The sequence below is a fragment of the Colius striatus genome, chromosome 3 (genome assembly GCF_028858725.1).
Source record: "Colius striatus isolate bColStr4 chromosome 3, bColStr4.1.hap1, whole genome shotgun sequence".
NCBI lineage: Eukaryota > Metazoa > Chordata > Aves > Coliiformes > Coliidae > Colius > Colius striatus.
Genome location: NC_084761.1, coordinates 98,473,468 through 98,614,873, shown reverse-complemented (window position 1 = coordinate 98,614,873; position 141,406 = coordinate 98,473,468). Strand labels below are relative to the sequence as shown.

Below are 141,406 nucleotides of genomic sequence, written 5' to 3'. Positions count from 1 at the left end.
CTGAGCCACCTCGGGACAAGGGTAAAGAGCGTCCAGGTGCCTTTGGTGGCCCTCGGAGGAGGCGAAGGGGGAGATGCCCAGGATGCCCGACATCAGGTTGAAGAGAGATTCCTGGTCCTGGGGATGCTCCGGGACCGCCTTGATGAAGAAGCTGCCGGTGTAGCTGAGAGAAGGGGAAGGCTGGCTGCCCAGGGCGGGGTAATCCACCGCCCCCCCGCTCATCGAGGCCTCCAGCAGCTCACCTGGGGACACAGAGGGGACGGCGGTTAGAGGGACGGAGCGCTGCGGGGATGGAGCGGGGGAGGAGACCGGGAACGGCGGGAGGCTGATGTTGCGTCACCCGGGGTCCCCATCCGAGCCGGGGGAGCCCTGGGCTTCACCCCCCTGCCCCGGCAGGACCCCCAAGACCCCCCCAGGCTAGCGGAGGGGGCTGTTGGACCCACGGCCGGGGGCTGGGGGCAGAGCGGAGGGAAGATGCTGGATCACTCCCGGCGGGGTCCCGCATCCCTCCCCGGCTCCCCCCTGCCCTTACCTCCGAGGAAATCGGCTTCTGCCAGAAGTTGCTGCTCAGGCTGCCCCAGGCCCTGCAGCTCCCCGCTTTTCATCTCGCAGCTCTCCTCGTACTTGGAATAAAGCGGGTCCGGGCAGGAGAAATCCATAACGTTGAGCATCTCCCCGGGATGCACGGCCGGAGCTGGGGGGGCGGGGATCGGGCTGGGGCGAGCCGGGGGATGCTCAGCGAGAGCCGGGGGATGCTCAGGGCGAGCTGGGGGAACGCTCGGGGCTATCAGGGGGATGCTCGGGGCTATCCAGGGGATGCTCGGGGCGAGCCGGAGGATGCTCGGGGATGCTTGGGGCAATCCGGGGGATGCTCGGGCTGGGCGGCGGGAGCGATCCGGGGGGTGCTTCGCCCCGGGGGGGTGGTAAGGGTGTGTGTGCGGGTCCCGGGGGGTTCAGGGGGATGCGGGGGGATGCAGGCAGCAGCGGCAGCCCGTGCGGACGCCCGGCTCTCCCTCCCCGCCGCCCCCTTTATAGCTGCAGCGGGGCTGCTCCGACCTTCCGCCGCAGCCATTTCTGGAGTCCCCAGTGAGGCTGCCGTGACGTAAATGCCCAAACATGGACTCAGGATGTGGGCAAGGGAGTCCCAATAAGGAAATCTCTCCCGTGACGCGCTGCCCCCTCCCTCCCCCTCCCCCTCCTTCCCCTCCCCCTTTTTCTCTCCCTGTTGCTTCCCCCCTCCCTTCTCTCCCTCCCTCCCCCCTCTTCCATCTCTCTCATTTTGTAGCTAATAATCGCGATATGTTTAAGGAATCGCCGCAGGCCCCGCGCGTGCCGCTGCTGTGTGTGCGCGCAGCATCCCCCCAAAAGCTGCGCATCCCCCCGCGGTCCTGCCCGCATCCCCCCGTCTGCACCCCCAGCCCCGGCCGTGCACACGCACGGCCCTGCAAAAGCCGCTCCTGAGGACGGGACCTTCGCTCTCCTCCAGCTTCAGCTTTCCCCTGCAGTTGCCAGGGCTGGGAAAGGCTGGGGAAAGGTGTGTGGGGGGTGCTGGGCACCCGTCCGGATCCGGCCCTTGCGCCGCAGCGCTGTGCTGGGGCTTTGGCTCCCTCCCACCGTGGGCTGCTGTTCTTCCAGATTTACATCTCCCCAGGCTCTTATTTGCCTTATGCTATTTTTTCCCCGTGAATGCCTTTTGTTGCTCTTGTTCCTTCTAGAAGCATGAAAGGTGCTGGGTTTGCTATTCCCCCCTCCCCTTCCCAGCCTCCCCAACCCCCCCCCCAAACCCCCTTTTCTGTGCCTGATTTTTGCAACCCTTTCTGCTGGCATTTCGTATCTGCTTTCATTTGGAGCCCTGAAGTAGCTGATGGCTCCTCCTGAGATGGAGCAAGCAGCCAAAAATGAGAAGGCAAAGGCTGTGGCCAGCTCCCTCGCTGTGTTTCAGTCATGTGAGCTCATGGCTCCTACCCAGGCCTTTTGGCCTGCCTTTGGGCTGGGAGAGGGCAGAGTCCTGCTGCAAATCCCCCTCCTAACCTCATCCAAAGGAGCATGTTTGAAGAGAGGACTCAACACAAGCAAAGGTTCAGAAGGATCCTGATGCTCCCAGCCCTTGAGCATCCTCCCAACCCCTTCATCCCCCTGGGCTGAAGCCTCCAGTGAAGCAAGGCTGGAGGCTGTTGCTTTCCCTGCTTGGTTGGTTGGAGATTTCCAGGTTTCTGCTGTTGCTTTGGAGCAGATCCTGCATGAGCAGGGATACTCTGGGGAGCTGACAGCCACTTCAGCAGTTTGGCTGTGTGGAGTTGTGTTCATAACCCACCATAAAACACATCTATGAAACTCTTCACAGGCACAAAGCTGCTGCTTCCCAGACCCAGAGGCTTCCTCTGCAACGGGGTCTGCAGGGGAGAGCTGGACATCATGGGGACTAAGATGATAAAAAGGAGCAAAAGAGTCCATCTGGAGCTACCAAACACAACCCCAGCCTGCTGCTTAGGGGATCTGTTGGATAGTGGTGGGATACAACCAAGGGATGGACTGAGTGGTCCTCACTCTTCACCTCTCCTGTGTTAGATGGACACCCCAGATCTTGGCTGCCCAGGCTGTGCCATGTTTTAACTGGGCTACAAGGCTTTGGCATGTGCAGGGCCTCCAGTCTCTGAGCTGGAGCCCAGGTCCTTGCTCTTACCTGCTGTTAAGGCCATCCCTGAGACCTGGGACAGGATCATAGAATGGTAGGGGTTGGAAGGGAGCTTTAGAGATCATCCAGTCCAACCTCCAACTGCTGGCAGGAGCATCCCTGAGACCTGGGACAGGATCACTGCTGCCAGGAGCATCCCTGAGACCTGTGACAGGATCACTGCTGGCAGGACCATCCCTGAGACCTGGGACAGGATCACTGCTGCCAGGAGCATCCCTGAACCCTGTGACAGGTTCACTGCTGGCAGGACCATCCCTGAGACCTGTGACAGGATCACTGCTGCCAGGAGCATCCCTGAGACCTGGGACAGGATCACTGCTGCCAGGAGCATCCCTGAGACCTGGGACAGGATCACTGCTGTCAGGATCATCCCTGAGACCTGTGACAGGATCACTGCTGGCAGGAGCATCCCTGAGACCTGTGATGGGATCACTGCTGGCAGGAGCATCCCTGAGACCTGTGACAGGTTCACTGCTGGCAGGAGCATCCCTGAGACCTGGGACAGGTTCACTGCTGGCAGGAGCATCCCTGAGAGCAGAGACCAGGATCAGCAGCTCTCCTTTTCTCCTGGAGATGGAAAGACGCGCCCCACCTTTTATACACCACCAGCCTAACGTGCCATGGGGAGGTCCCCTGCTCCTGACAGGTGGCAGAGGCAGCTCTTGTAAAGCTCTCTTCATCCCCAGAGGTGATCCTGAAGTAGTGCTGGTGTTTCAGATCCCCAGAGAAGAAGACAAACCGTGATGGTGTGGTTTATATCCACCCATCTGCCCGGGAGAGCACTGCTGGCGCTGCAGGGCTGGCTCTACAGGTGCTGTCTAATGTGCCCTCTTCTTCTTGATGAAGGCAGTGTCCCTCAGGGGTGGCAGTGTCCCTCAGGGGTGGCAGTGTCTGTCAGGGGTGGCAGTGTCCCTCAGGGGTGGCAGTGTCCCTCAGGGATGGCAGTTTCTGTCAGGGATGGCAGTGTCCCTCAGGGATGGCAGTGTCTGTCAGGGATGGCAGTGTCCCTCAGGGGTGGCAGTGTCCCTCTGGGGTGGCAGTGTCCCTCAGGGATGGCAGTGTCCCTCAGGGGTGGCAGTGTCTGTCAGGGATGGCAGTGTCTGTCAGGGGTGGCAGTGTCCCTCAGGGGTGGCAGTGTCTGTCAGGGATGGCAGTGTCCCTCTGGGGTGGCAGTGTCCCTCAGGGGTGGCAGTGTCCCTCAGGGGTGGCAGTGTCTGTCAGGGATGGCAGTGTCCCTCTGGGGTGGCAGTGTCCCTCAGGGGTGGCAGTGTCTGTCAGGGATGGCAGTGTCCCTCTGGGGTGGCAGTGTCCCTCAGGGGTGGCAGTGTCTGTCAGGGGTGGCAGTGTCCCTCAGGGGTGGCAGTGTCCCTCTGGGGTGGCAGTGTCCCTCAGGGCTGGCAGTGTCTGTCAGGGGTGGCAGTGTCCCTCAGGGATGGCAGTGTCTGTCAGGGATGGCAATGTCTGTCAGGGATGGCAGTGTCTCTCAGGGATGGCAGTGTCCCTCAGTGGTGGCAGTGTCCCTCAGGGCTGGCAGTGTCTGTCAGGGGTGGCAGTGTCCCTCAGGGGTGGCAGTGTCCCTCTGGGGTGGCAGTGTCCCTCAGGGCTGGCAATGTCTGTCAGGGATGTCAGTGTCTGTCAGGGATGGCAATGTCCCTCAGTGGTGGCAGTGTCCCTCAGGGCTGGCAGTGTCTGTCAGGGGTGGCAGTGTCCCTCAGGGGTGGCAGTGTCTGTCAGGGGTGGCAGTGTCCCTCAGGGCTGGCAGTGTCTGTCAGGGGTGGCAGTGTCCCTCAGGGCTGGCAGTGTCTGTCAGGGGTGGCAGTGTCCCTCAGGGGTGGCAGTGTCTGTCAGGGATGGCAATGTCTGTCAGGGGTGGCAGTGTCCCCCTGGGATGGCAGTGTCCCCCTGGGATGGCAGTGTCCCTCAGGGATGTCAGTGTCTGTCAGGGATGGCAATGTCCCTCAGTGGTGGCAGTGTCCCTGGGAGGAGCATGGCTGCATTAGCTCTGGCCGTGGGGGTGACACCACTCATGAGGTAATGGGACAATGTGACCATGACAAAAGCCAAGCTGCAGGTGCTGGCACAGCCTTTCCCTTCCCAGCAGGGGCACTTGGCTGGTGAGGAGGAGGGAAAACCTTCCCAGGGTGAAATGTGGTGGCACGAAAGCAGAGAGAGGAAATCCGTGCGGTGGCCAGGTGCACACAGGCACCCTGGGGAGGGACCAGAGCTCAGGCTCAGCTTTTAGGTCCTCTCTCTCTTTCTCTGGTCCCTGAGATGTTTCAGAGCTGCAGGGGTTTGGAAAGCTGCTCTGACAGACCTGAGTGTGCCCACGGAGCAAAGCTTCACCCAAGCAGAAGGGCTTTGTGCTCCCGCTCCATGTGGTGAGAGCATCTTTGGGGCAGCAAATGGCAATCCCAAAGGAAGGAGAGGTTTTGCTCTGATGATGCTGAGAGCCAGAAAGTCTCCTCTGAGCTTTCAGCGAGAGCACAGGCTGCTCAGCCCCAAGCTCACCCCTAAGCTCTCCCAGCCCTATGGCCCTCCCAGCGTGCTGCAGCGCCGGCTGCCAGCCCGGGACTCCCCCACTCACCTGCCATCTGGAACAAGCTGGCACCAGCCACCATCCCTGGGTACCTGGCATCCTTCACCAGCCAGGGCGAGCATTTCCATGCCCAGCTCCTTGCTGGCTCCTGCTGATCCCCATAGATGTTTTCCCCAAAGAGCCAGGACCCAGCATGGTCCTGGGGGTCCCTTTCCTGCTGCCCCGCTGCCTGCAATGCCACATCAGCCTCCCTTCCAGCTGCCCAGTCTCTGGGGTTAGAGCATGGAAATCAAGTCTGGGCTTTGTCCACCAGTTTTCATCTCTGGGAGTTTAGTTTGGGGTTTTCCCTATAGTCTGGGGAGATTAGGTGGAGGGTTATTAAGCATTGAAGAGAGTTATCAAGCATTGGAACAGGCTGCTCAGGGAGCTGGGGGAGTGCCCAGCCCTGGAGGGATCCCAAAGCCCTGGAGCTGAGGTGCTGAGGGCCAGGGGGTAGTGCTGGGCTTGGCAGGGTGAGGGAAGGGCTTGCACTGGATGATCCTAAAGGTCTTTTCCCACCAAAGGGTTCTATGATTGTGGCAAGGGGTTGCATAATTCCGACACTCCCTGTTTAAAGGAGAAGCTGCAGCTGGGTGACAGGAGGCAGCCCCAGAGCTGCTGGTGATGGGCAGCACTGAGCTGAGGCTGGAATTCCTTCTCCCAAAGGGGTGGGCTGAAGGTTGGTTTATGGCAACACTCCCTTTGGCAGCCAAGCTTGGGCTTATGTGCCCAGAGCCAACAGATATCTAGGGTAAAGCATCATTTCCACATGTCTTCTCTAAGCTCCAAGCATTCCCAGCTCATGCACCTTCTGATTTCAACCCACTGCCCTATATTTATTAGTCCTCAGTGCATTTTGCCACTGTTGGATTCCTTTATGAACCCTTTGCATCTCCTGGGCTGGGAGATGATCTGATTTAGGTGAAGAAATCTTTCTACTTGTTTGGACTGTGCCCACTGCCTCCACCTTTCCAGCTTCAGAGGAACCTCTGTGCCAATGGGTGTGAGAGTCATAAATCTGCTGGCTGCTCACTCAGGGCAACCAGCTCCCTCCTCCTGGTGATCAAAACCTCCCTGTGGTGATGGGTATGGCTGGGAAATTCCCTGCTGCTAATGTTAATCTCTTCCAAGGGCTTCTCTCATGGATGAGAAAGGGGCTTTGTTGACTCTGAGACAGATGTCCTCTATACTTGAGTTGTTTCTGTGAGGGGTGGAGCGTGGTCAGAGCCAAGTAGCAGAGCTGGGGAAGGGTCTGGAGCACAAGGGTGCTGGGGAGGGGCTGAGGGAATGGGGGTGTTGAGCCTGGAGAAGAGGAGGCTGAGGGCAGCCAGCAGCACTCTCTGACACTCCCTGACAGGAGGCTGCAGGGAGCTGGGGGTTGGTCTTTGCTCCCGAGCTACGAGTGTCAGGACAAGAAGCTTCAAGTTGTACCAGTGGAGGTTTAGACTGGAGATTTGGAACAATTTGTTCACCAAAGAGCTGTCCATCCCTGTGCCAGGCTGCCCAGGGAGCTGGGGGAGTCCCCATCCCTGGAGGGATCCCAAAGCCGTGGAGCTGTGCCTGAGGACCATGGCTCAGTGGTGGCTGTGGCAGTGCTGGGGAATGGTCGGACTTGATGAGCTCAAAGGGCTTTTCCAATCAAAACCATTCCTTGATTTTGTGATTCAGAAGTGGCTTTTTTTTCACCCTGGAAGCTGGATAAAAGACACCAGCCCTGCAGCACTGTCCCTGTCCCTCTGCTCCTCAGCATTTCCATCGCTTGTGGCCAAGAGTCCCCTGGATTTTCTGCTTGAGCTTCAGGTTTCTTCTGTAGATGGGGCTGAGCACCAGAAGGAACTGGGATATATGAAAGAAATCCCTCAGAGGAGTGCTACTGCTTCCCCTTATGGTTTTAGGGGCAGGGGCAGAGGTGGTGCAGCTCACATGGTGTGGGAGCTGCCAGTACCTTGCAACCCCCTGCGTTACCTTTCACAACCCATCTTTTGCATGTGAAGCACCTCCTTTGAACCACCCCCACCAAAACTCACACCAGAAGCCAACTACCAAACCCAGAGTCTTTTATAAACCACCCCAAACCTCCCTCCACCAGGCCTCAGAGACAGAGCAGGGAGCAGCATCCCAAAAGCTCGAAGCAGGCAGTGGGCTTTGTGGCGGGGTGCGACTGGGCAGTGACTCCTCTCAGGCTGGCCACTGGAGATGGCACATTGCTGGGTCACCAGTTAATCCCTGGATATCATCTCCCTGCTCTCCATCTCCCCCTCTGACAGCTCCAACCATCTCCCCTTCCAGGAAAACTTCTAGAATCCATCTCTGTGCATTTCCATGGCAACTGGCACGCGCCCAGCGGGGCCGTGTCCCTGCATCCCTGCTCCTGGCAGAGGATGCTCCTGTGACAGAGGACACAACCCAGTGAGGCCGAGGAGGAGACCACCATCACCTCCCTCCCTGTGCCCACCAGCCCCATGGGCAGCAGCCAAAGGATGCTCTGTGGATCTTTTAACAAAGAGCATCATTCCTCAGGCATGCCCGGGTGGCCTCAGCAGATTTAAGCAGGGAGTGAGGCTCTGTGAGATGCCTGCCAAAGAGGTTTGGTTTGGTTTTGCTTTTCAATTACTGGGCATGAGAGGGAGGAACTGCTGGCTGGAATTTCAGAGCCTGGGCACAGCAGGTCAGGGTGGATGGCTATCTCACTCTGGGTTTTATGTTGCTGCACATCACCATATCCTCCGGGTGCTCAGCCAGCAATAACAGCTCTTCCCGCCCTTAAAATGCTTCTCCTGCATCCTTGGGGTGTCTTTAGCAGAAGCTGATGAGCTTTGGGGTAAAACCCCTCAAATTTGGCCTCTAGCTGCAGTTTAGCTGAGGGGAATTAGAGGCAGGGAGAGGGCAGAGCAGGTTGCCAAAGCGGAGAGGTCGCTGCAGCTCCTGCCACCGCCTCGCCTCCTAAAAATAGGCTACAGTCAGGAATCATCTCATCTCCTGCTCCCCCCTGCCCCCCAAACAACAAAGGCCCAAGGCAGTGCCAAGGCACTGAAGCTGGGGGCTGGTGGAGCAGCCAGCCAGGAGCAGGAGCTGTATTTCTCTTCTCTCCTTCATCACGTGTCCTAATCACAATATTTTTAGCCTGTGTTTGTGCAAGTGTTTGTCAAGGGGCAGGAGCATCCAACGGGCTCAGCACCAGCCCAGGGCTGAGGCCTGGGCTCTCAGGAACACCATCCTTTGGTTGCAATCAGTTAATAAAGCAGGAGAGGCCAATTTTCTCAACTCCTTCCCAAACCCAGGTTGTTTTCTCCTGGGTCTGTCTGCCTTGCTGTATTGTCTGGGAAGCTGCAAACACTTCCAAGTAAGCCTGCCTTCCAGTTTGAATGAAATGATTCACTGAGCCCCAAATAAGCCTCTCTCCACTCATTCTCACACTGGTTTTAATCACCTCTAGAAAAAAATGATGTGTGTTCTTAAATAAAGCATCCTCTAAACCCAATTATTGGGCTGTTTTGCTTAGGAAAAGCCTGCAGCCAGACGTTGGGACTTTTGGGTTGGTTTGTTTCTGGGGGTTTCAGCAAGAGCTCAAGCCCTGAGTATCATTAGCTATGTGCTCAGTAGGATAGAGCAGCGTGCCCAGGGGGGTGAGAAGGCCAAGGGCAGCCTGGCTGGGATCAGCAGTGGGGTGGCAGCAGGAGCAGGGCAGGGATTGTCCCCTGTGCTGGGCCCTGGGGAGGCTGCAGCTCAAATGCTGTGTTCAGTTTGGGGCCACTCACTATAAGACATTAGAGGTGCTGGAGGATGGTCAGAGGTGGAAAATGGAGCTGGGGAAGGGGCTGGAGCACAAGGGTGCTGAGGAGGGGCTGAGGGAATGGGGGTGTTGAGCCTGGAGAAGAGGAGGCTGAGGGGACACAGCAGCACTCTGCAACTCCCTCACAGGAGGCTGCAGGGAGCTGGGGGTCGATCTCTGCTCCCCAGTCATGAATGACAAGAGGAAACAGCCTCAAGTTGCCCCAGGAGAGGTTGAGGCTGGAGCTGAGGCAGAACTGTTTCCCCGAGAGGGGTGTCAGCCCTGTGCCAGGCTGCCCAGGGAGCTGGGGGAGTGCCCAGCCCTGGAGGGACCCCAAAGCCGTGGGGCTGAGGTGCTGAGGGGTCAGTGCTGGGCTGGGCTGGGCTGGGACTGCAGCAGCTTCAAGGTCTTTTCCAACTGAAGCGATTCTGTGGCATCTCAGATGAAAACCCAGAGGGTTGTTGCCTTCTCCAGGCTCCTCCTGCCCAGCTGCCTGCAGTCTCCCAGCCCAGGCAGGTTTCATCAGGGCAAGCAGAGGCTGGCAGCAGCAGCCCCGGGGCTGCAGCTCTGTCAGTGATGCAGGAGGTGTGCTGGGCACACATGCCCTGACTGAGGCACCAACAAACATTGGCCCCGAAAGAGAGCTGCCTTGCAATCAGATAAAGGAGCTCATTAACAAAGCATTAGAATAAAACCCCTGTAGAGGAGGACAGGTGAGGAAAGCTAAGCTGGCTGGAGAGGGAGGAGGGTGTTTCCTTGCCCAGGGAAAGGAAGAAAGCCTCGAGGTTGCTTTGCTTCCACCCACCCCTCCTTCCCCAGGCACTTGGATGGCTTCGAGACCCAGTTTCCCAACACCTACAGGGATTACTGGGAACTGAGGCTGACCCTGGGAACGAGCAGGGGGCTTCCCTGAGACCCTCAGAGTTTGTACCCACTGGGGCACATGAGTGAATTGACCAAGGATGTTGCAGAGACCTTGTTACAGAGACATTGCAGCTCAATCCCCACTCCAATTCCACGTCCCTCTTCTATGATTCTGTGACTCCCTGCAGTGCTGATTTCTAACCCCACACTGCAAACCATGCCCATGAACCCTGCTCAGCTACTTTGACTGCAAAGAATGGAGAGGGGACAACACAGCCCTGGCCTGGTGCCTGCTCAGAGATGAATTTATCCAGCAGCTTTTCATTTGTGAGTGTTATTTGCTTCCTTGACCAGCTCATTGCTCCTTCTCAGGAATGATTCCAAGAACCCAGAGAAACGCTCTCAGAGTCATTAATCAGAGCAGCACGAGGATTTATTAACTCTCCTCTCCAAGAAATAAACCCATCAGCCTCAGAAGTCAGCTTTCTCCACCATCAATTCTCCCTTCCAAGGAAATGTAAAGGCTGTCAGCATCAGCTGCTAACAGAGGCAAATCCAGCTGTCAGGTTCCAATTGTGGTTACAAGCCCTGTGATGCTGATTCACATCCAAAATGTGAGGGGGGAATGATAGCAGTCCTTTTACCTCTAAGTTTTGGCCATTGGTATCAGTGATGTTAATAACACTTGATGATAAACACGTGTGGAAGTTCATGGAGCTCTTCAGATGAACTGCTCTGATGTCTTGGCATGCAATTAGGAAAACTATTCAGTAGAGCATGGGGAAGTAAATGAATACAAGTTCTGTCTGTGACATTGCTCAGCTATGAGAGGAGGAGAATTTTCTCACCTCACCTGCAGGAACTGGGCTGCCCAACCCAGACCATAGAATCACAGAATGGTGGGGTTGGAAGGGACCTTTAGAGCTCATCCAGTCCAACCCCCTCCAGAAGCAGCTCCCACCTAGATCAGGTCACACAGGAACGTGTCCAGGTGGGTCTCGAAGAGCTCCAAGGAAGGAGCCTCCACACACTCCCTGGGCAGCCTGTGCCAGGGCTCCCTCACTCAAACACTGACACAGTTTGTTCTTATGTTTAAGTGGAGCTTTTTGTGTTCCAGCTTCATCCCATCACCCCTTGTCCTGTTGCTGGCTACTATAGAAAAGAGGGATGTCCCAACCTCCTGACACCCACCCTTTAGATATTTATAAATGTTAATAAGATCCCCCCTCAGTCTCCTCTTCTCCAGACTGAACAGCCCCAGGTCCCACAGCCTTTCCTCAGCAGGAAGATGTTCCAGTCCCCTCAGCATCTTGGTGTCCCTGCACTGGCCTCTCTCCAGCACTTCCCTGTCCCTCTGGAGCTGGGGAGCCCAGAACTGGACACAGGACTCCAGCTGAGGCCTCAGCAGCTCTGGCAGAGCAGAGGGGCAGCACAACCTCCCTGGCCCTGCTGCCCACACTCTCCTCAATGCCCCCAGGCTGCCATTGGCTTCTTGCCCACGAGCCCACGTTGCTGGCTCATATTTAGCTTATTATCAATCAGGACTCCCAGGTCTCTCTCCTGGAGCTGCTCTCCAGCAGGTCACCCCCAGCCTGTGCTGCTGCAGGGGGTTGTTCCTCCCCAGCTGCAGGACTCTGCCCTTGTCCTTGTTGAACCTCAGCAGGTTCCTCTGTGCCCAACTCTGCAGCCGGTCGAGATCCCGCTGAATGGCAGCTCAGCCTCTGGGGAATCAGCCAGTGCTCCCAGTTTGGTGCCAGCAGGGAACTTGCTGAGGGTCCCTCTGTGCCCTCACCCAGGTGGTTGATGGAGATGTTGAACCAGACTGGCCCCAGAACCCATCCCTGTGGAACTCCACTGGCCACAGGCCTCCAGCTCGACTCTGTGCCATTGCTCAGCACCCTCTGGGCTCTGTCATTCAGCAGCTCTCCATCCACCTCACTGCCCACTCATCCCAGCCACACTGCCTCAGCTTTCTGATGAGGATGTTGTGGGAGACAGTGTCCAAAGCCTTATATATAAAAGATATGAAAGGTAAATTGTCTGTCTATAAATAGACATGTGCTGGGGTTCATCTTTTCCCCCCAGGTGCCATGAGAGGTTCTGATTTCACTCTTATAAATGGCTTAAGCTGCATTTTGCAGCCAATTGCTACAGATTGCCAGAACCTAGGACACTCTACAGGGATACAAGTGCAGATGATGCTCCCTTGTACCTTCCTCTGGGCATCCATCAGTGGCCACTGTCAAGGCATGAAGTACCTGGCTAGATTGGTCTTCAGCTTGACTCAGAGTGACTGACCCTGTGCTCCTGCTCCTCACCATCCCATTGCACGGTGCAGGGGGAAGGACACTCCCCTGGGTTGTTTTGTGCCAGTCCAGCAGCTCCTGCTGAGGTCACACCTTTGGCAGCGTCTGGGCTTTGGTGCATCATCCACTTGGGCAGTGTGTTTGAGTCCAGTTTGTTCCTGTGAAGAGGATAATTCTCCAGGCCAAGGTCTGTCCTTCAGGGGATGAGGTGGACTGCTGTGGCTAAGGTGTAGCAGGTTGTGAGGAGGGGAATACAGTTGGTGTGTGGTGTCTGCCTATACTTGCTCTCAAACACACAGCTGGGTCAACACTCTCTGCATGACCCCAGGATGAGAAAGAGCCAAGGCATCCCCTCTCCATCAGGCTCAGAGCAGAGCCTCAGGCACAGGTACAAACCAGAGCAGCTGCTTCTAGAGGAATTTGGGAATTATAGGTGCAGAGCACAGGTGGGAACACATTGCCAGGGGCTGCTTCTTGCTTTCTGGGCCATATATCACCTTTTTACTACAATCAGTTGGAGCTGGGAACAGATCATTGGACAACATGGTGAGGAAGCCACGTATGAGCATTGGTCTTATCTGAAAAATGAGGGACAGGGGTTGAAACTTTCCTCTGAACATGAATCACCACGATGCCACACATCAGCAAGAGTAGCCTGAGGGGCAGAAATAGGAAGTGTCTTGAGGTGGTTTCACAGGGGTCCTCTGAGGGTGCTCATGCCTTTGATTTCAGCTCCTCTCTGAAGTTAACAGAAAGGTCTTTGCGGTCCCCTGGATCTGGTGGAAGGGGATTTGAGCAATGCTGAACATCCCAACTCAATGCAGGAGCCTGTGGGATAAAGGTATCATGGAGACCTCCTTGCAAGTTGACTCACATCCTGGACTATAGTGGTTCCCCACTGGCTGGACTCCTGATGGATGTTCCATGACCTCTGACTCCATCCCTGCTCATTCCCCTCACTCAGAAGAAGGGTTTTGCTGTCAGTTCTGTGCAATGATAAATGTACATCATTAAGCACTCTTGTGGTGTCTGACAAGAAGCTGCAGGGAACAGAATTGTCCATGTAACAGCAGCCTCAGGACTTTTCTTGCTCTGCAGGCTCAGATGATGAACCCATCTCCTCTCTGTGTTAGCCTTCCACTCTCTCCTGGCCCCTCCAAGCCTTCCCCAATGCTTGCCCTGTTCCAATCATCCCCTGAAGCTGGTGATGCCAGTTGGGGCTAGTTGCTGGCAGCTCATTTGTGTGGCATCCACCTCAGTTAATGATTACAGTTACAGTCCACCTCAGTTAATGACTACAGAGATGTAGTTTATATCCAGCTATAAATAAGCACAGGAGCTGAGAAACTGCCAGTGATCTGCAACTAGGATGTAACACAGTCACTAACAGAGTGTGCCATCCACAAAGCACACAGGTGATTGTGTGACATCCCCCTTGCAGTCTCTGGGGTGTGTCCAACCTTCCCAAATGAATCATCTGATGCTGTGGGCTTTGTGGCACCCCCTTATTCCTGCAGCCCCCCTCATCCAGCATGGATTCAAATGTAACTCTGCTATGGGGCAGTTTTGCTGCCAGTTGCTCTTCCAAGACTCTCCTGTCTTTGCAGAAGACTTGGTCAAGAACTGCAAAGAGTGAAATGAACCCTACCTGGGGACTAAAAGGACTAAGGGTGTTGGTGAAACTGAACACAACCCAGCACTGTGTGCTTTCAGCTCTGACGGGCCAACATGGGCTGCATCACCAGCAGCCTGGGCAGTGGGGCAAGAGAAGGGATTCTGTCCCTCTGGTGAGACCCCCCTGCAGTGCTGCCTCCAGCTCTGGGCACCGACATCAGAAGGACATGGAGCTGCTGGAGTGAGTCCAGAGGAGGTAACAGAGATGATCAGAGGGCTGGAGCCCCTCTGCTGTGGAGACAGGCTGAGAGAGCTGGGGGTGTTCAGCTGGAGAAGAGAAGGCTCTGGGGAGACCTTGGAGCAGCCTCCAGGCCCTAAACGGGTCAAGAAAGCTGGAGAGGGACTTTGTACAAGGAGTGACAGGACAAGGGGTGATGGCTCCAGACTGACAGAGGGGAGATTGAGATGTCAGGCAGGAGTTGTTCCCTGTGAGGGTGCTGAGGCCCTGGCACAGGCTGCCAGAGAGGCTGTGGCTGCCCCATCCCTGGCAGTGCCCAAGGGCAGGTTGGATGGGGCTGGGAGCAGCCTGGGCTGGTGGAAGGTGTCCCTGCCCATGGCAGGGGGTTGGAATCAGATGAGCTTTGAAGTCCCTTCCAACCCAAACCAGGGTGGGATTCTATGGTTCTACATGAAAGTAGGAAACAACGTCGTCCCTCCTCACTCAGCTCCCAGAGTCCTGCTGGCCAGTGCCAGAGGAACCCCACACGGCTCCCAACAGATAGGGCAGGGCTTGGCTCACTCTGGCTCATCCACAAACACATAAATATAACAGGCATGAAGCATAAACTGCCTGCCAGGACAGTGCAATGTCTCCATAGAAACCCCTGACAAGAGAACCTGATTTATCGACAGCAGGAATAGTGCTGTCGCCTGTTGATGGTGTAAACTTCCTCCTCTGAGCTCTCTCTTTTGTGTTTTTAAAGGGAAGTGGGGTGTAATCACTGGAGCCAACACTGGGTGCAAGGCAAGGGACAGACACGGTGTGCCTGGTGTTGTGACAGCTGGTGATGACAGATCCATGCTCAGCTCGCGCCCGTTCCTCCTTCACTGCTCCAGTTCACGACTAAAAATAAGCAGAAGGAGCTGAGTCTGCTTCAAGGGATTGTGGGGCAAGAGAGAAGTGAAAACAAGAGATGCTCTTGAGAGGAGGCATTTCCAAAGCTGAACCTCTGCTCAGGAAATGTCATCAAAGCAAGGTGTGCTGGTGGAAAAGAAACATCCCCTTGCCATGCAGCCAGGGGAAACAGGCAGAGGGGAGGGTGCAGTCAGAGGGGAGATTTTGACTGGGAAATCCTCTGGAAGTCTCAAGTCTGGTCTCTCCCCCTCTCTGGGTCCATCCCAGCCCCATGTCACAGCCAACCCTGGGCATGCACTGACCTACCCCACTCCTCTCTTTCATCCCCTCAAGCCTGGACACACCAAAAAGGACATTGAGCTGCAGCGAGCTCTGGCTGCTCCATTTAGGTGTTGGGGAGGATCCCATGATAAAAATCCCCCAAATCCAGTTCAGTTGCATATTCAGGCACTTTGAATTGCCACCTGGAATTAGTGGCTTTTCCTAACAGCTGAATAGTGAGATTTGAGCTCCTAATCACAGCCTTAATTGCCCACAGTCAGCTGGAGGGCATTCCTTCCCAGCAGGGCAGGAGCCCTCTCCTTCTGCAACCTTTCAGCCTCTGCTAATTAGGCTAGGTTTATTTTGTGCCTTGATCATGCCTCATCTCCCTGATGGGAAAAGACCTGGTTATCCAGCATCCCTCCCCTTGAAGCTCTGGTCACCCAGAGAGAGGAGATGCACAGAGGTGCTCAATAGCCATGAGGTTACCAAGTCTGACTGACTGAGGCTCAGAGACTCCACAGATGACTCATGTGACACACATGAGTGAATTAAACATGAAGAGAACTTGGGCACCAAGGCCAGCTGGTCAATAAACTCCTTACCCTTCAAAACAGTGAGCTTCCTACAAGCTGCCTCGTGGGAACAGTCCCTGGTCCAGCTCACAACCTGTGCTCACTCACAGAGGAGCCAAAGCCAGGGAGATTCATTTGATGGTTGTTTCCTGTGACAAGAAGCCAAACAGGAGGAAAGAGCAGAGCTACTTTGAGACAAGGCTGGGAAATGTCACTGCTCACTGCATATAGAGGATGAAGCAATTTAGGGTAGACTCAGGTGAGATGTCAGGAAGAAGCTCTTCCCTGTGAGGATCATGAGGCCCTGGCACAGGCTGCCCAGAGAGGCTGTGGATGCCCCATCCCTGGCAGTGCCCAAGGGCAGGTTGGATGGGGCTGGGAGCAGCCTGGGCTGGTGGAAGGTGTCCCTGCCCATGGGGGCTTGGAATGAGATGAGCTTTAAGGTCCTTTCCAACACAAACCTCTCTGGGACTCTGTGATTGGCAGGTGGCCCTGGAGGCAGCTTTGCCATCATAACATTGAACACCTGATGCAGAAGAACTTGCAGGATTTAATTCTTTAGCGTTTGAGAAGCATTTTAGAAGGGGTTATGAGGTGGGAATCCTCTGCCCAAGACCATGTACGCTGCCAGTCACCTGCAGAGCTGCAACTAAAAGGGCTTGAGGAGTGAGATATGACTTCCCTGCCAGTGGGAATTTTGCTGTTGACTCCAAGGACACCAACATTTCTGGTAAGTCTCTGCCCTACTTTGGACTTTATGCATGCAGAGAGACTCGATGTTATGGACAGTTTTGCTTCAGAATGGTTCAGGTTCTCCTTTCCTTCTCTCCTGATGAAGGCAAGCAAGCTGATTTCTCAAGAAATACCCATCTTCTGGTTTGTTCTAAGCATAATCCAGCTGATCTCAGTGTCTGAGTTCACTCTTAGCTCAGAGATACAACACATTTTGGTATATAATGTGCTTATCTTTTCCATCGTAACTTCCACGTGGTGTTTTCTTCTTCCTTCCCTCCCTCCATCACTTTTAGGATTTCAGAATCAAATAGTGATAGTAAAAGGTCTAAAAACCAGAAACCACTGGAAGCTCCAACGTTTCAGAGGAAGAAACTTGTCTGTTGTCTCCAGCAGATGAAATGAGGCCACGTTTCGTTGGCACTGCTGTGACTTCCCAGCAGTGAAAGGCTTTGAAGATGTATTGCATCAGAGTGGTTTGGCACTTTGTCCTTGTTCTCTTGGGTGATTATAGCCTCTCATTGCTCCATCTTCCTCTGCAGTCATGGAATAAGGTGATCCATGATAGCTGATGCTTCTCTGATGTGTTAAATGAAACACTGTGCTGGTTTGCAAATGTCAGGCTCTTGCCTGAACTGAGCCTGGAACGTTTCTTTCTGACTGTCAGGGTTTCACTTCCCCTTTGTCATGTTTAAGTTCATGAAAAACAGGCATTACTTATCAATTTCCACTGAATCACGGGGCCAAGCCTGTCACTGGAGCCAACCAATTGACACTAACCAAGGAGCTGACTCATGGAATTGGCTGCTGTTGAACTCCTCTTCCAAAGAAGACTGAAAGCTGAGGCTTTAACTCCCCAGCAATGTTCAGAGTCTTTGCCAGAATGTCTGTGTTTGCTTTTCATTCTTACCCCCAGCACTCCTTACGTCAGGAGAGTGTGGAACCTTCACGTGCTTCCAATCCTGCAGTTCCACCATCCACAGAGGTATTTCTTCCATCACCACTTGCCTGTAGCATGCACAGCAAGTGGCCTTGGAAAAGAGATTTGTCTCAAATTCAGAAGCCCCTCCAATGAAGACAGGCTGGGAGAGCTGGGATTCTTCAGCCTGGAGAGGAGAAGGCTCTGGGGAGACCTTAGAGAAGCCTCCAGTCCCTAAAGGGGAGAGGGACTTTGTACAAGGACCTGGAGTGACAGGACAAGGGGTGATGGCTGCAAACCATCAGAGGACAGATGGAGATGAGGTATTAGGAAGCTGTTCCCTGTGAGGGTGCTGAGGCCCTGGCACAGGCTGCCCAGAGAGGCTGTGGCTGCCCCAGCCCTGGAAGTGCCCAAAGGGCAGGTTGGATGGGGCTGGGAGCAGCCTGGGCTGGTGGAAGGTGTCTCTGCCCATGGCAGGGGGTTGAAACCAGATGATCTTGAAGGTTCCTTCCAACCCAAACCATTCTATGATAAGTAAGGTTGCCTGTGTGGTCATTTGAAGGACAACACCAGGCTATGTCAAAACTGGTACAGCATGCCTGGAAGTCCCAGTCTCAAGAGTCTACATCACAGGGGAGGCTACAGTGAGGTGTATCTCCTTTCTCCCTCATCCCCCTAACCTGATTGCTCCTAGAGAGGAATTTAGCTGCCCAAGTGTCAGCATCTGGAATCATTTGAGGTGTGCTTTGCCACCTCCAGAAACAAGTCAGTTTGCAGACCTGGCAGCATGCCCTCCTGGAGTGGAAGGTGGAGCTTGAGCAGCTTGAGCAGAGCACCCTGACATCACACCAGATTCCCCTCAATCCAGCCCCAGTCTCTTCTATAGAAGAGACTCCACTCCTGCCCAGCTCATCTTCTTTCTCTCCTTCCCTTTCTCCCAATCTCCCTACCCCTTTGGTCCTCCTGTATGACAGACATGTGCCTCATCCCTCCATGGTGCCTTGGGAAAAGGCAGACAGACTCTTGCTATTCATGTCAGCTCTTGCCCCTATCATACTTGGCACTGGCTAGGAAAGTTGTCCTGAGCTCCTGTATTCCTCACATACATCCCATGTGCTGTAGGAGCAGACAGCAGAGCACATATGGTTCATGTTTAGGAGCTGTGGAGGGCTGAGAGACTCATCTGTATTTACAGAACATGCTTGCAAATGTGCCACCAATCTCATTGAACACCAGGAAAAGAGGCAGCTTTTTTTCCAGGGGTGTTTACCTCAGCATGTTGAGGTGGATTTTCCTGGGAGAGGCATCTCCTGGATCATTCCACAACCCATTTTCTAAGCTGGCAAAGCAACATCTTTTTATCTTCCTCTCATTCCTGAAAACCACAGGAGTGTTTGAGCTGAAACTTCACACAAAATCTCAGCTGGAGAGAGACGTTTGTCCCAGAAAAATCCTTGTCCAAACAATTACAGCTTGGCAAAAGTTCTGAGCAACTGAAAGCAGGTGTTGGAAATGGGGAAAAAAACCCAGGCTGCCTTAAGGAACAGAGCAGCTGGAGCAGGAGCAACCAGCAATGGACTACACTTGCTATCTACAGCAAGAGCCTCTCTAGCTTTGCATCCATGGGATAAACTCCATTTTAAACATTGAGTGTCCTTGGCCAAATGTTCTAACACAAGGGGCAATGGGTATAAACTGGGACACAAGAGGTTCCAAAGAGATACAAGGAAGAATTTCTTCAGTGTGAGGGTGAGGGAGCACTGGCAGGGGCTGCCCAGATGGGCTGTGGAGGCTCCTTCTCTGGAGACATTCCAACCCAGCTGGATGAGTCCCTGTGTGCCCTGCTCTAGGTGCTGCTGCTCTGGCAGGGGGGTTGCACTGGATGAGCTTTCCAGGTCCCTTCCAACCCTTGTGATTCTGTGCTCTCACTACTTGTCTGTGCTGTGTGGAACGTTGCCTCCTACATCCTGATGATTGCCCAAGGTCAAAACTATGGATATTGTGGCTTTTATGACTGAACTCTCTTCCAGCAGGGAATGAAGCCAAAAAGCAGGTGCCTTCTCCTTCTGAGGAGGTGAGAGTCCAGAGCCTTCCTTGGTTAGCCAGGGCAGGCTTTGGTTTGCAACAGGAAAACTTCAACTTGGGTTGCACAGATTTTCAAAGGAGCCTCTAAAACCTTCAGTAGAGTGGATAATAAATCCATAAGCCAAGGGCATCTTGCTTCACAGATGGGAAGATACAGAAACCATGCTGATCAAACAACTGAAAACTTGTAACACACCCACAACACGTTGGCTGCCATCTTTCCTTTCATGCAGATTCTGGGTGATCCTGGAGCCAAAAATGGCAACTGGAAGAGCAACCTGAGGGGATGCAGTTCCTTCACACAACTCTGAGTCCAAGAAGAATGGTGTTTGTCAGTTGTGTGGATATCTGCTGAGCCAGCCAGAATGATTCAGAGATGCTGGCAAAATGGAAGGGTTAGGCACTGTGAAAGATGGAGAAGTTAGTGTGGGCTTGGCAAAGAGAAAGGGAAACCAAAGAGGGAAAAGAGGAATGAAATGGAAGAGAAGCTGAGGAAGAGATGGAAGTGGAAAGGGTAGCTTCTCAAATAAAGAATCCTGGAAGATGAGAGTGGTGCCAGTACAGGTAGACCATGGATGGGATGTGGTTGAGCTCAGGGGAAGAGTATCTCTAACATGGAAAGCTGGTAAAGAGGAATGAGCCTCTCAAATGGGTCACATTGCATTCTCAGCCCAGCACTTCTGACTCCAAACCCATGAGCAGGCACTGCCCTCTTAAATCTGACAGGCAACTGGAGGTCACCAAACACTCATTGCATGCCAAGATCTTCCACCTCTTCTTTCCTTCTGTGCTGAATGCCTGTTGCAGCTTGGGATGAGCCCTGTTTGGGGTATCTGCTGAGGAGGGAGATGGCTATTTGGCTTCATACTCTGCTTGGAGACCATGAATGAGAGCATGGTCCTTCCCAAAGGTGCAGAGAGTCCCTTTCTGGAGAAGGGTTTGGCCAATGCCTAACATGTGCTGACTGCAGATGGGAGAGAAAGAGCTACAGTGGGGCACAGAATACTGCTTGACTTCTTTGCTTGACAGATGACTTCAGTTTCCTCAGGTTTAACTTCAGTATAACACTGGGAAAGTGAGATCTCCACACACGATGAGCTTTGCCCACAAAGCTTGATGAACCATAGCAGAGAACAAGGTGGGCAGAGGTAAGTAGAAGCAGTAAAGCCTGATGTCCTAGAGTTGTAGCTCTTAATTGGGTCCCCTGGTGTCTCATAAGGCTCTAAGTAACAGTCTGTAGAAGCTTCTTTCCATGTTTGGGCCATTCCATTCACATCTGGTTGAAGCTGCCCAACGGCTATCAGCCAGTTATCACTTTATTCCTTTAAAACCAGGAAGATGAACAGGGAGAGAGACGTATGCAGAGCCACCTAAGCCTTGTTTCCAAGGAAGCAGGGCTCATAGATGTCTGAGATAGCTCCAGCAATTAGGATGGACACCTTACACCTCTTGAGTGTTGATTCATAAACCCCCACACTAGGAGTGACCTGCCAGACGAAAGTCAACATCATGCTTTGTGGGTAACAGGCTGACAATGAGTGTGTGTGTGAAGAATCAGCCTGGCAACATCCAAGCAGGCAGCAAAGGGAATCAAAGGCACTTCTACAGATCAGTCACCATTTAAGACTTGTTTCTATATTGAAAGGAGCAGGGTAGAACATGAAAAGGTTGAGGTAGCATAACTGAAGTGATTCAGCAGGAAGGTGAGGGTCAGTAGATGGGGATAGGTTGTGCATTTGATTCCTGTTGCTGGGCTTTTGGGGATATAGAGGAGAAGCTGATGATGCTCTGCAGGAGGAGTGGATGTGTGACCACCTCCTGAAGCTGCATTGTGGCTTTGCATCTTGTCTCTGCAACTGAAAACGACGGTTTGAGACCCGAGGGAGGACACGCTGTAGGGATTTGGTTCAGCAAACAGAATCTGCAGAGGGTAATTACAAATGTGTTGGTGTTTTAAACAACAGGTAGATGAAGTTGTATGCTGGTGTAAACAGGCTCTCTGTCTGTGGTCCCACACACACCTCATCTTCTCAGACAGTATAAAGAAGAGCACAGAAAATACAAGCACCCATTCAGGACAATGTGTAAGGTTTTCAAACTGACAGAGGGGAGATTGAGATGAGATGGGAGGAAGAAGTTGTTCCCTGTGGGGGTGCTGAGGCCCTGGCACAGGCTGCCCACAGAGGCTGTGGCTGCCCCATCCCTGGAAGTGTCCAAGGGCAGGTTGGATGGGGCTTGTGGCAACCTGGTCTAGTGGAAGTCCCTGCTAACACTGGGGATGGAGTGAGATGAACTTTAAGGTCTCTTCCAACCCAAAACATTCTTTGATTCTATTATTTTAGGGCATGTGAGTCCCTCCCTAGGCTCCATTGCCTCACCTCCATTGACTACACAGGAGCTTGGATGCATGTCATACAAATGGGCACTGATAAACAAGTAAAACAGGGTCATCTTGTGTGCCTCCTTCAGCTTTGATCAAACGGCTTGGAGTTGTGTAGCTTGAAGCCAAAGGGGAACCATTTCTTTGTTGGACTACAGCCAGGAGCCAAATAGCAAAATCAAAGGTAATAAGTAAATAAAACACTGACCAATCCAGTTAACACCACACGTTCCTGTGTGACCTGATCTAGGTGACCCTGCTTCTGCAGGGGGGTTGCACTGGATGATCTCTAAAGCTCCCTTCCAACCCTCCCGTTCTATGACTCTATGATTCTATGACTGAAAGTGAGAGCTTACAGGACTGGGCTTCAAGCACATGGCAGTTATAGAGAACTGATTGTCTAAGCACCCACCTCAGGGCCAGTTACATCTTTCTTGTCCACTCCAGGGGACAACAGTGGGGAGGAAAGTTATCTATATAACTCAGGGATGTGTACGAAGAGATTCCACTCTTCTCTCTGGGTTGCTTATAGATTTGTTACCCAGCACTTGTTCTTGTTTGCCAGCAGTGTGTTTAGACACAGACAAGGCAGGTGGCTACCTGGAGCAGCAGAAGTTGAACTTTGAGCAAAACAGAGACGATTCTGAATGCCACAGCAACAACCACAGCCCTGGCCCAAGACAGCAGAGATTCTCCCCAGGGATTGCTGGCTTTGAAGACTGTATGAAGCACTACTGGCGAGAGGTGACCCATAGAGGTGGCAAGAAGTGACTCAAAGAGGTGGCACAAAGAGCTGGCCCTCCTGCCTGCTCATCTGACCCTGCTCCATGCCTGCATCTCTTCCCCTGGACTTGGCTTGGATGAGGCTGCACCTTGAACACTGTCCAGTCTGGGGCCTCTCTCTACAAGAAGGACATTGAGGTGCTGGAGAGGATCCAGAGGCAGATACCAAGATAGGAAAGGATTTGGAGCATGTCTCAGAAGAGGGATCTGGGGCTGTTTAACCTGGGGAAAAGAAGGCTCAGGGGAGAGCTTCTCACTCTGCAACTACCTGAAAGGAAGCTGTAGTGAGGTGGGGGCTGATCAGTTCTCTCCAGTAAAAAGCAATAGAACAAGAAGAAACAGCTTCAAATTGCACCAGGGGAGGTTGAGGCTGGATGTGAGGAGGAATTTCTTTGCTGCCAGGGCTGTCAGGCATTGGAAGGGGCTGCCCAGGGAGCTGCTGGAGTCACCATCCCTGGAGGGGTTTCAGAGCTGGGTGAGTGTTGCAGTGAGGGCAATGGGCTGGTGGGTGACAGGGCTGAGACAGAGGCTGCACTCCATGGACTTAAAGGTCTCTTCCAGCTGAAATGATTCTGTGATTCTGTGTACTGAGGGGAACTGGTTCACTCAGAACAGGCTGGATGCTGCCTGATGTGCTGTGAAGCCCATGTCCAGCTCTGTCCACTTCTCTGCCCATGGAATGAGGGAGTGATGATAGCAATATTCAATATGAAATCCCACCTCTCTAGTTTGGGCTTTAAATAAGAGTCACAAACTGCTTAAGAAGCCCCATATTGGAACTGCTATGCAAGTACAAGGTATTACTATTAAAACCCCATTAGACTGGCAGATGGAATTATCAGTAGAACTGTATTTTTTATCAGTCATCCTTCATGCCATCTCATCTTTCTTTTATCAGCCCTGAGCTCCAGACTGGCAGTCCTAACACCATCAAAATGGCCAACATCCCCAACACTGCATCACTGTGTGGCTCCCAGTGCCACAGATGAGTAAGAGAGCTCTCCCCAGCCAAGGGGCCGTGTTGGGGAAGCAACCAGAATCCATCTGTGGTTTGAAAAGGGCAGAAATGATTTAGAACTGATGATGGTTGAGACCTGAATATCATTTCTCTGACCAAAGCTGGCTCATAGCTTAGGCAAAGCAAGTGGATGCCACCCTCACAGGGAGCTGAGGGCTGTGAGAAGGAAACCTGCCAATGGGAAACATTTACTACTCCCCAGCAGTAATTCCTCTTCAGCAGAAATGGCAAACTGCTATGATGGCAAAGGCTAATTTTCTCTCTTCTCAACATGTTGGGAAGCTAATGGTACCATCACATAAACTCTCCTTCCAGAGAGCTACCGATGGTGCCTTCAAGGCAGGGTTATGTACAATGGGAAGCAGCACAGGTGAGACCTTGCACCCTGCTCTGTCCTCCACGAGAACCTGTGGAACCTGAGGAGATGACTCCTCCTTGCAAAGAGAAGCTGCAGGTAGAATTTGTGAGGAGGATCAAGAAGAGCTCACAACTGCTCTCATGATGGAAATTGCAGAGGAAGCTACTTCATAGGATCCCAGAGTTGTTGAGGTTGGAAAAGAGCCTCAAGAACATTACGTTGACCCTTGAGTTCAACGGTTCCCCCAGCACTGCCAAGCCCAGCACAACCCCATACCTCAGCCACAGCTCCATGGCTTTGGGATCCCTCCAGGGATGGGGAATCAACCACGGCCCTGGGCAGCCTGGGAAGAAATTTTCCTCATCTCAAATCTCAACCTCCCCTGGGGCAACTTGAGCCCATTTCCTTTGGTCTTGTAGCTTGGGAGCAGAGATCGATTCCCCCCTCACTGCAGCCTCCTGTCTCCCCTCAGGCTCCTCTTCTCCAGGCTGAACATCCCCATTCCCTCAGCCCCTCCCCAGCACCCTTGTGCTCCAGCCCCTTCCCCAGCTCTGTGCTGGCTCTGGCCACGCTGCAGCCCCTCAGTGTCCCTGTGGCAGTGAGTGAGGGGCCCAGCACTGACACAGCCCTGGAGCTGCAGCCTCCCCAGGGCCCAGCACAGGGGACAATCCCTGCCCTGCTCCTGCTGCCACCCCAGTGCTGATCCCAGCCAGGCTGCCCTTGGCCTTCTTGCCCCCCTGGGCACGCTTCTGGCTCCTGTTCAACCACTGGCACCAACCCCCCCAGGTCCTTTCCCTGCATCAGCTTTCCAGCCCCTCTGCCCCAGCCTGTAGCATTGCATAACTCTTCCCAGCATAGCTCAGTTTTGGTAATACATTCTTGTCTCAGATTGATTTGGGTAAATCTGTGTAGTAAAGATCTTCCTTCACTTGGACAGTGCCTAGCATTGCTTTCCTGGCTGAAGCTTCTACAATCACAAGACAGAAATACTCCTTTTTTATTATTAGATTTCCCTCCAGTGAATCTGTGCCCAGAACCTGAAAAGTTTCCAGGGTAAGTATGAAGTTAGAATGAAAAAAGGAGGCCCACACAGCCAACCACAACTGATAACAGAATCCTAACTTCTGCTGAAGGAAATCCTGGTTCCTTTTTGACTGTACTGTGAACGATCATCTGGGACAACTGGATCCTATCAACCACAAACCTGGGACTCTGGGGATTGTTTCAGCCAATTCTCCTCCCTGCCCAACCACCCCAGCTGTGAAAGCTTTCACACATCTGTTATTTGCTGCACGTTTTCTCCTGATTGCCACGTTTAATTCATGATGCTGTTCCATTCTAAAATAGATAACCTGCTTGGCAGCGTGTGCTCCTAAAATAAGCAAGTTCATTAAGATGATTAAGAGCAAAACCTTTTACTGCTTCTGGTACTCAATATTAAACCAGAGAAGGAGCATTGAAACAGACAGTTTCTCATGGCAGGTCTCTTTATTTTAACAAAGCATAAAAACTTGAGTAATTTGAAAGGTTTCTATCCAAAAATAGTCCTGTACTGCACTTTAATAGTAAAGTCACACAAAAACCCCCACCTGAAGGAGGGAAGAAAGCAAATGTGAAGCATTGTAAGTTCCCAGCCATTGGGTTGCATGACTAATACTGTAACAATGGCTTTCAACTGGTCAGAACCCAAGAAATAAAGATGCTCTGTCACACTCAGCTCTGAGAAGAAGATGATTGTGCAGTTAACACGGGGCCATGGTTTATGATCCGTAGGCTTTCTGTTCCCATGCTTGATTTAAATCCTTAGTTTACTTAAAATTGAAAATGCTCAGCCTGGTTACAGCCCTTTCTTAGCCAAGCCTGAAAATGAACTACAGTTATGAGTCTTCCTTTGGATGTTTCTTGTTGTAACAAGTAATTTAAGGATGATGAGATGGTTAAAACCGATGTGGTCTCCTTGTAGCCCTGAAGAAGATTTGAGGAGCTCGAGTCTTGTGCAAATTCAAAGCCCCTATTGTTTCTTGTGAGACTCAAAGGCTAGGCACCCATTGCTATAAGTTTGATAAACTATTCTTTTATTGAACATTTATCATTAAAGTGCCTTTTAACCCTAGTCACAGGCAAAGGCCACGCTGTAGCACAGGCTGCACACACAGAGGAATCAGAAAGGACAGTCTCTATCTCACAAAGGCTACGCTCTGAGGATAAGGTAAGACAGAACAGATGGAAACAGACAGATGGAGGAAAGCAGGAAAATAATGATCCAATGCCAGCCAGCATGACGGGAAGTCAGCTCAGCACCCCGGTAGGCTGTCAGGCAGCTTTCGGTAGGAACTGCAGCAAAATGCAGGGAGCGGCCTGGGAAAGGGCTTGTCTGAACACTGGCACAGGGGAAAGGAAGGCTGGCACCGCTGGCAGAGAGGGCTGGCTTCCTAATGCTCATGAAAGGTGAGGCATGTGCCAAGAGCAAGTGAAAAATGGACTTGAAAATGCAGAGCAAGCCTTTGAGTTGGAGTCAACGGAGAGGAGGGAGCCGGAGGATGCAGGGCAGGAGAAGCAGAACGTCAGGTTTGGCAGCTGCCCCTTGGGTAAGTACAGGTGGGGTTGGGCTGAGAAGTCCAGAGAAGGGGATACCACAGCATTAGGGGTGGGAGGTGGCTGGTGTGAGTGACTGCATCTCAGAGCCTTTAGGTGGAGAGAGTCGAGACATGTAGCCAGCTTGAGTGAAGGGAACAAAGGGAAGACCCAAGTCACAGGTGAGGCCCAAATGAGAGGTTGGAGTGATAGTCTCCTAAGAAAAGTTAAGGAGGGCTGTCAGAAGCGATTCAGAGACATTAGTAATGTGAGGATACCAAACACAGACTGGGCTTCTGCTCCAGGATGAGGAGAACAGCTGGAGTAATGACTTTCCCGTTGCTATCACTGAGGCAGCATCAGGGTTTGTGTCTGTGAGATTCTCCCAGTGGAGATGTAACAAGGAGACCCTGCACATAGAGCCCCATGAGACCTACACAGAGTTTAGGGGTGAGAAATGTTCTCCAAAGTCCATCCTGAAGGATCCACTGGAGAAATAGGAAGATACCAGCGAAGGACAAGATCAGTGTAACCTCCAGGACTGATTGACAGGGCAGAGAAAGTGAGGATAAGTATTGGTTTTGAGATTTAAAGAAGTTATGAGGGACTCTAGAATGAGAATTTCTTAGTTATTGAAAGGGATGGACACTGGAAACATCCAAGACAGAGAGATTCAGAACTTCACTGGACAAAGTCCTGAGCAACTCGATCTAGTCAGATCTGATAAATGGCTTCCAGCCCTGAACTAATCAATGGATCCATGGCAGCAATTGTTCAGTGTGCTCAGTCAGCTTAGGGAGGTGGTGAGAGAAGGTGAGGTGGGGCAGGAATGGAGGTGGCAAAGTGGAAGTTTTTGGAGATGACAGAACCTAAAGCATGACTGTACTGCAAGGAGAAGTTACCAGGCAAGGCTGATGGTGTAAGGACAGAGCAGTGGGTGGGGTAAAAGTGAGTGCAAAGGAGATAGCATGAGATGTTTGAGGCAAATGTGGAGATGACCATGGAACTCCTCTATCTGTGACCATAGAGGAGAGGAATGAAGGGCAGATGGAAAACAGGGCAGTGCAGAGGCAGGGAAGGGTCGGAACGTCTGTTGTCCATAAACTCTTGGGAGTATTAGGCAAGATCCTGTCCTAGAAAGACACAGAGCAAAGAAGAAAGAGAACCTCAAGGAGTGAAGATTGCAAGAGTTTAAGTGTCTTAGCCAGATGGCAGAACTCGAGATTGAGTGACTCCACTCAAAAGAACAAACATACAATGGGTGAAGCCACAGGATTCATCAGACCAAAGGCAGACCTCCATGGCACACACAGCTCCATTGGAGCGACTCATCCTGGCTTCCCTTTCAAGCCAACACGGAGGAGCAGAAACTTCATCCATCCTAAAATAGAGATCTAAAACTGATCAGCTGACTCATGCCTTGAAAGAGCATTTCCCCCCAGATTACAAAGGCAGCTTACATACCCGAGTTCAGATTAGAAGTCTGCACTGTAGGAATGTAACTCTCCAGAGCTGCCATGGTGCCTATCCCCCCCAAACACTCTGCACTCTGCAGGGGAGAGGAGAGCTGGCATCAGGGATGAGCTAAGACTGGGCAACTTTGCAGCTGTGAAGAAGGGCAGAAGAGTCAAAGGCAGAAGAGACCCGAAAGTGGAGACCATATAGAGGTGAGATGGCTGTGCACAGAAGACAATTCACTGGTCATCTGGGTATCATGGAAAAACTGATGGTGGGTTTGTGCTCAGTGCTGAAAGAGAGCAAGTTCCTTCAGAAATTGCCATCAGAGAAAACATGTAGTGAGAACACTGTGTGTGGCTCCTCTTGAGAGTGTGAACTTGGAAGAGTCACTTGCAAATACAAGCCCAAGGCTGCTGAAACAGCACCATGTGAACACGTGAACAACTGCATCTGAATGAGGTGTCTCAGCTCCCTTTATGGTCAGTTAAAATCTGAGGATCGATTCTGTTGCCCAAACACAGGCATCAAGTGCTACCTGAGGTGCCCAGGGGTATCATATCTCCCTCTCTGTAAGGACACAGAACCTGTTGGATTTCCCAGCTCTGCACAGATGTCTTGGGCACTCTGCTACATCTCAGGTGGCACTAAATGTCTGTGGATGGGTAACAAGAGTTGAGCCTGCTGAAGTGTAGGTGTGATCTGACTGACCCTCAAGTAAATACCCACATTTAGGCAGTTGAATGCTTCAGGAAGCACTGAAAGGGTGAAGAACATCCCTCCACCAGCTCCAGGCACATGTGGAAGTACCTTGGACTGAATCAGGTGTTTTTAGGCAACTGAATCTCCTCTGGCATGGTCATAAACTGTGGAAAGGTTTCAACACGAGCCACATGTAGAAACCTCTGCGTAGAGACTTAAACTCAGGTGTAAGTCATCTGTCAGCAAAACTTCACCCTTGGTATGTCATTCAGACAGGCAGCATGCATGCCAAGGCCTGAGGGCACTGGTGAGGTGAAGGACTTGGGAGATTGCTACTGAAGAAGACAGACTGAAAATCAAAATAAACTCCTCAACAATCCAAGCATAAACCAGATGTCTTGGCTTCCACAGGCACAGCCTCAGAGCTCTGCTGCTACTGCAGAGTTAACCAGGAGGATGGGTCTGAAGAACTAGGTAGCCCTGGCACAACCAGGTTTCAAGTAGCCAAAAGCCACCAGTGCAATCAGCAGAGATGAATGTATTTCTGGTAGCCCCATGCAGCACAGAAAGTAAAGTCTGGTGGGTGGCAGGAGGTTGGGGCATCCCTTTTTTTCTATTGTAGCTAGCAACAGGACAAGGGGTGATGGGATGAAGCTGGAACACAAAAAGTTCCACTTAAACATAAGGAAAAATTGTTTGAGTGAGGGAGCCCTGGCCCAGGCTGCCCAGGGAGGGTGTGGAGGCTCCTTCCTTGGAGCTCTTCAAGACCCTCCTGGACACGTTCCTGTGTGACCTGATCTAGGTGAACCTGCTTCTGCAGGGGGGTTGGACTGGATGAGCTCTAAAGGTCCCTTCCAACCCCACCATTCTGTGATCCCATGATTCTGAGTGGGTGAAGGTGCACAAGCAAGTGCACTGTCAGAGCAGAAGCACGTTGACGGATGGCCCAGACAGAACATGTACCACAGGAGCTCCTCAGACAGGCTCCAGTTTCCAGCACTATCAGTTTGTCACTTTTCATCCCCACTAAAGTCACTTAGTTATTTCCCTGTTTAAACTCAGCCCCTAACCCAACGTTTTAGCTTGACAAGCGCTTTATTCCGGCGGCTGATTTACCAATTCAAAGGCTTCTCCCTACAGACTCCTACCAGCAATGGAAGCGTTCAGTCCTAAACCTTTGATTTAATTAAAGAAAGACTTAGGCCTCTAAACATTATCACAGCTGGAAAATCCATTAGTTGCACCTTTTCTTTTTTTCCAAAGGAACTTTCCCTGATTTGCCTGAAACCTGGGGAAGGGCTCCATCCATCTCTCATCATTTCCCACCACTTCCAGCTCAGGCATTAGAGACGCTGTGTGGGCAGATTTAATAGGTTCTTTCTCGTTTCCTGGTGAGGAGAAGGATTGCATAAGATGTGAGTCAAGACACCAGTCCTGAATCTGCGACTGTGATCCTTGCAGGAGCTGCACTGGCTGCTGGTTGGTTGGGATGGCAATGAACAGCACACTTTGCAGTACTGAAATCAGCCTGCTCTGGGTCATAGAATCATAAAATGGTGGGGGTTGAAATGGACCTTTAGAGATCATCCAGTCCAACTCCCCTGCAGAAGCAGGTTCACCTAGATCAGGTTGCATAGGAACAGTCCAAGTGGGTCTTGAAGACCTCCAAGGAAGGAGCCTCCATAACCCCAAGGAGACTCCACAACCCTACGGGTCACGGGAGGAAGGTTGAGTAAAACATTCTCCTTTTGCTTGACATCAGGGACCCAGCATTAGCTGAGCCCACTCTTTGGGAGGAAGGCATTGAGGTTCCTTTTCTCATCCCAGTTTACCCTGTCACACTCCTAACTGCATCCTAAGCCTTCTGACCCCCATGATACAGTTTTCTTTGGTGATGAGTTCTCCTGATCACTCTCTTTGGATGCCTGTTTACTCCCAGAACTCTCTTGGAGGTTGTTCTTCAGCCAGGTCCAGAGGTGCAGCCTTTCTCCCCTGTGTAGGGAATCAAGTTTTAAACAGTTCACACACCACTGACAGGAAGAAATGTCAAGCTTTTTCCATGTTCACATCCCTAAAACTCGTGTCTACTTAATGTAATTTTGGACATCACTCCAGATTATCTAACTTAGATCTTTAGCTACCCCAGGCACTTTCTGGGGTCACTGGAAGGAATCACATACCCTCAGAGAGTGGATACACTTTTTTATCATGAGGGTGATGGCACACTAGAGCAGGTTGCCCAAAGAGATTGTGGCTGCCCCATCCCTGGAAGTGCTCAAGGGCAGGTTGGATGTGTCTTGAAGCAACCTGGGCTCGTGGAAGGTGTCCATGGCAGGGAGTTTGAATGAGATGAGCTTTAAGGTCTCTTCCAACCCAAACCAATCTGTGATCCCATACCTCGTTAGGGACTGCCAGGCAGCCATCATTCCAATTTAATTACCCCAGTTAGGTGCCTGAGGTTTGGTGGAGTGATGATGGGCCCAACTTCCTTGGATCATTTTCTCCCATTGAACAGTTTTCTCAGTTTAATCCTACTTTGCTCTCTTGAGATTTGAAACGACAGTTAAGCCCAGCTTCTGTTTATCCCTCAATCTGATTTAGACAGAATCAGCTAATAAATCCTCCTACTTTTTCTGACAGTATTTCAGTAATTACAAGCAGATCAGGCAGCAGACAGCAAGGAGAAACATCTTCTTCCAGCTTTTCCCAAAGCCCAACACTGGACCTCCAGACCTGCACTGGTTCTGTTCTCTGGCACACAGCTCAACCTCCCCATTCATACATTTATTTCCATCTTCACCAAGCAGCCCTGACTCCTCAGTGCCTGTGCTCTAGTTGTGAGTTCTAGCTCATTATTATCATCGTTACCCTAATACCTGGTTTCAAGTCCTGCATCCACAGTCTGAACTCCTTCACTTGCAATAATATGTACACACTTCAGCTCTTCTTTTAATGGAGCACTCCCACTGTCCTTTCATTAATTGAATCACCTACCTAACCAGTCTTCTCATGTATGAGCACTTTCTTTCTCCTTGCTGCCCACCTTTCTGCCCACTGACACAATTGCCTTCGCTTGTTATTTTAACCAAGACTAGATGTAGAGATCACCTGGGTCTCTCCAACTGAACCACATCATATTTTTCAATCACAAAACAGGAGAAGACAGAGTGGAGCCAGCTCCATCAGGCCTAAAGTGTTCTTGAGATACCTGATACTGAAATAAGCAAACACTAAAATAGCTGAGATTTCCCAGAGTAGCTGAAGAATCCTTGTTGACAAGCTCTCAGTCATGATGAGGTTTCAGCTACCTCAGTGCATCCAAATGTGAGCCCCTGAAAACTCAATCTCCAGCAAAATACTTGACAAACTGTTTAGTGTTTCCCTGGTGTGCCAAGAGCTCAGTTAAAAGCACAGTAGCTGAGGATATCACAACCGTTTGTACATCACCTTTTATCCTCTCAGGCTGCCTGGTATCATCAGTTTTGATAAGGGACAGGACACTCCTAAGTAATAATCACAGAATGGTTGAGGTTGGAAAAGTCCTTAAAGCTCATCAAGTCCAGCCATTCCCCAGCACTGCCACGGCCACCACTGACCCATGGCCCTCAGCCACAGCTCCATGGCTTTGGGATCCCTCCAGGGATGTGGACTCCCCCTTTTCCTTGGGCAGCCTGGGACAGGGCTGGACAGCCCCTGGGGGAAGAAATTGTTCTCAATCTCCAATCTAAACCTCCCTTGGTGCAACTTGAGGCCATTTCCTTTTGTCCTGTTGCTCGTAGCTTGGGAGCTGTGACCAACCCAGTGCCTCACCAGTGCCCAGCACAGGGGACAATCCCTGCCCTGGGCCTGCTGCCACCCCAGTGCTGATCCCAGCCAGGCTGCCCTTGGCCTTCTTGCCCCCCTGGGCACGCTGTTGGCTCCTGTTCAGTTGCTGGCACCAACCCCCCCAGGCCCTTTTCCTCCAGCAGTTTCCAGCCCCTCTGCCCCAGCCTGGAGCGGGGCTTGGGCTGGCACAAGGGCAATGAGCCTCAGATAACCACCCTTCGCCCATGGCTCCAGCCTGGCCAGAGCCTTTCCTCCAGGTTATAATAATCACAATATCATCTATCTGCTTTTATTAAACACTGAGGTGACATCTGGGATCCTGTGCTGCCTGGATGCTTTTGTGCTGGATAGAAAGAATCTCCATGTCAAACACTCTGCAATCAACGTATCATTGGCACAAGCCAGCACTTGATTTTTATACATTCCTGTTTCCAAGACATTTGAAGTCATGAGGGACACCTGTACTTTATATTCTCCCCTGGAGTTAGCACATTATTCAGCTGCTCTATTTGAATACATGATATTTCCCCTTTAAAAGCCCTTGGGCTTTGCAGAGTTTGGGGGAAAGCCGAACCGAGCAGGGCTGGTCAGGCCCAGCTCTCTCTGAAAACCTTCCACAGAGATGGCCTTTATAAAAAAAAATCCTCTCTGATTTTAATTTCAAGTGACATTTTCTTGGAAAGGATATTAGCATATGACATGTCAGACTGAGTAAGTCTCTGGGTATCGTTAGAAAATTAATAAAGAACGTGCACAGCTTCCTGCGTGATGTGTAAGCCATAAACATCCAGAAAACCCTTCCTCCTCCCCTCTCTGCCTGTGAGTTGCTCGTCTAAAAATAAAGGGAATGACAGAATTTCTGTATTGTATGACAAGAGGAGCCCTTCAGTCACTTGCAGCAGGGAAAAGCAAATGGCAAGCTTTCTCACCGATGACATTTGGAGCTGTTATTAGCGCTACAACGTAGGGGCTAAATCCTGCTCTCCCTGGCACCACTGTGATTAGGGGAAAATGGCACTGAAATCAAGCAGGCTGTTCCTTGTACTTCCCAAGGAAAGCAAGTGTGGAATCTATGCTTCTTGCAGTGGTATTTACTTTCTTCTTGCTGCTCTTCCTCCTCTAGTCACCCCTGGCACACACCCCGAGACGAGCTATTTTCTTAAGCCTCGCTCGTAAATTCTCAGGTGATGATTTTCTGAGGATGTGCATCAACAAGGACTAGAATAGGCAAATTGAATTGCATTTGTAATAGGAGATGGGCTCAGATATAAAGCTGCATTTCCTTGTCAGCACCTTAATTCTTTCCAGGAATGTTTGCCTTGACGTCCTTTATCCAGTGCTGAAAAATAACTAACACTCAATTCACTGCCGAGCCAACGCAGAGGAAAAAGAACACACACTGCCTTTTGGGAGATGGGAACGTTGGATATGTGGCAGATAACTGCTATGAGGAGAATAAATAACTCAGGAGACAGCAAATGTTATGGAGATGCCTTGATTTGTCAGTTTATTTCAGCTTCCCTCCTCTTAGTAGAGAATGAAAACTGGTGCAGTTATTTATCGTACTGTAGGCAGGGAGGTGGACAGTCTGGAGCTACATTCATATGGACAGCTGGATGTATTGCTTATACCAACACCACAAAAGCTTAATTGCTTTTGAGAAGGAGCTCAATAACTTTATGGAAGATTAAATGATGTTTTGTCTGTGAGACATAGATTGTGAAGCTGCAGTCGATGGCCCTGGAGACTCCTCTCGCTCGTCCGTACCTCTTGAGCCGTGGGGAAGGACTGTCAGTACCACGACAGATCAATGATCTGCATCTTCTGCTGCTCCAGCTGCAACTGTCACCTGTTCTTGGTGATTTAGAGGAAGGGTAAGTAAAGAAAATGCAGCTGGATGATTGTCATTTTAGATGGGAATTCCTTACTTGGCCTTGCTGACAACTGGTTGAAACATAAAATGGATTGAATGCCTCAGGGAGAGCATCACACAGAACTACAGAATCACAGACTCTCAAGGGCTGGAAGGGACCTGGAAGGCTCATCCAAGTGCAACCCCCCTGCCAGAGCAGCACCACCTAGAGCAGGGCACACAGGGACTCATCCAACTGGGTTGGGATGTCTCCAGAGAAGGAGCCTCCACAGCCCATCTGGGCAGCCCCTGCCAGGGCTCCCTCACCTCAACAGGGAACAACTTTGTCCTTGTGTTGCTTTGGAACCTCTTCTGTTGCAGCTTGTCCTCATTGCCTGTTATCCTATCATTGGCCATCACTCAGAACAGCCTGGCTCCAGCCTCCTCACACCCATCCTTGATGGATTTGTGCATATGCATGAGGTCACCCCTCAGTCTCCTCTTCTCCAAGCTGCAGAGCCCCAGCTCCCTCAGCCTTTCATCACAAGGGAGATGCTCCACTCCAGCATCTCTGTGCCCTGCACTGAACTCTCTCCAGCAGCTCCCTGTCCTTCTGGAGCTGAGGAGCCCAGAACTGGACACACTATTCCAGATATGGTCATGTCATGGGAAAAGTGGAGCTCATCCTTGACTGCAGGGAGCCCACTGACACCTAAGCCTAAAGAGGGCCTTGCAGAAGTTCATTTTGACTTTTCTATCCTCTCCCAAACTCAAGGCCTCTCCTTTTGCCAGCTCAACTGGGAAAAGGGTCCCTGACAGACCATCACAGACAACTTCTCCTGCTGCAGAGTTTTGAACAAGCTCATTGGACTTCTCACTTAGGAAAAATCACACCTCACTCCCTAATAACATCAACATGATCTCAAAATGTCTGGTGCCAGATTTGCCTGTATGCTCACCACCAAGTCCCAGAGCTCACTACGATCAGGTATTGCCTCTCTACAAGTGGACCACCTGGAGAACAGGAGAATGCATGTGCTCATGGGAAATGTCAACATAAAAGTTAACTTCTAAAGCCATGAAATGTTCCAGCAATGCAGCACTCTGGACTGGGCTGCAGAAACCTCATGAGCTGTGTCAGTCTGAGGCTGGCACAGGAGAGCAGATGGGATGGTTCTTTGCCACAAGAAACCCACACAGCTGCTGTGGCCATTTGAAAATCCTCTCATTTACAGAAATACACAGGAAACACAGAAATTTACATGAGTGCAGGAATGGCTGCAGGACCTGGGGCTGTTCAGCCTACAGGAGACTAAGGGGGTAATATGCCAAGGCCTGGGAAACAGGCCTCAGATAATAGTTGGTCTCCAGCTGACCCCTGCATAATTGCACTTGCTGCATCTTTACAGGCAACAGTTCCTTTACTGACAATAGCTGCATTAATGAAATATGTGTGAGTATTAGCAAAAGAGGTAGCTTAGCTTAAAATACAACACCCTAAGTATCAGTGAATGATACAGCTAAAATGTCTATGAGGATGTATCAATGCTTTTTAATGTATCCGTTCCTGTGTGTGCAGGGGGCTGGTGTTCAAGGCTGGGAAAGCAGATGGTGAGCCTCGACTGAAAGTCACACTGAGTGAAAAACCCAGAAGATAAGGAAACTCCTTTGGTTCCTCCTGAAGCCTTGGCCAAGTTTCAGGTGATGTCTCAACAGAGGATAAGGACAGATTTTCCACCGATGAGGTTATGTGTTGTTTATTCTCTAACATGAAAAGCTGGACTCTCTTGCAGAGACTCTGGAGACCTCATCTATGAGTGGATGCACTGTGTAGGAGTGTAGGAGTTGTCAGGACAGGCTCTCCAAATCCTCACTGCAACCAGTGACTGCCAGTCTGGATGACGCTAACGTATCAATAGGGCAATTGGTGATGCATCTTAATCACTATCTCTGTTCTCTTGTAATAATGATTAGGTGCATTACCTTGCTTACGCTTTTTGCCACTTAGAAATAAGAAGGCCATAGGTATATTGTTGTAACTGAATGTTTCATCTTATTTTTTTCCCTTATCTTCTTTTTTATTGCAACATTTAGAAGTAGACAGTGGGCAAGAAGCCAATGGCAGCCTGGGGGCATTGAGGAGAGTGTGGGCAGCAGGGCCAGGGAGGTTGTGCTGCCCCTCTGCTCTGCCAGAGCTGCTGAGGCCTCATCTGGAGTCCTGTGTCCAGTGCTGGGCTCCCCAGCTCCAGAGGGACAGGGAAGTGCTGGAGAGAGGCCAGTGCAGGGACACCAAGATGCTGAGGGGACTGGAGCATCTTCCTGATGAGGAAAGGCTGTGGGACCTGGGGCTGCTTAGTTTGGAGGAGATCGAGGGGGAATCTCATAAATACTTCCAAGTATTTGAAAGGTGTATGTCAAGAGGGTAGGACAACACTTTTTTCTGTAGTGTCCAGTGCCAGGACAAGGGGTGATGGAAAGAAGCTGGAACACAAAAAGTTCCACTTAAGAAGAAACTCTTTCAGTGTTTCAGTGAGGGAGCCCTGGCCCAGGCTGCCCAGGGAGGGTGTGGAGGCTCCTTCAGGAGGTTTTTCAACCTGCCTGGACACGTTCCTGTGCCCCCTGATCTAGGTGGGACCTGCTTTGGCAGGGGGGTTGGACTGGATCTCCTAAAGTCCCTTCCAACCCCACCACTCTGTGATTCCATGATTCAGTGGAATTGTTTCAGTGGTGTCTGTGTTCTTTCCACTGTCTCCCATCATTAGGCAAAAGATTGGGCAACACATGGAGTAATCTCATTAACTACCTCATTAGTACTGTTTGAAAGGTGTCTGTCCAGAGGGTGGGGCAGCACTCTCTCTGCAATGCCAGAGAAAGGTAACAGCCACAAGCTGGTCACGGAAAGTTTCACTAGATACAAGATGAAACTTCTTTACTGTGTAGGGTGAGGGAGCCCTGGCCCAGGCTGCCCAGGGAGGGTGTGGAGGCTCCTTCTTGGGAGGTTTCCAACCCCAGCTGGACACGTTCCTGTGCCCCCTGAGCCAGGGGAAGCTGCGAGGGGCTGGGGCAGCTCTGCAAGGCCCTTCCAGCCCCCGCCACTCCGTGATTCCACGAAACGTCCCCTCACTGCGCAGCTACTTCCAGCTCCCTCTGACCGAGCGGGCTGCTCTGAGGGGCCGCCGGGTAACGGCCGAGGGCTGGGAGGGGTTGGTGTGCGGAGCCCCGACCCGTCCGCGGCCGCGCTGACATCCGGGCACCCGCCGCCTCTGCGCGCGCCCCCTCAGCGCCGCCCGCCCGGCCCCGCCCCTTCCAACGGCCACCGCGCACGCGCCGGCCGGCCGCGAGTCCTTAACAACGGGGCGGGCTGGCGGCGGCCCGCGACCCTCGGCACCGCGGCTGCTCCCCCGCCGGCATGGAGCCGAGGCAGCAACAGCAGGAGGAAGAAGAAGAGGAGGAGGAGGAGGAAGAGGAAGAGCAAGGGGAGGAGAAGCAGGTTCCTGTGAGTACACGGTCTGCGGGAGGCCTTGGGGAGCAGCGTGGCGGGGAGGCGGCAGCAGCTCGGAGCAGCCTCTCCCCGGCCTCGGGAAGGGGGATGTCACAGGCTGGTTCGCTCGAGTTTCTCCTTCCAAACTGCCTGTCCCGGGGGAAAAGGGAGAGCTGGGCTGATCTCGTCTTCAGTGCCGGGAAGGGACGGTCGCTGACCGATCCGTCTGCCCCAGGAAAAGGCGGGGATGCAACTGACGAGCTCTCCGCCCTTCTTCCCTTAGAGCATCAGGGCGCTGTGGCCGGCCGGCTCCCGTCGCCGGGCAGAGGGAGTGGTGTGATTGTCCTTTTGTTTTAGGCCGTTACTTTGCCCTGGAGAGGAGTGGGTGCTGTTGACTTGCTTGTAAACCCTCCTAGGGCATCAGAGCCAGTGGGGCTGGGGTGGCCCCATTGAGCTGTTCGTGCCTTAGAATGGCTTATGGAAAGGTTTGGGTTGGAAAGAACCTTAAAGTTCATCTTGTTCCAATCGCCCAGCCATGGGCAGGGACACCTTCCAGTAGGCCAGGTTGTTTAAAGCCCCCTCCAATGCAGCCTGAACACTTCTAGGGAGGGAGCACCACAACCTCCCTGGGCAACTTGTCCCAGGGCTTCACCACCCTCAGAAGAACTGCATGCCCTTATAAAAAGTCCCTCTTTGGCTTTATTGTTGTCTCCTTCAGGCACTGGAAGGCCTATTCTTCTCCAGGCTGAACAACCCCAACTCTGTCAGCCTGTCCTCATAGGAGTGGTGCTTCAGCCTTCTGATCATCTTTGTGGCCTCCTCTTGACTCCTTCCAAAAGGTCCTTATGTTCATATATGGCTCTGTGTACTTTATTCATATGAATGCTGAAGAGGACATCTCTGTACATCATGTTGTCCCATCACATCCTGCCATTTCCATGTGCTGAAATCAGTGTCTTCCCAAACTTACCCTTTGTGAGATCATTGGGAAGTTTCCTTTCTGTGGTGTTGCACTGTTTTGGCAGCTGGTCTTAACTGCCCTGCTGTTCTTGTGGTGATTTCCAGGTGTGCAAAGGGCTTGTGGCATCCACACAAACTTCTGACTTTGCAAACTGTTGGGAGGCATCTTTTTGCAGGGTGCTGGAACAGCTGATGTCAGATACTGGGGTCTAGAGATGTTTATGAATGTCTTGTTCCCAGTTCTGTATTAGATTAGAAAAATAGCCAAACTAAACCAAAGAATGGAAATGGCCATGTGATGAATAAATGTGATGTGTTAAAGGCAAGTCTGGCCTTACTGAATATAGGAACATAGGAACTCAGATTCAGTCTCCAAAAGCCTTCTGCTGAAGGATCTTCACCACATGTTTTCAGGAAGGGTAACTTGCCACAGAACAGAAGGGATGGTTCTTGCACTACTCTCTTGTCTATATTGAAGTGTAAATGAATTTCATTTGAGACAGATTTTGCCAAATAACTGTATGATGCCAAGTTGTACGTGATGTTACAGACCAGTGAACTTGCCTCCTGCTTCTTGTTCTACCTTCATGCTGTTCGTTGCAGGTCAGTTTGTTTTGCTTCTCTTTAGGTGTCAATTTCTGTTTGTTTCTTTACAGTGGGCTTTACTTCCTTCTCTGTGTTTGTTTAGTGCTGTCGTTTAATTGCTGCTCTGACAACCAAAGCTCAGCTCAGGGAATACCAGATGGAGCTGAGCCAAGCTTGTTGCTAGTGTACTGCTGCTCCTCTGGGTCAAGGGAATGCAGGTGCAGACAGATAAGAGGCCAGGCAAGTCTTCTGTCTGTTGTAGCATAGCTGCTCTTACACCTTTATTGTATATTTCAGTTGTAAGAGAGTAATCTAGCTATAATGTCCATTGACAAAGACACAAGAACACTGAAAACCTATGGTTGGAATGTGTAACATACCAGGCTGTAGTTTCATGGGTGCTGTATAAATCAGCAGCCCCAGCTCACCTATCCAAAGAAGTGACCTATGCTGCTGTGCCCTGCTTACTACTTGTTTCCTCTGTGTTGTTTTGTCACTGGTTCCAACAGACAGCAAACCAGCACAGCTAGGCAGTGGATTGTTAACTCTGGTTAAAATTGGCTTAAGAATTATCTGCTCAACTCTTGACCACATGTTTTTGCTTACTGAAGAGAGACCGGGACTGTATCTTCCATCTGCAGTGGCAGTTTAGGAGGATTTAAAGGCATTATGGAATTCTTGGCATCAAACTGTTATGAGTGAGAGAAATCCTGTGACTGGCATAGTGATACTTATTAGTGTTTGTGCTATTTCTTGTCTTACTGGTGAAAAATACTTGTCCATTTCCTCTTTTGGTTTATTTTTGGTTATAGGGATGATTTAAGCCTCGTCCTTGGAGGTTTTTGATTAGACATTTAGCTAAGTATTACAAGTAAGATCCAGGAGGAGTGACTTTTTGGTTGTCAGCCTTTAATTCTGCAAATTTATGGCAACCTTCCAGAAAGCCCAGAAGTTTTGCTTTTTCCTTTTTAAAGCTGAGTAGAAACATCAAACTAAGGTACCTACTGCCAAAGGTATCTTTTATTTCAGTGGTAATTTAGTGTGGGAGAGATAAAGGAATGAGCACTTGCTTAAAACACAAAGGGGATGGTACAATACAAGTTACACCTCGTGTAGGTGTGATTGAAACAGACCAAAATCAGAGGACAGTCAGTGCTTTTTTCAGTGGTCCACAGCTGAGTATGTAAAGAAGTATTTGACCTTTTCACCACATAAAACAGTTCAGGAATGCTTAACAAGTGTTCAGATTGGAGTTAGGGTTACACAGGGGACTTTTTGTGTAGGGAGGAAAATAAGGTGTGTGAAAGCACAGCCACCCTGTGTGAAACTCAATTTTGTCTTGATTTGCAGGAAGCAGAGAAGATGTTGATGCTTGGAGGAAAGGGAATGGTTTTATTAGCTGTTAGATTGCTGTAGCAGTGTTAAGATGTTGGGAATTTAGGATGTTCTTGGAAAGAAGGCTGAAAATAGGGTTGGAAATAGTGAGGGAGCACTGGAACAGTGCCCAGGGAGGGTGTGGAGGCTCCTTCTTGGGATGTCTTCAAAACTCACCTGAACACATTGCTGTGTGATCTGATCTAGGGGGACCTGCTTTAGCAAGGGAGTTGGACTGGATGATCTCTAAAAGGTCTCTTCCAACCCCACCAATCTGTGATTCTATGACTAGGCTTCCTTTCCCATAAGAGGTTGAACCAGATGATTGTTTTTTTGAGGTCTCTTCCAACTGGGGAAACTCAAAATGCTTATTTCTGAGTTATTAGAAAGAGGAATCCATCCTAAGTGGCAACAAAATGGGATAAAGTCATAGTTTCATTTAGGACATCCTCCTTACTCTGTGTGCTGAGTAGAAGAGCTTGTGGGTGATAGGTAGTGCCTGGGGTGGTGGAGGCCTAAGAAAGGCGGTGCTTGGGTAGGCTGGACATACACTGTGCCCAGCCTCTGGACTTGTGTATCTGAGGAGGGGGCTGGAGTTGGCTGGTGTCTTGCAAAAACCCCTCTGATCAATGACAGGTTGTGATGACTGTGATATTTATAATTGCAAAAAGTATTGATGTTATTTATGTTCTTTTTCAAGAAGGACAGGGAAGAGGACTTGGAGAGCTACCACTCAGTTAGCCTAGTCTGCTGTTCAAAATCTACCTGGTGGTGTTCCTCCAGGGTCAGTTCCTTCAGCTAATGCTGTGTAATGTCATGGCTGGTGACTCAGCTGGATGAGGGAATGGGGTCACATTGAGTTTGTGGATGACAGCAAGTTGGAAGGAGTGCATATATGCTGTAGGACAGGGCTGCCATTCAGAAGGACCTTTGCAAGCTGCTTTAGTGGCCCAAGAGGAACCCTGTGAGCTTTAGCTATGAAAAATGCAAAGTCTTTGTCACTGGAAAAGAAAATCCCTGTACATCAGCCCCACTGGTAGCCCTTCAGAGAAGAGCCCGAGGAGCTGGTGGACACCAAGTTGAATGTGAGCTGACAGTGTACTCTTTGCAGCAATAAAAGCTAGCTATACTTTGGACTGCATTAGTAAAAGCACAGCTGGCAGCTGGAGGGAGATGAATATTACCTGCTCTTGGCTACAGCTGCATCCTCTCTCCTGTTCTGGCCTGAGTCTGGTGGAGACCACCAAGACAGTCATGGGACTGGAGCACATGGTGCCTGAGCAGGAGCTGTGGCAGCTGGGTATGTCTGGCCTGGGGAGGAAGAGGAGGCTGAATGTGAGGATCTGGCAGTGGGGCTTCCCTGCCAGAAGGAGGTTTAGAATCATAGAATGGTAGGGGTTGGAAGGGACCTTTAGAGATCATCCAGTCCACCTCCCTGCAGAAGCAGGGTCACCTAGATCAGGTCACACAGGAACATGTCCAGGTGGGTCTTGAAGACCTCCAAGGAAGGAGATGCCACAAGCCCTCTGGGCAGCCTGTACCACTGCTCCCTCACCCTCTCAGTGAAATAGTTGTGGACAGAAGTGGAAATTCCTTCTGCTAAGCACTTGTGAGCCCACAACTGGGTCCTCTGTCCTGTTTTGGGCTACCAGGGCAAGAGAGAGGTCAACAAAATCACCTAGCTGGAGCACATGGTGCCTGAGGAGGAGCTGTGGCAGCTGGGTATGTCTGCCCTGGGGAGGAAGAGGAGGCTGAACATGAGGATCTGGCAGGGGGTCTTCCCTGCCAGAAGGAGGTTTAGAGAAGGCAGAAGAAGTCTCTTCTTGGAGGTGTGACCAGAGAAGCAGCAGTGATGATGTGTTACAGTAAGGAGAAAATCTACCTGGAGACAAGGAAATCAGTTCTTCAGGAGGGTGGGGAAGTGATGAACCAGGGCCCTGAGAGGTAGCAGATGGACATAGTCACAAGTTGAGAGGCCTGAGCAACCTGATCTAGCCTTGATGTTAGCCCTGCTTTGAGGAGGGGGTTGGACTGGGTGACCTTCAGAGTTCCCACCTGAATTACACTGTGATTACACAAATAAAACTCCTGTTTCAGGCATTAAGGTGTATTACAGTAATCGGATTTCAGGATGCTGCACAATACCCACAGCTGAGAGATGACTATAGGCAGAGTGCTGGCAGCCTTGAAAGCTTTATTTCCTGGGAAACCGAGGCAAAAAGTCATCAGACTTGTTGCAGATCAACAGTGATTAATTATCCACTTGTTTTAGTACACCTCATAAAGCTATGGATGTTATAAACTTGACAATGGAAACTACTGCTTGTAAGAGATTCAAAATGATGGAGCATCTTCCTGATGAGGAAAGGCTGAGCCACCTGGGGCTGTTTAGTCAGATCTAACTGGTGGGTGTCAGGAGATTGGGGCAGCACTTTTTTTCTATTGTATCCAGTGCCAGGACAAGGGGTGATGGAGAGAAGCTGGAACACAAGACATTCCATTCAAACACAAGGAAAAACTCTTTCAGTGCTGAGGTGAAGGAGCCTTGGCCCAGGCTGCCCAGGGAGGGTGTGGAGGCTCCTTCTCAGGAGGTTTTTAAACCCACCTGCACACATTCCTGTGTGACCTGATCTAGGTGGAGCTGCTTTGGCTGGGGGTTGGACTGGATGAGCTCTAAAAGTCCCTTCCAACTCCACCATTCTGTGATTCTATGATGTGCTGTGTTGGTGTACAGATCAGCAGTGGGGTGGCAGCAGGAGCAGGGCAGGGATTGTCCCCTGTGCTGGGCCCTGGGGAGGCTGCAGCTCCAGGGCTGTGTCAGTGCTGGGCCCCTCACTCACTGCCACAGGGACACTGAGGGGCTGCAGCATGGCCAGAGCCGGGCACAGAGCTGGGGAAGGGGCTGGAGCACAAGGGGCTGGGGAGGGGCTGAGGGAATGTTCAGTCTGGAGAAGAGGAGGCTGAGAGAGGAGACCTTGCTCTTGGCAGCTCCCTGTCAGAAGGTTGTAGTGAGGAGAGGGATAAGTCTCTGCTCCCAAGCTATGAGTGACAGGATGAGAGCAAATGACATCAAATTGCACCAGGGAAGGTTTCAATTGGAGCTGCCCAGGGCTGTGGTGGGGTCCCATCCCTGGAGGGATTCCAAAGCTGTGGCTGAGGGCCATGGGGTAGTGGTGGCTGTTGGTAGTGCTGAGGGAACAGATCAAGTTCAATAACTGTGTGATTCTGTTAATTAGGAGTCTCTATCCCTTACCAAAACTGATGGTACCAGGCAGCCTGAGAAGGTAAAAAGTTAATGGTTGTGATATCCTCAGCTACTGTGCTTTTAACTGAGCTCTTGGCACACCAGGGAAACACTAAACAGTTTGTCAAGTATTTTGCTGGAGATTGAGGTTTTCAGGGGCTCACATTTGGATGCACTGAGGTAGCTGAAACCTCATCATGACTGAGAGCTTGTCAACAAGGATTCTTCAGCTACTCTGGGAAATCTCAGCTATTTTAGTGTTTGCTTATTTCAGTATCAGGTATCTCAAGAACACTTATGGTGTAAATATCCAGGTTACCTTGCTGGAAGACTTTCAGCTCATCCCTGACTATTTATTGTGTCATGAATCTTCCTTTGTTGTGTTTGAGACTTCCTTTTGATCTCATTTAAAAGCCCACCATTCACTGCATGAAAGTAATGACCCAGTTCAGAGTTTCCACAGTGCCTGAGGTACAGATTGGTGATGCCTTCGTGCCAGGAGGGAATCAAGTGAGTCTGACAAGTGCTGCTAGCACACCAGTCCTTAGTGAAGAAGCTTCACTAGGTTGTGTTTCTCATACCTGACAGCACCACATCATTGTGACATGTTTCTGAATAAGGTGTTTGAAATGTGTATTATTTACTGGTGTGTTCATAGGTGAACTTCTAGTGCTGAACTGTTTGCAGACAATGTGAATTGTTATTCATCTCAGTAGCTCAACTTCAATGGTAACAGTTTTCATACAAGTGTTGCTCCTGGACTTATGTTCCTGTGTGACCTGATCTAGGTGGCACCTGCTTCTGCAGGGAGGTTGGACTGGATGAGCTCTAAAGGTCCCTTCCAACCCCTCCCAGTCTGGGATTCTATAACTGACATTCAAAGTAGGGTTGTTAGGCACTATAAAGCCACTGTAAATTATACTGTTGGGTTGCTGGGAAAGGCAGTTGCATTGCTGTAGCACTAAGGGATCTCTGCATTCACACTCAAAGTAGGGTTGTTAGGCACTATAAAGCCACTGTAAATTATACTGTTGGCTTGCTGGGAAAGGCAGTTGCATTGCTGTAGCACTAAGGGATCTCTGCATTCACACATTGCCTCTGAAGTGCTTTGATACGATGGTTGCTTCGCTTTCCTTCACTGTTCACTACAAGGCAATAATTGTTCCCTGAAGTGAGCAAGTAGCTAGAAGACAGCGTGACCCACGTTTTTTCCTGTTCTGCATAAAACGTTTCTTTAATTTCCAGGGGCACAGTGGTAGATTCCGCGTTTTAAGAGGTAAGTTTGCGCCTGCTCCTTCCCCAGAGCCGGGGCAGAGCCGTCCCTGCAGCAGTGGGTTGCTGACTCCAAGTGGCATGAGGCTCACACTGCACTGTCGCTACAGGTGATGGGACAGAGCTCGCACCTTTGCTTCCTTCTGCTTCCTCAGCCCCTCCCAAAACTGTACTACAGGCTGGAAAGCTTGATTTCGGTACTATTTGTGCCAATTAAGCTGCACAACTTGTGCATAAGTACAAGAAACCTCTAGTGAAAGGATTAAAGTCATAGATCTTTGAGTCAAGATGTTCAGGAAATGCACCTGGGGTTTGTGAGATGGGGACTCTTGTGTATCTGTATTCAAAGCTAATTGTGTATCCAGGCAATTATTCGTTAGTTATGGGGGTTATAAGGTATGTTTGTTTATCCCCTAGGAGTGAGCAATAGAAGCACAGAAATGCAAACATTTAGAACCAACCATCTGCAACCACTTGAAAGAAACTGATAAGAAAATAGCCAATGTTACTGTTAAGGACAATTGATTGTAAACACATGTAATCATCATCTTTGGGAGAGTAAGTGAGCTAGCAGCTAAAGGAGTGCTGGAGTTTGATGTATTGTGACCTCAAAAAGAGTTTTGGATTTTGGGGTGAACTAAAATATGCAACAGGTTTGGGAAGTATTTCAGGTACAGTTATGAGTGTGTGTTCCTGGCTCATTACTGTTCTGCAATTCATAACAAAGGGACCTCAGTATTAGATGGTGAAACACAGAAAATAGGTAGATAGGGCTGTACTGGGGAACGTGATGAATGCTTTGAAATATGATATGAGACTATGGAATGTTCTGGGCAAAATGGGGAAGAATAAGTCCTGAAGTTGGCAAGATGAGATCCTGGAAAGGCAAGTCCTGAGGGGAATCCACCTCTAGCACTGATATGGGATCACCTTAATTTGGTGTAATCAAAAAAGTGACTGATGTTGGAAGGATTGGACCTGAACTCCACTGCCTGTTCTTTCAGAGCTTGTGATTTTTGCAGCTACATATTCAGATGAATAAAGAAGCTGAAACTCTACACTGAATTATCCTGGCTGGGTGCCTCTGATTTTTAGGAGGGAGAAGTAAGATGAAGTGATGGAAGAAATGTCAGTGTGTTTGTCATGTTTTGGGAAGCTCAGGTTGTTAGAATCCATCATCTAGGGAGTTCTCTTTCCCAATGTCTCTCTAGATCTTTTCTTTCTGTTGTGCTGTGTTCTACTGTATGATGTTTTTACTGGGATATTTCCAGTGGTCTGTGGGTCAGAATAAAGGAGAGCTAAGCCTTGGATATTCAAGCTTCTAGCTGTTCAAAACTGGGAAGTGTTAATGTTTCTTGCTAGGAGATGTAACATCCTTTCAGAATGCCAAACAGGAGCTGCTGTTCCTACCATTTAAGTTGCTGGCACTGTGTTGTGTGGGAGTGCTTGTAGTTGTTCCACTTTATTTTTGTCTTTTCCTCTCATGATGGATTTAGAGCACAAGCTAACTTTTGATGTTCTGGATTTCAGGAAGGAAAAAAAACCTTGTTAAATTTTCTTCATTTGAACTGAATTCTATGGAAGCCCTCAGAGATGATTATACTCATTTGCTAAATCCCAACTCATTTCTTGCTTGCAACTGCTTTCTGTACCCTGTGCTGTGGTACACACAGTGCTAATATGTGGTAGATTTCTTCCCTTTTACTGTTTCTTTAATATTCCTCTTTGGTATGAGGATTAAAAATGAAATACTGAAACACAATGTGCTGTTGCCTCTTTGCTTCCTTCCAGCTGCTAAGCCCTGAGGTCCTGGTGACTTGGCTGGCTTTGAAAGGGGGAGATTATTTCCTTGATGCTGTTTTGGTAATGCCATGTCAAGTTCCTTTAAAGAACAAGGCTAAATGTGGGGCATAGCCCCATGTATGCAAGCATGAGAAACTACAGCTGGTGAGTGTGTGGGCCCAAAGCCCTGCTGCTTCCAGCTGGGGCATTTGTTAGGTGGAAACACAAATGTGGCCAGTGGAGTTGCACGGGGATGGGTTCCGGGGCCAGTCTTGGTCAACATCTTCATCAACCACCTGGGTGAGGGCACAGAGGGACCCTCAGCAAGTTCCCTGCTGGCACCAAACTGGGAGCACTGGCTGATTCCCCAGAGGCTGAGCTGCCATTCAGCGGGATCTCGAGCGGCTGCAGAGTTGGGCACAGAGGAACCTGCTGAGGTTCAACAAGGACAAGGGCAGAGTCCTGCAGCTGGGGAGGAACAACCCCCTGCAGCAGCACAGGCTGGGGGTGACCTGCTGGAGAGCAGCTCCAGGAGAGAGACCTGGGAGTCCTGATTGATAATAAGCTAAATATGAGCCAGCAATCTGGCCTCGTGGGCAAGAAGCCAATGGCAGCCTGGGGGCATCAAGAAGAGTGTGGGCAGCAGGGCCAGGGAGGTGATTCTCTAAAGGGTGGGTGTCAGGAGGTTGGGACATCCCTTTTTTCTATAGTATCCAGTAACAGGACAATGGGTGATGGGATGAAGCTGGAACACAAAAAGTTCCACTTAAACATAAGAGAAAGCTGGGTCAGTGTTTCAGTGAAGATGCCCTGGCACAGGCTGCCCAGGGAGGGTGTGGAGGCTCCTTCCTTGGAGGTCTTCAAGACCCAACTGGACACATTCCTGTGTGACCTGATCTAGGTGACCCTGCTTCTGCAGGGGGGTTGCACTGGATGATCTCTAAAGGTCCCTTCCAACCCTACTATTCCATGATTCGATGAAATCACTCTCAGGTGCTAGCAGGAGATTCCTACTTGTGTGGGAGGTATTTGACTTCAGGAAGTGATCATCTTTTCTTAAGGTCCTCCTGTTGCTTCAGTATCTGAAGGACTATTGGCTTTGGATTCTCTCTGATTTCAGAGCATAACATTTGGGTATGTGCAGTTGTGAATACGTGCAGCTGTGTAAAGGGAAGGGAGTTTTGAAAGAGGAAACTCCAAAGAAGCCTTCGGTTCCTGTGGAAGATGTTATGGAATGTATTGGTATAACTAAGACACTTAGAGAGAACCATGGACGTGGTTCTTGTGATGATGTACAAGAGCTGAGTGATTTAAATAGCTGTATTGGCATGGGTTAATGTGTTGGTTTGAGTATTTGCTAGGTGGGCTGTGCTGAGCTGGGGTGGCAGGATTGCTCCTGGATTTGTAGAGCTGTTGGTTTGTTGGGTGCTGGTTGGTCAGGGTGATTGCCTTCCTGGGACAATCAGTCATTGATGGGAACCTTTTCTTTCACATGAGATTTCTTGGGTTGAATGCTACTGATGTTTTTAGAAGAATTCTTGACTAATGATAAGTATCCTCCTTTCCTAGGGGTTCTGCTTTGTCTCCCTTGTACCCAATTCCAAACCTCTTCTCCTCTCACTCTCCTGATAGCATTGCAGACACATTGGTAGTTTATGGGCATTTTGATAAACATTAACAGCGAGCTGGAAATCAGAACTGCTAAAAGAGATTCCAAAGCAACACAAGGCAAAACTTGTTCCCTGTTGAGGTGAGGGAGCACTGGCAGGGGCTGCCCAGATGGGCTGTGGAGGCTCCTTCTCTGCAGACATTCCAACCCAGCTGGATGAGTCCCTGTGTGCCCTGCTCTAGGTGGTGCTGCTGTGGTAGGGGGGTTGCACTGGGTGAGCTTTGCAGCTCCCTTCCAACCCTTGAGACTCTGTGAATGTTTCTTGCTTTTCTGTCCTTTTTTTTTTTCCTGCTTGCTTAACAAACAAGTATGTTTCTTGTTTACATTAGAGAAGTGCATGCTGCAGTTATGTTTTAATAGGAATTGACTCTGTAAATATTTTTCTATTGCTCTGTCACTTTCTTCTACAGTCTCTGTGCAGACTTTTCATGTTCATGGTGCTGTAACATCACTGTGACAATGGCAGCAGCTACTTACATGAAATATTCAAATGGGCAAAGGGTATCATATTAATTGCTATCCAAACATTTATTTCTTGTTCTCAGTCATGCTTTAATCTCCTTGGCTGATAATGTTGTAGGTGCTCTTCTTTGACTCTCTCTCATAACCTCCAGGCAAAGACAGATGAAACATTTGAGCATCAAACAAGAGCTGTATGTTCAGGTCAGACTACTCAGAGTCAGCTCTGCTGGTGGTTCTCTGTTGTTGTACACCAAGTTCTCTGTGCCTAGTAAAAGGAGGATAAATATTTATCATGCACATTCTAAAGCAGTGCTGTGAATCAATGTTTATGAAACATTTTTGGGCCTCTGCATGGAAGGTGCTGTGTAAGTACTCTTGGCAATAGTAATACTACTTTGATTCCTTCCTGCTCTTCTGACTATTTGAGCTTTTCGGTAGCTCTGATTGTAATTGTACTCTGAAGCTTCTAGAATATTGCTATTTGGAGTAATTGCATCATAACTCATTAGCATTTCCACACCAATTTCTTCGGGAGAAATCTGCATGTGATACATCTTTGGCTCTGTTTTCCCAAAATAAGACTGATCAAACCTATTCCAAATTCTAATGTGAAATGAATGGGTTTTGAAAACTGAGAGTGCTAAGGGAGCATTTGGGAGGAGGAAATGCTGTGGGGAAAGAAGTTGCCTCAATGTGGAAACTCAGCTGTTCTTCATCTTTCCATACTCTCATTTTATCCCAAGGCTTGTTGGAGTTAAATTCTCTCTCCAAGGAAGCTTTGTGCTGACTTTAGTTGATATTGTGGGGGTGTTTATTTCATTCATGATAAAATATTTCAGTAAAAGATGAAGATATGAAGCTACAGGCAGAAGAAACACGTTCACATGGTGCTTTTTTCGTGTTATTGTTCTTGGAGTGTTGTGACACAGAATATGTCACTGCAGGTGCATTGAAACTCTATGGGAAAGTGCTCAAATTCAGGGTTTGGCTATAAGGTTTAATGAGATTATCTTGGTCACACTTTCTTTAGATTGCCAGTCTTTTTTTTTTTCCCTGAAAGCAAGTTAATCAGTAGGCTGAATTATCTTCATGTGACATGTCCCTCTGGCATGCTGGTGGGTAGAGTGAAGGAAGTCTGGGATGCATCTGCTGCAGCATCAGAAAAGGACTTTAGTTTGGGTGGCTGACAGGTATATGAGTAATTAAATGATTTTTGAGGGGTTGCACACCATAGGCCAAAAAAGGTTGCTTTAAAGGGGAGAACAAAGAGTAACCTGTGCAGTTTGATTGTTTAGTCTTTTATTTGTTGTGTGCATCTTGGATGCTGTCATTACTCATCCATTCAAATGGCCTTTAGAACACTCACTAAATTAGCTATGCTCATTAAAACCAGCACCCTTTTTTGGCATTAGTTTTCTGATCACACTTTCCCTTACCTATCAATTTCCAGTTAGGTGAATAAAATTGGCCTTTTCTAAAAATGCATATTGTAAACCCAATAATAAGCCTTAATTAAATTACCAAGGAGCTCCTGGAATGCTTTGCCTTCAGAGCTGCCACACAGTGCTGTTGTCACAAACACTCTAGTGCTGCTTCTACTAATGACTTGATTAGTCTGAACAATAGGAGCTCAGGGAATGCAATAGCAGATATATGCATACAGGCTCCAGTTATTACCTTTAGTCCTCATACAAAGCCCAAACTCATTATGTGAAGGGAATTAATTTGGAAGAGTAGTTTCTGCCTGGTTGAGTCTTAGTTTCATAAGCATGATGTGCAGATGAATAAACATCCTTCTATAGCTCATTTGAGCTTGGACAAACATTTTCTTGCCATTCCAGGTAATGTACTTGACAGTGCTGACCTGCATAGAGAGCTATGGCATGTTCTTATTTCAGTGATGTTGTTTTGTGGAGGGATTAATCTGGCATTTGGTACCACTTCTGGGAATTGTTGTCCTTCCAAAAGCTAAGATTTGTCAGACCTCAATGGTGCAGAGCAATCCTTGTAACCATGCTTAAAATAATTCAGAGCTGCTGCCCCGGTGATGTTCTTCAGTTTGCAGTCAGATGGTTGAGCAAGTGGCTTACTTGAAACTGGGCATTTAAGGGGTAAAAGGGAAAGTCCTGTATCAGAACTTTTAAGTTAAAGTGAAATGGGCACCAGTTTCCATGGAGGAAGAGTTTAAGGGATGTCTGTTGTTGATGGCCAGAATTGGGGCTAAAGCTAATGAGAGTCCTTGTGGTGCTTTGCCAGTGGGTCATGGCAGCCCCCACACCCCTTTAAAGGCAAGAAAATCAATGAATCAGAGTGACACAATTGTATAAGTTAGAAAAGACCTTTAAGCTCCTGAAGTCCATCCATTAACCCAGCACAGCCACCACTGAACACATAGATGAGGTGCTGAGGGATATGGTTTAGTCGAGTGCTGGGCCTGGCAGTGTGAGGTGAGTGGTTGGACTCAGTCTTAAAGGTCTCTTCCAACTGTAATTATTCTATGATAAATCATGTCTCTCAGCCCCACAGATAAATGGCTTTGGAATCCTTCCAGGGATGGGAACTCCTCAATGGCAAGGCTAGACAATCATTTGGGGGAAGAAATTGTTCCTAATCTCCAGTCTAAACCTCCCCTGGGGCAACTTGAGACTGTTTCTTCTTGTCCTGTTGCTTGTTACTAGGGAGAAGAGACCAGCCCCTACCTCACTGCAGCCTCCTGTGAGGGAGTGTCAGAGAGTGCTGCTGTGTCCCCTCAGGCTCCTCTTCTCCAGGCTCAACACCCCCATTCCCTCAGCCCCTCCCCAGCCCCTTGTGCTCCAGCCCCTTCCCCAGCTCCTCTCTGATCCAAGGCTGAATTTCATGTGTTTCTTTTACATTGTAACAGACTCATGTTCTGGACTTTCCTCTTAAGATTGTCTGATCTCTTCTCTTTGAATGTAATTAATATCTTCATGCAAACCCTCAGGGCTTGCATTTTTGGTAGTAAAGGTTGCGAATAGTATGCTCATCACTTCAAAGTAGATCTGTGCCAAGACACTTTCCAAGTGAATATGAGACTAAAGACAGTTGTCACTGGAGGACTTCACACCTCAAGGCACATATGCAGCAGTATTGTCATTACTCAGAATCCTGCAAAATCATTTGCTTGTTTCTCCCTGACCATCTCCTTTCCTCAGTCTCTGACCTTTTCCTTCTGCACTTTGCATGTTATTTGCCACATTATGAGTTGTTGTACTTCTCCCTCCAGGAGTTGGTGGCAGGGAGCTCCCTCCTGCTCCTGCTTTTCCTCCCTGCAGTGTTCTTCATGCCATTGCTGATTTACTCACAAAATAAATACCCCCAAGGCTAGCTGGGTTTAAAAAAGCCTATTAATAATGAGTTAAATTGAAACTAGAATTGCCATGAGGAAGAGGATGAGGGCAAGGAGGAGCAGAGGAGCTAAAGGTCCTTTTAGTCGAGGCTTCATGTCAAGGTTTGGCATTAATGATATTACCTGATATTCTCCAGTGCTCCTCTCCAGATGTGTATGGGGGGGGGGGGGTTAACTACTTTCCTGGAACATATTTGTTTGGGCTGAGCCTTGATGTTCCAGAAGTGTCTCTTTTCACAATTGTATACCATTGTGTTTGAGCCTGGCTATTCTTGTCTGGGGAAAACTGTTACAGTCACTGTGACCTCAAGCATGGCATACTGTAGAACTACCAGTCTGACTCCAGATCAGCTTCCTCTGTTACCTTGTAGGGGGAAAAAAGTTACAGCCTCTTTTCTAGGCAAAAGTCCAATTTAATGTCAATTCATGCCCTCAAAGTATGTCAGGTGTTGCTAAGCTGTACTGCAGAAACCAACCTCAACTTGCTTTAATATAGTTACATAAGATGCATTAAAAACAATTAGTTTACCACACTGATATAAGTAAAGACCTTTTTTATTTTATTAAAAACAGAATAAATATGAAAAATTACTGTTAAGAAGTCCCAGAGCCACTGTTAATAAACCAGCCAGGAGAAATGCCAGAATCTGGCTTTGACTGATGAGACTTTTTGGTGTTTTGTGATTTACTCAGACCTGCAGGTGCTTGGGTTGGAAAGGAGAAATAAATTTCTGGGCCTCAAAGGATTTGCTAACGTGCAGAGAAACATATTGACAGGTAGTGAGAGGAAAGGCTGAGGGAGCTGGGGCTCTGGAGCTTGGAGGAGACTGAGGGGTAACCTCATTCATGCACAAATCCATCAAGGGTGGGTGTGAGGAGGCTGGAGCCAGGCTGTGCTCAGTGATGGACAATGATAGGACAAGGGGCAATGGGCACAAGCTGGAACACAAGAGGTTCCAAAGAAACACAAGGACAAACTTGTTCCCTGTTGAGCTGAGGGAGCACTGGCAGGGACTGCCCAGATGGGCTGTGGAGTCTCCTTCTCTGGAAACATTCCAACCCAGCTGGATGAGTCCCTGTGTGCCCTGCTCTAGGTGGTGCTGCTCTGGCAGGGGGGTTGCACTGGATGAGCTTTCCAGGTCCCTTCCAAACCTTGAGATGCTGTGATTCTTTGAGCCAGCAGTATGCTCAGGTGGGCAAGAAGTCCAAGGGCATCCTGGCCTGGATCAGGAACAGTGTTGTCAGCAGGAGCAGGGAACTGATCCATTCCCCTGTACTCAGCTTTGCTGAGGCTGCACCTCCAATACTGTGTCCAGTTTTGCGTCCCTCTCTACAAGAAGAACGTTGAGGTGCTGGAGAGGATCCAGAGGTGGGTACCAAGCTAGGAAAGGATTTGGAGCAGGTCTCAGGAACAGCTGAGAGGTCTGAGGCTATGTAAGCTGGGGAAAAGAAGACTCAGGGGAGACCTTCTCACTCTCTGCAACTACCTGAAAGGAAGCTGCAGCCAGGTGAGGGTTGGTCTGTTCTCCCCAGTGACAAGCAATAGAACAAGAGGAAACAGCCTCAGGTTGCACCAGGGGAGGTTCAGGCTGGATGTGAGGAGGAATTTCTTTGGTGCCAGGGCTGTCAGGCATTGGAAGGGGCTGCCCAGGGAGCTGCTGGAGTCACCATCCCTGGAGGGGTTTCAGAGCTGGGTGGGTGTTGCACTGAGGGCAATGGGCTGGTGGGTGATAGGGCTGGGACAGAGGCTGCACTCCATGAGTTTAAAGGTCTCTTCCAGCTGAAATGACTCTGATTCTGTGATTTTGGCATCTAAACTAACAAATAAACCCACCCTTTTTATATTGTTCCTTTTAGCCCATTGCAACAACTCCACCACGTGCCTGGCAGGAGGAATCCTTGAGCCGCAGCAGCAGCGAAACCCAGGCGTCAGTTACCAGTGGGATGTCCCTTGGAGAAATGATACGTCAGAAAAGTGCCATTAATCAGGTACTTGTACTGTGCTTTGGTTTTGCTTGTGGTTGAAAGTTAATTATGTGATTGAAAACAATAGGAAATGCTGTATCTGTACAATTTAGGCCTCCAGCATCCTCACCCTGTCAAGGGTTGCATCAGGTGTTTTGAAACGATTGAGTTGGTAAAAAGCTTTATGATGATGATTAAAATCATAAGAATCTTGTCCACAAATTGTAGTTTCTATAGCAAAATTCTGATATGAAAAGGTAGAAGAGAGCTTGCAGCTATTAAGTAGGGATAGTACTGCTACCAATTCACTGGGACACTTTCTTATAGTAACATGTATGCAATTGTAAGTTATACATGCTGCTGATAATGGTTTGCCTTCTAAATGATTGATCTTCTTAATTCTCTGTGCTGAGGACCAGTCTATCCCTTTGCTGTAATTAAAATTTATCTGTTTAATTACATCCCCAGTAATTCCAATGCAAATTCTTTAATGAATTACTAGAACTAAAGATGCTCCTTTCCATTTGAACATGAACTGAAAGGCTTTTGCTGAAAGCACTCCAAAGAGTTGGCTAGGATTCTTGGGCATTATCTGTATGAACTTTGTATTTCTCTAACCAGAACTTAAGGTAAAGACAAATCAGAAACTGTTCTGCTTCTCACTTCGCAGCTACACAAAGCAAACCACCTTTTCTGTGCAGTGCCAGGAACTCTATTGCCCAGCATCTAATGAAGCATTTGTCCTTATCCAGATTTTTAAGTGAGAGATTTAGTTCTGGTTTGGCATTAGTGTGAACTGACTGTGGTCTTCAGTGCTTCCCAGGTCTTTTACTTTAAAGACAACTTGTACAGGAAATACAATTTAAAAGCAAAAATCCCATTGTTTCACAACTTAATCTTCATTTCTTCTGGAAGTGTCTTACAGAACTTAACTGCTGCTTGAGGACTTCTGTTTTTCTTCCTATTTTTCTTAGGGAATCGAGTCATGGTATCAACTTCCAGCAGAAATTGATGCCAGCCATTTGACTGCTACCTTGGAGACAAAGCTTGGCCTGACTCCTGTTAGAAATGACTTGTCAGAGTTCCCTACACTGGAGGAAGGAGTGTTACCTTCAGCAGAAGCATCTAGAAGATGGTCTCCTGGAGATGCAGCATATGGCTTACAGCTGGGTATGTTCCAAGATGCCTTTTGTACAACTGCTCAACAATTAAGGTTTTCCTTTTAAATCAATCCCTAAGCTGGATTTGGCTTCTTTTAAATGAGAACTGATGTTTACAAAACACATCCTGTGTAATTTTATTGTGAAAGCCCATCTTTAAAATGTGCACCTTTCCTGGATCCTGTTAACAGGTGAACAGATGATCTTTGATCTCAGGTGGAGCTACAGTGTTGTTTTCTCATAGGATTAACTGTAAACCTGAGTAAAGTTAGAGAATTTGGAGCTTCTGTCTAGGTGAGGTGGTAGTTCTCTGTGTCCTTAACATCTCTATTAATTTGTTAGTCAAAAGGCTTTGACATTTCAGAATGGTAAAGTAGATGTAATTTTACTAATAGCATGAAAAACCTGTTTGGTAAGAGTAAGTGCACATTGTACCCATTGCTTATATATTCAGACTGTACTGCTTCTTATAGGGTTTGTTTATAAACAAAATACTCTCCAAATAAAGTTGTAAAAGGTTTTCAGTTGCCCTTTACAAAGGTATGTAACAAGTGTTACTGCTGTTTGTTTAATCAGTGTCTGTATTCCTTTCCACATGAGGCAAAACTAACACATTTTAGCCAGAAGAGCTGTATTGCTCCAAGATTTAACCCAAACAGATGAAGGTGTTTGCTTATGTAGGAAGTTAGAATAACAAACAAAGGGAAAGGTGATAATTATTTACAAAACATCTAAGCTGTTATTGATCCCTTTTCACTGTTGCACTCACAAGCACCAACTCTGTTTGTTTGTTTTTCCCTAAATGGTCTAGCTTGCCTGTAACACAGTAGCTTGTGTATACTTGCTGTCCAGTCCTGGAGTGCTGCTTTGCAGTAGTCTGATGTCTTGTTGGGTTAATAAGAAAGGGTGCTGCATATATCTGTGGTGGTTTAGCCCTGGCTGGGTGCCAGGTGCCCACCAAGTCATTCTGTCACTCCCCCTCCTAAACTGGACAGGGGAGAGAGAAATATATATATGTATACACCAAGAGGTTTGTGAGTGATCAGAACAGGGAGATCACTCAGCTATTAGTGTCACAGGCAAAACAGACTCAACCTGGGGAGAAAAGGGTTTGATTTATTAATGAACCATCAGAACAGGGAGATAAAAATAAAACTGAATCTTAAACCACCTCCCCCACCCCTCCCTGTGCCCAGGACTCTCCTTCATCCCCCCCAGCAACACAGGGGACAGGGGTTGCCACGGAGGAAGCTCCTCACACCCTGCCCCAACGTGGCTCATCTGTGGGGAGAACAGTCCTTCGTGGACAGACTGCTCCAGCCTGGGGCCCTCACAGGGTCACAAGCCCTGACAGCAAAAATGCTCTGGCCTGGGTTACTCTCTCCCCATGGGCTCCCAGGTCCTGCCAGGAACTTGCTCCAGGCTGAGCTTCCCACAGAGTCACAGCCTCCTTCAGGCATCACCCGCTCCAGCGTGGGCTCCTGCATGGGCTGTGAGTGGGTCTCTGCTCCCTGGGGCCTCCCTGGGCTGCAGGGGCACAGCTGCCTCACCATGGGCTGCACCACAGGGCACAGGGGACTCTTTCTTTCAGGGCTTAAGCAGCCTCCTCCCTCTCCTTCTTCACTGACCTTGGTGTCTGCAGAGGTGTTTTCACATTCTTCTCACTCCCTGTCACTGCTGCAGTTCAGCAACTGCCCAGTCATTCCTTCCCCTTCTCCAATTTGTTAATCAGAGGTGTTCCCTCAGTCACTAATTGGCCAGGCCTTGGTCAGCTGTGGGTCCATCTTAGAACTGACTGCCATTAGCTACAGGGGAAGCTTCTGGCAGATCTTTAAGGAAGCCACTTCTGTATCCCCCCACTATGAAAAACCTGGCCCAGGCAAAAGCACTAATATCCCATGCAGCAACCTTGTCATCCTCAGAACACAAAGGCCTTCTAACTGCCAACTAGTCCCCTGATCTAGTGCTTAATCACAAGTTTATACACACTTTCTTACTTAATTCACATCAATATTAATACATGATTCTATGATCTGTTATGAGTGTTTACATTTCTGTCTGTGTTTGGGCAATACCCATTGTGGAACATGCTGCATCTGTAGTGATATTGGTCACCTGGGCCCCAGAGTACTTTTCAATTGATGTGCTGCCTCCAGTATTGATAATCATAGTGTGAAGGTGTGAAAACCAGGAAACTGATGTGTTGCAAGTGTTATCATTAACAATGGGATTTGAAATGCAAAACAAAGCTGTGAGGTGTGAGCATCATCTAAGAATATTACACTGGTGGGGAACACTTAGAGTTTCTGCATCACTTAATGGTGGTAGCTGTGGGTTTGCCGTCGTAACATGGAGTTTTCTGACTTGATGTTTCCTCATACTTGAGTTTATTGTGATTCACCAATGAGTGAATGCAGCCATACTGAGCACTTTCCTCAGTGTGTAATTGTTCAGCACTGTGTGTTTCATCCTGGATCTGTACAGGGAGGACCCTACTGTTCAGCATTCTCCAGGCTGTATCACTGTAGGACAGATGAATTTGTTAGAACTCCATTCTTCATAACGTCTAAAGGTCCCTTGCAACCCCTACCAACCATAGAATGGTTCGCTTTAGAGATCATCCTGTGCAACCCTGCTGCAGAAGCAGCTCCACCTAGATCAGTTCACACAGGAACATGTCCAGGAGGGATTTGAAAGCCTCCAGAGAAGGAGCCTCCTGGGCAGCCTGGGCTAGTGACTCTATGTTTTTAGCTCTGTTACTGCACCATTAGTGATGCCTCAAACTCTCACTTTAGGTGTCCAAAGTGACTGATGGGTTATTTTTAGTAATGCTAGTGGGGATTATGTGGCTATCATTTGACAACCATCTTTATTTTTGACAGAAAACATCCTGGGTTTCATTTCCCCAAATCATGTTGTATTCTGTTCCGTGCCTGGAATTGACTTCAATCTAGACACTTGCTTTTTTGTTTCTCTCCCTTCCCTCTCTTCCCCCTCAACAACTGTTCAGATTATTTATATTTTTGTGGTAATAAACCACTACTTACCATATTTAATATTCTATCAGTAGCTTTTTATTGCTACCATTTGCACTTGGGTGCCTTTTATATCGCTGTCAAGAATACGTTCCAGTTCTAACACCTCTATTTTAGCATTTCTATTGCTTCCTTTCACATCTATCATCATGGTTGAGTTAAAGATTGATTTGAGAAGTTACAAGATTGAATGTTTTGCTTTTATCTGTTCTTGGTTACGTTCATTTTTATCCATGTGGAGTCAGAGTATTCTGGTCAATGCTGCTGGTATGACTTTTAGTCCAGTGGTAGTAACACATCCGTGGAAAAGAAACCTCTTTATAACACAGCATCGTTCTCTGCATCTTAAGACACAAACCCTGTCATTGATTTGTTGTCACAGTTTCTAATAATTCTTGAAGTGATAGAAACAGATGTTGATATCATAGAATCACAGAATAGTAGGGGTTGGAAGGGACCTTTAGAGATCATCCAGTCCAACTTCTCTGCCAAAGCAGATCCCACCTAGATCAGGTCACACAGGAACGTGTCCAGGTGGGGTTGGAAACCTCCTGAGAAGAAGCCTCCACACCCTCCCTGGGCAGCCTGGGCCATGGCTCCCTCCCCTCACACTGAAAGAGTTTCTTCTTAAGTAGAACTTTTTGTGTTCCAGCTTCTTTCCATCACCCCTTGTCCTGTTGCTGGCTACTATAGAAAAGAGGGATGTCCCAACCTCCTGCCACCCACCATTTTTGCACATGTACCTTCAATGAAACTGAAACCAGGTAAAGCAAAACTGAAGCAATGAATAGATAAGAACTCTACAATTGAAGTGGATTACTTTCTCTTCTCTGCTGTTCTGGCAGACCTAATTAACTGAGGCTGTTACCCAGAGCTGTTTTAGTTATCCAAGTTGGGCCACTTTCCTTGTTTGCCTTGCTTTAGTTGCACTGTTTCCATTTATTGCATTTCTGCTTCCATGTCACTGTGCTAAACAACTGTTGGCCAGCCCCCTAGATGTGACCATCATCCACTGGTTCAGTGATGGCCAATGACAGGACAAGGGGCAACAGGGATAAGCTGGAATAGAAGAGATTCCAAAGCAACACAAGGAAAAGCTCCTTCCCTGTTGAGATGAGGGAGCACTGGCAGGGGCTGCCCAGATGGGCTGTGGAGGCTCCTCCTCTGGAGACATTCCAACCCAGCTGGATGAGTCCCTGTGTGCCCTGCTCTAGGTGGTGCTGCTCTGGCAGGGGGGTTGCATTGGATGAGCTTTCCAGGTCCCTTCCAACCCTTGAGATTCTGTAACTCTAACATCAAATTCAATGCTGCACTCTAAATTATCTTCTGGCTTTCAGAATTAGCTCAGCTCCACTCAGTTCTAATTGAATTGATATTGTATCCTGTGCAAACCTTTTGTGTTTTATCAGAACCTACTCTCATGTCATCTGTTAACTACTTACCTGCTGATAACACTTGTTTTCCTTGCTTCTTTCCTTTTATGACACCCTACCCTGACTCTGTTGCTGCTTAACTTGCACACGCTTCCTTGGAAACACAGAACTTTGCAATGCTGTTACTAAGCACAAAGTGGTTCTGGATTGACATTCCTTAGAGCATCACTCTGCAAAATCAAGTGTTACCCCACCCCTTAGGTTATGTTATTTGTGACTCACTTCTCCAGGATGTAACTGCTGAATAAAGGTGCTTCTAAAGCTGCTTTCACTACACTTGGTTTTGTTTTCACTACACCATTGGGCTTTGTTTTCTTTCACAAACAAAATGACTGAAGGCAAGTAACGTGATTGCTCGTGGTATAAACCTGTGTTGCTTCCAGCTCACTGCAAGTTCAACTTGCAATATACCATTCCTGTACTTGCTGGTGTAATCTTACTTGTGTGGAGGTCACTTTTTGTGGTTTTGTTTGTTCTGAAGTTAAACAACAGCTTAAGGGGATGGAGCTGAAGTTGCCTTGGGAATAGTGCCTTGGGAATAGCCTGGTAGATGTTTGTAGCAACTCCTGATGGTTTTATGACTCCACTTCTTGTTACAATGTAGAGCTCTTGCTCATTTTCATTTCCATTATTTTGATAATGCTTTGATCTTGTTTGTGAAGGAGCCTGTAAGGGTAGAGAGAACACTGGGAGGTGAGGGAGCCCTGATACAGGCTGCCCAGAGGGGTTGTGGAAGCTCCTTCCTTGGAGCTCTTCAAGACCCACCTGGACATGTTCCTGCGTGACCTGATCTAGGTGACCCTGCTTCTGCAGGGGGGTTGGACTGGATGATCTCTAAAGGTCCCTTCCAACCCCTACCATTCTATGGTTCTAACATCTCTCTCTCTGGTGGATCTGGACCCTCCAAGGCCCAGGGCTCAATGCTTTCTGCTCTAGGTCTCACACTGATGACTGCAACTATCCCTTATGTTTGCTGTTATATGTTCTTCAAACATTGAGATAGGTTTTGGTAACTTGGATTGTCTGCTTCCAGTTCTGTTTCTTTGCTTCAACATTTTACTTCTTCAGGGATTCTCTTGTGTATGGTTCTCTGTTAACTTGATGGTGGGGGATATACCTGGATTCCTATGAAGAAGAGGGCTGAAGATGACTTCTGTCTGCCAGGGCAGAACCTGGGATGATGGGCTTTGGTAGAGCTAATACACCTGCTGCAGGAGCTTCTGAAATCCTGGGTGTGATACAAGAGCATTGAAAGAAAGATGAGCACTTGGTTTCTTACAAACTTGATGTAACTTACTTTAAACCCCAAAGACTTGCCCACACAGAGTTAACAGATGTTGCTTTTGGTCTACACTGAACCTTAACCCCTATCCCTTGCTGCCCCAAGTGTTTTTCTTTTAGACAACATGTTAGGAAGATGAAAGGAGATCCTATCCCAGCCCACCAATGCAGGCAAAAAAGCTTGGTATGGCAGAATTAATTGCTGTCTCCTGTGGATTTGGAACTACTTCTGAGGTGGGTTTGAGGAGGCTTTCTCTTTTATGAAATAAAAAGCACTCCTGACTATGTCATGTTTGAGTCTACAGGCAGCTTTGTAATGAAAATCCATGTGTGCATCACAGTGAGGTGCTGCCTGGCTGGAGGTGGTTAGTATTGAATATAAAACCTCTTTGTTTTGTTTTGCCATGTAGGAGATGGAGGTTTCAGACAGATACTAGAAAGCAGAAGGACACAGTAGGTTAGGTTTTGTCTTTGCCTACATTCTCTGTGTAGGATTGGTATACTTTATAGCATTTTATCCATGTTATTGGCATTTGCATGACTGCAAAGCATTTCATCAATAAAAATGTCCTGATGTCTATCAAGGCTTTCATTTTAATGCAACTGCAATTGAAGAGAAAGTGTTAAGACTTCTTAATGTGACACAAAGAATACTGCTGCTGTTTGATTTGTTCCTCCCCAGAGACTGTGCCAGTAGCTACAAACTTACATGCACTCAGATTTCCAGATATGGGAGGAAAGGTGAAAGGGAAGAGAGAAACAGAAGCTATAATACTAATTTATTCCTTCTCTTCTGAAAGTGTTTTGAAGTTTGTTTAGGGAGGAGGGGAAATGACAATGACAGTTGTACTGAAATTGCTCCTCCTTCCATTGTGGAACAGATTGACAAAGCCACGAAGGGTTTGTTTTTGTTTTGCCTTCCTCTTTTGTTTTTGTTTCATCTTCCACAAATGGCAATTTGACTCTGGCATTCAGAGTTGTCAGTAGGCTGTAAGATAAAGTAGCATGCCCAGCTTTGCTTGTGCAGTGAATTCAACTGTGAGGAAGCTTTTGACCTTCAGAGTGACAGTGGGAAGAATGACTGTTTTGACAAAAGATGCTTGAAGAGTGTTGCACTGACGTCACTTGCTGCTTTAAGCACTGAGCACCTGCTTCTTTGCCTGCAAAACCTTGGTTATGTCTGAGTGTAATGAGCCCCTAAATCATTGTAAGCATGTAAAATGTGATAGTGATGATCCTTCTGCCTCCTGGAGTAAATAAGTTGCAGAACACAGTGGAGTTCATGGGCTATAAGATTCAAAATAGCCAGAGGAGGCAGAACGTGTGATGTGGCTGGAGTTAGGTTTTATATATGAAAACAGTTTTGTGGCCCCAGTTAAATGTCATCTGTTGAACTCAAGTGCTTTTACAGGTCATCTCAGCAGATTGCTGCAGGGGGCAAGCTGGAAAAGAGGTTTTCCACTGAGGCTGCAGTGAGTCTCAACTGTTCTCTCCTTTTTTCTGTTCCTTTCATCTCTCTTCTTCCCTGGCCTTGTCAATCATCTACTGCTTCGAGTCAGTGATCACTACCACAGTTGCTCTCACTGGAACCTCTGGGGAAGGGAAGGTACTGTCAGCCTAAGGCAGATTGCTCCTATGTGGCAAAACCAGAATGCTCTTTGGAGAAGCCAGGGCAGCAAGACTGCTTGAAACAGAGGCTTGTCTGAGGGTGCAGTTTTGTAGTGTATTTAATGAGCTAGATTCTGCTACTGAAAAGGAAGAGGCTGACTTTGTCTTGTCCTGTATTGTTCCTGCTGCATCCTCTCTGCTAAACTCACCATATGGAAGGGGCAATTGGGTAAGCTATAATGAAGTGGCAGAGTTGGAAATGCAGGTGGTTTTGTTTCAGCTGTGTCAGAGTTCTCATGCCCATGAGGGGAAAAAAAGAAAAAGGAAGTGGCAACACATTTCTGGGCTGGGGGAGAGAGATTAGGGCTGTGCCTTCTTGCTGAGGAGGTGTCATCTGGAGTCCTGTGTCCAGTTCTGAGCTCTCTAGCTCAAGAGGGACAGAGAACTGCTGGAGAGAGGCCAGTGCAGGGCCACCAAGATCATCAGGGGACTGGAGCATCTTCCTGATGAGGAAAGGCTGCAGGAGAAGAGGAGACTGCAATGGGATCTCGTTTATATTTACAAATATCTCACTGGTGGGTGTGAGGAGGTTGGGGCAGCACTTTTTTCTGTTGTATCCAGTGGCAGACAAGGGGTGATGAGGCACAAGCTGGGCCACAAAAAGTTCCATTTAAACCCAAGGAGAAGGTCCTTTGGTGCTGAGGGGAGGGAGCCCTGGCCCAGGCTGCCCAGGGAGGGTGTGGAGGCTCCTTCTTGGAGGTTTCCAACCCCAGCTGGACACGTTCCTGTGCCCCCTGAGCCAGGGGAACCTGCTTTGGCAAGGGGTTGGAGTGGATAATCTCTAAAGGTCCTTTCCAACCCCAGCCATTCTGTGAGAATCTTACTGCTTCAAGTGGAGATGGAGAAGTCAGGGGCTCTGATTCAGGACAACATGTAAGAGATTGAGGAGGGAGGGTAGCAAGAACTGAGGCAAGAATTATTAGTGCTGTACAAATAACTGTTGAAGCCATTAATGATGTGTTTTGCACGTTTTGTAGAGAGACAGCTATCATTTTTTATCATGTTGATGTACTCAGAAGTGCATTTGTTATTTAGGTTTGCACAGCTTCAGCTTGGATTCTTGTTTTATATCATCTGAACTGAAATGTGCTTAATGACCACGTGTACACATCAATGTAATCAAGTCACCCTTAATCTTCTCTTTCATTATGCTAACCAGATGTAGATTCAGGAGGCTCTCATGATGAGATATGCTTCTCCAATCCTTTAGTTGTTTTCTCTGATACTCCTGTGACATTAATGAATATGGAGTTATGGTGTGTGACCTACTCTAGGTGGTCCTACTCTGGCAGGGGGATTGGACTGGATAAGCTTTAGATGTCCCTTCTAGCCCTTGAGATTCTGTGATTCTATCATCAGAACCTGTAAATATGATTTCAGTAGCAGTTTTAGTACAAGATTGGAAAGAATAGTCCCTGGTACTACTTATTCACTGCTCTTCTTTTATCAATATGAAAGATTTGCTTGCTCTTTTGGATACAGGATTGCACTGGTCTCCTCTTGGTGGTTTGTTTGTCGTGACCCAAAGTCCTCAATTCATAGAATCAAAGAGTCACAGAATGGTGAGATTCACCAGAGGCTGTGCTCCCATTCAGCTGAATCTCAACTGACCTGAGAGATGGGCAGAGAAGAACCTCCTGAAGTCCAGTAAGTGCAGAGTCCTGCACCTTGGCACAAGAATGGCTCTTGATGGGCCTGAGTGGCCATACACCCAGGCAGTGAGAATTTCCAGTTAATAGTTCTGCTGGGAGAATGCTCAATCATTTTTCATCCTTTTCAGTGCTTGATTGACTTTCTTAACACAAATGTTGGGTGGTACTTCATTTTTTGTTGCTACAACACCTCTTTAAAGCACTGATTCATCAGCCAGATGTTGTGACATACACTCTGTGTGTATGTGTGTTTATGCACGTTTATTTTAGCAATACATGTATAGATGCATTGAAGGAAATAGTTTGTCGGGCTCTGGTTTTGATGGTATTTGACAGCTTTTTGATCAATTTCCTTTTGGTTCCCTCAATCTCTTTTGTTTCTTCATTTACAAAGACAGCATACCCAGTCTTTATTATCATAGAATCACAGAATGGTAGGGGTTGGAAGGGACCTTTATTGTGCAGAAAAGCTTTTTCTTTAATCACTCCTGAGTTTTAATGCAGCTTGAAAACACATTTTGATTCCAAGTGAAGAAGTTGTTCAGCTGAAAATCAGGAAAGCTTATTTTTTTCCCTTCCATTGCATGAATCAAAATGAGATGCCAGTTCTGAAAACACAAAGTGTATCATGGTATGAGATGACAGCTCTAATTTGATAACTGCAATTACTATTGCCTTTGTTCACTAATATCATTGTAAATGGAAAACAAGATTTGGGAGGCAAAAAAGTATCTTTAACACAGCTCAGTTTAGATTCCAACTTGCTCAATGTTTCTTAAAACACATGTTTTTTTGCATCTTGAAGGCAATTCTGTACCCAAGCTAACTGTGTTTCATCTACTCAGTGTTTTCAAGTGTAAGGACAACAAATTAATTGAGTAAATGTACACTACATGGAATAAATTCATTGTAGGTATTGTCTGCTCTCAGTGGTTGGGAATAAGGAATCTAATCATAGAATCACAGAATCACAGCATGGTGGGGTTGGAAGGGACCTTTAGAGCTCATCCAGTGCAACCCCTCTGCAGAAGCAGCTCCCACCTAGATCAGGTCACACAGGAACATGTCCAGGTGGGTCTTGAAGAGCTCCAAGGAAGGAGCCTCCACACCCTCCCTGGGCAGCCTGGGCCAGGGCTCCCTCACTCGGTTTGTTCTTATGTTTAAGTGGAGCTTTTTGTATTCCAGCTTCATCCCATCACCCCTTGTCCTGTTGCTAGGTACAATAGAAAAAAAAGATATCCCAACCTCCTAACACCCACCAGTGAGATATTTGTAACTATTAATGAGATCCCCCCTCAGTCTCCTCTTCTCCAGGCTGAACAGCCCCAGGTCCCACAGCCTTTCCTCAGCAGGAAGATGCTCCAGTCCCCTCAGCATCTTGGTGTCCCTGCACTGGCCTCTCTCCAGCACTTCCCTGTCCCTCTGGAGCTGGGGAGCCCAGAACTGGACACAGGACTCCAGATGAGGCCTCAGCAGCTCTGGCAGAGCAGAGGGGCAGCACAACCTCCCTGGCCCTGCTGCCCACACTCTCCTCAATGCCCCCAGGCTGCCATTGGCTTCTTGCCCACGAGCCCACATTGCTGCTCATGGGCAGTTGATTCTCCCCCAGCACTGCCAGGTCCCTCTCCTGGAGCTGCTCTCCAGCAGGTCACCCCCAGCCTGTGCTGGTGCAGGGGGTTGTTCCTCCCCAGCTGCAGGACTCTGCCCTTGTCCTTGTTGAACCTCAGCAGGTTCCTCTGTGCCCAACTCTGCAGCCGGTCGAGATCCCGCTGAATGGCAGCTCAGCCTCTGGGGAATCAGCCAGTGCTCCCAGTTTGGTGCCAGCAGGGAACTTGCTGAGAGTCCCTCTGTGCCCTCACCCAGGTGGTTGATGAAGATGTTGACCAAGACTGGCCCCAGAACCCATCCCTGTGCAACTCCACTGGCCACAGGCCTCCAACTGGACTCTGTGCCATTGCTCAGCACCCTCTGGGCTCTGTCATTCAGCAGCTCTCCATCCACCTCACTGCCCACTCATCCCAGCCACACTGCCTGAGCTTTCTGATGAGGCTGTTGTGGGAGACAGTGTCCAAAGCCTTGCTGAAGTCAAGGCAGATGCCATCTGCTGCTCTCCCCTTATCCAGCCAGCTGGTTGTGCACTCACAGAAGGCATCAGGTTGGCCAATGTGTAAGCTCTGTTTGGGTCTCAGGCACTATCAGCCACTGAAAATAAACCTCTTTGGTTCTTGTAAACTACATTTAGAAGAGATGCTAAGGAGATGACAGTGAATGAAATCAGTCCTCTGTCCCATGCTTTTAAGTCATGATTCCATTTGTGATTAACATCACATAAGTACCAATCAGTCTGGTACATTCAGCCACAGTCTTGGTCGTGCCCTATAACAACAGAGCCCTGAGACTGTGTTATGTTAGAAATGAGCCATCCCTGACCTTGTTCCGTATTTCTTGTCTCCTGCTCCCTCTGTGCTGATGCTGCTGTTTTATTCTCTAGTTTTTTTCTTACACTTTGGTGTTTGTTACAAGTATTTTCTCATCCAGCTTTGCACAGGTGCTCACCAGTGTGCACAGGAGCCTCCTGAATGCCTCCTCTTGTCAAGAAGCTGTTCATGCCTCTATTTAAAGATGCAAACCATTTCTGTTCCTATAAACTTCCAAAAAAGAGAACTTTTTAAACTTTTCTTTCATGTTTGGTACCGCAAGTAGTTAAGAAGAAAGAGAAACCAAGTGGTGGGCTTGGACTAGATGCTCTTTCAAGGTCCCTTCCAGCCTTTAGGGTTTTGATATTGTGACTATTTATCTAATAAATGAGGGAGAGAGTTCAGCTTTAAAGAGGGTGCTGGGTGCTAGTAAAATCAGAGCCTCCCCATTTGAGTTGCTGTAACATGTTTGTGCCATCTGTACTACAGATGCTAAAGTATAAATTTGGCTTCCTCTAGGAGACATTAGGCTGGCCATGTGGTGGAGACAGCTGCTGAGATGGAAGGAAATCTTTGTAGAGCAATTGTGTTGTTATTTTTCTAGCTGCTGATGAGGTGGGACGAGGGGACATCCAAATTTGCAGCCAGCTTTGCTGTCTGATGTGGAATTATTTCTGTCCGTGTCATTATCCTCTCACTACAGTGTTCTAAAGCAATTGGAAAACAGCTAATTGGAAGTATTAAATTAAAAATGATTCAGAAAGGTCATCTTGTGGTTGAGTAACTCCCATCAGATGATGTCATACAGGCTGTAGAAAGCCTCAGGATAAAGCTGATGCAACGTAAACTCGATTTTTCCCTGTGTGTAATGGTTATCCGATGCAATTACACTCCTGGAAGTCATACAGAGTGGAGCTTGTTTGAGATGGCTGAAAACTAATGACCCTAAATGAAATGAATGTGGATTCTGGTTTGGAAAGCATAATCTTTACCACAAAGAGATTTCTCTCTTTTTTTTTTGCTGCTTATCAAAGTATTGAAAGTCATTTGTATTGCAGCTGTCAAAGGTGTGTGCAGTCATTCATCACTTATCAGTTACTGGCTTACAGTTGGTTTTATTCTCATGGTATAAACCATTTTCCTTTGTTTTCATAAGCAATGAGCTGCAACAAGAAATGCCAACTACTTCAAAGAATGAAGAAAAATGACAGAAAGCAGCATTTATTCCCACTAGTAGACAGTGCTACCAGTACAATTGTGATGGCAAAGTTTTATTGTTGCTTCTATCTTGAAACCCTAAAGAAAACAAATCCTCTGTAGCCTTTGCTGTAATCAAAACTTATGGAAAGCTGGAGACTGAGAAGGGCATCAGTGAGGATTCTGGGGTTTGAAAGGAAATGGGGATCTGGGTAGAAGCCCTGTGGACATTCCCTGATGTGTACAGATGGCGAGGGGAGGTGCTGACTTGTGAGTGGAAGCGGGTAGGGATGCAAGCAAAAAGGAGTGTAAGGATGAGAGATTATTTTACAGATGTCAGTATCATTTGCATTCTGAGACTGAGAAGAAACCTGCATTTGAGCCATGGTAAGCAAGCTGAGTTTAATCCATGAGGGAAGATGCTTCAGCAGAGGATTTAAATGATGAGATTACATCGTTTTCACTCTGCTTGGCACGTGTTTGAGTTTCAAAGGCTGTATCGGGTGGCAGAGCAGCTTAAAGAGGGATTGCCTGACAAGCTTTTATTACTGTGTTATTCTTATTTTTAACAGATACTCAGGGCAGTGAATTCTCTCCCTGTCTTCCACTGCTGATGTATTCAACACAAGGCCAAAGATTTTCCGAGCAGACACTTCTCCAGCAATCGGAAATGGATTTTGTTCCCTTAAGGTAGGATGAAATTACCTGGTGTCATGACAAAATGGAAACCTTTCTTCCTGAGGGGCCATGAGTTGTCCTACACTTGGTAAATAATTACAGTTTGTGGTCAAAGAAATAAGGCAAAAGGTGTTTGGTTTAATCATTGTTCAGTATCGAGAGTAGGCATTGTCAGAGCTTTACTCATCTTCTTATTTTGCCTTTAAAAGACTTTGAACAAGGGAAAACTAGAACAAGCCTCTTCTGAACTTGCCCTAATGTACCTCAAGAAAATGAGGACTCAACCCTCTCAGGCCTCTTTTTAGCTTTCTTAGCCTGGACACGTTCCTGTGTGACCTGATCTAGGTGGGACCTGCTCCTGCAAGGGGGTTGGACTGGATGATCTCTGAAGGTCCATTCCAACCCCCACCCCTCTGTCATTCTATGAAATAATCTTTGAGGAGAAAAGTCAGATACAACTTGTCTTTGCATTAGTAAATACAGGCATGCATAAACATGAGAGAGTGCTGTGGTTGGTATATACTGCAGTAATCTATGTGTAATTTAAATGACATGTTTCATGTATAAACTAGGAACACATAAAGAAATAACTACCCAAAGCTTCATGTTGAGGTGTGACAAATGATTCCTTTTGAGCAAAGGTGGCAGGAAATCCTCTGCCCATTACTAAAAAGAGGAAAAAGATAAAGTGCATTTCCTGGGGGGAAAACTGGTGAGATGTTGAGTCCAAAGAATTGTGGTCAATGGAGTTAAATACAGTTGCAATCTGGTCATGAGTGGTGACCCCCAGGGCTCAGTGCTGGGGCTACTCCTGCTTAACATCTTTATGAATGAGCTGCATGAGGGGATAGAGTGCACCCTGAGCAAGTTTGCAGATGACACCAAGCAGGGTGGAAGTGTGGATCTACTTGAGGGAAGGGAAGCTCTACAGAGAGATCTAGATAAGCTGGATGGCTGGGCCAAGGTCAATGCCAGGAGTTTCAAGAACGCCAAGTGCTGGGTCCTGCACTTGGGCCACAACAACCCCCAGCAGTGCTACAGGCTTGGGGAGGAGTGGGTGGAAAGCTGCCAGGCACAGAGAGGCCTGGCAGTGTTGGTTGGCAGCAGCTGAACATGAGCCAGCAACGTGCCCAGGTGGGCAAGAAGGCCAAGGGTATCTGGGCCTGGATCAGGAGCAGTGTTGTCAGCAGGAGCAGGGAGCTGATCATTGCCCTGTGCTCGGCTTTGGGGAGGCTGCACCTTGAATCCTGTGTCCAGTTTTGGGTCCCTCTCTACAAGAAGGACGTTGAGGTGCTGGAGAGGATCCAGAGGTGGGTACCAAGCTAGAAAAGGATTTGGAGCAGGTCTCAGCTGAGGAAGGGCTGAGGGATCTGGGGCTGTTGAGCCTGGAGAAAAGAAGGCTCAGGGGAGAGCTTCTCACTCTGCAACTACCTGAGAGGAAGCTGCAGCCAGGTGAGGGTTGGTCTGTTCTCCCCAGTGACAAGCAATAGAACAAGGGGAAACGGCCTCAGGTTGCTCCAGGGGAGGTTCAGGCTGGATGTGAGGAGGAATTTCCTTGCTGCCAGGGCTGTCAGGCATTGGAAGGGGCTGCCCAGGGAGCTGCTGGAGTCACCATCCCTGGAGGGGTTTCAGAGCTGGGTGGGTGTTGCACTGAGGGCAATGGGCTGGTGGGTGATGGGGCTGGGACAGAGGCTGCACTCCATGAGCTAAAAGGTCTCTTCCAGCTGAAACCATCCTATAAGCACACATATTTCCCTTGTACTGTTTTTGGGGTGGGATACAAGACAGATTTGTTTCCTGAGGTGATGATACTCTGAGACTTCACTCCATAGATCAGCACTTAGTTCCACTAGAGCCTTGCATGGAGTAATAGTGGTTGGGGTCTGATGTTCATTGTCCTAGAAAATAACTATTAATTCCAAATCCATAATAAAAATATTAGCAGTGTATAGGGATTTGCTGTTTGTGTTCACCACGTGGTTTATTTTATATCCTTTAAAGAAAGAATTGGTATCATGGCACTGAAGTAGGTGATTTATGTAAATCCCTCCCCCATTTATATATGTGTGTAAGCCACTCCTATATTCCACTTACCTTATAATCCTCCTGTTAGTAAAAAACACTTCAGTCCTAAATAGGTTGAAAAATATTGACATGCTAAGTAGGAACTAGTATTCTTTCCAAACCTTTGTTTTAGGGGACAGTAAGGTTTTTAGGTGTTTGGACTTCACAGTTCTTCACCTGTTTAGGGGATGTAGCCATGTGCATGGTGTTAAACTGTAGGTGTTTAGTTCCAAGTTGTGCTCTTGCCTCATGTTAAAGCAGAGAACGTGGATGTTGAAGTCAAAAATATGATCAGAAATTCATTTACTTTTCTTGCCTCTTACAGAGGAGTCCCTGATGTTTCTGGTGAGTCTGAGGAGTGTTCAAAGCCTTCGTGCACCCGTGAAACTGCTTCCCTGACAGACCCAGAGCTACCCTCTGGTGCACCCAGTGGCTGCTTGACTTTGTCCCAGCATCCTCTTCCCTTCAGACCCCTGGATGCCAGTTGTAGTGGTTGTTTGTCTCAACAAACCTCTTTTCCTCTTGTGAGCAAAGAGACAAATGAAGACTGTAACAATGGTACTAATGAGGAGGCACTGGTTCCCCAAACAAGTGTCCATTTAGCAAACTCCACTTCAAAGGTGATGCTCAGCAAGGCTAATAATGTGAACCAAAGGGAAGCTCCTCTGGCAAAGCAGACCTCTGGAAAAGATGAACGTTTACCCCATGACACCAATGTTCCAGCTACTGTTTTGGAGCTTTCAGAGAAAGAAAAAGGGTTATGGAGGCACGATGAGTTCTCATCTTCAGAGAACTCCTCCTGTAAAACAGCACTGACTAAGAATTCCCAAAAAAGTGAAAGGGAGATGCAGAAGGAAAAGACAAAAGTGGCTGAGAGTGACTCAGGGTGTCTGAGGCAGCTGGAGAAGCTGCAAAAAGAAAAGAAGGTTCGTGAGCTTCATTTGTCTAATAATTCCTCTGATGATTTGAAGAAAGACAATTGTGAACATTCAGGTGCTCAAGGTGGCTTTTCTGCAACTTCTGAAATGGGTGAAGGAATATTGAAGGAAGGTGGAGTGGATTTAAATGGCTTGGAAAGCTTGAAGTTGATGGCTGTTACTGAGGGATTCCAGGGAGCTTTTCAAGATCAGCAGCAGAAACAACAACCTCCTGCAGTGAGATTTGAGAAGAAGGAGATTATCCCTCCTGTGACAAGCACCAGTGACTGTGCATCTAAACTTGTGACTGACGAGGGTGCCCCAGTGGAAGTGGAACCTGGAGGAAGCAGGAGTGAATTAACCATTGCAGATGTTTCCATAGAGAGGGGACATAAGGTGACAGGCATTTCCCCTTCCTTTAATCTTGTAGGTGATGGCTCATTCTCTGTACACTTAGCCCATCCAAGCTATCAGTCTACTCCAGGGATACTTCTAAAGGAGAAAGGGAAGGCAGAAGGACTTGGTGTCTGTAAGATCAAATCAGATATTCAGGCTTCTCCTTCATGCTTAAGTGAAGGAACTTCAGGGAACAGGTCTGCCAGTACACCTGGATCTGATGAGAAGCAACATTCACTCCAGTGCCCTCAGAAAGAAAACAACAAACAGTTTGAGTCCTTAAAATGGAAATATCCTCACACTGGAAGAATCCAGTCTCTCCCATCCCTTAGTTTCATGGAGAAAGTGGAGGCTTGGGATGTGAGCCAGCCAGAGGAGATATCTCATACAGTAGCTTCATGTGACCCAGACAGAGTTTCTCCTAAAGGAAAAGCTTACAGTGCAATTGCCTGTTCTTCAAACAACATTTTGTCACTAGAAAAATGCAGTAGAGACCCCAAAGATCATGCTGCTGCTTCCTCTAGAAAGACAGATTCCCTAGGAAGTTTGTGTTCTCATAATACAGACTTACTCCTTGTCCACCCTCTGATTAGATCTCAGTCTGACAATGCGGTAAATGTTTCCAGTAGGAGCAGGTCCTTGGTTGAAGTTATTCTGCCAGCAAACTTGACAGAGGCAGTGCAGTCTCTAGAAGGAAAAAGGAATGTTTTAGGAGTGGCTGACAATAGTTTAGGAGGCTCCATGATACAAGAGTTAACACCTGAGATTGTTTCTAAATCTCCAGAAAGTCACAGCAGAGGAGAAAATTCAGAACCAAAGGGTTTTGTTTCCAGTGAAGGAGTTTCTCAGCTCCTTAGACTGGATGGAAACTCTCCAAATGATGACCAGAAGAATTGTGACCCTCTTGAAAATCAGTCTCACCACTTAAATACTCCTCTTGGCCACATCAGGATGGACACTTTTGCTGATATTTCCCCAGATAGTTTGACTCTTCTTGTTAGTTCTGGGAAGAGCAGCCAGGAGAGCTTGAGCAGACACTTCACCAGTGCAAGAGATGAGAAGTTCATCCCTGTTGGAGCAACTCCTTTGGAAACTCCAGAAAAAGAAGAGCTTAATATTGAAGAGAGGATCCCAGTAAGTTGGCTTCTAACCAATCTGTAATTCTCCTTTCCCTTTTGGTGATGAAGAGAGCAGAGTGCACTGGGCTGTCACAGCGGGAGGTATCACAGGAATGGGACACTAGCATGCTTGTACTTAGTTTCTAACATCCACTCATGCTGGGAACCCATCATGTCACAGTTCATCTCCTAGAAATGCTACAAATACGTGTTTGATGTGAGCCCAACAAAATATTAAGGACCCTGTGTAACTGATTCTCATTTAAACTCTGGTCTCAGGGTTGTATTTGTGTTCAGTTTCTTTTAGGAGATCTGGTAGGGTCTAGGCCACTCCAGACTAAATGAAATGATTTTGTGCTGCTCTGTGCTACTGCTGAATCTCATCCATGATATTAGTTCAGCTTATGGAAAATACAGAGATGGAAAAAGTAACTTTTAGACCTTCTCTGGAGGTTTTCAAACCCCTCCTGAACACATTCCTGTGTGACCTGATCTAGGCAGACATGCTTAAGAAGGGGTTTGGACTGGATGATCTCTAGAGGCCCCTTCCAACCCCTACTACTCTGTGATTTAACATGAGCAAAGAAAGGATTGGATATGGGAAAGACTTTTTGGGGTTTTTTTCCAGGTATAGATGATAGCATCATGGTAACAGATTGGTCCCATGTTCTGGGGTGTGTTCAGAAGTATGTGGGCAGCTGGTTGAGGGAAGTTTCCCTCTACTCTGCCCTAGTGAGGCCGCATCTAGATTCCTGCATCCAGTTCTGGGCTCTTCCATTCAAGAGTGATGGAGAACTTCTGCAGAGGCCAGTGCAGGGACACCAAGATGCTGAGGGGACTGGAGCATCTTCCTGATGAGGAAAGGCTGTGGGAACAGGGGCTGTTTAGTCTGGAGAAGAGAAGGCTGAGGGAGGATCTCACTAACCCAAGTACCTAAAGGGTGAGTGTCAGGAGGATGGGGTGACACTGTTTTCTGTGGTGGCCAGTGCCAGGACAAGGGGTAACAGGCACAAGCTGGAACACAAAAAGTGCCACTGGAATGTGAGGAGAAAGTCCTTTGGTGCTGAGGTGAGGGAGCCCTGGCCCAGGCTGCCCAGGGAGGGTGTAGAGGCTCCTTCCCTGGATGCTTTCAGAACCCACCTGGACACGTTCCTGTGCCCCCTGATCGAGGGGAAGCTGCTTTAGCAGGGGCTGGGGCTGGAGCAGCTCTGCAGGGCCCTTCCAACCTCAACCATTCAGGAATTTGGTGAACAGAATGCAATAGAAATGTAAAGATGAGTGGCTGCTGATGGTGGAACATAAAAGGGCACAAAACCATGACATAGTGATAAAACATGAAATGGGTTTGATAAGACTCGTAAATAACTTGGTTTTAGCTCTTTTAGCAGAGCATTGATGAGCCATTTCTGATCTTCTAGATTCTTTCAAAAAATCAGGTTATAATTATCCAAACATGAGGTTGAGACTCAACTGCTGACTAAGGAGATGCTAGGCTGCAGCAGAGATGAACTTCACACACCCACGGATCTGCAATAATAGCAAAAGCAACACAATTCCTTGGCAAATCAAAGAGCTTTTTCCCCCCCTATAAATACTCATTCTGCTTGTTCACTTTGTACCAGTATCCAAGGCTTAAATCCTTGACTCTGAGTATTGGTCCTGAAGCCTGTACATAGAATCATAGAATGGGAGGGGTTGGAAGGGACCTTTAGAGCTCATCCAGTCCAACCCCCCTGCAGAAGCAGGTTCACCTAGATCAGATCACACAGGAACGTGTCCAGGTGGGTCTTGAAGAGCTCCAAGGAAGGAGCTTCAACACCCTCCCTGGGCAGCCTGGGCCAGGGCTCCCTCACCCCAACACTGAAAGAGTTTTTCCTTCTGTTTCAATGGAATTGTTTGTGTTCCAGCTTCATCCCATCACCCCTTGTTCTGGCACTGGACACAACACAAAACAAGTGCTGCCCCAACCTCCTGACACGCACCCTTTAGATATTTATAAATGTTAATAAGATCCCCCCATCAGTCTCCTCCAGACTGAACAGCCCCAGGTCCCACAGCCTTTCCTCATATGAAAGATGTTCCAGTCCCCTGATCATCTTGGTGTCCCTGCACTGGCCTCTCTCCAGCACTTCCCTGTCCCTCTGGAGCTGGGCAGCCCAGAACTGGACACAGGACTCCAGATGAGGCCTCAGCAGCTCTGGCAGAGCAGAGGGGCAGCACAACCTCCCTGGCCCTGCTGCCCACACTCTCCTCAATGCCCCCAGGCTGCCATTGGCTTCTTGCCCACGAGCCCACGTTGCTGCTCATGGGCAGTTGATTCTCCCCCAGCACTGCCAGGTCCCTCTCCTGGAGCTGCTCTCCAGCAGGTCACCCCCAGCCTGTGCTGCTGCAGGGGTTGTTCCTCCCCAGCTGCAGGACTCTGCCCTTGTCCTTGTTGAACCTCATGAGGTTCCTCTGTGCCCAACTCTCACTACTTTTCCTCCTTTCTATCTTGTTTGGCTAATGAACATTTCTTTCCCCTCTTCCCCATTTTAGGATGGTTGGTGAGGGCCAGGGGCAGGTTGTGGCAGCCATGTGTTAACTGCACTAATAGCTGTTGAGTGGTAGAGAAAATTAAATGCAGATTTATGTTAATGACAAACATGTAATTATCTTCTGAGTAAGTGGCTGTTCCTCACACAAGATGACTCCTGTAATCATTAGGTCTTTGGAGCTGTGGTTTAGAAGCACTCTTCTCAGTTGTCTTTGCAAATATGTGTTAAAACAAATATCAACATTGTAGGGAGGATCTTTGGAGTGGAATTCATGAGATGTAAAGGTTGTCAGCTCCTTCCTGGTTTTTTTCAATGACTATAATTAGGTATGTTCTGCAGCCCTAGTTCTGCTCTCAGACAAGCTGAAGGAGATTAGGTCACACACACCCCTATTATATGTAGGCTTATAATAAAATGACAGGAATCAGGGCATCTATAAGGTAATTTGCTTCACTTTGTGGCTAGGTTAGAATATAGTACAGGTGAATTGAAATTAAGTTGCTACAGGTGATTAAATCAAGGCAAATGTGTTTATTGTTGGTTTTTTTTCTGCACATAAAACCTCCACATCAATGGAGATGCTCTGTTAAAACAGAAGCAGCTCTTTCTCAGGAGATCCTACATGGCCCTTGGTAGGCTCTTACCTCCACGAGCTTCCTTCAGCTGTGTGTGTCTGAGCTGACAGTCTCCTGGATATGCACAGAGTCAGGCACATCCTCATCATGTTATTCTCTAGTATATGGCAGCTTTAGGCTTTGAATGTGGTTTTTGTTTGGCTTTCCTGAACTAACTGCCATGTTTAATGTCAGTGAAGTTATGCTGGGATGGCAATTCCTATATATCTATGGTATAGAAGTGCAGACAATGTGTGTATTTGCTGTGTGCTGAAGAGGGAAGGAGACATGCATTTTATACTAGCCTGATTAAGAAGGGATTTATTGTTTTAGCTGTGCTAGTAAAACAAAGCCTTGGTTGTGTATAGAGTGTATATTGAGTATCCTACATTTTATGGACTTAAACCTGTGCAGTAGGTTGTATCCAGTAATGGTTTCATAGCCAGGGAGTTCTTGAAATACTACTGCAATTTACCCACTGCATGCCAGGCCACTGACTAGATGGGCAATTATGTACTAGACTACCTATGTTTCATCATAAAGCTATCAACAGCAGCAAGTGCTTCTGCTGGAAGTGCTTCAGCAACAGCAGAAAAGCTGTTTCATGATGGTTTTTAACCAGCTCTGATGAAAGGGTTGCCAACTATTTGCCTTGAAGACTAATCCATGATTAACTTGTTTTTCCTGCTGCTTACCTTGAATTTCAAAGTCTCATGTTTTCTGTACAGCAATAATTTGGGGAGGAAAGAGGTTTTTAAGCCAAACCTTTCTGCTCTCCCTCCAGCTGGCAAATACCACGTTAAACAGATGAGGCTGAAGTTTAATCTTCCCCTTCTTGCTCATGCACTGTACAGAGCACAGCTTTGGGCAAAAAGACTAAAAGCAATCACAAGCTATGTGGCCTGGTCTTTGCTGACCTTTTCCATTGCTTATGGATCCTATGGGAAAGGCTGGGTAGTGGTTTGGTTGTAACAAGCTTAAGTTGTAATAGGTTGTTGCCATCATGGGATGAAGGAAGAGTCAGGAGAGCCCCAGGCAAAAACTCTTGGTGAGCACAAACACAAGTTATTGCCACCAGAACAGTTCTTGCAACTTGTTTCTGACTTGCTGCCAAACGTGAGTGAATGAGGAGTGGATTGCAGGGTGTGCCAGTTGTTGTGCTGGGCTGCACGTGCTGTGTGAGGGGCAGAGTCACACTGGGTTACTTATCTCTTCTCTTGACAGATATATCTTCGCAACCTTGGCATTGAACAGTCACCTGGAACTATTCTGACACCGTTTGTACCCCGAGGACCCATCAGGGAAGTTGAGTTTTCCCCTTCAGAGCTCAGAACACTGAAGGACTCCACTGACACGCTGGCCAGGACCCTTCCACAGCGCCAGGGTATGGGGAAGGAGGACCTTGGGCAAGCTCCACAGAGCACCTGGGAAGTTGCTCTGGGCCTGGTAGTAGTCAAGTGTGTTTCTTCTTGCATGATGCTCTGTTTCATTCATACCAGTTGATCTTCTTTTCCACCTCAAATGGGAGATATTTGGCATTGGAAAAGGAAGCATGAATACCTTTGAAAACATGCCTCTCTCTAAGGGAGGCCATGTGCTGTCTTCTAGCCAGTGCAGTGGCATTTCATCTCTTTTTTTGGTCTCTATTTCTCTTGTATGTAAGAAGGAAACAGAGTTTATCTGAAGATTAAAGCCATGTTAGCAGACTTTTTCTTCCTGTGGGAGAAATAAATCTTGATTGATTTTTCTTTGAGTTTCCTTCTCTGGAGACATCCAAACCAGGCTGGGGAATGAAATGTTAATAGAGGACAGGGGAAAGGGAGCTGGGGATGCTGGTGGGCAGCAGGATGAGCATGAGCCAGCAACGTGCCCTCGTGGCCAAGAGGCCAATGACATCCTGGGCTGGATGAGAAGGGCTGTGGGCAGCACGTCAGAGAGGTTCTGCTGCCCCTCTGCTCTGCCCTGCTGAGCCCACATCTGGGATAGTGTGTCCAGTTCTGGGCCCTCAGTTGCAGAAGGACAGGGAGCTGCTGGAGAGAGTTCAGTGCAGGGCCACAGAGATGCTGGAGTGGAGCATCTGCCTTGTGATGAAAGGCTGAGGGAGCTGGGGCTCTGCAGCCTGGAGGAGACTGAGGGCTGAGCTCATTCATGTTACAAATGCATCAAGGCTGGGTGTGAGGAGGCTGGAGCCAGGCTGTGCTTAGTGATGGCCAATGATAGGACAAGGGGCAACGGAGACAAGCTGCAACAGAAGAGGTTCCAAAGCAACACAAGGACAAACTTGCTCCCTGTAGAGGTGAGGGAGCACTGGCAGGGGCTGCCCAGATGGGCTGTGGAGGCTCCTTCTCTGCAGACATTCCAACCCAGCTGGATGAGTCCCTGTGTGCCCTGCTCTAGGTGGTGCTGCTCTGGCAGGGGGGTTGCACTGGATGAGCTTTCCAGGCCCCTTCCAGCCCTTCAAACTCTGTGTTTCTATAATGTGACAGCCATTTCATAACTGACCATTAGAGTTTATAAATCGATCCATCTCAAAAGTAGACTCTGTCTAACCTGACCAAGTGTTGAGTCATTTTTCTGTGAAGAGCAGAGAGTGTTGTTAGGTTTAAGATGTTCCTCAGTGACTTGCCCATATAATATGCCATTAAAACCTGAAAATGTGCACTGCAACTGCTTAAAATGTGTGTTTTCCTCAGCATATTCTGGTTTGGCATTTGCATCTTGTACCCATTGGGAAAGAGCAGATCTGAAGGCTCTTCACAAGTACCTGTATAACCCCTGGAATATCTGTGACTTCAAGTCCTGCATTGGCCTGGTTTTCATAGAATCACAGAATGGTGGGGTTGGGAGGGACCTTTAGAGATCATCCAGTCCAACCCCCCTGCAGAAGCAGGTTCACCTAGATCAGGTTTTCAACCAGAAGTCATTAAATGCATCTCATCCTGTGCCTCTTGGGCTTCCTTATTTTCTTTTATTGTTTGTTTTTCCTTCTTTAAGCATTGTGGGAGACTTGGCAAATGACACAACTTGGCAATTGCTCCAGGGATAGACTTGTCCTCAGCAGAGATAATACTCAGCCATGCCCTGAACTGCTTAATGTCCTTGAAAATATCAGTGGCTGTGCCACGAAACAAGATTGTGTTTGAAACAAACAGAATAGGGCTTGGCAGGTATACCTGGGAGCTGCTTTTCACTGCTGTGTGTACCTGCCAGGATGGATTTAAAAACACATTTGCACTTACTTGCCTTTCTTTTTACATATCCAAATGCTAAAAGTGCATCTTGTCTGCTTTTGGACCTTTCTAACAAATCATGGGAAAGAAGCTTATCCATAGTTTCCTTTGCCTCTTACCCAAAGGCTGTTTTGGAACTGACTGCCCCTCAGCTCTCCTCTTTTCCAAGTGTTCTTTTGGACACTGTCATTTACCTAAGAACATTGATTTCAAATCTAATCAAAGCATTTATTTAAAAGCAAGTTATTTCAGTCAACTTCTGAGTTTCTTTGACATTCTATATATATCCAAAGTGGTCTAAGAGATTTCTTTCAGTAAATGATTCTCATGGAATTCCTTAGTTCAAGTCTCATTCTAAAAACAGATTCTTAAGTGTTTTCCAAGAAAAAGTCTTTACTGATGCAGCTGTTTTCTGAAGCCTCAAATTGAATGAATCTTCTTCAAGGAATCTTCTTAATCATAGAATCACAGCATGGTGGGGTTGGAAGGGACCTTTAGAGATCACACTGTCCAACCCCCCTGCGGAAGCAGGGTCACCTAGATCAGGTCACACAGGAACGTGTCCAGGTGAGTCTTGAAGAGCTCCAAGGAAGGAGCCTCCACAACCCCCCTGGGCAGCCTGTGCCAGGGCTCCCTCACTCAAACACTGAAAGAGCTTTTTCTTATGTTTAAGTGGAACTTTTTGTGTTCCAGCTTCATCCCATCACCCCTTGTCCTGTTGTTGGCTACTATAGAAAAAGGTGCTGCCCCAACCTCCTGACACCCACCCTTTAGATATTTATAACTGTTAATAAGATCCCCCCTCAGTCTCCTCTTCTCCAGACTGAACAGCCCCAGGTCCCACAGCCTTTCCTCATAGGGAAGATGCTCCAGTCCCCTCAGCATCTTGGTGTCCCTGCACTGGCCTCTCTCCAGCACTTCCCTGTCCCTCTGGAGCTGGGGAGCCCAGAACTGGACACAGGACTCCAGATGAGGCCTCAGCAGCTCTGGCAGAGCAGAGGGGCAGCACAACCTCCCTGGCCCTGCTGCCCACACTCTCCTCAATGCCCCCAGGCTGCCATTGGCTTCTTGCCCACGAGCCCACGTTGCTGCTCATGGGCAGTTGATTCTCCCCCAGCACTGCCAGGTCCCTCTCCTGGAGCTGCTCTCCAGCAGGTCACCCCCAGCCTGTGCTGCTGCAGGGGGTTGTTCCTCCCCAGCTGCAGGACTCTGCCCTTGTCCTTGTTGAACCTCAGCAGGTTCCTCTGTGCCCAACTCTGCAGCCGCTCGAGATCCCGCTGAATGGCAGCTCAGCCTCTGGGGAATCAGCCAGTGCTCCCAGTTTGGTGCCAGCAGGGAACTTGCTGAGGGTCCCTCTGTGCCCTCACCCAGGTGGTTGATGAAGATGTTGACCCAGACTGGCCCCAGAACCCATCCCTGTGGAACTCCACTGGCCACAGGCCTCCAACTCGACTCTGTGCCATTGCTCAGCACCCTCTGGGCTCTGTCATTCAGCAGCTCTCCATCCACCTCACTGCCCACTCATCCCAGCCACACTGCCTCAGCTTTCTGATGAGGATGTTATGGGAGAGATTAATCTATCATTAATCAATCTAATGTTTCTTTGTAGGTAAATTGCTGTCAGAAGCTGAAATTAGGCAAAGAAGTTGTAACTCCGGCACTTCCACTCTCAGCATGTCCATACCGATGCATTCAGAAGTTGCCTCTGATGTTCTGTCACCCCGTGAACTCTTTCCTCGCTTCTCAAGATCCTTTGGAGACAGACCAGTGAGTCAGTGCAATATGCCATGCCACCAGCTGGAGAGAACTGCTCTGCTTTCCAGAGAGTGCACAGCTGTTTCCAAACTGGCTGAACCAAACCAGCAGCTGCAGACTGTTTCACCTGAGTGGTGTTCTGACCGAGCGCATCCCGTGCTTGCTGCAAGAAGCGTTCGGGACCTGCTGGCTAGAAATGACTCCAAAGATGTGAATGACAACCCATGGAGATGCTCTGCAGGTTCTTTGGCTGGAATTGAGAACAAAGCAGAAAATGACAGAGGATCACAGACTTCCAATGTAGGTAGTAAGGGAAGTGCAGGTCAGGAAAGTGACTCTTTGATTGGATCAGGTGCGTTGCAAGAGATCCGTAAGCTTCTGGCAGAGGCAGAGGATATAGCTGGCAGGTGGTGTGGCCCTGCCTCTTCAGCTGCCTCTTTGAGAGAAAATAGTGAGTCTTCCCAGGTGCTGATTAGAAAGGAGGATGGCCCAGAAGGTTTCAGGTTAGTGAGAGATAATGTTGCTGTGTTTCACAAGGTACCCTCCCAGGATGAGACTGTGAGCCCGAGGAACATGCCAGGAGAGGGGCTGGCAGTAAAAGCTCTGAATGGTGACACAGGCAGTTTAAGATGTGAAAATTCATCTGAAGTCAATTTGCATAACAGTGAAGAGCTGATGAAGGAATTGATCAAAGACTTTAGGACAGGAAGATCTGTAGGAAGGTCTGAGCCAGAAGGCTGTAGTAGTGTAACTACAGACAGAAATCAGCCTGCTTTTGTGGGTCTCGCACAAAGCAATGGAAGTAGTGAAGTCAGCACTGCAAGAACTTCAGACTCTGAGAATCCTTCTTCCTCTGAGCCTCTCAACAGCATCACCAATGTCCCTGGAGGCTTCCAGAGCATGTTGTCTAAAGCCAGTGTAGCTGGAAGCAAAGCAGGAGGCATGCCAGAGAATGATGGCAGTAGCAGTGGAGATTCAGTAGCTGCCCATGTCAAAAGCCTTCTGAGGACTCCTTCCTCAGAGCCTCTAGGCAGTGTCACTGATGTCTCAGGAGGCTTCCAGAGCATGTTGTCTAAAGCCAGTGTTGCTGGAAGAAAAACAGGAGGCACAAAAGAGGGTGATAACAGTAGCAGTGGAGATTCACTGGCTGCCCATGTGAAAAACCTTTTGGGGAATCCCTCTTCATCAGAGCCTCTGGGCAGTGTCACTGATGCCTCAGGAGGCTTCCAGAGCGTGTTGTCTAAAGCCAGTGCAGCCAGAATCAAGACAGGAGGCATGAGACAGAGTGATGACAGTAGCAGTGGAGATTCATTGGCTGCCCATGTCAAAAACCTTCTGAGAAATGGATCACCTGGGATACAGGCCACACCAAACCTGAGGGGCACAGAAGAGGAGAGGAAAGCACGAGGTAATAAAATATCTCAGCTGTGTTGTATCAAGTGTTCTGTTAGAAGGGTGAATCTTTATTTAGGTAAATGCAGAATCCAACCCCTATGATCCTATGTTTGCATTGAAATGACTTTTACATCCATACTCCTTCATTTCAGAGGTTTTCTGAGCCTGGTCCCATGATTTTAAAGGTGATTATATGATATTAGCAACAATAAGCTTTAATGGGATGGGGCTAAAATTGCTTTTAGTCATGGAGTGTGATAGAATGGGATAGAATTGGACCTTTCCAGTTTGGAGATCTTCTTTTGCCTGACATTGACACTAGAAGGTGTTTTGTCCACTGTATCTGGGAAGGAACAACCCCTTGCACCAGCACAGGCTGGGGGTCAAACTGCTGGAGAGCAGCTCTGCAGAGAGAGACCTGGGAGTGCTGGTTGATAATAAGCTAAATATGAGCAGCCACGTGGCCTCGTGGGCAAGAAGCCAATGGCAGCCTGGGGGCATCAAGAAGAGTGTGGGCAGCAGAGCCAGAGAGGTTCTTCTCCCTCTCTGCTCTACCAGAGCTGCTGAGGCCTCATCTGGAGTCCTGTGTCCAGTTCTGGGCTCCCCAGCTCCAGAGGGACAGGGAAGTGCTGGAGAGAGGCCAGTGCAGGGACACCAAGATGCTGAGGGGACTGGAGCACCTTTCATATAAGGAAAGGCTGCAGGACCTGAGGCTCTTTGGTCTGGAGAAGAGGAGACTGAGGGGGGATCTTATTAACATTTATAAATATCTAAAGGGTGGGTGTCAGGAGGTTGGGACATCCCTCTTCTATAGTAGCCAGCAACAGGACAAGGGGTGATGGGATGAAGCTGGAACACAAAAAGTTCCACTTAAACATAAAAAAACCTGTGTCAGTGTTTGAGTGAGGGAGCCCTGGCACAGGCTGCCCAGGGAGGGTGTGGAGGCTCCTTCCTTGGAGCTCTTCAAAACCCACCTGGACACGTTCCTGTGTGACCTGATCTAGGTGACCCTGCTTCTGCAGGGGGTTGGACTGGATGAGCTCTAAAGGTCCCTTCCAACCCCCACCATTCTGTATTCTATGGTCCATGTAGCTCTTAGGCATGTGCTCAGTTAAGAATCTGGGAAGTGATTGTGTGAACAAGTGTTGCCTTGAATGTGAGGCTGTAAAGATGACAAAAGCAAGGAATGGCTCCTGCATCCATTCTTAAGACCCACTTCAAACTGTAGCCGTGCTCAGTCCATGAGCCCTGCTGTTTGGGAGCAACCTTTGTCCCCTCAGTTGTGGCAGCTAAAACCACAGAGCAAGCTTTTGCTTTTAGGTTATAAAACTGTTACACATGATGGGAGAAAATGGAAAGGGAACTCATCTGTTTTCTCTTCTTTGTGTAGCATGGGTGAAGCTAAAACTGGCCAGCCAGGCTGAGGAATCTATGTCAGAGCTGCCCAAAGAGAATCGACGGAGAATAGAGGAAATCAAGGCAGAGCTGCTCCTGAGTGCCAAGAAGAAATCTGCACTAGCCAAGGTACAAAGCAAAGCAGCTACTCTGGAGAACATGTTTGAAGTGGGGGATGAATGCTACTGTCTTGCTTGTCACCTTAAAGTGATGGCTTATATTCCTGCAATGTTTTTGAAGGCTGGTGGCTAGGCAAGGAGAGGGGGATGCAAACTCCTGAGAGCTCTGTTTAGTGGAAATGCTTTTTTCAGCTTAGTCAGTTCCTCCATGTATTTGAGGACCAGCCAGGGCACAGGCTGTTGTGGGGGTTTCACTGCTTGCTTGTTCCCCAGACAATCTATTGGGTGAGGGGGAGATGGTTTGGGGTGTGGGTGGGTGGTGCACAAGTGAAGAGGTTCTGAAGGAAGGGATGAAGGACAGATGTGGTCAGTGATGATGTGATGGGAGAACTGATGTTCCTGCGGTGAGAAAGTGCACACAGCTCCTGATTCATGATTGGCTTCATGAGTTCTGCTCGTTACAAAAGACACACGTGCTGCTTGTGCCTTGTGGGTTCCTCCTGTGGAAAGAGTTTGCTGTACAAAATGATATCCTCTAGGTCACAGAGTATTTGTTCTGTTACTTCCAGTGTGTTCTGAAATGTTTATGAAGGCGTGTGGTGTGTATTTGTGAAAGGGTGTTTCAGGGAAGGAATCATCCCTCCTTTGTGTTGAGCTGATGGGCTTCAAGTGTGAGGAACAGTCCTATGAGAAAAGAAACTCCTTACAGTAAGAGTGATGAGAGGAAGGTTATGGAGTGTTAATCATAGCACATTATTACAGAGAGATAAAAACCAGGTTTGGATTTGCAGGATTAAGGTGGCTGATGGGGTTTTTTTCTCATAGAACTACAGAATGGTAGGGTTGGAAGGGACTATTAGAGATCATCCAGTCCAACCCCTCTAAGCAAAAACATATGTCACCAAAAATACAGATTGTTGAATGGTATTTAACTGAAATAACCCCAAATGCAGCCACTTTGGTTGCTGACAAAATAATCTACTAGAAATTGAATGGAAAGTGTTCTGTGAAATACCTGTTGCACTTCTAGAGCAAAGCTGACTCTGTGCTGATTTAAAAAGAACAAAGATTATGCCAAGATATTTTCCTTCTCCTCAACTTTAAAGCCTGAGAAAGAAAGGCAAACTGTTCCCAGCACTCAAGCAAACAAGTCTTTGGTCAGTCAGTCATCTTTATTTAGTGCTTCTGCTGCAGGGTTATGATGAGTGTTGTTTTTGGGAAGCTTAGAGACTATCTCTCACTGTTAGAGGTGACAACTCAAGAAATGTAAAGGCCCACTGTGGTGTTTTATGGTTTCCCTGAAGGAAGGTTGTCTACACAGCAATAGGGAAACCAGGGAAGGAGCAGGAGAGCTGGGGGAGAGTTGTCAGTGATCTTTTCGTTCTAAAGATTCCATCTTTTGAGATAGTGGAGTGTGTGTTTGATCACTGCTGATGTGTTAACAGGCACTCTTAAAAAAGAAGCATCAGGATGATATCTCAAGTTCTAGCTGAGCAGAGTGTTTAAGGAGGTGATTGGGACATATGCACATAAATGGGCTCCAACCCTGCACTCAAGTGCTCAGCTCAATAGTCACCCAAAAAAGGGAATATTCAACATGTAAAGTTACTTCTGAAGGTGTGTCTGTACAAGCAATGCTCGTGGGGGTAAGTCAGAACTGCATTTGCTGTGCTTTCTCTTCTGTAGAATGGACAAAATGTGTGGAGTTCTACAGTTTTCTCTATGCTTCATATGTGGAGTCTTCCAGTTATCTTAGCTCTTCTGTTACATGAGGAGAGAAATACTCTGCTCACACAGTTAGGCTTTTCTACTGCACAGTCCAGCTTGGCAGAAATGTTTAGGGATAAATGGCAACCATGGAACCTTTGACACAGACATTTTCTACAGACTCCATTTCATACTGACTCTTCCTAAAGAGTCAGTAATACAAGTATGTAAAGGGTTGGTGTGAGGAGGCTGGAGCCAGGCTGTGCTCAGTGATGGCCAATGATAGGACAAGGGGCAATGGGGACAAGCTGCAACAGAAGAGGTTCCAAAGCAACACAAGGACAAAGTTGTTCCCTGTTGAGGTGAGGGAGCACTGGCAGGGGCTGCCCAGATGGGCTGTGGAGGCTCCTTCTCTGGAGACATTCCAACCCAGCTGGATGAGTCCCTGTGTGCCCTGCTCTAGGTGGTGCTGCTCTGGCAGGGGGGTTGCACTGGGTGAGCTTTCCAGCTCCCTTCCAACCCTTGAGATTCTGTAAAGGTTTTGATTGGCCTTGGAAAGAAAAAATGCATCAGGCTTCTTTAGGAGGAAAAGTAGACAAGGGCTGTGCATGTATTCACTGCAGATGCTCTGTAAAGAGACTTTAAGGGATCTGACATTTCAGATTGTGCAGAGATGGGTCGTGTGAAACTTATGATAAACTGATGGCACCCTCCTGTAAATGTGTTTGGGATGTAGGGAAGGCAGAGCTGCCAAGGCATTCCTAGAGACAGGTTACTGTGTGATGACTGTTTCCTACTGCTGTGGCTGTAGAGATCTGCTTTTTGCTCAGCAGGTCAGTTGGCAGTGGAGTACTTATCCTTTTGATGAGCATGAAGTGTTCAGCCCTAGGAGGAGTGATGCTCTGTTGGGCTTTTTAAGAAAACCATCTGAGAGGTCAATGGATGTTGCACTGAGGGAAATGGGCTGGTGATTGATAGGGCTGGGACAAAGGCTGCACTCGAGTATCTTGAAGGTCTCTTCCAACTGAAGTGACTCTATGATTCTGTTTGGTACACATACAATTGTTTTGATCTCCAGGTTGAGACTGGGAGGTTTTGAGTTGCTCTTAGATGTAACACTTTCACCATATTAAACCTCAACATTTTCCTTTGCAATTAAGGACCTTGTTACCCCACCTGGATTTTCATGGTTGCCAACCAGGTAACTCTAAGAGCTAGCTAAGAGTGTTCCCTCTTTATATACTGTATTCTTCCACTCTGTGCTGTATTCTTCCACTCCTTGTACTTTCTCACTCTTTCAGGAAGTTCACTGAGTTGCAGCTATAAATTTGCACTGCAGTCTCTTGTGGATCATATGCCATGCTGATCTTTTTTGGAACGATGACACATAACCAGCACAATAAAACATGTGAAAGGCTTGAGAAGATGAGTTTATAGCAACTTCTGTGCTTGCTTTCAGAAGTAGGAGTTGCTGTGTATTACTTCAGACCATTGAACTGGTCTGTGCTTTAGGGGAGAGATGGTCTTGGAAGCACCCCTGACCTGGCAGAGAATTGCTCAGTGTTCTTCCCTTCCACAGTCCCTTGTTGTCCATCTCTGCTAGAGCAAATATAGGAAGCCAGATAAAGTAGTTTAGTTGCTTAGAATAGATAAGGACACAGAAAAGTACTGCACTGGAAGAATAATCCAGACCTTGCAGTGGAAGAATAATCCAGGCCTTGCATTGGAAGAATAATCCAGGCCTTGCACTGGAAGAATAATCCAGGCCTTGCACTGGAAGAATAATCCAGAACCTTGCACTGGAAGAATAATCCAGAACCTTGCATTGGAAGAATAATCCAGGCCTTGCAGTGGAAGAATAATCCAGGCCTTGCAGTGGAAGAATAATCCAGGCATTGCACTGGAAGAATAATCCAGGCCTTGCACTGGAAGAATAATCCAGAACCTTGCACTGGAAGAATAATCCAGAACCTTGCACTGGAAGAATAATCCAGGCCTTGCATTGGAAGAATAATCCAGGCCTTGCACTGGAAGAATAATCCAGGCCTTGCACTGGAAGAATAATCCAGAACCTTGCATTGGAAGAATAATCCAGGCCTTGCATTGGAAGAATAATCCAGGCCTTGCACTGGAAGAATAATCCAGAACCTTGCACTGGAAGAATAATCCAGAACCTTGCATTGGAAGAATAATCCAGGCCTTGCATTGGAAGAATAATCCAGGCCTTGCAGTGGAAGAATAATCCATACCTTGCACTGGAAGAACAATCCAGAACCTTGCATTGGAAGAACAATCCAGACCTTGCATTGGAAGAACAATCCAGGCCTTGCACTGAAAGAACAATCCAGACCTTGCATTGGAAGAGTAATCCAGGCCTTGCACTGGAAGAATAATCCAGACCTTGCATTGGAAGAGTAATCCAGGCCTTGCACTGGGAGAATAATCCAGACTGTGCATTGGAAGAATAATCCAGACCTTGCACTGGAAGACCTTGCATCCAGTCCTTACTGAAGTAGTTTCCTGCTACTGACATCTGGGATGTAGAAAGGATGGGCAGTCTGTTGAGGAAGACTTGTCTCTACTTGATGACTTACACCAGAAATGGTTTTGCACAGATTCTTGTTTCTAAATTGCAAACAGCTGCTGAGGATGGAATAATTCAGGCACTTGTGTTGCACTTGATTAATGAAATCCACTCTGCTGTTTTCACTGTTGTTCCACTCAGTAGGAAAAGCTACACATAGCCTGGAGTTTGGGCTTTTTATAAAGGAAGCTCTCCTGGCCCATCTCCATGGCAGGTCTTTTGTCACAGACTCCCTCTGAGGTGCAAAGAGCAAGGACTGTCATTTTTAATAACATTTAAATTGAGGAAGTGCAGATAAATTCATCAGTGTTGTCCACACTTAAGAAGTTCACTTTAAAGAAGGCTGGTGGCCTATAGTTTCACACCCACTACCATCAGATCCAGTGATTTGGATCACAGAATCAGAGTGGTTGAGGTTGAAAAGACCTTTAAGGTCAGAGTCCAACTATTCCCTCAGCACTGTCATGGCTTTGGAATCCCTGCAGGGATGGGGACTCCACCACTGCCCTGGGCAGCCTGGGACAGGGCTTGGCAGCCCTTTCTGGGAAGAAATTATTCCCAATCTCCAATCTAAATCTCCCCTGGGGCAACTTGAGGCTGTTTCCTTGTCATTCATCACTGGGGAGCTGAGACTGACCCCCAGCTCCCTGCAGCCTCCTGTGAAGGAGTGTCAGAGAGGGCTCCTGTCTCCCTTCTGCCTCCTCTCCTCCAGGCTCAACACCCCCATTCCCTCTTCTCCCCAGCCCCCTTGTGCTCCAGCCCCTTCCCCAGCTCCATTGCCCAGCTCTGGCCACTCTCCAGCCCCTCAAAGTCCCTGTTGTTGTGAAAATAACTTTCTTGCAGTGAGGATGCTGATGAAATGATTTGTCTTTTGTCCATTTCCAGTGTTCACTAACCGTGATACTGCCTCTGGTGCTAAACTGACCCATGCAAAAGAACCAGGCTGAAATAATGTAAGAGGGAGCTGCTTTCTAGCATGTTGTGTGAAATGTGGTGTGGTATTTTCTGCCAGAAGTGGCACTACCTCTATGATTACTGCTGTACTTAGTGTGTATTTACAAGAGGGGAATCTCAGTGTGTAGATAAATGTTCATGTCTCTTGAATCAATCCTAATGCCAAAGGTGAGTGTTTTGGTGGTTGTGTTCTTGGCCATCACTGAGGTGCTGTGTTAACAGATCAGGTGAGTAGCTGCCTTCATTTGCTTCAGGGCAAAATCTGTTGCAGTTTTTTGATCAAAGCTGACACTCATAAATTACTCTAAGTGGTAATTAGCAGCTTCCCAGCTGGATTTGCAAGTCTTTATGCTCTTAGAGATTTTCTTCATGGGAGTGTGATGTTTTAGTCACCTCTTTCTAGTGTGATCTGTAATCTGGAGGCATTTGCATTTCTTCCAAACTACCTTTCCTTGCACCAGTCAGGTAAGTTGCTGCAGAGATCACCTGTCAGCATCTGGGAGCTTTTGCTATCATGAGATAAGTCTTGGAAGCAAAAGTCTTGTCCACCCCTGTGTGCTGATCCCTCCCCATGCTGGGGAGTTGCAGAAGGTGGGGGAATGAGAGTGACGAGCCAGTTAGAGAGGATCACATCTTGTCTTGTTGATCTCAGTAAGTCTCTGCAGAATGAATGTTCCTTGTTAGTATTTGCTGTTTGAAATGAGGTAGAAAAAGAGTCTGGAGTATCCCAGCTTTGTGGAGTATTGAGATATCTGTTTTTTCTTTGCTTGGCAATTAACTAGAGCTGTTTGCTGAACCCTTCATACCTCTGGTCTCTGTATGGGTCTGTGCATTTAGGGCTTTGGCTGCAAAAGGTGTGGCAAGTCACAGAATCTGAAGGGCTAGAAGGGACCTGGAAAGCTCATCCAGTGCAACCCCCCTGCCAGAGCAGCACCACCTAGAGCAGGGCACACAGGGACTCATCCAGCTAGGCTGGAATGTCTCCAGAGAAGGAGACTCCACAGCCCATCTGGGCAGCCCCTGCCAGTGCTCCCTCACCTCAACAGGGAACAACTTTGTCCTTGTGTTGCTTTGGAACCTCTTCTGTTGCAGCTTGTCCCCATTGCCCCTTGTCCTATCATTGGCCATTACTGAGCACAGCCTGGCTCCAGCCTCCTCACACCCACCCTTGATGGATCTGTAACATGCATGAGATCACCCCTCAGTCTCCTCCAAGCTGCAGAGCCCCAGCTCCCTCAGCCTTTCATCACAAGGCAGATGCTCCACTCCAGCATCTCTGTGTCCCTGCACTGAACTCTCTCCAGCAGCTCCCTGTCCTTCTGGAACTGAGGGGCCCAGAACTGGACACAATATCCCAGATGTGAGCTCACAAGGGCAGAGCAGAGGGGGAGCAGAACCTCTCTGACCTACCACCCACAGCCCTTCTCATCCACCCCAGGATGCCATTGGCCTCTTGGCCACGAGGGCACGTTGCTGGCTCATGCTCATCCTGCTGCCCACCAGCACCCCCAGCTCCCTTTCCCCTCTCCTACTCTCCAACAGTCCATTCCCCAGCCTGTGCTGGTCCATGGGGTTGTTCTTCCCCAGATGCAGCACTCTATCCTTGCCCTTGTTGAATGTCATTGGATGTCTCTCTGCCCAGCCCTCCATCAGGCTACATTTTGAGATGCCAGGAGAAGGTGTGGGTTCCTCAGCAAGCAGGAATTTTCCAGTTCAGTGTAGTGTCAGTAATCTGCCTCATTAACAGGCAGTGAAAGGCAACACCAGCTGATGGGAAAGAGCAGAGTCTGGACTTTTCTGAGTGTGATTCTCCTGAGGGACTATAGCACATGATGTTTTAGTTACCTGGAATGCTAAGTTGCTGTTGATTGTTGCTGGTGGGATTTGGTTTCATGCTGGAATGGGCCTTTTGATGTACAGGAGAAGCTGTGTAAAATACATGCCAGAGATGCCTGAATGCTTGTAGTCAAAGAGCAGAGTCCAAATAGAGTGGCTCTGATGCTGGGGAGTGACCCAGATGTGGGGCAGTTTGCATGGTCAGATTTGCATGAGCAAAGACAACTGACAGTGAAGTTGTTTGGTTCTGTGGAATTAGTGACTTGTGTGTTTCCAGGGATATATTCTCTTTCTTGCCACCAGCTTTTCAAACACCACCACAGTACTTATGGCAACTCTATCTGTTTTGCTAGGAGAAGGAAAATGGTCATTTACCTTAAAGAGCAAACCAAAGCTCTGATTCTTTTCAGTCATTTAAAAATTGTCAGAAGTGGCCATAAGATACAAACATTTGTCACAGCTCTTGTCTGAGAGGGAAATCAGCAGCTTGTTTTAGGGGAGGAGAGAAATGGCAATTGTGGGAAAGTAAAGCCTTTCTAATTAAATACAGAATCATAGAATGGTGGGGTTGGAATGGACCTTTAGAGATCATCCAGTGCAACCCCTTTCCACAAACAGGTCCCATCTAGATCAGGTCACACAAGAACGTGTCCAGGTGGGTTTTGAAGCCCTCCAGAGCAGGAGCCTCCACACCCTCCCTGAGCAGCCTGTGCCAGGGCTCCCTCACTCAAACACTGAACAGTTTCTCCTTAAGGTTAAGTGGAACTTTTTGTGTTCCAGCTTCTTTCCATTACTCCTTGTCCTGGCACTGGATACAACAGAAAAAGTGTTTCCCTACTCCCTTGACACTCACTCTTTAGATATTTATAAATGTTAATGAGATCCCCCCTCAGTCTCCTCTTCTCCAGACTGAACAGCCCCAGGTCCCACAGCCTTTCCTCAGCAGGAAGATGCTCCAGTCCCCTCAGCATCTTGGTGTCCCTGCACTGGCCTCTCTCCAGCACTTCCCTGTCCCTCTGGAGCTGGGGAGCCCAGCACTGGCCACAGGACTCCAGCTGAGGCCTCAGCAGCTCTGGCAGAGCAGAGGGGCAGCACAACCTCCCTGGCCCTGCTGCCCACACTCTCCTCAATGCCCCCAGGCTGCCATTGGCTTCTTGCCCACGAGCCCACGTTGCTGCTCATGGGCAGTTGATTCTCCCCCAGCACTGCCAGGTCCCTCTCCTGGAGCTGCTCTCCAGCAGGTCACCCCCAGCCTGTGCTGCTGCAGGGGGTTGTTCCTCCCCAGCTGCAGGACTCTGCCCTTGTCCTTGTTGAACCTCAGCAGGTTCCTCTGTGCCCAACTCTGCAGCCGGTCGAGATGCCGCTGAATGGCAGCAAAATATTTTCTCATCAACAACTTTCTTTTCTTCCCACTTGTTCCCATGTGACTCAGTTCCTTTCATTTTAGTTCTGCTTCATACTTGGATACGGTTTCAGTGTTACAACTGGAAGAAAACTTGGGTTTGTATTTTGTTTTCTGTGGAGCTCTTAAGAGATGATTTCATCAGCAATTTACAGATCACAAGTAGTGAAGTTGTATCCAGTTCTCCATCCCTGCAGGACCTGGGGCTGTTCAGCCGGGAGAAGAGACTAAGGGGGGACCTCATTAGTACTTAGGAGTATTTAAAGGTCTATATCAAGAGGATGAGGGTAACACTTTGTTCTGTGGTGTCCAGTGACAGGATTAGGGGTAATGGACAAAAACTGAAACACAGAAAGTTCTACTGAACCATAAGGAAAAAGTTCTTTAGTGTAAGGGTGAGGGAGCCCTGGCCTTGCTGCCCAGGGAGGGTGAGGAGGCTTCTTCTCAAGAGGTTTCCAAACCCACCTGGACACGTTCTAGTGCCCTTAGTTGAGGGGAACCTGCTTGAGAAAGGACCTTGGACTGGATGATCTTTAGATGTCCCTTCCAACCCCCACCATTCTGTGTGATTCTGTGAAACTCAATGGGACAAGACCCTGAGCCACCTGTTCCAATGATGAAGTTAACCCTACTTTGAGCACGAAGTCAGGCTTCCAGAGGTCTCTTCCAACCTCAGTGCTTCTGTCGTTTTATGTAGCTAACTGTCTTTTTAATGAATGAAATTATCACTGAAATCACAAGGATCTAAATCCCTTTTAACTTAGTGAGCATTCACTCAAAAGATGGTTGTTATTCCTAGGATGTTATGAGCTGGGTTTGTGAGCTGAGTATGAAGCCAACTGATAGAAAGAACGTTTTCTTTTGCAGTGAGTGATGCTGAAGAGGTATTTACAGCTTAGGCTATTTAACAGAATCACAACTTTACAGTCACAAAACAAAAGGGTTCTGTTCTAGATGTCACTGTTGCTGTTTGTTAGAGCATCAAAACCATGTCAGCTAATTTGCTGACACTTAAAATATGACAACTTCTTAATTAGTTCCATTAACAGCTGAGTTCCAGAGAAAGCATGTGCTCGTCTCTGATGGCAGGCTCTTGGTTACTGACAACACTAGTCTTCCTTTGAATTCTGCAGTCCATATTTTGGCAAGGATGAGAAGTTATCCACATGACCTGTGTGAATTCTGTGTTTTTTCAGGATCCATGGGCGTGTGGTTTGGAAACTGCTTCTGGATATACCCAGGAGCGCGACACAGGGCGTTTCGAAGCTCCAAGTGACAACAGATTTCAAGCTGACAAACACACAGAAGCCTTCAAGACTAAGAGGTTTGTGGATGCAAGTTTACACCAAGCTGTGCCATTGTATGGAGCTGATCCTTCCCATTGCTGCTTGATGAAGGAGTCACAGTTTAAAACTGTGAGTAGTGTTCTGACCTGCAGCCAACACCACACAGTTGCAACTAGTCATTCCGATGCCCTTGTTGAACCTCCTCCAGCATTGCAGCAGGAGTGGGACACGTGTGTGATGATATTTCCAGCTGCTTCTCATACAGCAGCAGAAGTGCATTTAGCAGCTGAGAAGCAGCTGGCTGTGGAAAGCTGCTCTGAAGATGTGGTGAAGCAAATTAGTTCCATCACCTTCTCATCCCGAAAACGGCTGCGCTCACCCTTGACTCCCACAGCACTCAGCAGCAGTCTTACTAAAGACACTCTTGGTGGGATAATGCCTTTGGAGGTCGACTCTGGTAGCACTGAGGAACACAGCCATGGCAAACAGCAGTGGGAAAGAGCTAAGGCTTGTCCTCCTTCAAGTCCGCTGCTTGCTGGCTCAGTGTCTAATGAGAAAGCTGAGACAAACAGGTTTCATCGTATCTCTGCTGGCAGTGACAGAGTTGGAGCTGATCAAGGAACAGACTGTTTGTCAGATGAGGATTCTGTAAGCATCCATGCTGATAAGAGACAGACCCTTAGTGCAAAGAATTCTCATGTTCTGCCTCAAGATGTGCCTGAATTGGGCAGGCACAGTGCCAGACTTGGGGAGCTTGACTGTGATACAAGATTCAGTGAGAAAACAAATCAGTTGAATGAATCTCACTCTGTAAGCTCTAAGAAGCAGCAGAACAGCAGCTCACCTGGCCACATGCAGTTACACAAGGGCTTAGAAGGTTCAGATCCAGCTATACCAACTGATTTGCTGAAGGGCCATATCAACCTATTGAAAGAAGAGAAGAAATATCCCTCTGATGAAACACCTCTCATTCAGAAAGAGGCTGTGAGTGAGCAACTCAGTACATCTCACCACCCATCTACAGATAAGGCTTTATCCCACATGTCTGTGTCTCCTTCTTCACCAACTAAGAAAGTGCTGTCTTGTGTCCACATAAATCTTTCCCCAAAGTGTAATAACTCAGAGCTGAGTAGTGATGTGAATGCTGAAAATGAGATGAGGTTGTGGGCTAAGCCTGAAGCTCATACCCAGCCAGTGTCTGTCAAAGCTCCTGAAACTTCACTAGAAGCTGGTCCTAAATTACCAGCTGCTGACTTTATTCCAGAAAAGCAAAGATCTTCATCTTTCCCAATGCCAGTGTCTTCAGCAGATCCCTGCATAGTGCTTTCCTCTGTCACAAGCACAGCAGGGCAAGAGCTGCCTCTGCAAAGCAGTGAGAGACCACAAGTTCTGGGTTCAGGAAGATGTAATCTGAAGAATACCTTCAACTCTGTAGTTCCTGCAAAAGCTGGGAAAAGTACTTCTGATGCTAGCACTCAGATAACCACAGAAAGTCCTGGCAGAACAACCTTCTCAGCAGAAATCTTTGTTGATTCACAAGACAGAGAAAATGCTGCCCACCAGAAAACCCCTGAACTTCCCAACAATACAACTTCATCTCGTGACAAGATTTCCTCTTTCCCAAGGCAGAGTGGTGAGCAAATTAACATCTTACATAGAGATATATAGAGCTTCATTTATTCAAGTTTGAGATATTTATAGGTATTAAACCCACAACCAAACCCACAGTGGGTTTTTTCCTTTGGAAGTAACATTCTTGGGATAATTTTGATGTTTAAAGTTGCTCATATGGGAAAATACCCCAACTCTTGAGCTTTGTAGGGGTGGGAGCTGTGTCAATACACTTGTGATTCAGTTCAGGTTTACCAGGAACTTGGATTTGTTGTGCACAAAAATCTGGTTCAAGACAATTTTCTGACCCTTTGTTTCTAGATAATGTGATTTGGTTCACTGCTGAGGCTTTTGTCAAGAGAGGGATCTGCTTACTGCTTTGTTCTCTAGCCAAGGCCATACAGAAACTGAGCAAAACAAGCAGGTTGCTATTTCCAATGGAATAAACTTGACTTCCTCTGTTGGGAGAGCAATGTGGGTGATGCACAGTGGTGGTTTGTGCTCCTGATGTCTGTGGACTTCTGTAGTTCCCATGATTTCTCCCCACCTCCAGGCTTTGTACCTCTATTCTCAAGGTGTTTAAGTTATTATGACTTGAGAGAGCACATTCCTTCATGATACCAGGGTGCAAAAGATGTTTCAGCTAGCTGATCACATCTTCTCTTTGCTAATAGAAGGCAGCTGACTTCTGGTCCAAACAGCTGCTGCAGTTGTGTTACAACAGCACAGTTTTTATTGACCTGAGAGACACTTATCCATACTCACCTGTAATTATTTCATGAGACATGGATCAACTAGGATCTATGTGGGATCTCAGTTATTTTTTAGGTCAGTGTTTGTCACCCTAGTCACAACTTTAGTGTTGTGTGGGTGAATAAGCTGCTTTTTCTAGCTACGTGACAGCCAACCTTGTAACCATTGGGTGGGTATGAAAGAATGCAATGAAATTAATGAAGCAATTGATGATTGCAGTTTGGAATGGGCTGTTTCTCCAGATTTACCTCAGTGAACCTCTTCAGCAGTCTCCTTGGCTCCTGAGTTGTTGGTTTTTCTCTTCAGTTGCATTAAAGGTTTCAAGCCTGACTTGTGTTAATTGCTTTGCCTTTCTGTCCTCACAGGTCAGCCCTTATTGCTGCCCTATAAACCTTTGGGAAGTACTGGGATGTATTATGTTCCTTATCTAAAGGCAGGATCCCAAATTTCTCCAGTTGCCTCAGAAACCAGTGCTGAGAGCTCTCACTCAGGTACTTACCTCAGCTCTTCCAAATGCCCCATGACAGCTGTAGTTCATGGATCAGAATCTCTCTGTTTCACATGCAGAAGTGTCTCAGGTGAGCTCAGAACTCCCCTCTCTCACCACATCAGAGTAAGTGCATCGATTTTGATAGAACAATGTCTTCAGTCACCTTCACAACACCTTGTAAGACAAAGATGTACTAGTCCTGACTGAAGGCTCTGCTTTCAGTTGGTCTGATGAAAGGGATGTTTCTCCATGCTGGCAGTGAAAAGAAGGAAAGCTCAATGTTTCACAGCTTGATAATTCTTTGCTGTTGTCTGGGAATGACTATGGAGTTTGGACTCTTTCCTATCTTTGCCAATTCTCCTTTGCAGTTCCCTTGTTTATGTACCTTCTCCCCCTGTTTTTCATTAGTTTGCTTTGTGTGCATTCTGAAAGATCTGCATCATACAACATGCATTTCAGGTAATAGCTTTCCCAGTACTCAACTTCTTACTTCCATCTCAGGGGATTCCAGTGTAGGAAGCTTTTCTAGAAACAATCCTAACTATGGTTTAAAATAGATATTCACCTCTTCCCTGCACTCTCCCAACTCCCAGTAACAAACACTTCTCATTTACTGGGATTAATCAGCTTCTTTTGCTTTGCCTGCTGTTATTTTTCACTTCTATACATAAAGAACTCATCACTTAAGCCTTGGAGCTTTGACTTGCAGGTTCAGTCAGAGCTTTTTGACATCCACAGTTATTTGTAGGCAAAACTAATACTGCAGAGATGTCCAGTTGCTGACAGAGGTACCTCAGAGGGAGTAGCTTGATACAGCAGTGACAGTAAGCACACAGGTTAGTCTTTATAGCCACAAAGTCTTTTAGCTCATTACCTTTTCCCAGTCTGTTGTAATATGATCAAAATGAGAGAAACAAATGTGATGCAAGTCTGTTGTTTTGCAGAAACTGTGATGCTAGATATCAGAATTCAGTATGAGGCAGTGCAAGGCTTGAGAAAATGTACAGCTGCATTAAACAATGAATGGTGGTTGCTTTAAACTCCCTGCTGCAGCTCCCATCCTTAGCTCATGGGTAGTAGCTGAAGGAAAATGAGCTGAGCAACTCTGCTGAGTGTAACCAGGTGCTGTTGACAAGGACCATAAATCAGTTAGGGGCCAGTTTAGGTTTCCAATGTTAGAAGACAGTGATATGATAGTGTGAGAGCAATGCTGCTGTCTTGAATTCTTGTTTAGAGGTTATACAGACCTACACTAGTCCTCCAGCTTTTCTCCTTTGCTATTCCGAACTCAGAGAATTGATTTACATCAGTCAGTGAAAATGTCTGGCATTTGCATGTGAGCAGGAGGGAGTCTGGATGTTCCAAGTCCTGTGCCTGGCTTCCTGGCAGACTTGGCTCATGTTTATTTCCTTGTATTCTCTTCTGCTCATTAGTAGAAGAGGTAAAATTGATTTGCCTCTCAGGGAAGAACCTTGTAGCTAGAGATCATGGAAAAATGTGGTGCGATAGCTCCTGCTACTCACTGGAATTGCTCATGAGGGATCATGGTTTTCAGTTGGTGAATACACTGGTACTAATACATAGATAATAGGTCTGAAACAAAGCCTTGTCTTTGTTGTGAAATGTCAGTATCTATTTGTCCTGCATCCTCTTTTTACTCAGAATTGTTGCTCTCTTTCTCTGCAGGGTCAAATGATGCCTTTCCTCCAAGGTTTCCAGCAAACCTGCTTGGTTTAAGGGATGATCATCCTCCAGCCAGTACAGCTAGCAAGCACAGAGAAAGGACCTACAGCAAGAGGGCCAAGCCCAAGCTAGCCTGGGCTGAGGAGCAAGTGGAAGCTTCCCCAGGTACTTCAAGTGTGTGTGTGTGTTTCATTTTACACGTTTCCATACACATGAAAGAAAGTAGAGCAAAGGAATCGTGTCTCAGGATCCATGATTTCTGCTCTCCTCCTCTTGCTGATAGTCTACCTGAAGATGCTGAATTTGACTCATCATTCTCTTCCCCACCTTTCTGCTTCTCCCTGAATGTCCAGGTACTTGGATGTTAGGATTTGCTAGCAGCCCAGTGGCCCCACTGCTTCTCAAAGCCTTTGCAAGATTATGTGGTTTAGAGGTTTTCTGGTTGTCTTTTTCAGCTTGTTGAAGTGCAAAGTCTTCTTTATGTGTGCAAAGGATGCCCCTGTACAAAATTACAGCAATTCCCTGGTGTAAGTAAAAGCAAGTGGGGTGGCTCTGTAGATTGTGTTGGGATTGTGTTCCTGCTCACAGCTACACTGAGGAGGTGTTGTGGAATTATCCCTGTAATGTTGGTATTTAACTCAGGTTTAATTTGATTTGACTGATGTTTCTTCCTCCCCTCCATTAACCTTGTTGGATGGTACTCCTGAGGGATGAAGGTCAGGGTTTACTCCTGCAGTAGCCTACTTTTAAGGCTTTATTTGTTGCAAATGCTGACAAAATGGAATTATGCTGAGACAACTGCTGATTTTGACACTGTATCTCATGACAGCAGCTAAAATTAGTCCTGATGGATCTCATTCTGTGATTCTGAGTGGCTGATAAATTTTCTGGAGTCTCAGCAGGGAGCAGGAATTCTGTTGTGCTTGAGGATTGCATCTTCTTCCTGGGCAGCAGTGACTGCAGACAGAAAATTGCCCAGGGGTTGCCATCTCCCCTAAATGCAGCTGTGGATTCCTCAGGGAAAGTGTTTATTGCACAGTACAGTATTTGCAACACATGCTATATTAAACAAAGAGTGAGCAAATTGCAAGGAGGTAATATAATTGTGGCTGTTAATGAGGGATGAGACTCCAGCCATCTGAAAAGCTGTTGTGGTGTAACCCCAGCCAGGAGCTGAGCACTGAGCGGCCGCTCGCTCGCTGCGGTGGGATGGGAGGAGAGGTGAAAGGAAACACAAGCTCCTGGGGTGAGATAAGAACAGGGTAGAATCATAGAATGATAGGGGTTGGAAGGGACCTTTAGAGATCATTCAGTCCAACCCCCCTGCAGAAGCAGGTCCCATCTAGATCAGGTCACACAGGAACGTGTCCAGGTGGGTTTGGGAACCTCCTGAGAAGGAGCCTCCACACCCTCCCAGGGCAGCCTGTGCCAGGGCTCCCTCCCCTCAGCACTGAAACAGTTTTTCCTTGTGTTTCAAAGGAACTTTTTGTGTTCCAGCTCATCCCATCACCCTTTGGTTAATAATGAAGATAAAAGATAATGTTAGGAATAATAATGGTAATGAAAAGGAAGAAAACAGAGAGAGAGAGAAAACCCAAGGAAAGACGAGTGATGCTGAAGGCAGTTGCTGTCCAGCTGCTGACCAATGCTCAGCCAACTCCTCCCAGTTCTGTACTGACAGGGTGTCCTATGGCAGAGGCTGTGCTGCCATTCAGTGAGAGCTGGCAGGCTGGAGGGCTGGGCAGAGAGATATGTAATGAAATTCAACCAGGGCAAGTGTAGAGTGTTGCATCTGGGGAAGAACAACCCCATGTACCAGCACAGGCTGGGGAATGGACTGTTGGAAAGTAGAACAGGGGAAAGGGAGCTGGGGGTGCTGGTGGGCAGCAGGATGAGCATGAGCCAGCAACATGCCCTTGTGGCCAAGAGGCCAATGGCAGCCTGGGCTGGATGAGAAGGGCTGTGGGCAGCAGGTCAGAGAGGTTCTGCTGCCACTCTGCTCTGCCCTGGTGAGCCCACATCTGGAATAGTGTGTTCTGTTCTGGACTCCTCAGTTCCAGAAGGACAGGGAGCTGCTGGAGAGAGTTCAGTGCAGGGACACAGAGATGCTGAAAGGAGTGGAGCATCTGCCTTGTGCTGAAAGGCTGAGGGAGCTGGGGCTCTGCAGCTTGGAGAAGAGGAGACTGAGGGGTGAGCTCATGCATGGTTACAAATCCATCAAGGGTGGGTGTCAGGATGGAGCCAGGCTGTGCTCAGGGATGGACAGAGGTAGGACAAGGGGCAACAGGGACAAGCTGCAACAGAAGAGGTTCCAAAGCAACACAAGGACAAAGTTGTTCCCTGTTGAGGTGAGGGAGCACTGGCAGGGGCTGCCCAGATGGGCTGTGGAGGCTCCTTCTCTGGAGACATTCCAACCCAGCTGGATGAGTCCCTGTGTGCCCTGCTCTAGGTGGTGCTGCTCTGGCAGGGGGGTTGCACTGGATGAGCTTTCCAGGTCCCTTCCAGCCCTTCAGAGTCTGTGATTCTGTGTATGGAGTAGCCCTGTGGCTTGTTGGGGTCAGCTGTCCTGGCCAGGCTGCCTCTCAGCTCTGTGTGCACCTCCTGCTTGGGAAACTGAAAAATCCTTGACTTAGGATAATCACCATTTAGCAACAAGTAGAACATCCTGTGGTATCAGCAGTGTTCTCACATTAAATCCAAAACACAGCACTGTACCAGCTTCTAGGAAGAAAATGAACTCTGTTCCATCTGAAACAGGACAACAGCCTAATGGATTGTGAATTAGATAGTTACTGCTCTCTTCTAGGGGTTTTGAGAGACAATTTATTTGTCTCAGTGTCATGTAAACTTGTTATATGAAGGCATTTAATGAGAGAGGTTTCTATGGTGTACCTCAGTGTGATTATTGTTGTCCTTTAAGCAGGCAGCTCACTGTGCCTGGGGTAAGCTCACAGAGCAGTGCTGATGTATTGACAAGGATTCCTTCTGATGATTTGAGTTCTTTCCTTCAGAAGGGGTTTCCTTTGAAGGTTTTCCTTTCAGAATGAAGAGATTTTGGCATTTCCAGAAGATCTTTTAAAATGACTGCAGAGGACAGAGCAAATCTCATGACTTGTGTGTTCATTTGACATTTTTGCTACGTGTAAGCAGGGCCAACAGTTGAATTAGTGAAGCAATAAAGACAATGTTGTCTTGATCTAGCTCTTCTAATGGAAGAAACAATTCTCTGTGAGCCTTTAGAAAATGCAAGGATAGAGAAACAAGTGAATTGAGACAGAAAGATGCTTTTCTTCATTCCCTGTGGATAACTCAGGAGGATGCTGGGTAATGGCAGTAGAGCTGAAGGAAGAGCAGCGTTTGCAGTGACAAACAAAATACCATGTTGGAGCAGAGATGAGTGGACACCTGCCTGTGAACAGCTTGCATCAAAGTGAAAGAGGGACACAAGTGACAATTTAAAGCTATCTCATAGTATTTTTCTGGAGCTGTGATGGTCTAAATCATAGAATCAGAATGGTGGGGTTGGAATGGACCTTTAGAGATCATCCAGTGCAACCCCTTTGCAGAAGCAGCTCCCACCTAGATCAGGTCACACAGGAACGTGTCCAGGTAGGTCTTGAAAGCTCCAAGGAAGGAGCCTCCACACAGGCAAGAAAAGAACTGTCAGTAGAAAAAATCTTTTGTTAAACCAGCCAGTAGAGTTGGAATTTAAGCAAACTTTCTGGAGAAAGACATACAGGTCTAAAATTTGCTTTGACTTCTTCAACTGTATTTTTAGATGGTCTAATAAAAGATTCCCTCTGCCCACAGAGCTTGTCTACAGCTTCCATTTATGCAAGTTTTGTATTCTTTTAAGAAGTTTCTCTATATAAACTTCTTTTTTGGCTTTTTTTTGCCTGTTTTCATTCCTTCCACTTTGTTGGTAACTTGAAAAATACATTCCCAGTATTGCCAGGCCTGAGCTCATTTGTCAGGACGATGGGGAGGAATCCTCTTACATGAATATATAAACAGTGACCTTGGAAAGACAGATTCCTCCAGTTTCAGAGTTAGGGAGACTGGGTCTGGTTATGCTATTCATGATCCTGACGTTGCACTGAAATGTCTCTGTGTTGAGAAAGGAGGAGATACATGAAAGGCAAGGAAAACAAGTGGTTAAATAAAAGTCAGTTTGATGAGGCAGTGTTGACAGTATGAATTCATGCAGTCATACCCCTTCCTGAGCTTGTCTTGCATTGCTCTTTCCCACTTGGAGCTGAGGTTTTATGAGACCATAGCTTGTGATTCTTGATGAAGGAGGAAGGTATTTTCCTGCTGGGATGAGGAGAGGCTTAGTTGAGGAGCTTGGCACCCGTTTGCTGAATCAATGGCAAAGCTTCCTCAAGTGAGGAAAGGAGGACCTGGTTTCCAGTTCTGTTTTCTTCAGCTGATCACAGTCACAGAAACAAGGCTGTTGAAAAGGAAGCAGCACAACTACAAACCAAACCCCTCAAACCAGGGAGGAATGCTGGAGGGCTAAACTGCCCTCAGTGTGGTTCCTGCCATTAATGGAGCTTGATATGCACTTCTTGACAGCTCCCCATTGCCTAGGCACTGGTGTTACCATTTGTAGGTGGACTGTTCTTCTTCTGTATTGGCTTGTTAATTGACATGAAAGCTATTGCTACTCTGTAGGGCATCTTTACCTGACTGACTTGGCTAAAAGGTCATGGAATACCTGCAGTAAGCACAGAGACTTGGGACATCCTCTGGCACTAGAATCCATAATTCCTACTTTCTGCCTTGCTGGTTCATAACACAAGTCAGTCCATTATGCAAAGAATATAAACCTCACTTTAACTTTTTTTAATGTGATTTTGAGTTTTTCCTCCCCCAGGCATATACAAAGGACTCCAAGGTTCTTTTGGAATAAATTCATGCTAGCACATACTGCATGCATACTTAGAATCCTAGAATCACAGAGTGATGGGGTTGGAAGGGACCTTTAGAGCTCATCCAGTCCAACCCCCCTGCAGAAGCAGGTTCACCTAGATCAGGTCACACAGGAATGTGTCCAGGTGGGTCTTGAAGCCCTCCAAGGAAGGAGCCTCCACACCCTCCCTGAGCAGCCTGGGCCAGGGCTCCCTCACTCAAACACTGACACAGTTTTTCCTTGTATTTAAATGGAACTGTTTGTGTTCCAACTTCATCCCATCACCCCTTGTCCTGTTGCTAGATACCATAGAAAAAAGTGCTGCCCCAACCTCCTGACACCCACCAGTGAGATATTTGCAAATGTTAATGAGCTCCCCCCTAAGTCTCCTCATCTCCAGCCTGAACAGCCCCAGGTCCCACAGCCTTTCCTCAGCAGGAAGATGCTCCAGTCCCCTCAGCATCTTGGTGTCCCTGCACTGGCCTCTCTCCAGCACTTCCCTGTCCCTCTGGAGCTGGGGAGCCCAGAACTGGACACAGGACTCCAGCTGAGGTCTCAGCAGGGCAGCACAACCTCCCTGGCCCTACTGCCCACACTCTTCTAGATGCCCCCAGGCTGCCATTAGCTTCTTGCCCATGAGGCCACATTGGTGCTCATGGGCAGTTTATTGGAAATCAGCACTCCCAGGTCTCTTTCTGCATAGCAGCTCTCCAGCAGTTTGACCCCCATGCATACTTAATGCATGTCTAGTGCAAGGAGTTTAGAAGTGGATTTCTGCATATAGTCCTTTGTCATTTCAGACGTTCACAGAATGTTAAGGGCTGGAAAGGACCTCAAAAGCTCATCCAGTGCCACCCCCCTGCCAGAGCAGCACCACCTAGAGCAGGGCACACAGGGACTCGTGCAGGTGGGCTGGAATGTCTCCAGAGAAGGAGCCTCCACAGCCCATGTATGGTGCTGCTCTGAGTTAGTGTTCAGGCATAGCCTTGAGGGACATTTGTACTCCCTGGGCATTTGTCTGAAAGAGGTTAATAATGCTGAAACTCCATTTCTGTGTTTGTCCCATTTTAGGAACGGATGCAGTAATTCCTGCTTTTAATCCTTTGAAGGGATTGGAAGGTGTTAGCATGAAAATCATCCTGTTTAAGATTAGCTGTTTGCTACTTGCTTGCCTGTAAAGAAAGAAACAAACATGTCTTTTGTTCTCTTCTAGAATGCACAGATCATTCCAAGTCTGTAAAACCCCTTCCTTCGGGCTCCAAGTCTGCACGGCTCAACCTTCACCATCCAATGCCCCCATGTGGGAGCTACTTCGTGTCTGACAGTGAACTGTCAGAGGACAGTTCTGGTTTTGGCCATGCTGGACCTTCCTCAAGGCCTGGGTTGCAGAATCAGAAGAAAGCACATGGTCATCCACCAGTTTTCTCTGTTCATCATGAAAAAGCTGGTGATGGTGAATTCTTTCCCCTGGCTGCAGAAGCAGATTGCAGCAGGAGTGAGGATCTCAACGGCAGCACATCTTTGGGAATGGAAAGGTTGGGGAAGGAGCTGCTTCAACAGAGCAGAAGAGAAGCAGAACAAAAGGCAGCTAGAAATTATCCTTTGCCTGGTAGCCAAACAACTCAACTTAATGAGGCTGAGGAGAAAGACCTACCACCAAGACAGAGAAGCCACTCCAGTAGGAACTTAGATGAACTCTGGATTAAGTTTTTGGAGTGCCAGAAGAGACACCAGCACCGTGATTTGAGGAGGAGCAGCGAGCTGTCCCTTGTTGAACGCCTGGATCGACTGGCCAGGGTCCTTCAGAATCCCATTAAGCATACACTGATACCAACAAAATGTGAAAGGGGTGTTTCTGAAAAGACAATCATGGGAAAAGAGCAGAAGAAAAGCAAATTGCCAGGAAAGAGTGTGTCTGAAAGTACCACAGAGCCTAATGCAACACATGTTGGAGAAGGACCACGCATCACCCATAACAAAAATAGCTTTGTTGAGCTCAGGAAAAATAGGTCAGGAGAAAAATGTATCTGCCACCTGACTAAAATGTTGGAGCACCAGCAGTACTTGGAAAGTCCTAGTGACAGTTCCTCAGAGACAAGGCTTAGCAGAGATCATGGCACCACCATCAGTTCCACTACCTCAGAATCGGATGTGGTGACCCAAACCGAGCTGGAAACTGCTACTCAGACTGAAGTGAGCAGTTCCATTTCCACCATTGATACTGCCAGGCTGATCAGGGCTTTTGGGCATGAAAGAGTGGAGGTGTCACCAATACTCTCCCAGCTTTATTGTACCATCCACCAGCAGAAAAGTCGCTCTGAAAAGTGGGACAAGGGAAGTGACCAAGCAGAGGGTGTAGAATATCCAAAGGCTGCTTCTGGGAGACACAGGAAGATGAAAGACATCCAGGTATGTGGCCAGACCAAAAGACTGTTTTACCTAATCTTTACAACACTTAAACTCCTCTACAGTGACAGGGTTTATTCTTAGGAGAATCATTTCAAATTGCCCAGAGCATGTTGTTTGTGTGGTAGGTTTCTTTGATCTAAGGAGCTCAAACAAGTCTGTCTGCCTCTCCAGGAATAAGGACAAGCTCAGAACAGCTTAAACCATCACTTGTGCTTTCTTTCCCTTTGTTCTTATTTGTCTTTTTTCTGTCTCTTATTTATCTTGGGAAGCAAGATCCTGCTGTATGTGATTTCTGGTTACCTGCAGGTTCTGTGCTGTAGCAATCCCCCAAGACAGTGCTGGTAAGTTGAGGTGGTACATTTTGCTACCTGAACACCTCTGGCAACAACAGAGACCATTTCACTGGAGTTACTGGTTGAATTTTCTTCCTGATTGTCCCTTTTAAATGTTGGAATCACTTTGTCTTGCTGAGTGTTGGCTGTAAGCTTCTTCAGTTTCTGTATTTGGCAGACCAAGTCTCCTGTCTAAGGAGTCAGGGTGAAAATGAGCAGTGAAGCTGTTTGACAGTGCAGAAAATCGCTGATGACTTCAGCTGAATTTGGCCCTTTGGAGGAGAAATGAAAGTGAGTTTGCTGAAAGGGGGCCTTGCCATGGTTTTGGTGATTGAATGAGAGTGTTTTGCTGTTCTGTAACATACATTAACCCTGAAAAGTACAGGAGCAAGTGAGAAAGATTGTATTACCAGGGGAAAGTGGAATTGCCATCGTTACTATTAGATTACGTGGAAAGGAGTTAGCTTTTTCAAACAGAAACAACTGCAGGGAATGAATGGATGTCTGGGGCAAAACAGCCTTCCACAAGGCTAAGAATGCTTAAAACATATCACAGAATCACAGAGTGATGGGATTGGAAGGGACCTTTAGAGATCATCCAGTGCAACCCCCCTGCAGAAGCAGGTTCACCTAGATCAGGTCACACAGGAACATGTCCAGGTGGGGCTTGAAGCCCTCCAAGGAAGGAGCCTCCACACCCTCCCTGGGCAGCCTGGGCCAGGGCTCCCTCACTCAAACACTGACACAGTTTTTCCTTGTGTTTAAGTGAAATTTTTTATGTTCCAGCTTCATCCCATCACCCCTTGTCCTGTTGCTGGATACAATGGCAGCACAGCCTCTGGGGAATCAGCCAGTGCTCCCAGTTTGGTGCCAGCAGGGAACTTGCTGAGGGTCCCTCTGTGCCCTCACCCAGGTGGTTGATGAAGATGTTGACCAAGACTGGCCCCAGAACCCATCCCTGTGCAACTCCACTGGCCACAGGCCTCCAACTCGACTCTGTGCCATTGCTCAGCACCCTCTGGGCTCTGTCATTCAGCAGCTCTCCATCCACCTCACTGTCCACTCATCCCAGCCACACTGCCTCAGCTTTCTGATCAGGGTGTTGTGGGAGACAGTGTCCAAAGCCTTGCTGAAGTCAAGGCAGATGCCATCTGCTGCTCTCCCCTCATCCAGCCAGCTGGTTGTGCACGCACAGAAGGCATCAGGTTGGTCAAACAGGATTTCCCCTTGGTGAAGCCATGTTGACTCCCCCTGATAACCATTTTTCCTTCCTATGTTCAGTGATAACATGCAGGATGAGTTGTTCCATCACCTTTCCAGGGATGGAGCTGAGGCTGACTGGCCTGGAGTGTCCTGGGTCGTCCTTCCTGCCCTTTGTGCAGCCTGCAGTGCCATTGGCCTTGCTGCAGCCCTCAGGCACCTCACCTGTTTCTTTATAGTACTTATTTAAGGGTAAAAGAAAATGGACATCAATGACACCACTGTCCATGTAGTAATAAGATTAGAATCTAACATTTCCCATGTGGCTGTGGTATTTAGATGATTTTATTCCTTGTTCTATTCCTAAGACTAATCTTCCAATGACTATTTGGTCCTTAAAACCAACATGGAGCCTTGTTAGAACCACCCATGAGATGATTGACTGCAATAATACATGACAATAAAGACTTTTTGTGGCATTTACCCCATATGGCTTTAGAAAGTGATATCTTCTATCTGCTGATCAGAGGATTGTTTTGGTTGGGGAAGACCTTGAAGCTCCTGCAGTCCCAGCCCTGTCCTCATCCTGCCCAGCCCAGCACTGACCCACAGCCCTCAGCACCTCAGCTCCAGGCTTTGGGATCCCTCCAGGGCTGGGCACTCCCCCAGCTCCCTGGGCAGCCTGGCACAGGGGTGACACCCCTCTCAGGGAAACAGTTCTGCCCCAGCTCCAACCTCAACCTCCCCTGGGGCAGCTTGAGGCTGTTTCCTCTTGTCCTGTCATTCATTACTGGGGAGCAGAGACTGATCCCCAGCTCACTACAGCTTCCCTCCAGAGAGTTGTAGGAAGTGATGAGGTGTCCTCTGAGCCTCCTCCAGGATAAATAACCCCAAATGATTGTGTAGGCTTCTTTTTAGCAACACATTTAGACTGATGACCTACCTCCAATAAGGAATGAGAGAAAATTGATGGCAAAAAAAAGCCTTAAAATCCAAATGTTGGTGATTTCTGTGCTGCTTGACTGAACAGAAATGGAGATGATGTGTTTTTTAGTTGCAAATATCTGTGGATCAGAAACAGATACACATTTATTTATAGCAGGAGGCCTACTCCTGGAGAGACTGCTGCACAAATCTTTCAGACAAGCTGCACTTTGGAGCTCAGGTTTTCTGTGGCAGCCCATTGTCAGCTCAGCTTCCAGGAAACTTGGTTACAGCTTCTTTTTTCTTATTTATTTATAGATGCTGAACCCATCCCAGAAGCTTTTTTATCTATTCCAGTTTCTGTTACTTCTAAAGCACTCTTCAAGCTGCCATCTGGTAGCAGGTACAAAGCTGAAGGTTGAGCTATTCAACTGCTGAAGGGCTTTGAAACACTGCACTGAATATTCTAGTCCAAATAGGAATCTGCATGTCAATAATCAGTATTGAGTGGCTGGGGGGATTGATTTCTGCAGGCTGGCATGCATGTGCATGCAAATGGGTTATCTTGGGTTTTATTCCTTGCTTTATACTCTCTTCCCTTTTGCTGAGCACATATTCAAATTTGCTTCTGTTCACTGAAGGAAGGCAGATATCTGCTACATCTGCCTAGTGCACTCTGCTGGAGCTCTGGCTGTTTTCTGGAACTGCAAATCCCCAGTTCTTGCCACTGTGCACAGGGGTAAAAACTGCCTCCTGTAGTGTTGAAATGAAATGATGTTCCTTGTGCACCTGGGGAGGAACAACCCCCTGCAGCAGCACAGGCTGGGGGTGAGCTGCTGGAGAGCAGCTCCAGGAGAGGGACCTGGCAGTGCTGGGGGAGAATCAACTGCCCATGAGCAGCAACGTGGGCTCGTGGGCAAGAAGCCAACGGCAGCCTGGGGGCATTGAGGAGAGTGTGGGCAGCAGGGCCAGGGAGGTTGTGCTGCCCCTCTGCTCTGCCAGAGCTGCTGAGGCCTCATCTGGAGTCCTGTGTCCAGTTCTGGGCTCCCCAGCTCCAGAGGGACAGGGAAGTGCTGGAGAGAGGCCAGTGCAGGGACACCAAGATGCTGAGGGGACTGGAGCATCTTCCTGCTGAGGAAAGGCTGTGGGATCTGGGGCTGTTCAGGCTGGAGAAGAGGAGACTGAGGGGGGAGCTCATTAATAGTTACAAATATCTCAATGATGGGTGTCAGGAGCTTGGGGCAGCACTTTAGTCTGTTGTATCCAGGGCCAGGACAAGGGGTGATGGGATGAAGCTGGAACACAAAAAGTTCCATTTAAACCCAAGGAGAAGCTCCTTTGGTGCTGAGGTGAGGGAGCCCTGGCCCAGGCTGCCCAGGGAGGGTGTGGAGGCTCCTTCTTGGGAGGTTTCCAACCCCACCTGGACACGTTTCTGTGTGACCTGATCTAGATGGGACCTGTTTTGGCAGGGGTTTGGACTGGATGATCTCTAAAGGTCCATTCCAACCCCCACTGTTCTGTGACTCCAGTGGTGCCAGCCAAGCTGCAACAAGAAGGTGATTAGAAGAGGCTGTGTTTGCATCGTGGCTGGCATTCTGAGTTACCAACAGGATGCTAATTGCTATGATCAAGGGGGAAAAAAAAGCAGTTAATAATTAAAACTGAAGTTCAGTGGAGTTGCAGAGATTGGTCTGTGCTGCACTGCTGGGCTTGAAGCCTGGGGAGGCACTGCCAGTTAATTGCTGTTAATAAAGCACTAACCTGTTCTGCATTCTATATCAGCAAAGAGCTTGTGGGTTGGTTGCAGTACACTGGCAGAGCATGTTCCTTCTTCAATGGCTGCACAATTAGAACAGGTCAGCAAATTAAAAGTGATTTATGTTAAGGAGGTTGTGCTGCTTACATCCCTGCAGCTGGCACTTCAGTTTCTGTGGCCACTGGCAGCCACTCTCTCACCACATGTATCTTCTGTTTCTTCCTGAGCTTAATTTTCTCTAGCTGGAGGACTCTGTGGAATGAGGAGCTCAGGCTGAGAGAACTTCCCATGCTTTGAAAGCACTTGGCTGTTTCAAACAGAACTGGAGCTCATTGTGAATTTACATCATCTTCATCTTTCAGGACAGTTTGTCCCTCCAGCAAACATTTAGAGGCTTTTGGTTCAAGAGAGTAGGAATATCAGATTCACTTTAGGCATTGATTCCCCCTCTTCCCAAAGAAGAAACATCACACTTTGCTGTCTCTCATGCAAGTGCAGCCAGTGAATGATCTTGCCCCAGCAAAGCTTTTGTGTAAGTCTGCCTGGAGAGTCTGTGTTGTCCCAGGAATGCAGAACCAATGAGCTGGATGATGCTCAGCACCCTGCAGAACCTGATCACAGGCAGGCTGCTCCCTATAGAAACAGTGTGCTGCTCTTACTGTCATGGGATACTAAAAGTGCACTGGGGCATGAGGCTAAAGTCAAGACTGGCACTTGTATGGCAAAGCAATATGAGACAGTGTGATAAACACCTGAAGAGCAGTGGGCTCAAGCTACCACAAGAGTGACAGCCACAACATTTCCCTTGCTGTTTAAAACCCACTTTCTCTTCATTTCAGTTGGTATTTCAAGGATTCCTCTTCTCTTGCATGTTTTTTTCCAGAGTGCAATCTCCTTTTCCTCAGATTCAGCTTCTCCCAGCAGCAGTTTCTGGGGCCCAAGCTCTGCTCTGAGTAACAAGCGATGCACCAGGATGCTGAACAAAGGCATCCAAGCAGGTGAGTTGTTCATTCCAAACTTGTCTCTTCTGTATTTGCTTCTGCCTTTCATCTCTTTGGAAACCAGTCTGGTGTGTGTTTCTGCTGGTGGGCATGTACATGCAGCATCCTTCACGTGCTTTTAGAGAAAGCTGTTATGTTCTCATTAAAAGGAACCATTTCATTTCCTTTCCTGATCTGCTATAGGAGCCAGTTTTCTCACTTCTAAGTTTATTAACCTAAGCTTCTGGTTGATTCCAATAGCAAAGGTGGACTAAGTGTGTTCTTTTCTATATTGTTTTCTCCACAAGACATCTGTCACTGACAGGATGTATTCTGTAGGCATATGCTGTTGCTGTGGGGAACTGCAGTGTTTCATATGCTTGGTAATTTTTGGGTGTTATATTCTATGTCAGGCTTAAGCTGGTCCTGGATTGGTGCAGTTCTGCATTGACTTCATTTTCTTCATTGTTTTCATTAACACACCAACCAGAGGCTGTGCTGCCAGTCAGTGAGATATCAACTGGCTTGAGAGTAGGGCAGAGCAAGGGCAGAGTCCTGCAGCTGGGGAGGAACAACCCCCTGCAGCAGCACAGGCTGGGGGTGACCTGCTGGAGAGCAGCTCCAGGAGAGGGACCTGGCAGTGCTGGGGGAGAATCAACTGCCCATGAGCAGCAACGTGGGCTCGTGGGCAAGAAGCCAATGGCAGCCTGGGGGCATTGAGGAGAGTGTGGGCAGCAGGGCCAGGGAGGTTGTGCTGCCCCTCTGCTCTGCCAGAGCTGCTGAGGCCTCATCTGGGTGTCAGGAGCTTGGGGCAGCACTTTTTTTTCTGTTGTATCCAGTCACAGGACAAGGGGTGATGGGATGAAGCTGGAACACAAAAAGTTCCAATGAAACATAAGGGAAAACTTTCAGTGCTGAGGTGAGGGAGCCCTGGCCCAGGCTGCCCAGGGAGGGTGTGGAGGCTCCTTCTCAGGAGGTTTCCAACCCCACCTCGACACATTTCTGTGTGACCTGATCTGGGTGGGATCTGCTGTGGTAGGCAGTTGGACTGGATGATCTCTAAAGGTCCATTCCAACCCCACCATTCTGTGACTTCCCCTTATCAGATTGAGTAATGGCTTTGTTTTATTCATCAGACATATCAGTTATGTATTACTGCTCGTTTTTTTGGTCATGTGCAAGTGGACTCAATCAGAAAGGTATTTTCATGGCTTGTTTTCATGATCCTGTTGCAACATTTTCAATGTTAGTTGCAGCCTTCCACTCTGTTTCTGTTGAGTGTTTGTGGTGATGTTTCTTTTAAGTATTGGTAGTGCTGTGGGTGAACCAGCCTTCTATAGCTGAACCAGAACTTTGGATGGGTAAGCCAACAGGTCCATGAAACCCTGCAGTTCCAGTGTCCAAAATGTGAGGCTGTATGTTGACCTGCCTTTGTGCAGCAGCAGATTTGAAGTTGACTTTTCTGAGAGTCAACTCAGGGCCATAGTTGGTTCAAGTTCATTTACCCTCCCCATGTTCATGTGTATCTAGATCTGCTTTTTTTGGTTGGGATACTTGATTGACAGCCCTTTCTTTTGCCTTGGGTTACCATCTGATTAGTCACTGTACACACTGTTCTATATTCCCACTTACAGTTAAAGCATTTGGGCTTTTGCAAGAGGGGTAAAGAAAGTGATCTTTGAAGTTAAAAGTGAAAATGTCACCCCCTGAACTGTTCATGTCACATGCTGATGTTGCAGTGCTCCCAGCTGCTCTGGAATGAGATATTACTGCTTCATTTTCAACTACAGGAGACTTGGAGATTGTGAACAGTGCAACTAAGAAGAACACTCGAGATGTTGGTGTGACTTTTCCTACCCCAAGGTGTAGCCAACCAAGCCAAGAGCCACAGGAAGCCTGGCACCGTGTGGATGGTAATTCTGGGGAGTCAGATGGTGTGGTCACAGCTCATCAGGCAGCAGGAAGGAAGGGTAAGCAGAAGGGACAGCCAGGCAGGCTTGTGTCATGGAGAAAAGGACAGAAAGGAGCAGACTGCATTTGCCACAAGGTCAGTCCAACATACACTTTCTCTGCAGGTCAGAAAGGCTGAACCTCTCAACAGCACCAAGCAAAACAGGAGAGGAGGATTAGCTAGGACACAGAGTAGCCTGTCACTGTAGAGTCAGTTCTTATTCTGACTTTAGTCAGTGAACTATAAACAAAAACAGGGTGACAAGTGAGCTCTCTGTTAATATACAAGTCAAAGCTCTTTTATGATGGCATTTTCAGTCAAGCTGTTAGATGCAGCCTCACCAGTGAAGGCAGGACATAGGAAGCAATGAATAAAGCAGGGAAAGATGAATGAGGTGGGAATCACATAGATACTTACTTTAGATTATCAGAGTATAAATAGTTCTGTTAATTTCCCAGTAATTGGTCACTGTAACTTGTAATTATTGGCTCATGTGTTGAGCCTTCAAAGAGCAAGTCATAGAATCAGAGAATGGGAGGGGTTGGAAGGGACCTTTAGAGCTCATCCAGCCCAACCCCCCTGCAGAAGCAGCTCCCACCTAGATCAGGTCACATAGGAAGGGTTTTTTCAGGAGTTCTTGAAGGAAGGTTATCATACCAGAAGAACTAGACTTGTCTTCCTCTTTTAGTGTAGCCTCCTGACTCTCTTTTTTCCTCTCTTCAACTGTTAGAGAGTAGGAGAGGGGAAAGGGAGCTGGGGGTGCTGGTGGGCAGCAGGATGAGATGAGCCAGCAACATGCCCTTGTGGCCAAGAGGCCAATGGCATCCTGGGGTGGATGAGAAAGGCTGTGGGCAGTAGGTCAGAGAGGTTCTGCTGCCCCTCTGCTCTGCCCTGCTGAGACCACATCTGGGATAGTGTGTCCGGTTCTGGGCCCCTCAGTTGCAGAAGGACAGGGAGCTGCTGGAGAGAGCTCAGTGCAGGGCACAGAGATGCTGGAGTGGAGCATCTGCCTTGTGCTGAAAGGCTGAGGGAGCTGGGGCTCTGCAGCTTGGAGGAGACTGAGGAGTGACCTCATTCATGTTACAAATCCATCAAGGGTGGGTGTGAGGAGGCTGGAGCCAGGCTGTGCTCAGTGATGGCCAATGATAGGACAAGGGGCAATGGGGACAAGCTGGAGCAGAAGAGGTTCCAAAGCAACACAAGGACAAAGTTGTTCCCTGCTGAGGTGAGGGAGCACTGGCAGGGGCTGCCCAGATGGGCTGTGGAGGCTCCTTCTCTGGAGACATCCCAACCCAGCTGGATGAGTCCCTGTGTGCCCTGCTCTAGGTGGTGCTGCTCTGGCAGGGGGGTTGCACTGGATGAGCTTTGCAGCTCCCTTCCAACCCTTGAGCCTCTGTGGTTGATTTTTTCCCCCTCTTTCCCCCACCCATTTCCATTTAAATTTCCTGTCAGTCCTCACAGCATCATGATTAAATGTTTAAAAATATTTGCCTTACTCACCATTGTTGTCACAGGGACAAATCTCTCTCTCTCATACCAGTTCCATTTAGAAAACTCCATATATCCAAAGTAGTAGCTGATGCATTCGAATCCCATTTTGTGTGTGAGCTGTGAGTAATCTGATTTGTGTGTACATATTTAACATTTGGAAGATGCAAAGTCTTTGATCTTCTTCTATAAAAAGCCACAGGACTGAGGATAGCAGAGAGGCTCCTTAGAAATGTGTAATTGCTGATAAATAACTGTTCTTTCTATAGACAGCAACTTGCAAATGAAGCCACTTGGTGCTTTTTCACAAGTGTTTGAGAAAGGCTTGCTGGTTTCCTGACACTTGGCACAACAATGCTTTTGAGGTGTTTCTTGCAGCCACTGATTGGAATTAGCCAAAACTTGGCCATTGTCATGGTTTAAGCTCAGCTGGCATCACACAGCTGCTCCCACACTGCCCCCAGCGAAGGAATCAAAGGGTAAAAGGGAGAAAACTTGTATGTTAAGACAAAGTTTACTAGGGAAAGCAAAAGCCATGTGCACAAGCAAAGCAAACTGAGGAATTCACTCACCACATCCCGTTGAAGGTGTTGAGATGTCCCCAGGACAGCAGGGCTGCATCTTGTGTGACAGGGGAAGACAAACACCATCCTTTCTCCACCCTTTCTGAACATCCACCCTCCCTCCTGCAGCTTTACCTGCTGAGCATGGCCTCGTATGGTCTGGGACATCCCCTGGGTCAGCTGTCCTGGCTGTGTTCCCCCTTCTCAGCTCCTCCTGCACCCCCAGCTACTCATTGGCAGGACAATGTGAGGAGCAGAAAAGGCCTTGACTCTGTGCAAGCCCTGCTCAGCAGTGACTGAAATGTTTCCAGCACAGTCCCAAAACACAGCCCCACACTGGCTACTGGGAAGAACATTAGTTCTTTGCCAGCCAAAATCAACACAGGCATAAAGGGCCATAGGTGGGGATGGAAAATAGGCAGATGTATTGCTTACAGCCTTTCTTCTGGGGTCTTTCAACAGGGATTTCACACCTTGTGCACGCAGAAGACTTGAAATCTGAATCTAGGAAAGAAAACCACTCCTCTTCTGGCCCTGGTGTATCTTGGTTTGAACCATTGACTTGCACAAAGCCTTGGAGAGAGCCTCTCCGAGAGAAGAACTGGCAAGAGCAGCAGCACAGCAACAGGCTTCAGCCAGCACTCCCAGCAAGAGATGCTGAGAACAGAGTCCCACGGCCCTTCGTGAAGCTGACGTTGCAGGTAGAGGCATGTGGCACTGTAAGCTGCTGAGATCTCAGGAGTCAGGCTAAATCTTGTGGAAACCCTTTTTATCCCTTCTTAAAATGTATTTAGTCTTGGTAATCATTGAAAGTCAACATGTTGCAGACTGCTATGAAAAACCAAAGCAAGAGAAACCCAAGAAAAGCAACAAATTCATCACCTTTTGCTTCTGGTAACTTGGCTTTCCACAATATGCCTTTGGATCCATTTGATCTTCTAGGGCTTAAATCATTTGGCTTCAGAGACTAAAGGGAATGTAACTGGCACAATGTCAAGTCAAACTTGCTTCTATGCACAAATGATACTGTGTGATGTACACAGAATGTGATTAAAAGGGGGTTAAATGCATCCAGTGAGTTCAAGCAGTGCATGTGTGTGTGTACACAACCTGTGCCTCAAGTCAGGAGTGATCACTCTACATGTCTGTGGAAACATGAAGGGTGGTCTATAGAAATAGCTTTAAAAGAGTGGGGCAGAGAGGAACCTGCTGAGGTTCAACAAGGACAAGGGCAGAGTCCTGCAGCTGGGGAGGAACAACCCCCTGCAGCAGCACAGGCTGGGGGTGACCTGCTGGAGAGCAGCTCCAGGAGAGGGACCTGGCAGTGCTGGGGGAGAATCAACTGCCCATGAGCAGCAACGTGGGCTCGTGGGCAAGAAGCCAATGGCAGCCTGGGGGCATTGAGGAGAGTGTGGGCAGCAGGGCCAGGGAGGTTGTGCTGCCCCTCTGCTCTGCCAGAGCTGCTGAGGCCTCATCTGGAGTCCTGTGTCCAGTTCTGGGCTCCCCAGCTCCAGAGGGACAGGGAAGTGCTGGAGAGAGGCCAGTGCAGGGACACCAAGATGCTGAGGGGACTGGAGCATCTTCCTGCTGAGGAAAGGCTGTGGGACCTGGGGCTGTTCAGTCTGGAGAAGAGGAGACTGAGGGGCGATCTCATTAATAGCTACAAATATCTCACTGGTGGGTGTCAGGAGGTTGGGGCAGCACTTTAGTCTGTTGTATCCAGTGCCAGGACAAGGGGTGATGGGATGAAGCTGGAACACAGAAAATTCCACTGAAACCCAAGGAGAAACTCCTTTGATGCTGAGGTGAGAGAGCCCTGGCACAGGCTGCCCAGGGAGGGTGTGGAGGCTCCTTCTCAGGAGGTTTCCAAACCCACCTGGACACGTTCCTGTGTGACCTGATCTAAGTGGGATCTGCTGTGGCAGGGAGCTGGACTGATGATCTCTAAAGGTCCTTTCCAACCCCACCACTGTGTGACTCTGTGATCCACAGCAAGTGAAATGTAAACTGGGAAATGCAACCTGAGGGTGCTGCTGAAGTTTCTCTCAGTTGCAGCTGCTCAGAGGCTGCTCTGTGGTGGAAATTCAGGTGTTGCAAACAGAGAAATCAGGAGATTGCTTTCAAAATTCCCCTTCTGCTCCAAAATAAATTGCCAGTGTTGATGTCCCCACAGGCTGCCAACAAGGGAGATGGTGCTAAGTTACAGAATCTTCTGTCCCCTGGGCTTGACTCTCTTAAGTGGTTTTGGAAGAGGTCTCAGGATCTGCCCAGCATTAAGGGTACAAGGTGTTGTATGTCATACCACATAGTACTTTGATGGGATGTTTTTGCCCCACTTTTTGGGAGTGCTGGTAGATAGTTGATTGTCCCCTTTCAGTTCCCAAAGCCATTTAGGCTTTGTTTTGTGTCATCCCATCTCAGGAGGCTCTTGCAGCCTATCGCCCCGATTTCATCTCCCGCTCTGGAGAGCGTGTGAAGCACCTGAAGCTTGTCATGGAGGAAAGGAAGATCCAGAGTGTGCTGCAGGCTCAAAGAGAAGAGCTATTTAATCCTCCAGAGAAGAGAAAAGGCTACAGGAATACAAATCACATCCTGTCTGACAGAGGTACCTTCAGCATTCTGCTTCCTGGCTTCTGTATGAATTAATGACTTTCCCCATTAGACTTAAGAGGGGTGTCAGAGCATTACAGTTACTTAACATCATTGTCTGTAAGAATCCATAAAGGAGTCTTAGAGTTGCAATAGTGTCCTTGATGAGAAGTGGAATTGTTCACCATTCTCTTCCCTCAACGTTTTCCATCCAGGTTTTCGGATTAGAGAAAAGAGAAGAACGATTCCAAAGAGTGAAATGCTTCAAAGATCTAAAAGGTAAGGTTAAGACAACTTTGTTGCAGGTAGGTAGGTGACCTGAGTGAATGGATAGGAAAGGTGAATGAATCATATCTGTAGTCAAAGAAGCAGCATTTTCAGTGCAACAGATGATCAGAGGGAGAAAGCCCCTATATTGGAAGTCCTAGAAGCAAGATAAAGATGATTTGTGCAGCTAAACCTGAGTGTTCTGCTGCAGTATCTGCCAGATAGTCACAAGTTGAGAGGCCTGAGCAACCTGATCTAGCCTTGATGTTAGCCCTGCTTTGAGGAGAGGGTTGGACTGGGTGGCCTGCAGAACTCCCTTCCAACCTCAGTTACACTGTGATTGTACAAAACATAGAACCACAGAATGACAGGGGTTGGAAGGGACCTTTAAAGATCATCTAGTCCAACCCCCCTGCAGAAGCAGAGTCACATATACAATAAACCCCTTGACATATATGCCAGGAAAGTCCAAAAAGGATGATTTCAGTAACCTTTGGCATTTAAAAGTGTTTTTAGGGGGTTATTAGAAAGGTGCCACGAGGGGTAAATGTGGCAGTTCCCCAAGGGATGCATCTCCACGTGTTTTAGCTGAGGTGGAAGGATTTGGGTTTGAGTCACTTGCACTGTGAGGTTGCTGCATCTGATGAACTCGTATTTTCAGCAACTCTGATTTCATAATACCCCAAGTCAGCAGGGCTTCTGTGGAGACTGATTCAGGCAGTCACACTTGCTGACTTATTTTGCCTTCTCCCTGCTGTTGTCCTGCAGCTCTGTTGGAGCTGAGAAGTAATTTATTCCCTCCCATTCATTTGAAATCCACACCTATAATGACTGCAGAAGCTGTTTCTTTTTTCCCTGTGAGGGTATAACTGGAATTTCTCATGGCAAATTAGCTGGTAAGGGAAACAATTTGCAGTGAGTTCACCTACAATCCTCTGTTGCCCACTTCTTGCCCTAAACATCTCTGTGGTGGGATGGTCTGTCAGGGCTGAGGCTTGGTTGTTTGAGGGAAGCCTTAGAATGGTGGAAACCTTTAGAGAGTGGTGAGATGGTTGTAAAGCAAACCCCCAAATCTTGGAGGTATCCTTCCTCTCATCAGGGCTTGTGGAGGCTCCTTCCTTGGAGGGCTTCAAGACCTGCCTGGATGTGTTCCTGTGTGACTTGATCTAGGTGAACCTGCTTCTGCAGGGGGTTGGACTGGATGATCATTAAAGGTCCCTTCCAACCCCACCATTCTGTGATTCTATGATCCAGTAACAGCAGCCTCTGCTGCCTTCCAGCAAAGCAAAAGAGGAGTAAAATAAACATGGAAAAGTGATTTGTTTCCTCTTTTCTGTAGTGGTGATGTGGGGTATTGATTGTGTTAGAAAACAGGTTCCAAAGCAACACAAGGCCAAAGTTGTTCCCTGTTGAGGTGAGGGAGCACTGTCAGGGGCTGCCCAGATGGGCTGTGGAGGCTCCTTCTCTGGAGACATTCCAACCCAGCTGGATGAGTCCCTGTGTGCCCTGCTCTAGGTGGTGCTGCTCTGGCAGGGGGGTTGCACTGGATGAGCTTTGCAGCTCCCTTCCAGCCCTTCAGATTCTGTGATTCTGGGGTAGAAGCTGCAGAGTAGGAAAATAGGGATCCACATGAAGGTAGGTCACTGGAAGGAGTGCAACTGCTTGTTCTCCCTTCTTTTTTCTGGTGTTGGATGTGTATTTGCTTGCTCATGGATTCCACTGCCAGGTCTGCTGAACTGCTGGACATGTTTGTGTGGGGAACTGCAGAGGCTGCAAATGTGGATGGCTGTCCCTAGCTGATGCTGGTGAATTAGACAGGAGATAAGGTTCAGTACTATTGAGATTTGTATTTCATCTTTCATAGAATCCTAGAATGGTTTGGATTGGAAGGGACATTCAAACTCATCTGGTTCCAACCCCTTGCCATGGGCAGGGACACCTTCCACCAGCCCAGGCTGCTCCCAGCCCCATCCAACCTGCCCTTGGACACTGCCAGGGCTGGGGCAGCCACAGCCTCTCTGGGCAGCCTGTGCCAGGGCCTCAGCACCCTCACAGGGAACAACTCCTGCCTGACACCTCATCTCAATCTCCCCTCTGTCAGTTTGGAGCCATCACCCCTTGTCCTGTCACTCCAGGGCTTTGCTTTCTTGATTCTGCCACTCAGTTCTACATTACCCTGCAGCTTCCTATTCCTTTGTTTTCCATTTAGCTTTGAAACATGCAAGTGACACCTTCCTTGGGCTGACTAAACAGCAAATGGGTGCAAAGTGACACACATTTGCCCCATCACTTCCCTTGCTGGCCTGAGCTATTACTTACTTGCCTGCTGGAATTGTTACCAAGACAACTCACAAAGATGCCCCTCTGGGTGCTGGATTGGTTTGCAGTGTTCAAAGTGTGTTGAAGTACTTTCAGATAATGAGTTGAAGGCACAGATGTGTTTAAAAAGTAATTGAAGTGCCAACAGTAAGTACACAGTGAAATTACAGTGAAGAACAAGAGGCTCTCAGAATATAATGCAGTGCTACATCTGCAACAGCATTGGGGTTTGTTCCTGTTTACTGCTTATCAAATCAGGATGTTGAGAAGGAATTACAGTCAGTTCAGTGCTGGTGGCCCTGGGGAGCTGCAGCTCCAGGGCTGTGTCAGTGCTGGGCCCCTCACTCACTGCCACAGGGACACTGAGGGGCTGCAGCGTGGCCAGAGCCGGGCACAGAGCTGGGGAAGGGGCTGGAGCACAAGGGGCTGGGGAGGGGCTGAGGGAATGGGGGTGTTGAGCCTGGAGAAGAGGAGCCTGAGGAGAGACCTTCTCCTTCTTGGCAGCTCTTTGACAGGAGGTTGTAGCCTGGGAGGGGGTGGTCAGTCTCTGCTCCCAAGCTACAAGGCACAGAACAGGAGGAAACAGCCTCAAGCTGCACTAGAGGAGATTTAGACTGGAGATGGGAACTATTTCTTCCCCCAAGGGGTGTCAGCCCCTGTGCCAGGCTGCCCAGGACCATGGTGCAGTCCCCAGCCCTGGAGGGATCCCAAAGCCATGGAGCAGTGGCTGAGGGCCAGGGCTCAGTTGGGGGATGGTTGGGCTTGATGAGCTCACAGGACTTTTCCAGCCTCCACGATTGTGCCTCTGTTAATATTACAGGATGCGTGTTTTGGACATCATTCACTTCCACCTCCTGTACCAATGTTTCTGAAGCTGTGTATTTCTTGGCAACCACTGTCATGACATGAGTAAAGCTTTATGATCTTACAGCAAGCTTTGGAGAAGGCAATGTGAGCAATCCACTGCCATCTGAGCTTCTGGTAGTGTGTAAACCAGGCTGGAGCAGCACACTGAGCACCAGTAACCTGTTCTGTTCACAGCATCCTTTGCTCTTGGGCTCTGGTGTGGGAGAAGTTCAGCACTGGAGGAGAGAAAACATTCACCTAAACAGGGCACCACCATTGGATGTTGAAAGAAAAGATGCTTAAATAGCTTAACTGAGTTTATCCTTGGGGTAAAACTGGTGTTCTTGGGGGCTAAATGTGCTACTCAACATTCCCTTTCCTCTGTTTAGTCTGGAGAAGAGGAGGCTGAGGGGGCATCTCATCAAGTATGTAAATGGTGGGTGGCAGGAGGTTGGGGCAGCACTTTTTTCTCTTGTATCCAGCAACAGGACAAGGGGTGATGGGATGAAGCTGGAACACTTAAAGTTCCACTTAAACACAAGGGAAAACTGTGTCAGTGTTTGAGTGAGGGAGCCCTGGCACAGGCTGCCCAGGGAGGGTGTGGAGGCTCCTTCCTTGGAGCTCTTCAAGACCCACCTGGACACGTTCCTGTGTGACCTGATCTAGGTGACCCTGCTTCTGCAGGGGGTTGGACTGGATGATCTCTAAAGGTCCCTTCCAACCCCCACCATGCTGTGATTCTGTGGTTCTCTGAAGCACTGGGGCTGCTCTGGACTGAAGGTATTGAAGCTGTGCCTTTGGCAGCTGAGGAATCATATGGTCATTGTAGTGTTATAAATATTGCTTTCAGGAGGTGCTGCTTGGAAGGGAGAAGCATGATGGGATGTGGGGAATTTCCAGTGTTACAGCTGTTCCATCCCAGCTTTCCCCTGTGTGACATTAATCAACCCCTAAACATTTCATTCTATGATGTAGTTGACCATCAGCCTTTAACAGAACATGAAGAGAAACCAGAGGGTGATGTTTGGGTTTCTTCATATCAATAAATTCCTTCCTTCCCAGTCACTGACTCTCTGTTTGCACTCCAGGATCTATGAGCAGCTGCCAGAGGTGCAGAAGAAACGAGAGGAAGAGAAGAGGAGAAAGGAATACAAGTCCTACCGCCTGAAAGCTCAGCTCTACAAAACAGTGAGTGCTCTGGCCAAGCACTTCTGCTGCAGAGCTTTTGGAATGCTCTTTTGTTCCTCTTCAAGTCACAAAGCACCATCATCATCTTTACTATATGCTAATTCAGTGCTGTTGGTTTGTGGTTTCGAGGTGGTTGGGACATATGAGCATTTAATTGGGGTGAAAGCAGTCAGGCTTAGCAAAGTGTGGAACAAATATCCCCCTAACCTGAAATCCTTCCAGGAACCTTTCCCATGGGGCATGGAAAAAGAAAAGCCAGGAGGTCTGGTCCTGATTAAAGTGTACAAAAAAAGGTCTTGTGCAGTCTTAGGGGGCAGAACAGAGGGATCATAGATTGTGTTTAAAGAAGGTATTCCATGACCAGGCTGCTGGTTTTCCTCTTGTGTAGCCCTGCTGTTGATGGATTGAGCTTCTACAAGTCACAGCTCACTTCCCAAGCATGGTTAACAAAGCCTGGAGTCATCATTCTTAGCTTTGCTCTGAGAATTGGCAATGCTGGTGGTAATGTGTTAGCTTTGGAGGCTGTGGATTTCACTCTGAAGTGTTTGTTCAGCTGATGGTGTGGTCTTACCACACTGGCACTGATCAGCCCAGGATCTCCTCTGTCTGGCAAGCTGTGGAATAAACCAGGATGCCTAAGGGTGGGTGTCTGTGACTGCCTTAGAACCACAAACATCCAGCACAACAAGAATAGTTTCTGTGCTGAGGCCTCAGCACACAACCAGCTGCAGAGCAAAGGTGGGGTGAGCACTCCAGGATTTTGGCAAGCTGGAGAAGGAAACAGTGGGGCTCATTCTGCTGAATTGCTCCAGGACTCTGCTGAATGCTGCCTCATTCTGCCATGAAGCAGTGATGTCCCTGCAGGGAGCTGCTTCTGTCCCAGCTAACAGCTGCTCCTAATGCTCTTCCTCCTTGGCTGTCCCAAGTTGTATAAGGTGTGTGCTTTATGGGCAAGGTGAGGGTCAGTCTCTTCTCCCAAGCTGCATAGAATCACAGGATGGTGAGGGCTGGAAGGGACCTTTAGAGCTCATCCAGTCCAACCCCCCTGCAGAGGAAGGTCCCACCTAGATCAGGTCACACAGCAACGTGTCCAGGTGGGTCCTGAAGCCCTCTAAGGAGGTCTTCATGTGACAGGACAAGAGGAAACAGCCTCAGGTTGTACCAAGGGAGGCTTAGATTGGAGAATGGGAACAATTTCTTCCTCAAAGGCTGGCCCAGGCTGCCCAAGGCAGTGTTGGAGTCCCCATCCCTGGAGGGAGCCCAAAGCTGTGGAGCTGTGGCTGAGGGACACGGGTCAGTGGTGGCCATGGGGAATGACTGGACTCCATGAGCTTCAAGGGCTTTTCCAGCCTCAATTCTTTGACTCTGTGTCAATCTGACAGAAGTCTAATTAATGACAGAAGGGCTGAAGAACCCTGTGCCACAGACTCACCTGGGTTAAGCATAAGTCACAAGGAAGAATCTTGTGTCCCTTCGCCCTCCCACGTGCCCACCTCTGATTATCTGGTGTTTCTGTGTAACAGACACTATCAATTTATACATAGGGATGTAATAAATGTCCTGGTGAAACAGAAGAGGATGTGCATCTCCAAAACTGACCAGTGTATCCCTTTTCGAGCTGTTCTGGACATCCATATGCTTAAGCTTTCCCTTAAGACTTAGTAAGGACTAAAAGATGAAGGACAGCAGTTTGCACCCAACCTCCTGACTTAACCTTCTCAGCTCTTCTGGAGAGCTCTGACACAAGGTGTGTTAGAAGCCTTAATGGCTTAAGGGCTGGTGGGTTTTCTCCTCTGAGTCTTGACCCTGCAGATCAGTTCTAGCACTGCAGCTTTTTCCTGGGCTGAGTTGTCCTCCCAGAGCTGGGATAACAGGGTTAGCTGTTTGTTGGGAACAGCAGTTAGTTGGATTTGAATAGTCAGGGCTTGTAACACAATGTGTTATCCAGAATACCTTCCTAATCTGATTGTATTTAGCACTAGAATTCCTTGTGTTTAATGCTGTGCTTTTGCAGGGTATAATCAGGAGATGCTTTATTCACTAAGAGAATCTCAGATGTTGGTGCAGTCTTGAGGGCTAATGAATGCTTGAAGGAAGCCTAGTCAACTGGCACCAGAGAGGGAGTGGATCAGAGGTTTTGTGTACAAGTGGGGTTTTGATTGAAAGAGGGATGATGATTCACTGCAGTAAATATTGTAACCCTTTTCTCTTCCCTCATGATGCAGAATAAGCTGTAGTGAGTAGCTGTAAAATACAGGGAATGGGCTCTTGAGGATTTGGTTAATGTGGTGCTGAGAGCTGATTGTGCAGGAAAAAAAACCCCAAACCACAGGTTTTGGGGAGTGATTCCAAAGGTAACACAGAGTATTGAGAGAAGAAAGAGGCTGGTACAAGAGCTGGGCTGTACATGTGTGTCAACTCAGGTTGTGTGGTGTAAATGAGCTGTGGCACTGTCCCCAAACCGTGGTCTGAGGATCTCCCATAGTGGCAAGTTTGTGAATTGCTGGTGTAGAACAGTGGAGCAGTGCTCTGGATAGATCTCTTCATTGCACTGACCTCGAGCTCAGTTGTGCCTTCTACAAACCTAGCAGGGGATGGCTCCTTTCCAGGTCATTTGGCAGAAATCCAGGCAGAGCTTGGGACAGGAGATGGAGGCAGAAGGCTGAGATTCAAGTGCCCTGCTCAGCTTTGTGTGTGGGTCCATGTGGAGCCAGGTGTAGTACTCACACCCTCTGACTCCCAGGTCATTGCTCAGTGGCATGAGCTGTCCCCAAGCAAGCTTTGTCCTTCCCTTTTTGCATTCTGACAGGCTAGCACCAGCCTTGTTGATGTGCCCCAGGCACTCCAGGCTGCAGCCTGGGAGGGGAAAGTGCTGGTGGAAGTGTGTGCCCAGGCATCCTGGTCTAGAGTGGCTCAGGCTCACTCTTGTGTTTTCTTGGCTGACTTTCTGCCCTGCAAATGTTGATAGCTGGCTGAGGAGCAGTAGTGAAATGGCTGGGCAGGTGGGGATGTCTTAAACTGCCAGACCAGTTGGCTTCCAGTCCCTGAAGGAGCTGCTGAGGGAGAGGGACTTTGCACGAGGGCCTGGAGGGACAGGACAAAGGGTGATGGTTCCAGACTGACAGAGGGAGACTGAGATGAGATGTCAGGAAGAAGTTGTTCCCTATGAGGGTGCTGAGGCCCTGGCACAGGCTGCCCAGAGAGGCTGTGGCTGCCCCATCCCTGGAAGTGCCCAAGGGCAGGTTGGATGGGGCTGGGAGCAGCCTGGGCTGGTGGAAGGTGTCCCTGCCCATGGCTGGGGGTTGGAACCAGATGAGCTTGAAGGTCCCTTCCAACCCAAACCATTCTGGGATTCTCTGACCCTGTGACCTGGCCATTGTAGCCTCACTCAGCCCTTTCTGGGCTCCTTTGGTTTGGTTTGGATTCAGTTGCCAGCAGCATCTGTGCATGGGACACTCACCCAGCCTGGTTGGAACCAGATGAGCTTTCCCAACCCAGACCATTCTGGGATTCTTAGTGAAGGAGACACTGAGCATTTGCTCTCCTCTCCCAGCACCTGTGGCTGAACACAGGCTTGTAATAGTGAAGTGTGTTTATATCCTAAGTTTATGGCATCCATGCTGTGATGGAATAAGGCACTGGACACTCTTTCCTCTTATTTCTATCACTGGTACTGAAGGAGTAGACATGAATAAGCAGAACTGTGCCTGCAGCTCAGCAGTAGAGCTGGCTCTGAGGGTGGGATTAGCAGTGCAGTGTGCCTGCCCCTTCCACAGGGCTCACAGCTTAGGGGTGATGAAAATGTGGCAAAGGAAGTGAGGAATTAAACATACACACAAGGTATCCTCACACCAGAAGGGAAGAGTACTCCAGACAGAGCTGCAGATTGATGGGCTGAAGTTTCAGAAGAAGAATGAGCACCAGCTCCTTAGAAATGTGAGCAAAAACCCAAGCAAAATCATTTCCAGTGAGAGCAACAGCAGCTACTGTGTGGGACAGTGCTCCATGGAGGCAGAGCCTCCTGCCGTTAGCTCTAGGGAACCAAAAATCATCTTCTTCTTGTCCAGGTTGAGGGATGAGATGAAACTGAATTGGTTTGGCTTGAAAGAAATCACCAAGTTAGGGAATATATGTGGCCAAAAATAGCATACCTCTTGTAAAATACAAGTGCAAAGAGCCATAGAGGGCCCTGGAGCAGCAAGGGCTCTCAGTGCTTGTTTGGAGGCATTTGGAGGTGATGTGGGGCAGTGCAGGGAGAAGGAAACAACACTTTTATTAGCCCTGAGTGAGGATGGCTCCTTGGGCATGAGCTCAGATGTATCTGGAAGCTGTGTCTGAGGTTTGCTTCAGCATTCTGCATCCTTTCATTTAAGTACTTGCCTTTATTGAGGTAGCAAAGCTGTTTCTATCACAAGATGCACGTGGGTCTGAGCTGATGTTCTGTCCCACTGTCCCTTGAGCTGTGGGTTTCAAGCAGAGCACTGGCTGGTAGGAGTCAGGTAAGGGAATGGTGTGTGCTCTTTACTTTTGAAAGCTGGATAGTCCAGGCAGGTTTCTGATGTGATGGCACCAGAAATCAGAGCTCTTACAAGCCCAGTGAAATGAAAATGGGCTTTATGAGTTTATCAGCTACAGATTTGTTCTTTTACCAAGGCCTCTGCCATTAGACAGAAGTTGTTTGTAAATAGGGAGCAGGGGAGAAAACCCCATAGACAGCAAAGTCAGTGATTTAGGTACTTCTGCCCCCCTCAGTTGCAGAAGGACAGGGAGCTGCTGGAGAGAGTTCAGTGCAGGGCACAGAGATGCTGGAGTGGAGCATCTGCCTTGTGATGAAAGGCTGAGGGAGCTGGGGCTCTGCAGCTTGGAGGAGCCTGAGGGCTGAGCTCATTCATGTTACAAATGCATCAAGGGTGGGTGTGAGGAGGCTGGAGCCAGGCTGTGCTCAGTGATGGCCAGTGACAGGACAAGGGGCAATGGGGACAAGCTGCAACAGAAGAGGTTCCAAAGCAACACAAGGACAAAGTTGTTCCCTGTTGAGGTGAGGGAGCACTGGCAGGGGCTGCCCAGATGGGCTGTGGAGGCTCCTTCTCTGGAGACATTCCAACCCAGCTGGATGAGTCCCTGTGTGCCCTGCTCTAGGTGCTGCTGTGTTAGGGGGGTTGCACTGGATGAGCCTTCCAGCTCCCTTCCAATCCTTGGGATTCTGTGTTTCACCCCTTAAAAAAAGATGCTAGCATTCAGGATTGGTGGCTGGGACATTGAGAACAGGAGCCACAAGGTGTCACTACCCCAAAGCAGAACACACACCCTTCAGTGATGTGAAGCTCAATGATTCTGCTCGACAGTCTCTTTCTTTTACTGTTTATTTTCCAGTCCCTTGGCTCCATTTCCCCTGCTGTCAGCAACATGTGAGGGGGGGTTTGTGTTTGGTTTTGCAGTCGTTTCCTGGAAGTGGAGCAAAGAGAGGAGATAACATCTAATTGCTAACTGGGTTTGCTTATTCCATTGCAAAAGGGTCTGGGAGCTGTAAGGAGTGATCAGAAGCCTTGGAGGCATCTGGAGCCCTGCTGGGGCTGCATGAAGTATTGGGGGCAGATTCCCCCACTGAGATTCAGGTCAGCAGCTTTGCTGCTTTTTATATGTGATGTAAGCAAAGTATATCCTGTGTTGGTATATACACTGTGTATAGAATGTGCATGTCCTGCCTGCACAGATGCTGCTTGCTCTGTGTGTGTGTCTAAAGAGCTGAGCTGCATGCTGTGTTCATCTGTGTGATGCAGAAGGTCTCTGCAGGTAATGGCTGCATCATTCCCCCTGCTGATAGTAGTGTCTGAGTTCCTCCAAGCTCATACTTTATCCTACACTTCTCTGAAGCCACATCACACTCAGTGACCTGCCTCCTGGGCTGGCAGAACCATGTGGTGGTGGCTTATATGATTACCCATCACCATAAGCGTGGCTCACACTGCAGGTCCCTGACTAAGGCTACCATAAGGGAGCCAGCATTCCCCAGGCTTCTCTGAGGTGCTGTGATTTGTGCCTGAGAGCCTTTGAGTTCATCTTCAGGTTGCTTTGGGGTTTGTTTCTGTCATGACTTTGTCCCCTTGCCTGCTGAAGTGGAGGTGTGTGGTGGGGCAGAGAGCCACAGCTGAGCTGCACCAGCCTGGGGCTCTTCACACAGTGTTCTGTGGGGCTTCCCTTGGTTTGTTTTGTTTCTTTGGGATCTGTCACTAGTTGTTTATATGATCCCATGTTTGGAAGAGTTTGCAAATAGCATTTTCCCTTCCCTTGCTTCAGGCTGCTTAGAATGGTACAGATTTCATCTCCTCCCCTTCAGCCATGGCTGATCCTTCCCACTCTGATCAGTGGTCCTGACACATCCCCTTTTTCCTTGCAGAAGACACTTTCTGTGTGTTCCACTGAGCTTGTTCCTCTTCTCTGTAACTCCTCAAGGCTTCCTGTGTCCTGCCATGGATGCATCACCAACGGGGAACACGTTACTCAGGCAGTTTGTGTACACAAGGCAGAGGGAGACATGCATCAGGGAACAGCCTGGCAGCTAACACCAAGCTGTTCTCTGACTCTTCAGACTTCCTTCTGACCATTCCCACAGCAGCCAGCTCATAGATCCTGCTGTTTCTCACAGGGGTAGCCTGGGGTTGTTGATACCAAGGAGTGAGAGACAACTAGGCTGCTTTATCTACCCTGAAAGGTGCAGATAGCCATTTCTGTTCAGAGAAGTTATTAACAGGATCTTCATGCTTTAGTGGCTTTAATTTTGAGAGGCATAATGCTCATCATTGTTTTTATCTTTCAGAGAATCACCAACCATGTCTTAGGGAGGAAGGTGCCTTGGAACTGACAGCCATCTGTTCAAATGAAGGAGCAGTGTGCTGGGTAAGCCTGCAGCACGCAGGAGCTTGTGGTGTGACACAGCTGATGTGGTGTGACATCAGCTCCTTCTGTTCTGTGCTATCCAATCCTGCCATTTCTGTCCTAATACAGTTGAAGACTCAGTGGCTGGATGTGGATGACAGGGTTGTTTAAAGAAGTGGCTGGGGTTTGGAAGTGATCTTATGCACTTCCAAAGTAAACACAAGCCTGGAAGTACTTGTTTCATAATGTATTTGTAGGTACCTGACTGGGCCAGCAGATTTGGGGTTGTTTTTAACCATCATCTTGTGACATTTTTATTTCCTGTCCAATGTAGAAAACTTACTGGTAATGTTTTGTACTGCAAGAGCTCCTTAAATAAATGGCATTGCATCACCTTGTAGTAACTACTGCAGCAAGCATGAAATGTGTCTTTGCTCTCCAGATCATAGAATCACAGAATGGTGGGGTTGGAAGGGACCTTTAGAGCTCATCCAGTCCAACCCCCTGCAGAAGCAGGGTCACCTAGATCAGGTCACACGGGAACGTGTCCAGGTGGGTCTTGAAGAGCTCCAAGGAAGGAGCCTCCACACCCTCCCTGGGCAGCCTGTGCCAGGGCTCCCTCACTCAAACACTGACACAGTTTTTCCTTATGTTTAAGTGGAACTTTTTGTGTTCCAGTTTCATCCCATCACCCCTTGTCCTGTTACTATCTACTATAGAAAAGAGGGATGTCCCAACCTCCTGACACCCATCCTTTAGATATTTGTAACTATTAATGAGATCCCCCCTCAGTCTCCTCTTCTCCAGCCTGAACAGCCCCAGGTCCCACAGCCTTTCCTCATAGGGAAGATGCTCCAGTCCCCTTAGCATCTTGGTGTCCCTGCACTGGCCTCTCTCCAGCACTTCCCTGTCCCTCTGGAGCTGGGCAGCCCAGAACTGGACACAGGACTCCAGATGAGGCCTCAGCAGGGCAGAGCAGAGGGGCAGCACAACCTCCCTGGCCCTGCTGCCCACACTCTCCTCAATGCCCCCAGGCTGCCATTGACTTCTTGCCCACGAGCCCACGTTGCTGCTCATGGGCAGTTGATTCTCCCCCAGCACTGCCAGGTCTCTCCTGGAGCTGCTTTCCAGAAGGTCACCCCCAGCCTGTGCTGCTGCAGGGGGTTGTTCCTCCCCAGCTGCAGGACTCTGCCCTTGTCCTTGTTGAACCTCAGCAGGTTCCTCTGTGCCCAACTCTGCAGCCGGTCGAGATCCCGCTGAATGGCAGCTCAGCCTCTGGGGAATCAGCCAGTGCTCCCAGTTTGGTGCCAGCAGGGAACTTGCTGAGGGTCCCTCTGTGCCCTCACCCAGGTAGTTGATGGAGATGTTGACCAAGACTGGCCCCAGAACCCTTCCCTGTGGACTCCACTGGCCCACTCCATATGGGCAACATCTGAAGACACCAGTGTCTGTCGTCACCTCAGCCCAGCACGGAGCTTCAGAAGGTGGCTCCAGGGGCTGTTTAAACTGGACATGATTAGCAGTGGAAGAATGGAGGAGCTGTGACCACACTGACCTTTTCCTTGCTTTCCTGTCTGCCTGTATGAACCAGGAGAGTCTAATCAGTGAAATGGTTTATGTTGTTGGAGAAACTGGCTGCCCATGGCTTGGAACTGGCTGCCCATGGCTTAACTGGAGACTTCATTGGATGGAATCCTGGCTGATGGTCAGGCCCAGAGAGTGGTGGGGAATGGAGTTAAAGCCAGCTGGCAGTCAGTCACCAGTGGTGTTCCCCAGGGCTCAGTGCTGGGGCTTGTTCTGTTTGACATCTTTATCAATGATCTGGATGAGGGGATTGAGTGAACCCTCAGTCAGTTTGCAGAGGACAAAAAGATGGGTGAGTGCTTGGATCTGCTGGAGGACAGGAAGGCTCTGCAAAGGGCCCTGGAGCCATGGGCTGAGGGCAATGGGATGAGGTTGAACAAGGCAATGGCCAAGGCCCTTGGGCAGCTCCAGGCTGGGGCAGAGGGGCTGGAAACTGCTGCAGGGAAAGGGCCTGGGGGGGTTGGTGCCAGCAGCTGAACAGGAGCCAGCAGCGTGCCCAGGGGGGCAAGAAGGCCAAGGGCAGCCTGGCTGGGATCAGCACTGGGGTGGCAGCAGGAGCAGGGCAGGGATTGTCCCCTGTGCTGGGCCCTGGGGAGGCTGCAGCTCCAGGGCTGTGTCAGTGCTGGGCCCCTCACTCACTGCCACAGGGACACTGAGGGGCTGCAGCGTGGCCAGAGCCGGGCACAGAGCTGGGGAAGGGGTTGGAGCACAAGGGGCTGGGGAGGGGCTGAGGGAATGGGGGTGCTGAGCCTGGAGAAGAGGAGCCTGAGGGGAGGCAGGAGCCCTCTCTGACATTCCCTGACAGGAGGCTGAGGCTGTAGTTGGGGACTGGTCTCTGCTCCTGAGGTACAAGCACCAGGATGAGGAAATGGGCTCAGGTTGCTGCAGGAGAGGTTGAGGTTGGAGGCTGGGAATGATTTCTTCATGGAAAGGGCTGCCCAGCCTGTGCCAGGCTGCCCAGGGCCATGGTGCAGTCCCCATCCCTGGAGGGATCCCAAAGCCCTGAGCTGTGCCTGAGGGCCAGGGCTCAGTGGTGCCCATGGCAGTGTTGGGGAAATGACTGGATGTGTTTAAAGAGCTTTTCCAACCTTGATTCTTTGCTTTATTGAAGCCTGCCTTGTGTTGTGACAGGACATTGGGTGTCCACTTAACCTGGCATCAGATGAAATGCAAAGATTGTGCTTCTTGGTGACTAAAGCCTCAGGTTTCTATTTCATTTGCTTATCACCATGGAGTTCATCAGATGTATAAACAGGAAAAGACATCTGTGCAGATCGAAGTGGGTGTGAACAGTGGTTTCCTCTCTTCTGTGCCTCAGATGTTCAGAGCAGCCCCGTTGGAGGAAGAGCTGTAACCCTGCACCCCCTTCTGCAGAGGGTGAGACACAGCTCTGAGGTTTTCACCTCTTGATTTCACTACTGATTTCATAGAGCTTCTTGTTTCATCCCTTGGCTGAATCGTCCAGCTCTGCCAGTTACCCCTGGAGCTCACACTGAGATGTAATGGATCAAATCTGCAGGTGCTGGGCAACAACTCCAGGAGGTTACACCAGGCAAAGGTCTGCAGTAGTGCTTGTCAAGCTGTGTCCTCTGCTGCTGGTACCGTGTGCTGTTAAAGCAGCTTGTTCCATCCCTCCCCAGAGTCAGAAGGAAGCAAAGTGGGAGAAGGTATGTGAGTATGAGGTTTGGCACTCATGGATGTGCTCTTCTTATCAGAATAGCACACAAAAAACCCCAACCACCATGAAAGCACCATCTAATGGGGCAGGCCTGATCTGGTCTGGGCTGGGGAATCTTCTGGTAACAGCATCCCATGGCTGTGGTACATCAGCTCAGAGAGTGGCTTGGCTCTCTGGCTCTTTCCACTTCCCAAACTCTGTTTCTCTCTGCTCCTGCCACTCTCTTGGCTCTGAACCTGTTTAGATGCCAGCTGCTGCTTTGCCTTTGCAAGCACTCTTCTGGGGCTAGAAAGAAGCTTTGTATGTCAGCTTGAAGCAGAAAGTGCTCAAGCTTGCTGATGCTGAGACTCTCTGGTACATGTGAGTGGTCTTGCTCCTTTCCAGGAGAAATTCAGTTGTGTTGGAGTCATGACAAGATCTTGCCTCACCGAGAGCTCATCTAAAGCTGCTTAAATCTGCTTTTAAGCTTTTAGCTGATGGAAAAGGGAGAGAGTTTAAGGGCCCTGCTGATGCCTCAGGGGATGCTTGGAAACCTTCTGGTCAGATAATGCAGCCCATGGCTGCTTTAATTGAAATATCTCAGCATCACAGAACAGTGAGGGGTGGAAGGGACCTCATGAGCTCATGCAGTCCAACCCCCCTGCTCAAGCAGCTTCAGCTAGATCAGGTCACACAGGAACGTGTCCAGGTGGGTTTTGAAGCCCTCCAAGGAAGGAGCCTCCACAGTCCCTCTGGGCAGCCTGTGCCAGGGCCTGTGTCTGATTCCCTCACAAAAGCAGAGGCCAAGAATCAGGCACAGTGTAACCTGAAGGCAGGCAGAGGCAGGAGTACCCATCCTCATGGAAGCTGAGAGCTGCATTGTAAAACCTCTCCAAACAAACAGCTGCTGCAAACTTTGGATGTTTTACCTTGCCTGAAAATATTCCCAGACTACCAAAGTAACCTAACAGTTGCTGTCCCTCTGGTAGAGCTGCAGCTTCAGTCACAGAAGCTCAAGGGCTGGAAGGGACCTGGAAAGCTCATCCAGTGCAACCCCCTGCCAGAGCAGCAGCACCTAGAGCAGGGCACACAGGGACTCATCCAGCTGGGTTGGGATGTCTGCAGAGAAGGAGCCTCCACAGCCCATCTGGGCAGCCCCTGCCAGTGCTCCCTCACCTCAACAGGGAACAACTTTGTCCTTGTGTTGCTTTGGAACCTCTTCTGTTGCAGCTTGTCCCCATTGCCCCTTGTCCTGTCACTGGCCATCCCTGAGCACAGCCTGGCTCCAGCCTCCTCACACCCACCCTTGATGGGTTTGTAACCATGCATGAGGTCACCCCTCAGTCTCCTCCAAGCTGCAGAGCCCCAGCTCCCTCAGCCTTTCATCACAAGGCAGATGCTCCACTCCAGCATCTCTGTGCCCTGCACTGAGCTCTCTCCAGCAGCTCCCTGTCCTTCTGGAACTGAGGGGCCCAGAACTGGACACAATATCCCAGATGTGAGCTCACAAGGGCAGAGCAGAGGGGGAACAGAACCTCTCTGACCTGCTGTCCACAGCCCTTCTCATCCAGCCCAGGCTGCCATTGGCCTCTTGGCCACGAGGACACGTTGCTGGCTCAGGCTCATCCTGCTGCCCACCAGCACCCCCAGCTCCCTTTCCCCTCTCCTACTCTCTAATTCATTCCCCAGCCTGTGCTGGTCCATGGGGTTGTTCTTCCCCAGATGCAGCACTCTACCCTTGCCCTTGTTGAATGTCATTGGATGTCTCTCTGCCCAGCCCTCCAGCCTGTCCAGGTCTGGTTGAATGGCCCCACAAGCTACTTGAGAGCTGAAGTTCTGCATTTGCTAACAACAGTGTAGTGATTTTCCTTTGCTGAGGGAGAAGTGTTTGCTTCTGTGAAACATTTCCAGGCTTTAATGTGTCAGAGTGTGTCATCTGAAGGTTGTGCTTGGATGTTTTATGCTTGGGCCTCACAGAGAGTCTACACTCTGCTTTCTGAATGCTCTAAACCAAACATTCTCTTTGCACAGGGAAGGGGGAGGAAGGTTTGGTTGAGTATCACTGTGAGACTGTCTGACTTTTCCCCATCCTCCTCTTGATTTCTTCCTGAGGGATGCTAATGGAGCTGACTCAGACCCTTCCACTACCATTCCTTGTTGTCATCAGGTCAGATAAAGCTCGTGCTGGGTGCAAAGCATCCAGTGTTTATAGTTCTATGGCAGGAGGCTGTTGACATTTGGAGTCACTGGTTCCAACACACAAAGCTCCTTTCCAAAAACTCAGGGAACTGTGCTTGTCTTGTGCTGAGTCCAGACTGGAGTCATCTCATCTTAATCCTCTGCTGCACAAAGACTTTTAGGGTAAGTTCTGCACATCTTTGGAAGTTTAAAGAGACTGGAATGACTCTTTTTTTTTAACCCTGCAGGAGCAGAGTTTGATTCTTAAGTCAGAAATGTTCTCTGCTCAGAATTTACCATGCCCACCCTGCCCAGGGATTGTTGTGGAGGTGCCAAAAGCATGGTTGGGTCTCAGCAGAAGGTTGGCTATCATAGCTGCCACCCCAGACTGGGCCAGGGCAGCAGGGCTGGCTGTTGGGTTGTGTCCAGAGGCTGAAAGTAGCTTTCATCATTGTTCAGTGGCAAATACAGTGAGTGTGCTTTGGCTTTGGTTTGCCTGTAGACGTGCAGTCTGCAAACTGAACTTGAAGTGGGAAGCATGATGGATGGATGGATGTGTGGGTGTGCTGGACAAGACAAGGAAATGGCAGAGAAAAGGGGTGTAAAAAAGCCACCTTGTGCCTTGAAATGCTCCTTATTTTCATACAATCCCACACTGGTTTGGGTTGGGAGGGACCTTCAAGCTCATCTGGTTCCAACCCCCTGCTATGGGCAGGGACACCTTCCACCAGCCCAGGCTGCTCCCAGCCCCATCCAACCTGCCCTTGGGCACTGCCAGGGCTGGGGCAGCCACAGCCTCTCTGGGCAGCCTGTGCCAGGGCCTCAGCACCCTCACAGGGAACAACTCCTGCCTCCCATCTCATTTCACTCTCCCCTCTGTCAGCTTGAAGCCATCATCCCTTGTCCAATCCTTGTACAAAGACCCTCTCCAGCTTTCTTGTGGCCCCTTTAGGGACTGGAGGCTGCTCTAAGGTCTCCCCAGAGCCTTCTCTTCTCCAGCTGAACACCCCCAGCTCTCTCAGCCTGTCTCCACAGCAGAGTGGCTCCAGCCCTCTGATCATCTCTGTTGCCTCCTCTGGACTCACTCCAACAGCTCCACGTCCTTCTGATGCTGGTGCCCAGAGCTGGAGGCAGCACTGCAGGGGGGTCTCACCACAGAGGAGCAGAGGGGGACAATCCCTTGCCTTGCCCCACTGCCCTTGCTGCTGGTGATGCAGCCCCAGGACACAGTTGTCATTCTGGGCTGCAAACACGAGGTGATGGCTCATATTCCATTGTTGAAGTAAGAGGCTTGTTCATCCTTCAGAAACACCTTCCATGTCCTCTGTAATCACCATTGCCACCAGTTCTGCCTTCTGTAGCCCATCCTGATGGAGCTTTTGTGGTAAATGCTTTGCTTCTTGGGGATGTGTTTGGAGCCTTTTCTGTAGAGAACCAGTCTGAAGTTAAGGGTCTGCTGCAAAGGAGCTTGAGCTGATGTTGTTTGGGGCCCCTGTTTGGGACATTACTGGTACCTGGAAAGATCAGCATGGAAACAAACTGCAAAGTGCAAGTGTCTGACTTCCCTGGCAAAGGAAGTTCCCCACAGAAAAGAGCCTTTTGCTGTATATCTGACTAGACACAGCCTGGTCTGGAGGGCTGATTCCCCGAGGGACATCTGCCCTCTGCCTTGGAGATGGTAAATCCCTTAGTGGTTGTGCCTGTAGGACAGCAGAACTGAGTGGCTTTGGGGGAGGAGCTGTTCCCCATGCAAAGGCAGCTAAGCTGATTGCTTCCCCCTTCAGCATTGGAGCATCCTGGCTTGTAACTCACCCTCGTGGAGAAACGAATTCCTGGCTGGCTATTGATCATAGGATCACAGAATGGTGGGGCTGGAAGGGACCTTTAGAGCTCATCCAGTCCAACCCTCTGCAGAAGCTGCTCCCACCTAGATCAGGTCACACAGGAACGTGTCCAGGTGGGTCTTGAAGAGCTCCAAGGAAGGAGCCTCCACACCCTCCCTGGGCAGCCTGTGCCAGGGCTCCCTCACTCAAACACTGACACAGTTTGTTCTTATGTTTAAGTGGAACTTTTTGTCTTTAGCTCTTTATAAATGTTAATAAGATCCCCCCTCAGTCTCCTCCAGGCTGAACAGCCCCAGGTCCCACAGCCTTTCCTCAGCAGGAAGATGCTCCAGTCCCCTCAGCATCTTGGTGTCCCTGCACTGGCCTCTCTCCAGCACTTCCCTGTCCCTCTGGAGCTGGGGAGCCCAGAACTGGACACAGGACTCCAGATGAGGCCTCAGCAGCTCTGGCAGAGCAGAGGGGCAGCACAACCTCCCTGGCCCTGCTGCCCACACTCTCCTCAATGCCCCCAGGCTGCCATTGGCTTCTTGCCCACGAGCCCACGTTGCTGCTCATGGGCAGTTGATTCTCCCCCAGCACTGCCAGGTCCCTCTCCTGGAGCTGCTCTCCAGCAGCTCACCCCCAGCCTGTGCTGCTGCAGGGGGTTGTTCCTCCCCAGCTGCAGGACTCTGCCCTTGTCCTTGTTGAACCTCAGCAGGTTCCTCTGTGCCCAACTCTGCAGCCGCTCGAGATCCCGCTGAATGGCAGCTCAGCCTCTGGGGAATCAGCCAGTGCTCCCAGTTTGGTGCCAGCAGGGAACTTGCTGAGGGTCCCTCTGTGCCCTCACCCAGGTGGCTGATGAAGATGTTGACCAAGACTGGCCCCAGAACCCATCCCTGTGCAACTCCACTGGCCACAGGCCTCCAACTCGACTCTGTGCCATTGCTCAGCACCCTCTGGGCTCTGTCATTCAGCAGCTCTCCATCCACCTCACTGCCCACTCATCCCAGCCACACTGCCTCAGCTTTCTGATGAGGATGTTGTGGGAGACAGTGTCCAAAGCCTTGCTGAAGTGAAGGTAGATGCCATCTGCTGCTCTCCCCTCATCCAGCCAGCTGGTTGGTCACTCATAGAAGGCATCAGGTTGGTCACACAGGATTTCCCCTTGGTGCAGCCACGTTGACTCCCCCTGATAACCATCTTATCCTTCCTTTGTTCAGTGATAACATGCAGGATGAGTTGTTCCATCACTTGTAGAGTACAGTATTGACTTGAATCCAGTAAAGATGATCTTTAATGTTATTGCTTCCTTGATGCTGGCCAGCTGGGCTTCTGTAAAGCTTCACAAGGGTCATGTGAAGCCCTTGGACAAGCCATGGAAGGGACTCAGCTGAACTGGAAGCAGCACAGACACGATTCTTTCACACAAGTGAAGTCTGGAAGTCAACCTTTTATTGCTGTTTTCCTCCCTGCATCAGGAGATCCAACTGAATTCTCCAGGCCAAATGAGACCCTGTGAGAGGCTGGGTGACCTCCTCCTGACAAATGAGAGCCATGTTGATGAATCTGCTTCTGGAAGGCCCTCAAATTCCACACTGGTGAGGCCAGTTGTGAGCAGCCTTCAGAGGGGGGAGCTTGGTTTCCTTTTTGATCCAATCCCATTTTATTCATGTGCTGCAGCCCTGTTGCTTTGAGCCTTTGCTTTAGACCCTGCTTCAAACTCATCATCATGCAAAAGAGAGAGATTCCAACTCCTCTTCCCAGAGTTGTGTTGGCCCCTCTAAGCCTCAGCTCACACCCTGTGAATCACTGCAGCAGGGGATGTGCTGGGGCCTCTGCCAAAGCCCCCTGAGTCATCTCCTGAGTGGCCAGCCCTGACCTTCCTCTGGAGAGGGGTAAGTCTCCTGCACTTCCAGCCCTGCTGCCTGGATGTGGGGGAGGCTGGGTGTCAGCTGCACCCCAGACCCTCTTGGATGCTCAGATGTGAAGGGTTGAGGTCTTGTGGCATCACCTGCAGGAGGAAAAGTCATTTGAATGAGAGGTTCTGGGACATTTGGGCTGGGGAGAGTTGTTTTCTGATCTGTCAGGGCACAAGTTTTTATGAGCACAGCATGGAGCTGTTTGGCTACATGATGAGTGTCCTTGTCCTTTGCAGAAGGACCCTGAACAAACTGCCCATGAGCAGCAACGTGGGCTCGTGGGCAAGAAGCCAATGGCAGCCTGGGGGCATTGAGGAGAGTGTGGGCAGCAGGGCCAGGGAGGTTGTGCTGCCCCTCTGCTCTGCCAGAGCTGCTGAGGCCTCATCTGGAGTCCTGTGGCCAGTTCTGGGCTCCCCAGCTCCAGAGGGACAGGGAAGTGCTGGAGAGAGGCCAGTGCAGGGCCACCAAGATGCTGAGGGCACTGGAGCATCTTCCTGCTGAGGAAAGGCTGTGGGACCTGGGGCTGTTGAGGCTGGAGAAAAGGAGACCTAAAAGGTGAGTGTCAGGAGGATGGGACCAGTCTTTGTTCTGTGGTGGCCAGTGACAGGACAAGGGGTAATGGAAAGGAGCTGGAACACAAACAGTTCCATTTAAACCCAAGGAGAAGCTCCTTTGGTGCTGAAGGGAGGGAGCCCTGGCCCAGGCTGCCCAGGGAGGGTGTGGAGGCTCCTTCTCAGGAGGTTTCCAACCCCAGCTGGACACGTTCCTGTGCCCCCTGAGCCAGGGGAAACTGCTGTAGCAGGGGCTGGAGCAGCTCTGCAGGACCCTTCCAGCCCCCAGCACTGTGGGAGTCTGTGGTCCATGACAGGGTAACAGTGATGGTGTTTGGGCTGCTGAAGCAGTGGTGGAAAACCCAAAGTGTTGGTGCCCAGATGTCGCCCAGCTCACCTCCTCTGCTCCCATGCTCCATGTGCTCCTTGCCTCCTTCATGGCCACGAGGAACAAGCACTTGGGAGGCCAGGAACACCCTGAAAACAGATCCCAAAGGGCTCTCCCTGTCTTCATTTCCATGGCTGTGGGTGATTCCCCTCCCCTGCTTCACATGTGCTGCTCTTGGCTGGTGCTGGGTGCTGGGATCCCTGCTCAGGCTCAGCTGCCAGGCTGTGACCCAGCTGCAGCCCGTGCTCAGGGGCCAGGGCTTCTGTAGGCTTTTGTCAGCAGACGTATCAAGTGCTGCAGGCTGCAGGCAGGGGGAAGGACGCCTGTTTTGCACACAAAAGCCTTTTATAAGCTGCTCTGGATAAGCAGCAGCCCCTTGCCATGCCCAGCCCCATGCAGGGCCCTGTGTTCCTCCAGGGCCAAGGAGTGCTCTCAGGTTCCCTGTGCTGGTGGGAAGCAGAGAGCCTTGTGCCCTCCCCTCACCCCAGGCCTGTGCTGCTGCCAGTGATTTGTACTGCTGAGAATGTGGGGGAATGAGGGGGGAAAAAAGTCACATACCATAATGATGAAGCTAGAGTGGGATTGCTGGGGGAGGACTGGAGCCTGTCTGCTGCCTGGGCTTTCCTCTGGCTTTCCCTGCTCCATCCCAGCCCCTGGCTCACCCCTCCATGGCAGCTCTCTTCTTTGGTGAGACATTTGCTCTCTGCAGCTCTGCTCAGCCTGGGCCTCGTGCTGCTGTGGCTTCCCTGATGGCTGACAGCCCTGGCACTCATTGGAGTCTCTCCCTGTGTGCCAGGCTGCTGCTTTACAGCTGCTCCCTGAGCTTCCCCTGAGCTGCTCAGGGCTCAGAGGGGACAGCAGTGCCTTCTGCTTCTCACTTCCACGGCTTTATTCTTGGCAGGGACTTTATTCCTTGCAGCATTCGTTGTCCCATGGAAGTGGTGAGACCTGCACAGCCCCTCCACGCTGGGAGCTGTAGCATCTTCAGGCTTCAAGGAGTCTTTCCTGGTGTGCCCTGCAGAGCTTGACCCAGAAAGGGTGGAAGATGCTCTTGTGGTGAGAGTGAGCTGTTGCTCAAAGGCATTAACCCTCCAGAGAAAGGCTGTGTCTGAAGGTGATGGGGGCCTGAAGGTGCTGCTGAGCTGGGGAACGTTCACCCTCCCACCACCCAGATGTTTGCATCTGCTGCTGACCCGGATCTCCACAGCAGTGTAGGAGGGCCAGGAGGGCTCTGATGAGCTGTTTCAATTTACCCTTTGTGCTGGGAAACCCCAGAAAAGTCCCCTGTCCCCTTCCTCTCCCAACATGTCCCCTGGGGCTGCCGTGCCCAGAGCTCCCTGGGGTGAGAGGGGCTCTTGCAGCTCTCCCCATCGTGAGAGTAAAATCATCCCCAAAGCTTCCACTACGGCCATTAATCACTGTTATTATTAGGGCTTTGATAACTATTGATGAATCCTCACCCTGAGCTTAGGAGGAGACCCCAGGAAAGGAGGCAGAAGGCCAGAAGCAGAGGGGTGTGTGCAGGGATGGAGGTGAGCAGCCCCCTCCCCGTGCTGCTCTTCCTCCTGCTATAAAAACCCCTCTTCAGCTGATTCATACCAATGATAATGACGATTGAGGGGGATGGGGGGGTTGTTGTGGGCTGTGGTGGTGGCTCTGCCCCCCAGGGGGGGTGACTGAGATGCCCCATTTCTTGCAGGC

General features: G+C 48.7%; 2 protein-coding genes across 4 annotated transcripts in view; one reads left to right on the top strand and one right to left on the bottom strand.

The window, feature by feature from the left end:
- Nucleotides 1-671, bottom strand: part of EGR4 (early growth response 4) — a 1,763-nt gene extending 1,092 nt beyond the window's left edge. The window contains exons 1-2 of the mRNA XM_061994181.1: nt 533-671; nt 1-242 (exon numbers count right to left, since the gene is read on the bottom strand). The exon at nt 1-242 is cut by the window's left edge and continues 1,092 nt beyond it. Of these exons, the coding sequence (XP_061850165.1) occupies nt 1-242; nt 533-671 (381 nt within the window). The remainder of the gene's footprint in view (nt 243-532) is intronic.
- Nucleotides 672-37,812: 37,141 nt separating this feature from the next.
- Nucleotides 37,813-129,984, top strand: ALMS1 (ALMS1 centrosome and basal body associated protein). Of its 3 annotated transcripts, none has more exons than XM_061993357.1 (19): nt 37,813-37,976; nt 54,534-54,665; nt 55,616-55,811; nt 69,057-69,174; nt 71,552-73,673; nt 78,030-78,189; nt 81,645-83,198; nt 84,576-84,709; nt 94,379-96,101; nt 97,198-97,323; nt 99,009-99,170; nt 105,131-106,326; nt 111,422-111,536; nt 113,309-113,431; nt 115,983-116,221; nt 117,942-118,125; nt 118,325-118,388; nt 122,630-122,729; nt 129,547-129,984. In XM_061993357.1, the coding sequence occupies exons 1-19, from the start codon at nt 37,890-37,892 to the stop codon at nt 129,589-129,591; spliced, it is 8,580 nt and encodes a 2,859-aa protein (XP_061849341.1). In that variant the 5' UTR covers nt 37,813-37,889; the 3' UTR covers nt 129,592-129,984. The 3 variants fall into 3 exon arrangements, with proteins under 3 accessions (XP_061849341.1, XP_061849338.1, XP_061849342.1); XM_061993354.1 differs by having other exon boundaries at nt 97,198-97,410; XM_061993358.1 differs by lacking the exon at nt 97,198-97,323.
- The last annotated feature ends 11,422 nt before the right edge of the window (nt 129,985-141,406 follow it).

Excerpts from the sequence above, each read along its gene's own strand:
- ALMS1 (XM_061993354.1), top strand. The coding sequence starts at position 37,890 with ATGGAGCCGAGGCAGCAACAGCAGGAGGAAGAAGAAGAGGAGGAGGAG. Across the intron at positions 106,327-111,421 it reads GGAAGATGAAAGACATCCAG|AGTGCAATCTCCTTTTCCTC; the intron begins GTATGTGGCCAG and ends GTTTTTTTCCAG. Across the intron at positions 111,537-113,308 it reads GAACAAAGGCATCCAAGCAG|GAGACTTGGAGATTGTGAAC; the intron begins GTGAGTTGTTCA and ends TTTCAACTACAG.